The sequence below is a fragment of the Furipterus horrens genome, unplaced genomic scaffold (assembly GCF_987537825.1).
Source record: "Furipterus horrens unplaced genomic scaffold, mFurHor1.1.pri manual_scaffold_1, whole genome shotgun sequence".
NCBI lineage: Eukaryota > Metazoa > Chordata > Mammalia > Chiroptera > Furipteridae > Furipterus > Furipterus horrens.
In genome coordinates this window covers 216,001,327-216,129,357 of record NW_028327171.1, presented here as the reverse complement: position 1 = coordinate 216,129,357, position 128,031 = coordinate 216,001,327, and the positions used below count along the sequence as shown (strand labels likewise).

At 55.6% G+C, this 128,031-nt stretch overlaps 1 protein-coding gene across 2 annotated transcripts; it reads left to right on the top strand.

The window, feature by feature from the left end:
• Nucleotides 1-36,927: 36,927 nt before the first annotated feature.
• Nucleotides 36,928-127,121, top strand: DRC11 (dynein regulatory complex subunit 11). 2 transcript variants are annotated; one of them, XM_090269597.1, is made up of 18 exons: nt 36,937-37,260; nt 38,975-39,094; nt 40,458-40,649; nt 42,914-42,985; nt 54,654-54,859; nt 71,752-71,836; nt 78,823-78,945; nt 85,040-85,115; nt 91,926-92,032; nt 92,256-92,357; nt 92,993-93,057; nt 94,676-94,758; nt 101,520-101,627; nt 105,377-105,576; nt 115,603-115,689; nt 122,951-123,128; nt 125,460-125,698; nt 126,972-127,121. In XM_090269597.1, exons 1-18 carry the CDS (start codon nt 36,937-36,939, stop codon nt 127,095-127,097), a joined length of 2,493 nt encoding a protein of 830 aa, XP_090125723.1. In that variant the 3' UTR covers nt 127,098-127,121. The 2 variants fall into 2 exon arrangements, with proteins under 2 accessions (XP_090125731.1, XP_090125723.1); XM_090269605.1 differs by lacking the exon at nt 101,520-101,627 and having other exon boundaries at nt 36,928-37,260.
• Nucleotides 127,122-128,031: the final 910 nt, after the last annotated feature.

The window sequence follows — 128,031 nt, the reverse complement described above, 5'->3', positions numbered from 1 at the left end:
ATCACTTTTATTGTCAGCTGATGATCTATAGAGAATATAAAGTCAGTCTATGAAAGTCAATTGTATTTCTCTAAGCAACAAACAATTAGAAAGTAAAATTTAAACATCCCATTATAGTAACATCAAAAGCTACAAAATATATAGGAAGAAAGTTCGCAAAAGGCACAGGAGACCTCTACAAAAATAGCCCTGGGAGAAGCAAACAAAGACCAAAATAAACAGGTATACCATATTCATGGATTGGGAGATGCAATGCTGTTAATACGTCAGTTTTCCCCAGATTGATGTATATATTCATTGTAGTCCTCGTCAAAATCCCAGATGGTTCTTTTGTAGAAACTGGCCAGTTGGTTCTCAGATTTGTATGGCAACTCAAAAGACATAAAAATAACAAAAACTATTTTGAAAAGGAAGAATATCGGAGGACCCATACTTTGTGATTTCGTGACCTGCTATAAAGCTATGGCAATCCACTTAGGGTGGCATTGGTATGACAAACAAATAGAGCGAGGAAACAAAATCGATTCCAAAAGTAGACTCACACCTGTACAGTCAACTGATATTCACCAAAGGCACCACGGCCATTAGCAACACTGAGGAACAGTTATATCACTGTATCAGGTGGAAGTCAGGTGTTGTCTCTGGCATAAGGGCTGACTGGAAGGGGATTTTCTGGGACGACGACAATGTCCCATATCTTGACTGGGCTCGTGTTCACATGGGTGTACGTATTTATCAAATCTCATCAAACTGTACACTGAGGTGTGTGCTTTTTGCTACATTTCACCTTGGAAAAGTTGTAGAATAGACACAAAAAATGATATCATTCATTTAAAAGTGTAAAGCACTTAATGAAAAGCACATAGTATTTGTGGAACTGCACAAATTATACGCGGATGGAAGAAAGGCTTCCCCCTGCGTGAAGATAAAGCTGGCCTCTGAGGAGAGCAGGCCGTGGGGCAGAGAGGGCCCGCGGAGCGTCTCCGCCGTCTCTGGAATAGTGTTATTTCTTTAGGCAAAATGCTCACCTTCGTGAGGCCTCATTGGTGGCACACGAGTATACTCTACATGACTTGCTATTCTCTAGGTGGACATTTTTTATTTTAGCCTTGAAAGTATAAGAAAGGAAAAAATCTTGAATAGCAGGTTCTGGGTGAAGATTCGCTTTCTCTGCTTCCACTCCATTGTCCAGTCCGACACAGAAAAACATGTTGTCTGATCTCTGAGTGAGCCCAGGAAACGCCTCCCATGGGAGCACATCAAGGCGCGCGGGCCTAATGGGATACGGGGGACCTCAGGTCACAGCCAAGCCTCATTTTTCTGAAACGTTGGCAGAATTCTCCCGTACCGCCCTTGCACACTCCTCACGCTTCAGTGTAGAGATTTGAGCTTCAAAACCTAACGCCAATGCAGCTCAAAATATCTGACCCTGAAGACAAAGAAGAAACCTCTGAGTGTCTTGTAAAATTATTTCAGTGGATATGGATGTTAAGATTAGAAATTTTATATATGCTAATAGAGTTGTATGTTTTACTTTCTGCTCATGTTTGAAAAGACCTCTGAAGAGCTTAAAAATGCCATGTCAGTTCTGATTAGTAAGAAAGATCCTCCTTCCTTCTTCTCCCTTCCTTCTTCCTTCCTTCTTCCTTCCTTCCTATTTTTCTGTTCAGAAAGAAAAAAGAAGAAATGGGGCAGAGCTCAAGACCTCACTTTCAAAAGACTCTTTTCTTAAAACTCATTAACAACAAATGTCCGGCGTTTCTATTTAAAGTTAGATCAACTTCCACTGAAACCCCGTCCCGAAGACACGATCCAATGGTATCCTTGCCTCTTTTTTTGTTAGGTTAGGAAGGCTACGGTCAGTGGTCTTGGCTGGTCATTGCCAGAAACCCAACTTGAACTAGCTGAAGCAGAAAGGAGGGACTGAATGGCTCCAACAGCCAAACCAAGGCGAGGAGGACCCGGAGCTGACCTCGGGGGGGCGGACCCCGGACCCCGGTGGCATCAGCACTTCCGCTCGGTTTCCTTTCTCTGCCTCTCTGTCCCGGACGCCTTCTCTCAGGCTGGAGTCGGGGCGGAAGGCAGCTTCTCGGCTCCCTGTGATCTCCACTTCATCACCAGGTAGGAAGAGGCTGCCCTTTCGAAGCGCCCGTTTGAAAAGTCTCCCGCGCGTGGGTCTTTGGAACGCGTCCCCTGCGGTCTGGTAGAAGAGCGTGCTTCCCACCAACAGCACAGACAGGAGCACCTAGCGGCCTTCCCACGGCGCCTCACGGCCTGGCAACCGCTCCGTGGGAGCCCACAGCACCTTTGAAGTCCCTTCCGAACCTGACACGCGTGAGGCCCGGCTGTGATGACCATACATGTGGAGCCTCTCAGCTGCTAATTCCCCCCTTTTGCCTGCTCTGTGAAAAGGGACATGAGCCCCAAAGGGTTACTTTGCCAGCTGGCATGAGAGTCAGCTTTGTCAGCGGAGCAGGCCAGACACGGCAGGAGGACATGCCCAGTCTCCTGCGCTTATGGCAGCCGGAGGCAGCCGGGCGCCTCCCCCAGCACCCCGGGGTGGGATTTTGTCTAAACCTGGTGCCCTCTGAGGGGAGATTTCCCCATGAGCAGCTTTCCCGAGACCCCAGGGACAGCCGTGGTAAGGCCAATGGTGCGTCACCATGGCAACATCCCTGCCCCAGGGGAGCCCGGCTGTGTCCTCCTGAGTGAGGTCGGATCTCGGCCCTGGGGTCACGGCTGCGTCCCTGTCTGCCAACCCTGTTTTCCTTCGCGCCCCCTTTCCTTCTTAGGCGCCACCCCCACCTCCAGCCCTCTGTCACAGTCAGCCATCTACACGGAGTCTTCCCCGTTCAAGGTCACGTCACTGTGGGGTTTCTCCTGGACCCTGAAGCATCCCCCTGCCTTGTTTCTCACAGAGCCTCTGCCCCTCGCCTCGGAATCCGCCATCCCTCATGGGTGCAGAGACGCCCCTGTGATGTGGGGGCGTCAGCCTCAATCATGCTTCATGTTAGTAACATGAAGGAATGTGCGATGGATCCCTCTGGGGGGTGGGGGGGGGTCTGAATCACCTGCTTTCCCAGAACGGAGGGAGGGACGGGGGCAGGTGTGGAATCACCTGGGCGCCTTGTCTAACTACACTTCCCATCTTGCGGCTCAGTCCCACGGAGGGCTGAGTCCACCTGGGACGGCCAGCCGTGGGTCACCAGAGCCCCTGAGGACACTGTGTGCTGTCCCCGGGGGTGTGACACAGTCGGGACGCGGCCCCAGGCAAATGGAGTAACGACGCGGCACAAATTTCCCCAAACGACTGGCGTGGGTTGAGAGGGCATGATGAAAACATCACCCCAAACCCACTTCTGTGTGAGGCTTGCACTGTTTGAGACCCTTGCCCTCCCGTCGCTGCGGCAGGCGCAGAGGAACCAAACTGCCGCCTGGTGCACGCCCAGCTGCGCCCTCCGCCCTCCAGTTAGAGGCTGCTGCGGACAGACGCGGCCCCTGCCCCCCCCCCCCCGGCGTGGGTCAGCGCCCCACGGCCCTGACTGCCGCGTCTCTGGGCTGGCCCCCGCAGGGCTCTGGACCGCGTCGTAAGGCCAAAGGCCGAGGACTTGCCCTCCCCTCTCTAGCTGAGCCTGCCCTGACGGAACTCGTGATTCCGTTCCAAAGGACAGCTCGTTTTCCAGCCCAGCCAGCAGTGTCCTGGACTGTGGCCCTCCGGAGCCGGTCCTGCCTTTTCGTCATTGGCCTCTGGGCGTCTGGGCCTCTTCGGCCTCCCTTAAAGGACTGCAGACACAGAGATGCCCGGTGTCACCAGGGCTATTTCTAGGCGCAGGACGCATGGGTGCTGAGACCTACGGCTCCCTACCTCAGAGCCACGCTGCGCCCCCGTCCACCTGCCCTCTCCCCGGAGGCCGGCCCGGTGGGCACGTCGACGGCTCCTGGGCGCGCTGGCTCCTGCGGGATCCGCAGCAGATTGGGGGGAAATGTTCCTCTGCTGCCCCTCCGTCCTCCAGGCGCCCCGCAGAGCCCCCAACACCGGGCAGCTCTGTCTCCTTCTCCGTGAAGCTGGGTCCGGGTGTCACGGGACCAGGAGCTGACTCAGCTTGAGGAAGGACACATAATTACAAAGACAAAACGCCCGTGCCACCCAAAACCCCCAAGCATGGGGGACGTGCCCAAGGGGAACTTGAACTCAGAAGGGGAAAGGTGTTTACCTGGTGGGCTACTTCCTCAGTTCCCGACACGCTGGCACGCCTGCTCCAAGGCCACGTGGTGGCTGCGTGCCTGTCTGTGTCCTCCCACTCCCTCAGGTTCCCCACACGCGTGCCTTGCACATATGCCCTTTGTGGGCAAACACGCCTCCCTTCTGAGGGTGTCATACAGTTTCCATTTCTGATTCTTCCACAAAAGCAGGCTTTTACTGTTTTTCCCAATAATATTACCCCTCGCACACGTACACCCAAAGGAAGTTGTTTGGGGTCACTGCAGCCTTGCACAACAGGCAGGACGCATGGGCAGGGGGAGGGGACAGGACCGGAAGGAACAGCAGCCCCTTACATGTGGCTTTCCTTGGGGGGTGGGGGCTGTGTTCCCCAGGTTCTGACTGTACTCACTGCCTCCGTTGTTAGCCTTGTGAGTTAGAAACAGGTTGAATGAACTACAGATCAATGACAGGTAGGTGGAAACAGACCCACATCTGTCCCCTCCTGGCCCCTCATCACCCTGAGGACACATTCACAAGTCCTAGGCCAGAGCTGCCTTCCAGGAAGGTCTCCTCCCTCCTCACACCTCCTCACAGGGTTTCACAACACACATTTGCATCTTAAAAGCTCATCACCATTTTGCTCTGGAAAGTCCCTGGGGTCTCCCCAGGAAGATGGAAATTACTGTGAGTCTGTAGTCAGGTCTAGAAGGGAAAGTTTGATCATGAGGATCAAGGCCAGAGTCCAACTACTGGCCCCTGAGTCCCAAGGCAGGAGGGAGGGGCTGAGGCTGGGCTCCCTGCTCCGCTGGGACCGGAGCAGGCTGGCAGGTCCCAGCAGCCAGAACAGAAGCACCGGGGCACAGGGACCCAGGCAGACGGAGCTGGGCTGAGGGACACATCACCACCGCCTTCGACACCAGCAATGAGAGGAACATTACTTCCAACCGCCAAGACACTTCTGTTGTTTGCCAATTCTGCATCTGCCATTTCGAAGCCACCCTTCTGTGGGTTAACTGGGAGGGGACCCCGAGAACAGGAGCCAGTCCCCTCACGACCTGAGATCAGCAGACACCTGGATCCTGTTCTCCCGCAGTGACAATGGACCCTGGGAGGTGGCTGGCAGGATGGTCCCCTCACAGCAGGCACTGCTGTGCCTCAGAGGTTTGGGGAACCTGCTTTCAGAGTTCCTCCTGGGGGCCAGGAGCACACTTTCCTTCCTGTGGCCACACGGCTCAAAGTCACAGGTGGGGCTGCTTTCCGGGCGCCTGAGCACGGTGCTCCGCTGGCTGGTGGCAGGGCACCAGGCCCTGCTGCCTGAAGACACAGCATCCTGGCGGGGCCTGGGAGCGACCCCAAGCGCTGGGAGAATGAGGGAGAAGCGGGGAGCAGGGCTCGCAGCCCTCGGGGGGATAGGAGAGGCAGAGGCGGGGGGTGCCCTATGGATGTGTGGATGGACGGGGGAAGACAGGCGGGTCCACAGTCCTGAGGGCGGCGCAGACCCGCGATGGGGACTCCCAGGGGAAAACAGGCACCATCTCCGAAACCAGGATTTGAGAACGAGGTGGAGGCTCAGCAATCGGACGGCAGGAGCAGGGCCCCAGGTTTTCCAGCCAAGGGAGTGAGCAGGCGGGAGCCACGGAGCCGCTCAGGGGCAGGCAGGTACGGTGGTTTTGTTAAGAGTGAAAGTTACAAGGGCTTTAACGAGTAAATACCCGTTGAGTATCTGCTCTTATTTTAAGACAGACTTTGCATGTGTCCCTTTGAACCCTGGTGGTACCCCTGCGGAGAGTATTAAAAATGTATATCAATAGACCTGTTTCACAGGGGAGCAACCTGGGGCCCGGCGAGAGGGGGGCCGAGTCCTGGCTTTGGAGAGCCCACCTTGCCTGGAGCGCGTCTGGGCGGCATCTTGCCTGAAACAAAGCAAAGCTCTGCACAGGCTTGAATTTCCTTGAGAGCTGATGCCATCAGTCAACAGAGACTTGACACTTGACAGCCGGCCGGTGACAGGAGGAATGTTGACACACCAGTCCTAACTGTACGCTGGAAACTGAGACTCTCTCTTCCCCGGCCCTGCGGGTCAGCGCGCTGGCCTGGCAGATGTGTGGGCAGCGGGGTGTCGGGCCGACCCCCAGCGTCTCCTGCCGGGACTTCATCTGGCAAAGCAGTGCTTGGCATTCCAGGCGCCCTGGACCCCAGGCGTGGGCATGAGGAAGGACGGTCCTGACGGCGCCCCCACACCCCACAGACTGCGCGAACCGGTCAGGGGCAGCCGGCCCCCTTCGTGAGCGAGGGCACGGGAAAGGACAGGGCGTGACGCAAAACCCCCACTGCTGGAGAGCTGGCGCCGTGACTGTCCACTTCCAAGGCATGCTTGTCAGGAGACCAGCGGGCCTCCCTGGTGGCCGGTCCTCACAGTCATGTCAGGGCCACTAGAGGCGGAGGCTTCCTTGGCTGTACTAGAGAAACTCATGATTTGCAAATGCTTGTACCCATCAGTCCTCTGGAGGTGAGTGGACTGACTCATGACCACCGCTGCTTGTCTTCCTCCAAACACAAGACATAACGTCCACGTGGCGGACGCACTCCCTGGGTGTGCCTGGCACTGCGATGATGTGCCCACGTTGCCTGGGGATGGGAAATGAAAAACGGAAGGGCCAGTGGGACCGTCCCAGGTCTGCCGCGTGGAACCCGCAGGGGAGACTTACAGGAACGGGGGCGACATAATCACTGGGGGCATGGTTCAGAACTGTCCGGAATTAATGACAGACACAAATCCTCAGATTCAGGAAGCACAATAACTCTGAAGCAGAACATATACAAAGAGTATGTGGGTACATACACTACAAAGAAATTTCAAAGCACTGAAGTCAGAAGAGACCATCTTAAAGGCAGGCCACGGGGCAAGACCGTAGCACAAAGCAACCGCCGATAGCTGTAACAATGGGCCCCAAGGTCAGGGCCACGCTACCTTCACAGCACGGAGGGAAGCAGCTGCCAACCTGGAACCGCAAACCCGGGAGAGTTATCTACTCAGAGGGCGCGCAAAGCAGAACCTTTCGGACTTCACCCCAGGCAGCCCCCCTGCCCCCTGCGCAGCTCAGTGGTCGCTAGTGATCTGCAGACCGTCACCAGAATCCAATGGCAGGATGTTTTCATGAGCCCGGGGACACATTTAATGGTTAAAATTATTTTCAATGACTCATTTCCCAAAGAGCATTTTGACAATAAAGTATCACGTGTTTATCGAGTCAAAAATAAATCTTCTGGGCTATCAGAGATTGAGTTTTTTAGCAACAAGCCTTCTTTAAAGGAATTTCTTTAAAGGGTCTACTTCTGGAAGAAATTCTCTAAGAAAAAAAAAAAAAGATTTGATATTTTAAAAACAAACGATGAGCAAAGAAAATAACACACCTGTGCATCCATCTAAACAAAGTTTGATTATATATCTGTGGAGCTTATTCTTAATATAATTTTTTGCAGATATATAGGGACAAATTGCCTCTCTGGGGCATCTTTTATTTAGGACCTAAACTTTACTAACTGTGCTCACCTTTTTATAGTGTATGGTCTGAATTACGTTAAAAAGAAAAAATACATATAATATTTTGAAATGGTCATTATCTGTGTGGAGAGGCTCTGGACAATTTCTGTTTTCTCCTTTATACTGTAGTATGTCTTCTGTGTTCTCTGGAACCATTATGGCTGAGGTCTGAAATACGAAAAGACGCATCGCCTGCACTCCGGAGGCGGCCACGCTGGCAGGCCTGAGCATCCCACCCCCATCCCACCCAGGTCCGTGGATGGCTCCTCCTTGCATTTTATAACAAATCTCAGAGGGCACTCTTACGCCCTCAAATCTGATTCCTCGCTGTAACCCCCAAGGTCTGACAACACGTGTTATTATATTTGCAGAGAAAGAGGAGCTGTGTCTAGAACACCGTGGAATGGCTGCGCCTCTGCACAAGGTGGGGCCCGGTGGCTCCGTGGGTGGTCCGGAGAGGCCAGCCTGCCCGATGGAGCCGGAAAGAGGCCAGCGCACCTCCTGGGCATGCCGTCATCAAAGCAACCGTTTTTACCTCTAACCGAGGAAGAAGCGATCTTCCTATGGGAAATTCAACACGCTCGGCCAGGTATCTAGTTTCTCGAGAGACCAGAAAAAAGTCACGTGCGGCCCTCGGCCCTCGCTGCCGTCCGGGGCCTCACAATGCACAAAGCTCCGCCGTGTGTTTCCCCCGGTCACACATGGAATGAATCTCTGAAAAGGAAGCAAAACTCTGTGGTCAGAGGGTGGCTCCCGCCTTTGTAGTCGGGCTGCGTGGGGAGCCAGGGGGCAGCCCTTCTGCCGTAGCTTCGTTTCCTTTCTCACATGCCAGGGGCTCGGGGCTTTCGGGTCTCGCCACGCCGCGCGGCGCGGACGGGCGAGGTTCCGCAGGGACGCGCTGAGCCATGCAAATGCTTTAATAAATAAACATCCCTTCTCTTTCTAGTAACAGAAGGGTGTTTGGCTTGGAAACCCCAATGAACGCCCCCCATAATTGCTGTAAACCATTCCCAGGGGTCTTGTCTTACCTCCCCAGAGAGAAGAGGCCCGTACCCCATGCCGTGAACCCCTCCTGGTTTATAACCGGGTTGTAAAGTGGAGCATTGAAAAGCCGCTGTGCTGAGCCTAGGGTCCCTGCCGAGTCCTGGGTGCCCTGCTCCTGCTGGAGACACACGTCTCCATGGGGGGGGGGGGTGCAGACCCCCAGGCCCAGCTGCCCTTCCTGACCTTCGCTGGTTTGAACTTCACTCAAAAGAGAAATGGGTGGTGTCGGCTTCCCACTTTTCTATCTCTGGCGATAAGTCCACACTCACCCCTTGTTGGAACCCCAACATTCTAACCCCCCCTTACTGCCATATCTTGAGTGCCATTCTCAACATAGTTGTTATGCCAATGGCGCCCTAGTCCCTGATCGTGGGGTGTGAGTTGCATGAAGTAGCCCTGTCTCCCCTTTAAACACAGCACTGGCAGGGGGGCCCAGGGACCTACGGACCTGTGCGCATGTGCTGAGGAAGGAGCAGACGGGCGCGCTGGTATTGATGGGACCAGAGAAGGTGACGGAGCCGGGAGCCTGGAAGGGTTCTTAGGCCGGTGACAAGAGGAGGGGCCCTGGGTACCCCGCACAGTGGCCATGTCAGAGCTGTGAGTGACACCATCGGCCACAAATTCCCAATTGTCTGGTGACAGAGCCCCTGAAGGTCAGATGTCCATCTTCTGTCCTTCAGTGGCTAAAAGAGAAGCCTTTCAGCCTCACTGAGGCTTCTAGAAAAGAAGAACGAATCGAAAGGACGAAGGGGGGTCGGTGTGGCTCAACTGGTGGGAGCGTCACCCCTTACAGACTGAAAGGCCATAGGCTCCATCCCTGGTCAGGGCACATGCCTCGGTGGCGGATTTGATTCCCACCCGGTGTGCTTATAAGAAGGCAAACAATTGATGTTTTTCTCTCTCTCTCTCTCTCTCTTTCTCTCTCTCTAAAAGCAATGAAAATGAAGTCCTTGGAGGAGGATTAAAATAACACAATAAGTATAAGTAAATTCCGTACTCTGTCTTTGAGATTTCTGCCACGCTTTCGAAGGTTTCTGAAATAGCTGCCTGCTCATCGCATCGCTACTCCCTTCCAAAGCCAGCCCAGATCTCTTTTTCAAGCTTCAGACCCATGCTTCCTCCTCCCTCGGGGCACCTCAAGTTCGTGGGTTGAGCCAATGCTCTGGCCCTCACCTCTGCTCCTCCTCGCCTGTCCCCAGCTGAGTCACAGCCTGTGGCTTGTCCCTCTGCTCCCTCCAGAGTGAGGAGACACATCTTCACTCCTCGTGTCCCTCCCAGTCGGCACCTGCGCCCTCCCTGCTCCCACTGACCTCTTTTCTTCTGGAAATCTCTGGAATCTGCTCTCAGCTCCACCTTCCCGGTTCCCAGCCCTCACCAGGGCGGAGCCGGTGTCTCCCGGCCTCGGGAGCTGCGGCCACCCCATCAGACCAGCTGCCCCACCACCAGAGGAAGCCACTGAAACCACCAGGCTGCCGCTGGGACGACCTGCTGCCTCCAGCAGCCGCTCAGACCTCCCAGAACCCCTCTCTGTGTCTACATAAAGCCACCCTCCCTTCCCCAGAGGCAGGGGGCGAGGGGACCTGCCTGTCTGTACCCACTGTCCCAAAGCAGCGTAACTCATGGATCTAACACGTTCCTGTTTCTTTGGGTTCTGCTGTCTCTTCGATTTGCTGTAAGAGGCTGAGGGTCCCCCTGCCCCGGGATGGGATTTACATCCTGCCCTGTCCCCATTCTGATCTCTTTTGACAATACGCGTGCCCCTGCCAGTCAGTAATTGAAACGTTAACGGAAGTGTAATGACTTGACTAGAACGTGCAATTTCGTTGAAAATCGCTCCCCGGAGAAGCCCCTGCGCCCTGGGGCAGGTAGGGGCTTCGCCTCTGTGTCCCCGCAGTGTACACTCGGCCACCCACCCCCCAGGTGGGCCTGGGACACACACATGTCCACCACTCTTCTCTAGTCCCCTGCAGCCCCCTTTCCTGTAACCCCGATCCGGTGTGGGGGTGGGATGAGAGGGACACGTGGCCCTGCGGCCTCAGACTCCATTTTTGACCAGGACATCCATTTCTCGGGGTCTCAGTTGAAACAAACGGAGTGATTCCACTCACGCACCCCCCGCACACCATTTCTGAGGGTCCGCAGCACACGAGCCCTGTCCTTGGAGCACGCCCCTGCTCCAGCTCTGCCCCCGTGGGACCCCCAACGGCATGAAACTCTTCCTGGGCACGCGCTCCTCCCTCCCTCCCCTATCCGCTAGAGGAGTTCCCACACATAGTTTTACACTCCAAATAGCACCTCCTCCAGAAAGCCGCCCTGATTTCTTTCTGGGTTGAGTAAGAGATTTATCACCCTGTACTGTAACTGTGTATGTTCTCTGTCTCCCACAATCGATGTGTACCCCCGGAGGGCAAGAACCATACTCTCCGTAACGGCGACATTCAGAGCCTGCATAGTGGATATTGGACAAACAGTCCCGAATGGACAAGTAAATGGTTCCCAAGGGAACAGAAACCATGACAGGGAGCACTGGAGTCAGGGCTGCCCCAGGTACAGACAAGAGACCTTCGGAACGCAGCGGGGACTCCCTGTTGCTCGCTCAGGGCACCCTGCCTCCTTGTAAGGTTTACACAGCGGATCAGAAACGTCACATACTTTCTCATTACATGGAAACTTAATTCCAGCTGAAGCGCAGCTCTTCTTGCAAATACCACAATGCTGCTCAGAACGAAATCTGCACCACTCCTTCCTAACCCGAAACACATGTAAATGGGATTATAGGCTTCTTGCTGCCAATTTGCTTTGATGGCATAAAAGACCCAAGAGAGAGTCCAAGTGCTCCGGGGCAATTACTGAGCTCCAGCTAGTTGGGAAATTTTCCAGCACTTTCAGGCCTGTGCCCCTGCATAAATAGGTGTAGCAATTTTGAAAATGGAACCCTTGTCTTTGGCGACGGCTGGACGGAATGAGTGGCAGGCGGGCAGGCAGGCACCCGCGAGCACGTGCAGCCCCGGAGCGGCCCGCCCCTGGCCACGCCCACTGACCAGCTGCCACTCCCGACGTGGGCGCCAAGGCTGTTCTGGGGCTCGGTCCGCCGGGGCCTGTCTGGGCCCCCTTCGCCCTGAGCTAGGGTGGCCAGGCTCACAGGACATTCAGTTGAGCTTCAGTTTCAGATAAGCCACCAATAATTTTTTCATGTCCCACACGCTATTTGGGACGTGCCTGGCCCACACATGCAGGGGACATACTTATACCAAAAAGTATTCATTGTTCATTTGAAATTAAATTTAACTAGGCGTCCTGTATTTCATCTGGCCGCCCCACGCCATGGTTTCTTGTCACCTCTCTGAGGGCAGGACACCTACTGACCAAGAGGCCCACTGGGCCTGGCCTGAAAACCCATGGCCTTTCCCCAGACCAGAGGGAAAATAAGAGTCCCCCTTCCCGGCCCAGTGGCCACCTCCGGGCTCGGGGCCAGCTCCTCCCCTGATTTCTCCTCCCCTGATTTCTCCGGGAGGCGTGAGTCTTGCTGTCCCTCTCAGCTGGGGAGGGGCTCCCCCACGGAGGACACTTGGCTTCCCCTCGGGCCACAGACAGAGCCCAGTCCCTGGTTCGAATGGACCCTGTGGGCCACACTGGCATGATTTCCAGTTGGGAAAATGTGTCATTGCCGTGTGGCTGTTTCCTTCCTGCCCCTCGTGCTGCGTACCTCGTCCGTTCCGGGACGCCTGAAGCCCCGGGCCTGTGCGGAACACACTCAGTCACAGGTCATCGGGTCAGGGATCACAGCCCCTCCGGCTGTTGGCAGGTTTCGGGGAGCCAGACCCCAGGTGTGCCGCCCCCGGCCAGCCAGCAGCAGGGAGTAGAGCTACTGGGGTTGCTTTTCACACTCGTAACAAGAAGACCTTTTAATCAGGACCTGTTAAGAGCTGTTCGGGGAATTATTTTTTAAAGAAGCATTTTGTTTTAGAATACCTACTTTGAACATAAACACTTCCTTAATAGGTTTCCTTTCTAGCCTGAGCACTGAAGAGGCATAATCTGCACGTGCCAGGCCCCTGAAAGAAGCATGTCCCCTCGCTTGAAAGAGCAGCGACTGTGTGTCCGTGAAAGAACGTAAATTTGATAAGGAAATTATCCCTTTTTGGGGAAAGTGGGAAAACCAATGAAGGAGGTGGAGGAACACTTTGCTCATAAAATTACACTGTGTTTCCCTCCCCGGCGTTCTCTACAGAAAATAACTCAGGCTGGCTCATGAACGCTGGTAGCAAAAAAGACAAAAACGTGAAATTAAAAGCAGACCACGTTAAAAAAAAAAAACCAAAGCCCGAGGCAGTCAAGCCATTCCAAAGGACGGGCCAGACGGGCCTCGCCGTTTCCAGAGGCGTCCCAGGGGCCCGGCCCCTCCGTGTCCGCGCTGGGACGGCTGACGGCTGGGGTTCGAAACATCTGGTCGCGGATAGGTACGACTCTAATGCAAATTATGAACCCGCTTTGCGGACAAGTGCACCCAACTTCACAGGCCACCTCAAGGGGTTCAGAGACTGCCCCCCGGATCTGTCCCTGGAGCCGGGGTTAAGAATCCTTGTGCGGAGGAAAACCCAGCTCTCGAGCATCCCACTTCCCCGTGGCTGATCTCCACATGGTCTCTCGCACCTGGAAGTCACCCCTTCTTCCGCTGGCAGGCAGGTACCCCACCTCTAGAGTTGCTGGAATCTGACATGAGTCCTAGAACGCTTGCCAGGGGACACCATGGGGAGCGTTTGGGGCCAGGATTGCTACGCTCCTCTGACGCAGACAGGACAGGCAGTGAGGAGCCCCAGGGTACCACCTCCCGTGTGACCCAGGGTCTCTAAGTTTCTGTGTCCTCATCTGTAAATGGGGACAGTGATAGGTGCCACTTCAGGGCTGCAGGCGGGATCCCATGATGCCATGCATGTAAAAGGGCCTGGCACACAGCAGGCATTCCGGGGGGCTGTCTCTCCTTGGTCTCACTCCCCAGCCCTGTTGCTGCTGTGTGAGATGGCCTCTCAGACAAGCGGCTGGCACTCACGTCCTGTCTTAGGATCTGCTTTGGGAGTCCAGTCTGACACAGAGCATCGGGAGAGCATTTACTGAAACAGACAGGTCTTGAAAGGCAAAGACAGAAGTGATAGCCCTGCCGGGTGGCTCAGTTGGCTGGAGCGTCATCCATGCACCAAAATGCTGTGGAGCACGCACCTAGGTTCTAGGTTCGATCCCCGATTGGAGTGCATACAGGAGGCCACTGATCAATGTTTCTTTCTCACGTGGATGTTTCTCTCTCTCTTTTCTCACTCTAAAAATCAATAAACATATCCTCAGGTGAGGATTAAAAAAAAAAAGACAGTCTGGCTCAGAAGCCACCCTAGCGCTGGCTATGGGAGATGAGCCAATGGATTAATGTTCAAAAGGACATCACACATTGGCTTGGGGACCAGCAGGCCAGACATGTGGACCCTTGTCCCTTGATGTGTGGCCCCCTCACTGGGAGTCGCCTCATGGCACAATCCACCTTCCTGGAGCCCAATCTGTAGACGCAGGGGCCGCCACCCACTCACCTGGAAGGCAGCACCTGGGGCCCTCGGCCTGGGAAGGAGCTGAGCCGTGACCGCAGAGAGACACCCGTCGGCAGGTCCTCGGGAGATGACTTCCCATGAGACCCAGGCAGGTCTGCCTGGAAGTCTCCTTTCCTTTTGTATTTAGGGTCTCAGCTCCTTTGGTCCGAAGAACAGGGCAGTGACGGTCTCAGTCCTTCCCACGGACGGACGGACAGACGGCACCTGGATGTCTGGATGAGGCTTTGAGGGTTCAGGAAAGGGGAGGGGGCGGGGAGAAGGACCCTTCAGCTTCAAAGGAGGGAGATGGTGGCGGTGATGCGGCGTGATGAGAGGCCCCGGTGTGATTTGGGAGCGCTGACAGGTGGCTTCTGATCCCAGCCTGGGAGCAGCTGGCCCTGTCTTTCGGTCACCCCTCCTCAGGCAGCCAGCGCCGGGGCACTGATGCCTGCCCCATGCGGAGGAGACAGGAACGCATCCAACGGTGCAAGGAAGCCTTTTCTCCTGGTTCTCATAGTTCGAAACACGTGCCTGCATTGGCAGGGAATGCACCTGAGTGGATCAAAGCCCCAGGTGAGTGGATCAAAGGCCCCAGGTGAGTGGATCAAAGCCCCAGGTGCCCCTACTGAGTGGTTTGCTTTCACCCCATGCCGACCGGCTGACCCCTGGCCTCTCCCGCAGAGGTCTCCCCGCATTCTCCTCTAGTTGCGCCTGTCTTCTAAATGACGTTCCCACGGCCCCTTTCAGCTGATGTGCCCACACCACGTCATCCCACACCCAGGGCTGAGGACGGTGCCAGGAAGACGGGCCACGTTCACGCAGCTGTGTTCACTCGCCGGGGACGTCCTGTTCAGCCCTGAGCTTCTCATCGCCCTTCATGCTTTCACTGGAAATGCAGGTAGAAATATTTCCATGTTTCTAATAACTTTCAAATATTACTGCGTAACGGCTCTATTAGGGCTGATAGTGCAATTTTTCTGGCTGTTTTCCTAACATGCAATGTGGCTCCTTGACTGAAAATAATTAGTAGGTAGATTCGCTCCTCTCAGGAAGCTCCCAAGGGCAAGTAAACAGATCAGAATGTCCCTAATCACTTCCTGCAGGGGACAGAAGACCTAATTATGCCCTTGGAATGCTCCTGGGAATGAAGAGTTTTCCACCTTATTTACTAATAACATTATTCCTGTGAAAATGTGTACTCACGATTCTACCCATGTATTCACCAACAATTGGATGTGCTTCTTATCGATCTGCATGGCTGTCGATGCAATACCAATACCTACAGCTCTGTTTTGTGGAATCTTTTCCCCAGGGCAAGCTGTGACCCCTAGGCCCGCTGGGCTTGCGCCTTTCGGCTGCTGGGGGCTCCATCCTCCTGCCGAGGGCTGCCCAAGGGCACTTGAGGAAGGCCCCGAATCTCGATTGAGTCCCAAGCGTCTTTATCCACAGGACAGAGGGACGGGGAGAGGGGAGGGTGAAGGCTCCTGGAACTGCCATCTCTGTCACCATGTATTTGCAGATGCCCGTTTGGGAATTTTCTAAATTATATCATTACTCTTTTATAGTCTAGTTTTCATTTACTAGTTATATATGTTTTGTTTTTTTTACAAAAAATCCCCCATAAATCCACCCATTTTTGATGTGTGGGTCAGTCTGATATTCAACATGGAGGATCAGTATTCTATATAAAACTCCTGTCCCGGGTAGATTCTATTGGAAACACGAAGGCGCTGAGAATTTGAGAGTAAATCTCATGGCAACGCGTCTACAAAATTTCATGTGGGACAGTGAGTGAAAAACACTGTCACCTTGTTAAAAATGCTCCGCAGCTGGAACTTAGCGTATCGTGATGTCCCTTTTATGCAGCCTGTGTTCTTCTTTGGTGAGTAATATATTCCCACGTGCCCTGGATTTTATCTGCTATGTCTTTGCTACTTGTGCACAGCCAGGGGTTGCGAGGCCAAGTTTAAGATCTGAAGTCTGACAAGAGACACAAATGAAGGACCGAACAGACCCGGGGCAGGGGCGTGGCTCACCCCAAGAGAGCTCAGTGGGGTGGGCCTCTTGTTCCTGGTGTTTTTCTGGAACTCCGGCTCTTGTGCAGTCTAGCGAAGCTTAGATTCTAGATATGTTCTGGAAGCTTCTGAAGAAATCCCTCTTTGGGGGTAAGTTAGTTTGCACACAATTCCTTCCCCCTACCTCATGGATCCGGTGGGCAGGCGCTGCACAGGTTTTCTCTAATCCCCTCCTGTTGTGTGAGTGTCTGGAATATGAAAGTGTCAGGGCAGGTCCCAGCTTACTGCTCACTATCCATCTGACCTTGAGAAAGTTCCGTGACCTTCATTTACAAATGTACGCAGCAATAATAACAAAGCTTGCCTCCTTGGCATGAGGACTAAATGAGATCTGCATGCAGAGTGCTTATCGAGTATAAAATGCCATATATCATCGTTGGATATTATTCTGTCCTAAAAACAGCCCGGAGTGTTTTGTAAGAAAAATATCCGCACAGCCATTTTCCGGACGAGGACTCGGGTGACAGGAAGCGGGGGAGCACAGAGGCACGGCCCAGCGCGGAGCTCTGCCCACTGCGTGGAGGCAGCACTGGGACCGCAGCCCAGGCCGGGCGCAGGTCCGGCTCTTTCTACAGGTCTGCACTGGTGGGGGCGGGAGGGCAGTGCGGACAGCAGGGGTGGCTGAAGGAATCTGGGGCTTGCTTTCCTTCTGGAGCAAACACAAGCGTCACCGCAGGGGGCAGGCAGGCCCTGGGTCCCCCACCAGGCCCTTTCAGGCGCGGCTACAGGGCATTTCAAGGAGCCTCGAGGGGACGCCCTGGCCAGGGGTTCCGACTGTTTGCCTTCAGTGCAGTTATTGACATGGTTGGATTGGGTGCCATCCTGTTCCTTGTTTGCTGCTCCCCCTACTTCCTCTCTTCCGCCATTTCCCCTCTTCTTGGGGAGGTCCGAAGGCCAAGGGCAGACCGGCTCCACCGTGGAGGTGCCGCACAAAGGAGGCCCGTCCGAAGCGGGCACAACGTGAAGGGCGGATGCGCCCCCAGATCAGTGTTTTTTCAAAGCAAACACGAAACGCCAGCACTTTCTTCCTTTACCACTCCAGCTCGGTTCACTGGCCGAAGTGAAAGAGCTCTTCTTTGCTTCAGAAAAAAGAATGGTTTTAGTTATTTGAATTGTGGCTGTCAGTTCCATTTTTCTGACACCGGGAATAAATGTGATTTGGGCACATGCTTTGACCTCATTTCACCAAACTAAATATTCCTAGAGGGTCTGCTGCATGGGCAACAGCAGACCCTCCATATCACCCTGCCCAGGCTCTGTAGCTTCAGCTTCACTGGAGAGGACACTCCAGTGTCATCGCAAGATGTCGATTCAACACGGGAGGAGACAGATACCGTGTCACTCCCGAGTCGGACTGCACAACCATTCTCGGCGGTGCAGATAGACTCTTAAGAAGCTACACCATCGTCTCTCGAGACGGACGGCTGCCGACGACGAAATATTCCTAGAAATCCAGCAAAATGAATTCTTTCCTCCTCGTAAACCGGAATGAGACAGGCAATCAGCCCCACAGAGCAGACGCTGTAAGGAAACTGTCACACGCTTCGGGTTTTGGAGGAAGACGCCACACAGGTCTTCAGGCTGCGGCCCAGGGTTTGTCTGGGTGTTTTAGGCGGGCGGTTTGCTGTGTGTGTTCGGGACACAGGCGTGTTTGCAGAGATGTTGGGGGGGCGTACTGTCATTCCTTCTGTGAGTCATGCACCGAGACCACAGAGCCTTCTCACAAAATGCCACCCCTTTGAAGTCACACAGACTCATTTGCTGTAAGTCCTAGAAGAGAAAAGTCCTCGTTAATCAGCGACTATCACTTTCAGTCATTAATAACAGAAATCATCGGGGCATTTTCCGGCATCCAGACCTTCTGATCATACGTGGGCGAGATCTGCTCATTTATAGACAGAGGAAATAAATAAATAAAGTGACCCAGCAGAGAGCGCTCAGGGCCCTATAACTCTTTAATTATTGATTTTGGCTGGGACATGGCCTTTGAGCTAAGCTAGAAGAATGTTCTGCCCTGTGCCCCAGGCGGGGATGAGACCGGCCAGGGAGCAGAGACCCTACTGTTTGCCGAACAGAACAAAGCCCGATTGAGCTTCCCGGGAAGACCGAGTTAACCCCTAGGCTCGCCAGGGTCAGAAGCCAATAAACATCCTCGTTCGCTAAGCCAATTTGAGGTGGCTTCTCCGCCATTTACAACCTGCAAAAATAAACAACGGCCCTGCAGGAGTTCAGATGAGGGGAGAGGGCCCTGGTCCTGGCGGGGCTCTGGGAGAGGCCGGGGGCAGGCAGACGGGGGTCCTCCGGGCTCCGACGGTCACAGAAACACGAGGCCCGTGAGCACAGAGGCGCGCAGCCGGGGACGCAGCTTTCTCCGTGTGTGAGTGGTCTTGGCTGGGGGAGAAGAAACGGGCCACAGCGTGGGTCTCTGGGGATGAGGCCGCAATGCAGCAGGAGAGCGTGGTGGTTTGGTGCGCTCCTGGCTGCGCTTCTGTGGGAGGTGAGGCCCAGCCAGGGTCCGGCAGACGGCCTGAGACTCCCCTACTCGGCCTCCCCAGAGCTCCCGCAGCCCCTCACTCACAAGCAACACCCCGACCATGCGGGGTCTCCGTCCCAGCCTAGAGGGGCTGACGGGTGTTCCAGACGGCAGGCCGAGGGTGTGTGCGCCTGAGCACAGGGCGGCCCTCCGGGGGTCCGGAGGAGGAGAACGCTGCCAACAATGCTCCGTAGCCTGTGACAGGCTCATGTTGGGTCACCTGTAACTCCCTCATCTGGGCAACTTAGGGTGCCACCACTGCTACTGATTTCACACCAGGAGCAGCAAGCCTTCCGGCAGCCTTTGCTCAGCTGACGGCATCGTCACCCCACGCCCCTTGGCGTGGTCAGAAGACACCGCACAGCGAGGTCTGCCTGCCGGCCGGCTCCCACTCCACCTGTGAGGCCAGCAGCCACCAGCACATGCAGACCCCTGAGAGGCCCTGCTCCCCGCTGCGCACGTCTGAAGCACGTCCGTGCTCGGCTGTATGTCTTACAGTGAGGCCCAGGTGGGATTCCGCGCCGGCACCCAGAAGCAGCCCCAGGAAGGCAGAGACCTCAGAGGGGCGCCCGCCTGGGGTTCTCCGCGTTGGCTGCGGTCACTCAGCACACACTGGTGCAGGAATCGGGGGACATCTGCTCGCGGGGCCCCTCCAGGCCAGCGGCAGCCCCTCCCACTGCGTGGTGACCCTGCTTGGCCCTGCACCGCGTGGCTCTGATGACAGAATGATTTTCACTATGTTCTTTGATGACACCGAAGTGGACACAAACACGACTAGGGTGCAAGCTCTAAATTGTGGGAAATAGAGGCAAAGTACAAAAGAGATTCAGGGTGAATGGATGTGACGGCTCCAGAAGAGACAAATGTGCATTGGGAGCCAGAAAAGGTGAGGGGCTTGCTTGGGGGGGGGGGCGGGGAGCATGTGATGTAGTGTTCCACTGCACACATGGGCACGCAATGCACACACAGGCACACACATGCAATGCACACTCAACACAGAGACACACGTGCAATTCCCAGATACACATGCAGACGCACAGAGACACACCGTGTAGTGCACAGGCACACACTGTGTAATGCACAGACACACATGTGGGCACACATGCACACACATAGACGCACAGAGACACATGTGCAATGCGCAGATGCACGTGCAGACACAGAGGCACATGCATGCAATGCACAGGCAGACACGTGCAATGCGCAGACACACGTGCAGACACGCATGCAGGCACACACAGACACGCAGAGGCACACACAGATGGTCTCTAATTTTCTTGTACTACAGAGCAGTGTTCATTTTGCAGAAGCTTGTCACGTGCATGACCCTAGTCAGCCTTGCAACGACCCACATGGGACAAGGTCTGGTTTAGTTCTCCACTTTACAGAGGCTGCGCATGGAGACCTTTCTCCCAAATAATGTCTACTTGCTGTTTTCTTGATTAGTCCAAGTGGTTTTTCTTTAACCACCTGATTTTATTGCCTGTGGCAGGAAGAATTCTAAGAAGGCCCCCAAGACACCCACCCCCGGCGGGCGGGCCCCTACCAACCCCGCCCCTTGAGTGGGGGGCAGACAGCTGGTGCCTGGGTGGGGTCAGTGGCCCCTTTGATCAGGTTACAGTCTGCAAGACCCCTCATCATGCCCACTGGGGAGAGGCTCTCCAGCTGGCTTTGCAGAAGCGAGTGCGTGCTGGGCCAGGGCCATGGGGCTGGGACCTCAGGGAAGCTTCCAGAAGTCCAGTCCTGGGGCCCAGTCCCGCGCTGCCAGGCTCCAAATTCTGTCAACAAGCTGCCTGAGCCAGCCAGAGGGCCCAGAGGCCCTGCCAGCGCGGGGGCCCTGAGCAGAGACCCCAGGTAAGCCATGCCCGGATGTCAGACTGACATAGCGTGACATGCCAACCGGGGGCACGGGTGCTCGAAGCCGCCGAGTTTGTGATAATTTGTCACACACAATAGAAAATGAACGCCGAGGACATCTCTGATTTCATCCATGTCTCTGTTTTCTTCGTCTCTGATCATTTATGTTCTCCAGTTGCCTCTGCCCGGATTCTGCACCTTTTCACTGTTTCATAGTCATGCAGCCTCCAAATCACACACACACGCACACGCACGCACGCACACACACACACTCTCACAAAGGAAGGCGGCCCTGGCCCACCCATCCCTGCCCGGAACAGGGGGAAGCCCAGGCCAGCCGGCCCTGGCTTCTGGCTTCTGGCTCGGGGGAAACTCTGGACTGGCCTGGGCTGCTCCTGGCCCGGCGCCTGGCCAGTGCGCGGTGCTGGGTCCGGGCCTCCCCGCTGCGCGCTGACTGGGAGGAAACCACAACCTGTTTCAGAGTCTGAAGACAGTCAACCTCCCAGGGGCAGCGGTGGTGGCGGCTGGTGGCGGGAAAGGCAGTCTCTTGATTTGCATCAGCAGGGGATGGCCCAGCTGGCCCACCCGCCTCCTGCCCGCAGAGCCACATCCGAGACCCTGGGGCACTTTCTCTTCCCCTCATGGCCCTGCTGCCTCTGTAGAGGGACCCTGAGGGTGGCTGCCCGACTGGGAGCCTCAGGGAGTCTCAGGGAGCCAAGGGGTGCACGCGTAGGACTTCTCTGCGCAGGGAAACCGGACAGGAACACCCACTTCAGGCAATGTCTAGATTTGACATGGAGGATGGAAAGGCGCATTCGTGAACAGGGACAGTAATGAATGGATTTAAATTCTGGATGATGGTGGTGCCTTCAGAGTGTACTGCTCAGGACCCCCTGCTCTGCTGGAATGGTTTTTAGGGCCCGTCCGCAGGGTCTCAGGAAGGTGGTCAGTGCGATGAACAGTGGGGGTGGGGGTGGGGGGAGCTGCGCTTTTTCCTAACTTCCTGTTACCGTTTGCTGTGCCATTAAATCTACATTGTTGCTAAGATGTAGAAACAGATGCTAAAAGTCCTGAGGCAGAATGTATAAAAAACACTCTTCCGCGAAGGAACCATCTATCAGAGCTTGGAAACAAGGAGCCTGAAGACGACAGTAAAACAGAAAGAAGTCCACCCAGCCCTGATGACTTCAGTGGCGCCGGGCCAGCCACCCCGCTACAGACAGCTGTGCGACGGGACGGCACGTGTGCACGCGCCATACTCAGGCCCTTTCAGACAGTTGGTGGTGCAGAGGCTGGGAGCAGAGAAAGGGGACATGATGGGAATCACGTCCAAGACTGCGCTGAAGAAAGACCCGGCTCCCGTCCGCTCCTGCTCGCTCACTCTGACGGCAGCCAGCTCTCAGCTCACCAGCCGCCCACCTGGTGGAAAGGCCCGCGGGCAAAGGGACCGAGGAGGGCCCCTGGCCACCAGCGAGCGCGGACCGCAACTCCGCGGTCCCCAACTCCAGAGTCACTGGATCTGCCGGCAGCCCCAGCTCTCCCGCGGCCGAGCCATCCGATGAGACCACGGCTCCACGGACACCTCCGTGGCAGCCCAGCCTGCGCGGAGGCGTGGGAGTCCCCGCAGACCTGGGCTGACGTGTCTGAACCACAGAGGCCTGAGAGCGGAAACGCGGGCTGTAGCAGGCCACTCCCTCTGGGTGGTCTGCTGTGCAGGAAAGTGAATAGAACCGAGGGTTTCCCCTTTGCATATATTAATAAAATGCCAGTCAGTGAATATTAATTAATAACAATACTCATCAAGGGGAAAAGAAAACACAGGTTGCAAACGTGAGGAATGACAAATAGGATATCACCACAAAACCTATAAATCTAAAAAAAAATGTTAGAGAAATGTGAGAAACAACTTAATATAATAAACTCCACAACTTACAGGAAATGATCAGATGGCCTGAAATGCACAACTTGACAAAACTAAGAAGTAATGAGAAGTCCAAACAGAGTCATCTCTACTCAAGACATTGAATTCTTTTTTTTCTAAATAATTTATTTATTTATCTGTTTGTTTGGTTTTTTGTTTGTTTTTATTTATTTTTAGAGGGAGGGGAAAGGAGAAAGAGAGGGAGAGAAACATCACTGTGTGGTTGCCTCTCACTCGCACCCCCAACTGGGGACCTGACGTGCAACCTAGTCATGTGCCCTGACTGGGAATCGAACCAGCGACACTTGGCTCGCAGGCCGACGCTCAATCCACTGAGCCACAGAATCCAGGCAAGACATTGAATTCTTAATTTAAAAAAACCTTCATGCCACGAACATTTCAGGCACACATACCTTCTAGAACACATTTCAGGAAGAAACAGTACTAATCTTACATAAACTCGTAGCAAATATAGGAAAAAGGAAGATTCCTCCACTACTTTTTGAGGTCTTGATAACCCTAAAGCAAAGCCTGACACAGACATTAAAAATAAATTACACACCATTATCCTTTGTGAACAGAGACGCAACATTCCTCCGGGGTATCTCACCTAAAAAAGTCAACAGTGTGTGATAAGGATAATCCATCCAGTGGGGTTTATCCCAAATCAGTGTTCAAAAGTCAACGTACCCCACACCTGGGCTGGTGTGGCTCAGTGGATTGAGTGCCGGCCTGTAACCCTCTCTCCAAAAATAAATAAATAAATAATCTTTTTAAAAAAGTCAACGTACTTCACCACAGCGACAGAATGCCAAGAGAGGATCATGTGATCACCCCAAAACTGCAGGAAAGCATTCAACAAACTTCAACACCATCCAGAAAGGTCACACACGCAGGAACAGGTGACTGATGAGACAGGTGTCACCCCAGAGCTGCGGGGAAGGGCACGGCTAGCTGAGGTCCCTGCTCATAGAGATTTCATCCCTGCTTCACGCTCTCTAGGAAACTTAATTCCCGATAGAGTCTTGACCGAAATGCGAAAGGGACACACCAAAAGCACTAATCCTAAAGAAAGCGGTGGATACATTCGATTTCATTGAAATGAGGAAATTCTGTTCATGAGAAGACGTCATCATGAGAGAGGAAAGGGGGGCGATATTTTCAATAAATATATTCGACCTAGACTTGTGTCTGAATGCAGACACACCTTCTACAAATGAGTAAGGAAGAGACAAAAAGGTTAACAGAAGTTGGGCAAAGATTTCCACAGGCATTTCACACACACACACACACGCACACACGCACAGGATAATCAAATGGCCGAAGAGGTACATGAAAACGTTCTCCATTCTATTACTGCTCATCAGGGAAATACAAACTAAAACTCCAATGAGATGATAATACCACAACTTCATAGAGAAAGAAAAAGGCAGAAAGTACCCCGTGTTGGCAAGCATGTGGAGCAACCAGAGTCCCTATTGGTAAAATTAAAGAACTGTGGGTATGATCACCGTGGGACACTTCTTGGCCGTACCTGCTGAAGTTGAACATACGTCCTCCACACACATGCCCTCTGGCCCGGCAAGGGGGATGCTTGTGTGCAAGAGCCTACACACAGCTGCGTGGTTCATAAGGACGCAGCCTGGGAGTGGCGGTCTCTCAACCGTAGACAGAATCCATGAACCATGGTCTGTTCACACAACGGACTACTGAGCAGCAGTGAGATCCAGTGTCACCTACACACAGCCACCGGGGTGAGTCCCACGCCCATAAGTTGGCCACCGCCAGCCCCCCAGGGAACACGCACTGTGGGATTCCTTTCACGTCAAGTTTACATGGTTTACACCATTTCTCCTTCAGCAGGGAAAAGGAACCTTGGGGGCGCGTTTGCCTTGGGGAAGGAGGCACGGGGTGATCTTGGAAAGGCGCCGGGGAGCTTCCGGATTCTTCTGTGTCCAGACCCAAGTACCGACTGTGCAGGTGTTTGCAGATTGAGAAAGTTCATCCAGCTGGAGGCTTAAGAGTCGCGTGCTTTCTGAGCTTAGATTGTAATAAAAGGTATGTTAAACACTGTAGCCATCACTGTGTGTATCTGGATTTTATGTGTTAGGACAACTAAAAATCTGAAACCATTTCCTCAGCATAGAAGGCGCAAGCAAACAACCGCAGGGGCGCCGTGGGCAGGCACGTGCGCTCCACGATGTATCGCCCGGGCCCTCCCCAGCCCCGGCTGAGCATCCCGCGGGTGGCAGCCCAGGTCTGGGGCCACGCGCGTCCCCGAGGCCTGCCCTTCCAGGAGGGAGGATACACAGAGAAGGACGTGCAGAAAGACAGCTGGGAGACGGACGGGGGAGGCCAGCGCACATGAAAACTCTTACTAGTCCTCGGCCTGTTTTTTTAAAAGCCCAGATTATATTCCTATTCCGGCTGGCAGCAAACGATGCTAAATTAATAGATTAAGTAGCTGTTTTCTCTGCTGTGACACTGCATTTTACTGACATAATCAGGGCGGCTGGCGATTCAAGGCTCTAAGTCCGTCTCATGAGTGCGTCACGTTTGTTTCACGAACAATGCAGCTGTTATTCGCATTCTGGCCTGCGTGTCCAGAGCTATTGTTTCAGTGTGAGCATTGAGAAAACAGCAAAACGGGAGGGAAGTGGCTGGGCAAAACAAAGCACAGCAGAAATTGGACAGGGCACCTTAGTTATTGAGACTCATTATCAAAACACAGGAGATGGTCAGGTCATTCTTGAGAGAGACCGAAGCTCTCCGTGGCTGGCGGGGGCCGCGTTCATTCTGAAAGACGGCAGGTGTGGGAACAATGAGGAGTGACCTCCTTTGCACCTGGGTGACAAAAGCTGCCTCTGTGTTTGTGGGAAAAAAAACAGGATAATAATAAAAATTTAAAAAAAGCACATCCTGCCTCTGGCTAGTTCCTTTTTATTTTTTTCTCATGCTGGGCTGTTTTATTTATAGAGAATAAAGCAGCTTATAAGAAATACACACAGACACACACACGCCCTCACTTCCCAGCGGAAGGGATGTTTGTCTGACGTGAAACAGTGTCGGAATTTGTATCATCTGTTCTCTTTGGGATGCCACCCGGAACGGCATGTGCGGATTGCTCATATCCCTTTTAATTCAGTTGGCTAGCGTGTTCTCAACAAAATCTGTGAAATAAAACTCATTTCCTGGCCAGAGTCTCCTTTGCTGTGTTATTGTAACGGACGGGACAGAAGACAGGCTGTCCCACCACTGGCCGCTGTGCGGGCACCTGGCTGCCGCTCGGGGGGTCACTTGTTAAGCCAACAGCTGTGTCGTGAACCTCAGCTGCACAACCTGGAAGGGGCAGATCTGTGACATCCGGGGTACCCCCCCAAGACTTCTCTGAACCCCCGAACTAGGGAGTCTGCTGACTGAGATGTGGGTTGTGAGCAGACCCCTAGGCAACCCCAGCAGCTCAGGGTGGCAGCTGTCACGCCTTAGCGTGTGCGCGCTAACTTGTGCCAAGGCCTTTGCATACGCTCTGCGTCTCACCCTTGTAACAGTCCTTGGAGGTGAGCGGGACTGTCCCTGTTACAGATTCTACGTGTCCTGGGCATGGGGGGGGGGGGGGGGGGCAGAGTGTCATGACTGTGTGTGTTATGCCCACCAAAGGTCTCCCAATGTCACTTTAATAATTACGAATGACCAGAATGCACACTTTATTTATTCCCAGTGATGTCAGACAATGTCAGAAGCAGCCTCATCAATTTGCTTCTGTGCAGACAGACATCAGGCCTAACAGGCAGCATGTTGCAGCAGAAAGTTTCATGTCTGGCATTTTCAAAGACACCTCTCGTGCAGAATGACGTTTAATACTTAGCAGCCCAGAAAACGCGTCTCACATCTGAGTGTAGGGGAGACGGCCTCCCGATTGGATCTGAACGGCACCTATTTCCCTTGGATGGAGCCCGCCCTGCCTTTCTGCTGGGCCACAGGCCTACCAGAGGGACGCGGGGGAACCGGATCAAAGCCCGTGCCACGTCCTATCCAGAGTGCCTTGAAGTCCCCCGAGGCCACGGTGGGACCAGAGCAGTCACTCCTCAAAGTCCAGGACCCACGCCCGTGGGCGACCCCTGCCGCAGCCTCGTGGCAGGCCGGGAGGAACATGAGAGAACCACTGGCAACGCTCACGCACTGAGTTTTCAGAAAAACGTTTCAGGAACCAAATCTCCCTCATTGTACACAGCCAGGGTCATACCCTCCCGGGTTCCAGCACACCCCACACGCTGAGTGACGAGCGGGTGTTATCAGAGCGCAGAGAGGGACTTAGGTGTGGAAATGACGCCTGAGCCGCGTCATGGCACACAGCTGGAGAACGGAAGGGTGGGGGTGACTGCCCGCAGCGCTGATCGTCCACGAGTCCGTCAGTCCCGAGAAAGCACCTGGTCGTTTTCAAGTGAAAACTGGGGGCTTCTAATTCGCCTGACTACGACGCTACCTGTTTTCAAGCATCAGCGGCGTCCTCCGGCATCCCCAGGAAGATGGCTGCAAACAAACGATGGAGAGACCGAGGAGGGCTGGTGACGTCACTGAGCCACTGGGCCACCTGGCTGTGAGGCAGCCTCCCCGCTGCTAAGGGAGGTTATAAAACTGCCTATTGTTTAGGCCCTTGGACATTGGGTTTTTTATTACTTGCATTTGAAAACATGCCAATTTATACATGAGCATTATATTTCCTGAGGGCTTTCGTATTTGGGAATATTAACTTCAGTGAGTAGCAATAGCGTGGGTCATGTTTTTCCCCCAAGAACTTTGTAAATATCGCTACTTTTCCATCTGACATTTGAAAACGACTGTGGGGACATCTTACCACTTCTAGTTGGAGTTCAACAGAATATTCAGGACAGCTTTGTTCCATATCGGTTTTTCCTGGATCAGAATGAGCACTTATGACCTGACCTGCAAATGCAGTTCTTTTCTTCCAGAAGGGTTTCCTTACATCTCTGAAAAAATTAGTATTCGGGGTCTTTCTTTCAGGAATATCAACTAACCTTTCTCTCATGGGTGAAATGCCTCCGTCTTTTTCCCCTGCATTCGCTACCATCGACTTACGCGCTCCCTCTCTCCAGGGATTCAGCCAGATTGTGCCCGGTCTCCCTCTTGGTTTTTCTACTTTGGTTTCTATATTGGACTCTTTCTAATTGTCATCTGGTTTCCTTAGTTATGTAATCTTCTGTCACTTCTCCTTGTGTTGTTTTATAGTCTCTCCCAGCTCTTATCCTATCGTTTTGTTTTATTAACGTATTCTACTACATGGAACGCACGTGTATAGTTTTCTTCCACTTGGTTACATTTTGCTCCGGCCTAGGTTCTTCACCTGTCTCACCCATGCTACCGGTAATCCTAATTCTTCCCCTCCTGTCGAAGTCTTGGGTTCGAATACGAAACATGCGGCTTTCCTCTTACTGATTTTTAACATGGGCTGCTCTTTGCAAACATTCTGCTTGTTCAAATGTGATGTGAGCGAGTTCTCCTTGCCTCTGAACGAGGTTGCGAGCGGCGTGGTGGCCCTTTCAGCTCCTTGCCCGCAGCCTTGCACACAGTGAGGCCAAGAAACAGCCTGCAGAATCCACGCAGGGCCGAGTTCTGCCTTTTCTTCTGAAGATGTAGTAAACCCTTCCCCACCGTCCCCTCACCCTTGGGGGAGTGTATCCTTTTCCTCTGACGAAATGCCCTACGGCTTTGACTCTTTGCCTTTATTCAGTGCAGGGCCCTGGAAAGGGACAAACCTGAGTGCTTTTCCTAGCACCGGTCAGGCCCTGCGGGGGCGAGGGGCTGATCTCCACTGACGATCGCCCGGATTTTCCCAGGCGGCCTGGCTTATCTACGCTGCACTGACTTGCTTACTCTGCCCTTTCCTCTTACTTCGTAGACTGGCGTCTTCTTCTTATCAGAGTTATGAGTGAGGACTCTTGGTATTTTGCCTGCTTGGTTCCTCTCCCCAGTAGGGAGTTACTGGGCGGGGGCGGGGGGCATGATACGGAGACCATTCTGCAAGGCAGTACAATCTGTCAAGTCTACTGCACGAAGTTGTACTTAATTTTTTGGTAGGTCGCTCCTTTACTTTTTGCTGGTTTTAACTCTTCTGTTCATTTCATTACAAATTGTGGGGGAGGCTCTGTGATCCAGACTCCGTCATTTCTACGTGGACGTCCTTGTTCTTTTGCCTGCATTCGTTCTGAATATGTTCTTGTACGAACTGCAGAGCATAACCTTTGCCAATAAATCCCAACAGTTACTACAGATGAAGGAGGAAGAGCCAACCGGAGCGCCTTGCTCAGTCTGTAGCACGGGAGGCTTCGTTTGCATTTTGCCCCAGAAGGGCGGGGACCCCATCTGTCCCGGATCCCCAGCCGACGTCCGCGCTTGGCCCAGAGCAGACGCCCAATGACGTTCCGAAGGAAGGGGTGACTGTTACCCCACTTTACAGACGGGAAGACCGAGGCTACAGCATTCGAGGCCTTGTGCAGGGCTACATTTAGGAAAATGATGAAAACGGGCAATCGGGACAACCGGCCAGTGCACGGGACCCGGGGCGGCCCGAGAACGCTCGCGGGGCGCCTGCCCCGGAAGGTCGGCCCCTCCCCCGGCCTGCAGCCGAGCTGCGTCTCCACCCGCTCGCCCGCGAGCACCAGCAGCGGCGCCCGGCATCTGGCGTCCTGTGCGGTTGCCACGGAAACAGCAGACCGCGGCGGCGCAGGCGCACAGTGCACAGGGGGCGGGGCGCGCGTCGAGAGGGAGCGCACTGCGCAGGCGTAGCGCCTCGTTGCTAGGTTCCGCCTCGCTGCCAAAGCGAAGTTGCAGAGGCTTGGGGTCCCGCCGAGCTCGACCCCGTCCCTGCCTGTGCTCGCGCGTACCTGGCCGTCACCGTTCCTTGCCCGGAGGGTACCCCAGAGCCCCGCCGCTCCCGCGGGAAGGACCGCGCCCTGCGCCTCCAGACGGGTCCGAGCCCCGCAGCCCGGCGGCCTCTTAGACGCGACAGAAGAGCTGCCTGGCGGGCGAGGGGAGGAGGGCAAGCGGCCGGCCATGTCCAGCGCGTAAGTGACAAGTGACGGGCTGCTGGGCCATGGCCGTGGGGGGGGCTTCTCCAAACCGAAAGATGGCTTGCTCTGCTTCTTCGCTTTTTTCTGCTCCTTTCCCCCCTCCTCCCCTTCCTTCTTTTTACATTATAGCGAAGAAACACACCAGCGAGGGTATCAGCTTCTTGTGGACGAGGAGCGTCGTACACTCAGAGCTCCCTCCTCCCCCCCAGGCCCCCTGCGGTGCCCCCTAAGGCCTGCCCTGTACCTTCAGAACTTCACAGTGCATTGCCTGCTTTTTGTTAGCGCTTCACAGTAATACATGATTGCTTTGTGGAAGCCCCGGGTCCCAACATTAAGTCAAGAAAGGTTCTGGGGAAGCTGTCTTGTAACCCTCTGCTTTGCATGAGCCACAGCGGTCCAGTGGCCGTGAACAGGGTGGCACTGTGCCCAGCACACGCACCGCCGCTATCTCACTGCTCTGAGCGCCTGAGATAGAAGAACTTTCGATCTTCACAACACCCCTGTAATGGAGGAGCTGCAATGTTACGTCGATTTTAAAGATGGGGGAACTTAGGTACCAAGAGGCCAAGCAGTTTGTTTAGTGCCAACCCGGGCGCTGCAGCCCAGCCGCGCCGCTCCCAGCCCTGTTTGCTAGGCAAGGAAGTGAGAGCGGGGAGGTTAAGGGCCTGCCGAGGTTCGCAGGTAGGGCAGGTGAGGCGTTCCGTGTCGGACGTGTTGAGTCGGAAGTGGCCCGTGGGACGTCAGGTGGAGGTCAAGGAGGCAGCTGAATACTCAAGTCTCGAGTTCAGGAGGCAGGTCCATGTATGAAATATAAATGGACATCTGTTGTGTGGGGGTGGTCTTCATGAGGCTCAGAATGAGTGTCGATGGAAGGGAGAAGGCGTCTGAGGACTCGGCCTTGGCTCCTCTGATGGGAAGAGGTTGGGGACAGAAGGAGACACAGACAAAGCGGGCAAAGGCGTGATCGGTGAGGACGAAGCAGAATCGTGGTCTCCTGGAAGCCAGGTGGAAGGAAGACGTTTCCTGGAGGACGGAAATGCTGCTGAGACAAGTCTGAGGAGAACTGGGGACTGACCGCTGGCTTGGCCGTGTGCAGGCCCCCGGCGACCTTGACCTTCAGTGGGGCGAGTGGGTGCGGGAGAGGACAGGAGAGAAACTGGAGCCAGCGAGCACAGCTCACTTCTTGAAGGGGTCTTGCTGTAGCTGGTGGCAGGGAAACGGGACCAGGAGACAGACTTTGTTTTTGAAAGACAAGAAATGATGGCCTATTTCTTATTTGGGGGGAGTGGTCCATGGTGAAGGAAACAGGGTGCTCTGGAAGGAGGAGGGAGAAGCAGGTAGTGTCCTCGTTGGAGAGGCCACAGGACCCAGCTCCAGGCTTTGGCTTCAGAAAGAGGAACGTTGGTTGCAGGACCCGGTGACAGCGCAGAGGGGTCTCTGCATAGACACCCAGTCCAGCGGGGGGTGCCCTCCTGAGGGCTAGGAAAGACCGTGTAGACGGCAGACGGTGGCGACATGGAGGGACGGGGGCAACACCTCCTGCTGAGATGAGGTTCAGAGCTGGCGAGTGTTGGGGGTGGGGTGGGAAGAATGGTCTAGAAGGGGCGCTAAGGAGCAAGGCAAGCCCTTGACCCAGCCGCACTCCCGCAGGAAAAAGGGAGCTCCCTGAGAGGGGACAGCCAGGCCGGCCTCTCTTAGAACAAACGGGTGGAGGGAATATTCCAGAAAGAAGTAACAGCCGGACAGCACTGGAAGCATGCACGGGTTATCACGGATAATGTCACTTGGTGAGGATTCCCGTTTTGCAGTGTTCAGCTCTCCCATCGAAGCAGATGCTGTGTCTGAACCCTCAGTCTCCCCACCCCCACACCACCACCCCCCTCAGCTGGGGAAAGCTGCCAGGCTACAGATAGAAGAATCTGGTCTTCCTCAGCTGTCAGATTCAGTCTCCTCCACCCACAATCCCCCTGACTTCAATCTCGGTAACATTTCTAGGTCATATGCTCAAGCCTGAAACCAATCATGCACTTAAAAAATGCTAAGTACTCTCATGGATAAAATAGTACCTTCTCTTTATAAGGAGCATTTAAACTCTCCAGAACACTTCCACATCTGTTACTCCCTCCCGCAAGAATCCTTCGGGGTGTCCGGGGTGGGCGCCAGGATCCAGCTTGAGGAAGTCAAGGCACGGGGGGGTTGAGTGAAGTGCCTGAGAGCAGCTACCTCAGGAGGCGGGTTCTGACTTCAAACTAGGAGCGCTGTTACCTTTGAAAACCACCTTGCCCTACCCAAGAGGAATACAAACACGTGTCCGCACAAAAACCTTATGGAAATGCATGCGGCAGCATCGTTCACAACAGCCGAGGGCCAGACACCCCCTGTGTCCAGCAGCGGACACCCTGACATGGTGTGTGCGTGCCCTGGAGCATGCATCAGCGCCATGAAGGAGGGAAGCGTGATACATGCTGCAGCATGGGTGAGCTCTGGAGGTGTGGCGCTCGGGAGAGGAGCCGGGCCCAGATGGTCTGTCCTACGATTCCACTGATGTGTCGCGTCCAGAGTGGACAGACAGACAGAGGTGCGATGAATGGAAGTCAGCAGCTGTGCCCAATGGCAGACGGGGAGTGACTGCCACCAGGTCCGGGATTCTTTACGCAACGGAGAAAATGTCCTGGAGTCCGACATGCCTGATGGTTGCACAGCTCTGGGAATGCACCAGAAAGCACCACGGGGCACACTTTACAAAGGAGAACTTGGGATTTGTGGCTTAGAGCTCAATAATGCTCTTATTAAACAGTCATCTTGCCACGTCCCTTACCCGGCGTGACCTTTATGGGCACTGTCCCGAGGATGCTGAGACCTCAGGGCAGCGGGGTGGGGTGGGCCAGAGTGCGGATTCCGGGGAGGTGGGGGTCCACGGGCCGGCCGGGCTCAGGGTTTGGGACCAGTGGCCACACAGGGAAAGCACGGAAGACAGTCCGTCTCCGGGACAAGGGGCAGGATGCAGGGTCGGTGTGCTCCAGTAGCTACTTAGTATTAACATTTTCCCATCAACCAACAAGCTTTGCCCAGTCTCTCCAAGAAGGGTCCATGGGAGGAGCAGGTGAGGAAGAGCAGGCTGCAGCCCAAATGGCAGGGCTTGCAAGGCTCAAGCCACCACAAAGGTCTTAGGCCAGAAGTTCCAGTGCGGGGTCAGCTGCTCCACGGCCTGAGGGATTCCTGCTCTGCTGACCCTGGGGGGACACCATGCAGTGCCCTGAGCCTGCGCAGCGAGGCCCTGCCTGGGTCGTCTCCAAGCCGAGCGTGGGCGGCCTCACTTCTGGGCGTGTTCCCTTCCGTTCCCCTGGGGCCAGCCTCCTCTACCCCAGACCCCATGCTGTTGATGAGGTTGGGGCTTTTGGGGGTTCAGGTCGCCCTGCCAGTGCCCTGTGGAGGCAACATCCTTAGCTGTTGCACAACCTTAGTGCTGGCGGGCACGTTCCATGCTTTGATGTCTGATAAGGTGCCCTTCATCTTTTATCAGCTCCACCCCCACGTGGAAAGATGACGACTACAATTATTTATAGTCTGCCCTGTATTATGACCAAATTCTTGGTACTATTAAATCTGCATGTCAGTTTCAGGAGTCTGCTTTCTTTAAATCTTGTCTCTTCAAGCAGGAGCGGATATGGGCTTCTGCCTACTCTGAACTTCTGCCACTAGCGTTCTGGAATTTTCTTCAGCTTTGGTGTGGGTTTTATCTATGTCTTGCTACTATGCTGTACTAATTGAGTTCTTTTTAAAAAAATTTTTTTTATTTATCTATTTTTAGAGAGAGGGGAAGGGAGGGAGAAAGGGAGAGAAACATTGATGGGGTGCCTCTCTTGCGCCCCGAACTGGGGACCTGGCCTAAACCCAGGCCTGTGCCCTGATCAGGGATTGAACCGGCGACCCTTTGGTTCACAGGCCGGCGCTCAGTCCACTGAGCCACGTCAGCCAAAGCAGATGTTTATGTTTTGTTACCAATTTTCTTGGGTTTTGCAATGGAGTCATGTAGGAGCAGTTTTTAAAATCTTTTATATGAATCCCTTTCATACCTGCCTCAGCCCTTTTTACTTCAGTTTTTCTGGGTGCGTTTCTAGTGTTTCTCTACTGAAATTATTTTTGATCTCTGGATCTCAGCATTTTGAAGCATCCTCCTCCTCTTTGTCAGAGTGTGCCGTAAATTAAAATTTATTGAGCACCTTCTCGGTATCTGCGGAAACAATCTCCGGGTTTACTGCTCGGGGCTGAGTTCAGTGCAGCGTTACGGTGAACTCTCCGGGTTCCCGAGCCGGCCCGCCCCGGGTCACAGGGAACGGTTCTTTTGATCTGCCGCCGCGTTCTGTTTGCTAAGTGGGATTTCAGATCCAAGTTTAAACAAAATTGGCCTGTAATTTTCTTCTGTGATGTTGTCCTGACAGGTTTAGCCCCTCAGCCCTATTTAGTCCACAGGAGGAGCGGCGGTTTTTCTGTTTTATGTGCACGTTCGTGGAGCCTGTTGGAACCTGCGGCCTCTGTCCCCGCGGGGTCAGCGAGCGCCCCGGGCCGCGGCCCCCCACCCCCCACTCCGGTGCTGGAAGACCCGGCGTCTCCGGACCATCCCCGTCTCACACTCCCCAGGCGGGCTCGCTGCGCCTCCGTGGCTCCTTATCCGCAGCGCCTCGGCCCCGGCTCCGTTCTGCTGCCTCCTCTCCTTCGTGCGCTTGTCTTCTGGGGGCATGACAAGTGGCATTGCCGAAATGTCCCCAGTGCTCTGACCAGGAGGTGACATTGCTGTTGCCGCTACAGTTCTTCTGTGGGGTTGTTCCTGGCAAACAGCACTGGCTTCTGGTCGTTGTCCCTCACGAGGTGAGGTGTCCTGGGCTCACCGCAGCTCTGACTACCTGATCGTCACGGCCTCGTCTCTAATAAGCTCGTCTAGCCGAGGGCCCCTTCCCCAGCACCCCTTTTAGGCCATAGCTGAGTTTGGGGAAAGCTGGTACGTGAACCCAGCAGACAGGGTCCCGGAGGCAAGATTCAGCGTCCAGATTCCCAGGGGAGGGAAAGGAGGGTGTTTGGGGCTGTAAATCTTTGTGTCCTTCCGGAGGCTGTCATGTCCGGGTCACATGATGCACTTTCTCAGCCATAGTCTCGGCAGGAGTTACAGCGGTGTCCTCTGCGGTGGCGGGGTCCTGTCACGTCGGGTAGGGGCAGAGGCAGCTCAATGTGAATAGTGGTCTGAGCTTAAATCTCACCAACTGGGGTTCAGACACTGACTCCCACTCGGGAGCCAGCCGTCTCCTTCCCCTGACCTCGGTGAGGGCGATAGGCGCCCCCTTCCCTGGACCGTTGCCAGGACACCTGTAGGACAAAGGTGACACGTGGGCAGAGGCTTGGTGACACTCACACGCATGGGCATGGCTTCTCGCTCCTGGGAAAGTGCAGAGCGCAGAGGAAGGGCCTGCGGGACACACCAGAGCTAGCACGGAGATGGGGCGCCTGGAGGTGACCTCGGGAGGGAGAGGCGGGTGCCCAGGGAAGCAGGTGGCATGAACGAGCAGGTGGACCGCCACCTCCCCCCGACTCACCTTCAAAGGCTATAAACACATGAGGGCCGAGAGGGCACTGGGGTGTTTGACAAGAGATGTCACGAAAATGGAGGAGTGGGGAGGAGACCCAATGAGGAGGGGGAGGCAGGGCAGGGACCGTGACCTGGTGGCGGGGGGGCTCACAAGCCAGGTTGGGGCACAGCGCTGGGAAGAATGCGGGAGGGTCCAGTCCCTCTGAGCTGGGGCCGGAGGGTGCGACTGAATGCAGATCTGTATCGGGACCGTCCAGGCCGGGAGGCATGTGCAGGCAGCCCGGGGACGCCAGGCGCAGCGGAGGGTGACAGGGAGAGGCCAGGCTCCCACGAAGAGGGAGCGAGAGCCCTTGCCCCCCTGACCCCCTTGCTTTGCCAGCAGGAGGTTGGAGTTGCCCTCACAGCCCAGGGGAGACCCAGCAGATAGAGCTGGACATTCTGGGGTCCCCTCGTCCCCCTGCAGTGGCCGGGGTCCTGCCCCCCCCCCCGCCCTGGGGAGCCCACTGGTGGCTAAGCCCCTTCCCAGACACAGTGAACGTCCAGTTAGATTTTGAGTCCCGGCTCTTACGTATCAGAAAAGAACCAAAGGCACCCACATTTTTTATGAAAATTCTCTGCCATTCATGAGTCCTGACGAGAAAAGAATGGCACCCTCAGCAGTGGGGACTGACAGAGGGACCGGTGACTAAGGTGTGAGCTGAGTCCGGGGGAACCGGCCGGGCAGTGGGGTTGTCCCGGGGTCGGTCAGTCCTGCTGTCGCCAGACTGAGCCTTCGGGGGAAGGAGGCGCCAGGGGCAGTGGCGGGGAGGGGGGGCGCTCCACCTCGCCCCCACTCTCAGCTCCCTGTTGGCTCCTGATCCCCCCCACCCCCGCCCCCAGCCCCGTCTCAGACCCACCTCAGCCCCCTGGAGTGGGGGGCACCAAGCCGCCCAGGTCAGCCTCCCAGCCACTGTCCGCGCCCCACTCCTCACCGTGATGCTGGTGAGGTCCGTGGTTGGCGCGGAGAGCTGTGGCCACTCATGTGTCCCCGCTGGGCAGTAGTCACGCTGCCATCTGCGTATTCCTTCTCTTGTGGGCAGATGCCTGGGTCACCTCCAGGTGTTTGCTATTGTAAAGAAATGTTTCTGTGCTCACTTGATGCAGATTTACAGGCATTTCTCGGGGGTGTAACTGTTCCTGAATAGGGTGTGCGCGTGCTCAAGGGTGCAAGGTCATCCCGAATTACTGTCCCAAGTGGCTGATCCATTTGTGCCCCACCAGCTCTATCTCTGGACAGGTCGGTTAACGAGCTTCAGTCCTGGCTGAACGGGGACAGCCAGGAACCACTCCGTCATTTAGGTGGGAGGCTTTCTAAACCCATTATTGGGCGATTCTGGCAGGGTCATATCCGACAGTCACGGGCCGTCCACACAGGACACGCAGTGCCCTCCGCGCCTGGCTGTGCCGCGTGCCCGTCTGTGCGCCCGACACGGTGACGTCCCCTCATCGTGTTGTCTGAACTCTGTCTTTTCTCAGAATGTATAATAAGATGTGGCATCAGACCCAAGAAGCCCTCAACTCTTTGCTTGACAAGGAGTCTCAGAAGACGGTAGAGCTGCAGAGAAATGAGGTTTTCATCTTCCAGATGTTGGCCACCTTCTACATAAAGTACATGCAGATCTTCCGGAACCTGGAGAGCGTGTACGACCAGATCGTCCACCCGCAGAAGCGGGTCCTGATCCGGAAGGTCCTGGACGGGGTGATGGGCCGCATCCTGGAGCTGAAGAGCGAGATGGTGGAGCTGGAACTAAGCGAGTTTCATTATTTTGACGACATCTTACAGGACCTGAAGCTGGTTCCCGTGAGTGCTCGGTTTTCTTCCCTTACTGGTTTCTTTTTGCTTTAACTAAGACGTGGAGGCCTGTAGCCAGTGTTCTGCAGGCTGTCTAGACGTGTTTACTACTGTTTGTTGTATTCCGAGCTGAAGCGCAGCCCTCCAGGTGACCACGTGCGAGGGACGTGGCTTGGGCGGCCCCCCCCTTTGGGCACACATGGGTCTTTACAGCCTTTGGGCCTGAGGCACACGGACGTTATTGTGGTACTTGTGCTGGTCACCACGGCGTCCGTCCAGGCCCGCTGGAAGGGAGCAGGCTGACCCCGTCCCAAAGGTCCTGCGGCACAGAGCGCCCCGGTGTGCGGCAGCAGTGCCTCTCTGGCCTGTGTCCCCCAGTCCCCTTGTGGATGAGCAGCCTTTGGTGGCCGGTCCCCTGCGCCCCGGGGGAAGCGTCTCCTCCGCTGTTGTGGGTCCATGGTGACTCCGAGGATGTGTGACAGTGGGCCTCTGAGCCTCAGACACCTGGGACGGCCCCGCACCCTCGCCCTCCCCGTCCCCGAGGCCCTGGAGCTCTCCCGCCGCTACCTGTGGCCACCACGCCTCCCTGTGAGCTCTGCCCCTGCGCCGCTCTCATGGCAGGGCGTGTGTTCTGCCAGTCCTGGAGGGTGTGAACGGAGCCGTGTGACAGCTCCGAGGTCCGGCTGGTCAGAGGGTGTGCCCAGCATCAGCAGCATGGACTCCATGAACAGTGTCCTGGCCGGGGAGACACTGGTCTTTGTCCCAAGACGCCAGTCACCCTAGAAGCTCATGCTTAGTTCACCGCAAGCACCCCATTAGCCTAAGAAAGGTTTGGTTTTCAAACACAGTTGCCACCTTCCAGAAGTCCTGGGGACACCATCCCACCAACTCCTCACAAAGACACCCCTTTTTGCTATAATGTTTATATAGGGAAATAATTTCTGTTCAAAATTCCTGGTTGGGGAGGAAGTCACATCAGAATAGAAAAAAGGACAGTTGACCCTGAACACCAGCCAGCTGGTCTATCAGAAGGCAGCCAATAGGGTCGAAGAGTATCCGGGACAGTGTTTCTCAGTGGGGTTGGCCAAGGGCCCACCTCTAAGCTTTAATAACCCTTGTACACCCCCAATTATTGAACTCGGACTGGTAAATTTTCACTTGTCATCTAACTTGAAATATTTGGTAATATACACCATGAAGAATAGAAGTTTATATTTATTGTATAAAAACAAGTTTCCTTATCACGCAAAGTCATTTTGTAAATAGTTTCTGTAATGGGGTAATTTAGGTAAAAATAAACCAATTATTAGGAAAAATGTGACCATTATGTCCAAAGTTTGATGGCGCTCATGATGAATTACTAGGTTTAACTTAAAGATCTCTACAGCCCAATACTTTACTATTGTAATTTGCATTATTATTCTAGGTAGATTGAGATGATATTATAGTTCTTTAAAGAAATGCATGAAGTTATCCTTAGTTAATTGAAGACGACCTGACGTGAGTTCCTGAAGTCTCACTGCAACCAGGGAGGTGGCGGCAGTCTGTCCTGCTTTATTGGTGTCCCCTTAGCAGTAACAACCCCGTCCCCCGCCCCCCGCTGGCCTTGTCGTTTCCATGGGGACGGGAAGTAAGGCTGCCATGTTCTCACTGTGTATCCCAACTGGATTGGAGTCCTGGAACTGTGACAAACATGCTCTTTTGCTTATTTTTCCTTCTCTAGCAACAGTTAGATATTCCCATACCCAAGTACTTTCTGAAGGAGAGGTTGGAAGTGATAAAAGGAAGAGAGAAAATCCTTGCTCAGATATTAGCCAGCGCTGGATTAGACACACCTGGAGTGGTTCGTATATCATTTTAACAAATGTGATCCCCTTGCCTGTAAAACCTGCTTTTTCTGCTCCTAAGTGAGAGGCCATCTGACTGTTTACAGTGTAAGAGAGCAGCACCTTCCCCCCACCCTGGTTATTCAGTAAAGAAGTTTTGGGTGATTCATATCCATTATTTGTCAAGAACTTGGAAACCGAGACCCAAACATAATACTTTGCTGGGTCCATCGGCACCACCAAGGTCGTGTGGAGACCAGGTCCGTCGAACTTGGCCTCCCAGCTTTGCCTCAGCTGAGTCAGAAGCCGGGGGTTGCTCGTGTAGAACGACTGAGGGCTGAGATACGTTACTGGGACTCAGAAATGACTACGCTTTCTTAAAAGGCTGATGGGCCTTCTGTCCCTTCAGTCTGAGTGGCCCCTGGATCTCCCCAGGGATTTGCCTTGAGTGGGGAAAGAAAGGTCCGTAAAGATCCCCCGGGAAAGCAAAGAGCGCCCGGCCTGCCGCCCGATGGCACAGGCGGGCAGCAGCCCCGGGCGTTGGGGTGACTTTCCCGTGCCTTTGGGGTCTCGCCGGACCCCCACTCTCATCTTAAGCTGCATATTTCTTGAAAATACGTACAATATCTACTCCCGCGTTCGTGCTGTTTAACATCACTGTTGGGGCCTCCGTCGGGGTTCAGAAGCCTCCCCGTCCTCAGGAGTCAGTAAGGACCGTGATTATTCTCAGCGACAGTGCGGACCGACAGGGAACAAATGCACTAATACCTGCCACTTGCCGGCCGCCTGCTCTGTGACGGGCTCTTACGCACTCCGTCTGATTTAATACCTGAGTCACGTTCCTTCTGCTCTGCTGGGCCACGCGCGTTGCTGAAAATATGGGCGCTGCCGATCGGAAGGACGAGGGCTCCCTGAAAACAAAACTCCAGTTTTAGCGGCAGTCGCGCTCACCAGGTCCTTCCGCAGCGGGTGTCAAAGGCGGCGTTTCGCGTCACGCGTATGTTACATTTTACGTTCTCGGAGATGTGTTTTTAATTTACGTTACACTGTCACCCTAATGAAACACTGAAGGCCACTCCCGGTTTCGCTGAGTCCGTTCTACGGGCATTCCGGAGTCACTGGGGCCGGCCTGCCACGTGGGCTCTTTAGGCTTTTGTTGGGGACGGGGGCGCAAGGCGGCAGGGCCCTGAGTCACGGGCCGCGGCGCGAGCGGGGCGCCCGGCCACAGCACGCGCAGCTCGCGGGGCAATGGTGGGTCGAGCACCCCCTTATCAACAGCCTGGGAACTCTGCGAGGGGGGGCCGGGAGGGAGCACGTGATGGTTGCGGGGCGTTGGTGCCGGTCACGTGGTCAAACAGGGGCCTCCGATGCCTTTTGCAGGAGCCGCCGGGAAGGAGCATCCCCCCGGAAGAGGCCGTGAAACTGATCCAGACCGCGGAGCGCGCCCGGCAGGGCCGCCTGCGCGCGCTGTTCACGAAGCGGATCTTCCTCCAGGAGCGCAGGGCGCGGCAGGCCCGCAGCCGGGGCCACGGAGAAGCGGACGCGGGGGCGGCCGCCCTGCGGATCCAGAAGGTGCGGCGGGGCGGCTCCCGGCCGGGGGGCGGGGCTGGGGTCCCACCTGCCGGGGTGCGCCCGCGGGGTCCGGAACCCTCCCTCCGGGAGCCCGGGACTGGCTTTCCTGCCCCGGGGAAACCCGCAACTGAGCTCGGTGGTGATTTTTACGTTTTCTTATAAATGGGTATAAAGCACAGGCGTTTTCTTCAGATGTTTTTTAAATCATCGATAATTATTAGAATGTTGCCTACCATTCATGAGGCTGTAAAGCCTTAATGACTTTTTAAAAATCCATTTCGTAGGGACGTGTAATTGCAGGAGGGTTAATGCATGCTGGCTTGCTGACATGCTCACGTTCACACAAAACCCCAGCGACCTTTTTCCTTAAAAGACTTTATTTATTTTTAGAGAGGGGGAAGGGAGGGAGAAAGAAAGGGAGAGGAACATCCATGTGTGGTTGCCTCTCACTCGCCCCCAACTGGGGACCTGGCCCGCAGCCCAGGCATGTGCCCTGACTGGGAATCGAACCGGCGACCTTTTGGTTTGCAGGCCGGGGCTCAATCCACTGAGACACACCAGCCCCGGCTCAATGCTCCCTTTTAAAAGGGGGCCTTGAGGCGTCTTTGCCTGTCAGATGCGCACCATGGATTTGCTCCCCATCTTTTCTCAAACAAAGATGACGTTGCTCACAGGAAGATGCAGGACATGGCGTGTGACAAATTAGAATTAGGCTGGAGAGAGAGCACAAGCACACGGAATGGAGCAGGGAGGTCAGGATGCTTGTCGCCCACGGTGTCTGCACGGCAGCGTGGGGTCAGGGGCCGGGACAGATAAGAGGCTGTTTCTCGTCGGGTTTCCGTGCAGAGATGAAGCTTTAAATGAGCGTCGGCGCGCAGGGCTGGCTGTACAGTCCCACGTGACCGTGCTGTTTCCCCATGTGACTGCAGAAATGTTTCTGTTAAAGCCCTGCATGGACACCTCACGTCTGCCCCCACGCTCCTGCGGTCTGGACATTCCTTTGAAGAAACCCCGGGAGGGGCATCTCACTAATGAGAATTAGAAGCCATTTCTTTTTCTTCTCTTCCCATCCAGCTTTACAGAGATTTGATCTGTAACACTGTGTAAGTTTAAGATCTGTGTCCTAATACAATACAGGACTATATGGAAAAACAATTGTCACAGTAATTGATCGACACCTCCATCACTTTACATAATGACCCCTTTTTTCTTGGCATGAGAACATTTAAGATGAGCTCTCAGCCATCTGTAAGGACCCAACACAGTGCTGTTGGCTGTGCTCACCGTGCTGTGCTGTGTGTCAGACCCCAGCGCGCCCTCCTCTTACACCCACAAGTGGGCACCTTTGCCCGTCCCAACGCGCTTCCCCCGCACCAGCCCCTGGCGACAGACTACACATCTATGCTGTCCCTGCAGGGACCGCAGTTTTAGGGTCTCCGTACAAGGGAGATCACGGGCGTTTGCCCTCCTCTGACTTAGCTCGCGGATAACGCCCTCAGGGCCCGTCCACGCTGCCTCCGATGGCGCGGTTGCCTCTTTCTATGGCCAAGTGATATTTCACTGCGTGTTTAGACCACTTTATCCGCAACTCCGACAGCAGACGCGGAGGTCGTTCCCACGTCCTGGCGCTTGTGAATAACGCTGCCGGCAGTGAACATGAGGGTGCCGCTCTCTTTGAGATAATGATTTTATTGCCTTTGGATAAACACCCAAAAGCAGGATTGCTGGACCATATGATAGTTCTGTTTTTTTTTTAAAAAAAATTATTTTTAGTAGCTTCTGTTGTTTCCCACAGTGGCTGCCCCAGTTTCCGTTCCCACCAGCAGTGACAGGTCCCCTTTCTGCACGTCCTCGCCAGCACTTGTCATTGCTCATCTGTTTGCCGCTCCCCAGTCCGGCAGCTGTGGCTGGGTCTGCGGTGGGGTTTGAGGTCAGTGGGTTTGCTCCGGGGTCCTGGGTGCGTGTGCATCCTGTCCGGTCCCTGGGAAGAGGGGCTGCCTCCAGGATCCCTGTTAAGTAGGGGGGCGCTGGGACGAGGGTCCGCCTCAGGGTCCCCAGGTGTGTCCTCAGACAGCAGTATAGGCATGCCTGTGATTCATCCTTTCTTTAGAAACTCTGCCTCTGATTCCAGAAGGAAAACTGCCATCAATTCTGCCTGCGCAGTCTGCCATTCAGTACGTGCAGTTTGCGTGGTAGGACGTACGGCGATGTTTGCGTTTACTTTTTTATGTACGCACAGCAGGTAACCGTTTCTTTGTGTCTAGGTTTGGCGAGGTTTCCATCAAAGCAGGAAAACCAAAAGGGAGAGAGAAGAGGAGATGATATTCCTGGGGATGGTAAGTTTTCCTCGACACACAGCGTGCCTCCGGTTTCCCTAGACAGTTGACCGTGCGAGGCTTGAGTCTTCCTTAGACAGTTCTTGAGGGAGGTGACTCAGAGGGTGAAGTTAGCTGCCTCAAGGTCCGGAAGCCTGGCGGGGGGGTCGGAGAGAGCAGGGCACCCGCCCACTCCCCTGGCTGTGGGCACAGGCTCTGAGCTGCCCACGATGCGCTGGGATGATGGTCCTGCCAAGGGTCACAGGGTCACCCACAGCAGTTTGACGTCAGTGAGGGTCACAAGAATAGGCTGGCACTGATAGCGCTGCCTTTGGGGGGTGATGACTGAGTCCGAGTTGAAAGGGTGTATTAGTTACCTACTGCTGTGTAACAGATTGCCACCAACTTGGCATCTTACACCTACACACACCTGTTATCTTCGTTGCTGAGGGTTAGGGGTTCATGGTCGGCTGGGCCCTCTGCCTGGTGTCTTACGGACAAGAGGGAGTGGGGTGGCGCTGGGGTCCCCTCCGAGGCAGCACGGGGAGGACCCACTTCTAGGCTTGTGCGGTTGTTGGCGGGATTCAGCTCCTATGGGCTGTCAGACCGAAGGCCTCGGGTTTCGGGGCCACTGTTAGCCTGGGGCCTCTCCATGTGCCAACTTGTTCACCAAAGCCGGTGAGGAAGAGCAGCTGCCGTACCCTGCCCAGGGTCACAGTGTCACCCACACCAGGCGGGAGGTGGCGGTAATTGGGGACCGTCTTAGAGTCTCTGTCTGTGCTAGGGAGTTTTCTCCGTTGTCCGCGTCCTCTAAACGGGGTCCCCCACCCAAGCCCCTCCTGAGCTCAGAGCCCTGCTTCCCAGGACAGCCCACCCTGTCTCACTGTGGAAGCTTCTTCCTGTCACTCAACTGCAGTTGCCTCCCTCCAGTTCCCGCAGACTGGCTGGGGTTCTGTCCCCTGTGGTAGCTCGGAGCGTGTCTGGCCCGCCGTTCTCGTGACAGCCCTTCAGGTGTTGGGAGGCAGCGCTTGTGTCTTCTCCACCCGCTCTTTTCAATGCCCGTTACCATCAGAGCCGGCGGCCGCTGCAGGGGCGGGGGCTTGTTGGCCTGCTCAGTTCTCGTTAAAGGGCCCTGGAGGGTGCAAAGGAAAGGGGGGCAGCCCACGGGCCGCAGCTCTGAGTCAGGCGTGGGCGTTTATTTCCTAGTCTGGGCGTGCTGGGGAGCAAGCTCTGCCCGTGGTCACGGAGTTTTAGGATTTAAAAGCTCACTGGGCGGAATAGTATTCGGTCATGAAAAAGAAGGCGGTCCTGACACAGGCTACGGCATGGGCGAGCCCGTTACGCCAAGTGGACAAGCCAGTCACAAAAAGGAGTCAAACGCATAGAAACTGGAAGCAGAACAGCGGTCGCCAGCGGCTGGAGGGAGGGGGATGGGCCGCTGTCTTCCGTGGGCACAGTGTTGGTTTGGCAGAGTGGAAACATTGTGAATGCACTTACCACTAGCGAGCCATGCACTTAGAAGTGGCAAGTACATTTCCTGTGTTTTACCACAATCGCCATACTGCATGCTGAACTGCATACTGAGAGGTTTCCTCGGGAAATCACAACTATTCACTGACGCCCCCAAACACAAATTAACAACAAAATGAAATACAGTATTTCATGGACTCTGAGATGGTGTCCATTGTAAGCTCCATCATGATTTTTATTGGCCACTAAAGAAAGAAAATATTTGGTCCAAGAAACCAAAACCCACTCTTGATGGTAATACGCATCCATCCCTAATTTCCGACACATTAAACTGAAAGTGACTTGGTGAAGCAGGCCAAGCTGTGTCTGTTTTCCAGTTACAACCGTGGACAGGAGTCTGATGCGTGCTGGTTCCCACCCACGATGCCTTAGGTGGACTCTGCAGCTCGGAACGCCGGGTAGCTAGGGGCAACGAGGCCGCTGCAGGGTTTCTGTCTGTCAGCCACGGCTCTCTTTCTGCAGGAAACCACCAGAAGTAGAGATTTATGGGCATGGACGTTTCCTCGTGTTCTTTTTAATCACGAAAATTGGAAATGAGCAATTCTAGTGTTCAGAGGAACCATGCACGCGATGTACAGTGGGCCTCCGTTAACGGAGTGACATGCCACCGTTAGGGACATGCGTTTATGACTGATTCTTGATGGCCTGACAAGGCTCCGAGTGCAATGTAATTTAGAATTACACAGATAATATGATTTCAGCTAAATATATCCATTCACATACAAACAAAGGAAGGGGATACACGCAGTTCAAACAGAGCTCATTTTTTAAGGTGGGGACTTGGGAAGATTTTTATGTCCAGAATTGTCTATTTTAAAGTGTTTGAATTTTGCTTCATTAACTGGAAAAACAGGACACGTTTAAATATAAAGGTACGCAGCCATTGAATCTGGTCACTTTTTCCTCCTGAGATCTCCGAACGGTCCGGGGTCCGGGGAGAGGTCGCTGCGGAGCAACACGTCTCTGTTCCTCTGGGCCGCCCTTCAGAGGTGCACAGACGCCAGACGTGATGACCAAAACCATGGTTATCTCCAGTTCCCTGCCGAAAAATTAAACTCAGGCTCAGAAGATCCGACCTAAGGTCATCTGAGTTGGGCATGAAAGCTTATATTAGCAGCTGCTTAAATTCAACGACTTCCACTTCCTTTAGCCCAGCCTGCGTTTCCTGGCCTCACTGCACTCACACTCCGGAAACCTAGGGAATGGCCAGACGATGTTGTTTCCATCTTAAAGTCTTGATACCTTGCACTGATACCACATAAAGGCAGAGGGACATGTTTTTGAGTTTGATTTTTCTGTTTTACTTTGCCATTGGTATCTGCTCAGCTCAAATAAAAATGCCTGTTTTTCCACAGTGTGGAGTTTGAATAGGAGTGTGGAACCTGTCTGTTTTCTATTAAATGTGACTTTCCCCACTTTGCTGCTTTTTTTTTTTTCCCAGTGTCTGTTCTCTGGGTAGCCATCCTCTACTGAAATTTTACACCATTGTGAAATATATGGATTCAATTTATAAAGAATGGTATCTTCTGTTCACTGACTGAGAACCATAAAAATCCGTTACCCCCAATCCAAGAACTGTTTTCAATTGAGTATATTTTCCACTCCATCACTAATTAACATTTTTGTCTACTTGTGTTAAAACTTCACTTTCCATGATTGCCTTTTGGTATGTCATGCCCTTATAGAAACGGTTGACTTAGCGGATAAACGTGTATTCTTATCTGCATGGGAAGCTTGGCGTGTTTCCAGGGGTGACCATCTCATACCTGATGCCGGGATTCAAGCAGGAAACGTCATTAGGCCTTCAATTCCCAGGCAAATGTTTTCCTTGCCGTTGTCACATAAATTTTTTTTGATGTTGCCATTTTAAATATTTATATTCTAAAACCTACAAAGGAAAATGAATAGCGCTCTACAACTCCATGTGCGGCGGCTTTAATTGGCAGAGCCAATGGGGTGGATCCGGGAGAAGGAAACTTAATGAATGTAATACATTGCGTTCTCCGGATCCCTTTGAAATAATTTGCCCTGCGGTCCCGACCGTCATATATTCTGTGTTACCCTGAAGCGATCGCTGTTTGCATTATAATGAACCCGGGGGGTGGGGGGTTGCTTATTAAAGAGAAAGGACTGTCGCTTTGAAGTGCATCGGTGGACCCCTCAAAGCGCCAGAAAGCCCTGCTCACTCCAGACCCTGACGTGAAGCAAGCTGTGCACTAGGTATTATGTTTTGGTGTCAATTACACGTCTTCCTTATTAACAAATAACCCCAAGGAGGAGCGCTCCCTCCAAGGCTGCTCTGGGGGGCTGTGCCCTGGCGTCCCTCACCCTCGGCCCGCAGGGGCCTCTCTGGAAAGGGTCATCAAAGCCAAAATGAGCGACGCAGCAGCACGGAGCACGCGTGTATGGTCACACGTTAATACCAGCCAAAAGCCATGTCGTCCTGCCTGGTCATGTGTGTTATGCATTATACTTGGCTGCAAATAGCATATCTCCAGAAATAAATTTATTCTCAATAAACAGATCGCCATAATCTGGGGGTTTGGTTTTGCTTTGCTTTAGATTTGTTTTATATTGTAAATGCGAAAGAGCCGTTTCCCAAGTGTCACCGAGGGAGGCAGCGTCCTAGAAATGAGCGCACGTCGCCACCCCAGCGCTGGAGGGTTTGCGCGCCAGGTCAAAGAAGGACCAGGCACGGGGTGGCCCGCTGGGGACGTGTGCCCAGCTCCACCTCGTGGGCCACTGCGCGGGCTTGGAGAGGCTCGCCCAGCCGCCCTCCGAGCCTCAGCTAGTGCTGCCTGTTTTGAAGAGCCGTTAAAAGGATTTCAGAAGAGATGACACGCCTTCGAGGAATGGTGGCCGCGTTCATCATCTTGGAAGATGACAGTGTGTTGTCATGACAACTGAATGATTTCATACAATGGAAAGCTATCAAGAAGCGTGATAACTTTCTGTGCCACAAAACATGAAATGCTTCAAAGCAGGCCACTGATTTCAAAATAGAAAATAGCTTGACCTTTGTCATTCAGATTTATTAGCAGTGGGGTTGGAGCGGCCCACAGCCTGAGTCGAGTGTGCAGCTGTGGGGCGGGGCGGGGAGGCCCCAGGGGACTCGGAGGGTCCCCGGGGCAGCAGGTGCCGGCCACACACCAGCGCCCGGTGTGCTGCAGCGGGAAAGGTCACAGACCGCGCTGAGCGGGCCCAGCAGACAGCTGAGCTCCGGGCCGGACCGCGTCCTCCTTGTGAATTTGGAAGTCCACCTCAAGAGGTCCTGGGGGAAGAAAAGGAAAAGTCAGGTTTTTCCCCTGTTAAATTGGATTTTACAGTCTAGTGATGTGGGAACTTTCAGTTTGATGTTAGTCTCTTTTTCTTCTTACTTTGCTTCAGTCTTGTCCCAGGTCTCCAGGTCATCAGAAATTAAATGATGAAAAAGATTCCCTCCCTCTTATCTCCTGGTCCCCAGGTTCCTATACCTACGTCCTCCAGCGGGGAGTCTGCCCTGATTTACCTCAGATTAGGGCCCAGTACAGAGCCCGGGCAGGCGGCATGCAGGGCGTTGGGGGCCGTGAGCTCTGGCCCTGGCGCCTCCCGGCGGGGTGAACTTGGGCGGGGACTTGACCTCGTGTCCTCATGGGGAACGGCCCTAGCACCTCGCTCATGGCTTTGGGTTACCTGTTGAAGAAACTGATTCCTGCAGAGCATTCGGGATAGTCTTGCACGTTGTACTCAGCTCTGAGTGAGTGTTAGCTGATAGTTTCCTTCCAATGGCTGATAATCATGGGTTTAGAGGTTCACATCATTCATGACCCAAAAGGGCTTATTTAAAAATTGCCATTTTTTCCCTACCTGTTGACGTTAGCCAAGATCAGAAAAGAGACTGTCACAACGTTGACAAGGTCTGGAAAACCAGCTCTGCCGAAACTGTCGGCGGGGAGGGGGGCTCGTCAGCCTCTTTGCAAGGCAGATCAGCAGCATCTACCGACGTTACGAATGCACGTTTTTTAAAACGTATGATCCATAGAGCCCATGAAATAACATTTTCAGACAAAATGTTTTAAGCTGTGAGAAACCTGTCGGTGGAGAAGCACAGCAAAGACGAGAGGGTAAGAGCAGAGATCCTAGAAATAGATGCCCCGAGTCAAAGCCCCAGTCTACCAGTTCCTGGCTGTGTGACCCTGGATAAGTTCCTTGGCCTCTCTGTGCTCCAGTTTCCTCATATTTAAAGTGAAAATAATGAGGTGCTGACACAGGCTATTATGAGAAATAAGTTAGTTAATATTGGCAGACCACTTAAAACAGTGCTTTGCAAACTGTAGGTACTGTCAAAGTGTTTATTTAAAAACATTTTTAAAGACAAAAGGAGCAGATTATGTTTCCACCACTAATTAATTATAAACTCAACCAGACTCCGTTCTAGCCGGGCTCCTAATTACGTGAATTTTAAAACTGCTAAACATTTTTTAGAAATTAGGCTTAATGGGCTAGATAATTTTTAGTCTTAAATCATTTGGCACCCACTCAAGTTGTGGCCTCTGCCAGTGCAGATGTGCCCTAACCGTGCCCTGGCTCTGGGTCCCCAGAGTCTCGTCCCACGTCTGCCGGCCCCGTCTCTGTGAGTAGGTGTGTGGGTGCAAACGCGGACCTGTAAGTACGAAGACGGTACCCTAGAACGAAATGCCGAGACCCAATGGCTCGTGTCCATAAACTAAGGGACGCGCGTGTGATGCTGAAATGGACCGACCGGAGAGCGGTTTGCTCTGCAGCCCGGGACGTGCCGCCCACAGGCGAGGTCGGGTGGGCGAGGGGCGCCGTGGGCCCTGGGGGCGTCTGAACGGGCACTGACGCCCGCTGTTCCCAGGGACGCCCTGCTCGCGCGTCCCTGTGTCGACCACAGCGCGAAATCCCGCAAGATGGTCATTTGCTCCGGTAGCTGCGTCTCCACCCCCGCTGCTGTGGTCGCCTTCGGGGACAACAAAGCATCGTGAAGACGCGAGGCCCCCCCACCCCCCAGCGAGAAGATGCGCCTGTCAAGAAAGTCACCCCCATCGAACCACTTACTTGCGAGTATATTTGCAGCTGATGAATTGGACAGACTTTCATTGGGACAAATGTCCATTTTAGCTGGCTAATTTGAACACGGATTTTTAAAGACAAAGCCCATGAAACATTAGCTAAGCATTTTAAGTTAATGGACCGTGGAGTCCTATTTCCCCACAAACCAGGAAGCGTCCTCTTATGTCCTCTTTTTACAGCAGCATCAATTATTAAAATGTGTATTTTTGCTGACAGAGGACCTCGCTGCCCACGGAGGTTGCGTCGTCCGGCTCCGGGCTGTTAACTGCGGAAAGCTTGTAAATGTAACGGTTTGTTCCCGCGGGAAGCCTTCATTAAGGCGCGTAATTCTGCGGCTAATGGATTGCAATACATCGTATGTTATCACGTTCTCTGTTTCCCCTTAATATTCGTAATTTATTTTTAAATGAGTTGCTGTTGATGCACCGACGCGTTCCTGAACTTGAACTCCGTAGGACCAAAGGAACCAGGGAGGAAGAGATGTTTTAGCCGCAAGGAAAAGCTGCCCATGAACGTGGGACCTGAAAGGATGATAACCTTGGTGTCCAAAGGAACTGGAGAAAGAAGCTCCCAATGACCCTCAAATGCATTTCCGTTGAACCAAGTATGCCGAGGAACACGTGACGAGGCACAGGTGAATGGCACGTGGGGTGGCCGGAGGCACTCGGAACCGGGGGAGTCGGGAACCGTCCCCCTGGCTGCTTCATCAACGCAGAACGCCTCGGGCGGGCCCCTTCGTTATGACCCTCAGTGGCCTCGTCTGTCCAATGGGACGGTCACACCCTCATTTCTACCTCCGACCGAAGCGGGCGTGGACATGAGTAAGGACCCCAGGGGAAGAGCATGGGGACAGAAGCCACATCAGTGGCCTTGTTACGGAAGTCCGCGGAGAGCTGGGCGATCTCCCTGCCGCACTCCCAGACCTTGGAAGCGGTAGGAGGTTAGCCAGACACTTCGGAGAGCGCTATTGACAGAACACAAATGGACCACCGATGCGTTACTTCATTTTCTGGAGTAAACCGGGGAAAGGCCCAGCTAAAATATACTTTGTGTGTGCACATCCATGGGAGAAATTTGCGATAAATGACCGTGACAATGATGTAATTGAGGGGTGGAAGCAATTCGCATGATTCATCGATTGAGACTCGTAATGTTAATGCAAGACTTCAAAACAATTTTCCTCATTCATCAGAGACCAAGGAGTGTGGGCTGTCTGCAGCAGAGATCCGTTGTAACATTCACAAAAACAATGAATTTTAAAATAGTGCCTGGAGAAATTAGGGAAAAATCTTGCACAAGAACTATAAACATCTATTTTGTACATTTAAGATGTAGGCACTAGGTATAAAGAACAGCACCTGGGAGACCGAAGAATTGGACGCTTCTTTAAGTGATTCCGTAAAGAAACTCCTGTCTCCACTCTGACACCAGCTCGTGCTGCGGAGCCCGGCCTTTGCGCACCTCCACGGGCCGGCAACTCGGCTGGAGGTTGTTCTTTCAAATGAGCCTGTAATTCTGGTTCCAGATTCACGTTTCGAGTTGTTTTAGGGTTTTTCTTGTCATAAACGTCACACGCTCTCATTAACTAAACTTAAACAATTGGCTTATTTCCTTCGACTTCCAAATGCATGTTTTGATAAACTCTCTTATGTGTGATTTCCTTTTCATCTTTTTAACTTGATTCCGCGTCATTAAGGGGATGCTGAATTCCAACAGCATCTGGACTGTGGTTTCAACTTGAGAAATTACCCCCAGGGGTTTCTAGTTATTTCTTGGGGATTGTGTGTGTGCGTGTGCGTGTGCGTGTGTGCACGCGCGCACACACATGCGTGCGCCTGTTCCCTGTAACTGTTTCATCCATTTGGAATTGATTTTAGGGTATGACATGAATTAGTCGTTCAGATTATCTTTTATCCCCCCAAGTAATTGATTTAAATTTATACTTTGTCCAAGTAAACAAGGCCTTGCGTTGGGGCGTATACTCGTTGCGCAGTGTTTGAGATGGACTGGAACGTTTTTCTCTTTTCCTGGACTTTCTGTTACCAGGTAGCTTCCTAGCCTCCTGGGCTCCGTCCACGTGGGTGTGTCGGTGCTGCTGGAACGGGGACGGCAGTCGTGCTGACCCCAAAGCCAGCACACGCTGCGCACCCCCCGGGCCAGGCTCCGGACAGCGCTTTCCGGAGACACTTCCCCTCCATCTTCACTGCCTCATGCTGTCCCCTCCTACAGAGGAGGAAGCCAAGCCTTCAGAGAGCCAGGGCCGTGTCTGAAGTCACCCAGGGGGCATGTGGCACAGGCAAGACCTACACCCGGGCGTTCTGCCCCGAAGCGCCAGAGCCTGGCTTTGGGTCAGATACACGGGCTGTTTCCTGCCGCTGCCGCTCGTCAGCTGAGGGCATGTGGGGAAGGTGCTTAGCCTTTCTGGTTCCATGTCCTTCCGTGGTGAGAACACTGCCTGGTGGGAGCGTGCGGGACTGTGGGGAGAGCGGAGACCATTTCTGTGTGGGGATCCAGCATGGGGTGGGGGTGGGGGCAGCCCAGGGGTGACCCCTGCAGCTGCTGCTTTGATTCCATTTTCTGACTTTGCCTCCTTGTCCCCCCTCCTCTTCCCCTCCTCCACCTCCTCACCTACACCCTCCCCTCCTCCTCCTCTTCCTCCTTTTGCCTCCTCGTCGGGTTGGGCTTTGTAGGCTGTACAGTGTCCGTCACCACTGTTTAACTGGGGCAGTCTGAACACCAAATAGCAACGTGGCGTTGGGTTATATCCCCAGTGGAAGTGGAAGAGCCACGAGTCCAAGCCGATGTAAATCCACCGTTGACCTGATGTGGGAGAAGAGAAAAATCTTCTATGCAGAAGGATTCCTAGTAACTTCAGGCTCTCACCCTCCAGGAAGCAGAATGTTCAGTGACCTCCTTCCACAGGGGACAGCGTGCAGGCGGGAGGTGGGGACGGCAGCCACGGGTAACGCTCTGGACTCCTGACAGGAGGGGCTGAAAATGTCCTCTGTGGTCCCCCCCTCAGCCCAGGGCCCCCGTCTGGTGGTTCCCCGACAAAGCTGGTGTCCGTGGGACTGGCTTCCCGACAAAGGCCTCTGAGGCCCACAGATTAAGAACCGCTGATCGGGACGAAGGATGGTTAGAACCGCTCATTCTTCTGCCCCTGCCCGGCTCGTCTCACGGTTCCCCACGGCCCACGACCCCCTTCCACTTCCGGGCCAGGACGAGAAGTTTCCCTTGATGCTTCCAACCGCATGGAAGTCTTCTGAGGTCCCCTTGCGCTGGGCTCTGCGGGCTCTTTGACCTTCCACAGCACGTGGCCTCTGGGGGAAGGAGGCTCGCAGAAGGTGGGCAACGGGCAGGATGCAGATGGCCAAGGAGGGACAGGGTGACCTTCAAGAACAAAGAGGTTCTAGTCTTAAATGTGCCCAACGCTGGGCCGGTGATGCTTAACCCCGACTCTCTGGGAAAGTGGGCACAGGTGTCATTTCATGGACATGGGATGTGTACATACAAGTTACAACTAATAAACATACACTCCTCTTCGTTGCAGATTTCACACAGACACGGAGTCTCATAAAACACGGGCCTTGATTGTTTCTGAACTCCCGTACCTGTGGTCTGCCTGGTGAACGGGTGCATCTGATTTATGAATGTCGTTCTGTATGGACATCGGCTGTTATTTTCACTCGCGCTGATGAGTAAGATAACAGGGAGATGACAGGAAAGTGCTGGAACTTCACTCGGTCATCCTTTTTTAAAGTCGGGTCCTCCTTGGCTGAATCAGATGCCTGTTTTTAGAACCGGAAAAATATTTTTTCATGGCCCATTTTTATGTTTATCTGCGTTGTTATTTTCCTATCGCTTAAGCCTAGACAGTCAAGTCAGAGCGATAGACGCAGCCCTGGCTTCAGCATGTGCTAGTTTCCGTGGGGTAAATACCCCACCATAGCCAGCCTCCCTGAATGAGCGCCGCTGGGGAGAGCCGCGGTCACCCCGCCGTACAGAGATGCAGCCGGCATGGGTGACGTCGGAATAGATGACAGTAAAATCCAGTCAGAGCGACTAGGAAGGGGTGAGGATTTAGTATTGAGGACACTGGTTTTTAAAATAATTATAAGTTTATGTAATTTAGCATTCAAAAATGGCTGTTAAACAACTAGCTCGTAAGATTCCCGAAGATGTACATGGGCCGGCCCCACCTCGCCGTGGCCCCGGCCCCTCGTGTGCTGAGTGGCCGGGCTGAGTCTCAGCTCCGTGCAGCGCAGACCCTCAGCCTGCAAAGGGCGACCGCCTCCCAGCCCGCGAAGCTGCGACTGCCGGCGCCACGAGACCCGTGCGTGCTTCCTTCTCCGGGTCCCTTCTAGCCCTTTCCGTCCACGCCCGCAGCGGCACACTTTTGTGGATCTCTACCGGCCGCCGTTCCAGGCTGGGCCGTGGGTCACTGCCATCCTGCCGACCGCGTTCCCTAGGGATTCTCAGCCATGGCGTTACGTCTCACCCTCCTCTGTATTTTCTCTCCCCGCAGCCCCGCGGGGGCTGGGCGGGAGCTGGTGCCGGCTGGGTGCCCCGTACCCGGGCATTTGTTGACTTGCTCATCCGCAGACTTTGAGGGAGAACATGCAGACGAAGAGTAACGTCACCGTGAACGTCTGGAGTCAGCAGCGCGTTCTCGTCCTTGGGGGTCTCTAACAATAGAAAAGATGTTCTCAGAGCCGATTCTGGTTTCGTTTTTCTTGAAATCGGAGCAGTCAGATTCTCTTCCTCAGTTCTTGGCTTTAAATGCGGTCTTATTCTATGGTCTTGGTCCTCCCCCTAGCCAAGAAGATTGGGAAAAGGTTTCCTGCAAGTGCATGGGTGTGCAGCTTGGAGCTGACGCCCCTCCCAGATTCTGGGAGGTGGGAGGAGGGAGCCCCTCTTTTCCTCGCCGGGCAGGGAATTGCACTTCCAAGCGTTCCTGCCAATTCCGACTCTGTGTGCCGTAGCGACATCTCCAGGCCTTTGGCGCGACACCAGGGAAGACGCTGACAGAGCTCCTTCGTGCCTGACATTTCTTCACGCCCCCCCAACCTCTCTGCTTTGCTTTCAGACCCCACCTCCCCATTTTAATGACGTCAGTGCTGCCACTATCCAGGCGGAAAAGGTGGCCCGCCTGCGGAGCGAGGTGCAGACCAGGCACGAGGCGGGCTTCCGAGAAGCCATGGTCACCATCAAGGACAGCCTGAAGTTAACCGAAGGCCCGGACATCAAGGACGACCTCCAGGACCAGATCCGGCGCTGGTTCATCGAGTGCAGGTGCGTCAGTGAGTGAGCAGGGGCAGACCCCACCCGTCCCCACCACGGCCACTGAGGTTCTGTCTGTCTCAGGCACAGGAGCACGTTGATTTATACTCGTGAGGTTTGGGGCTTCGTTTTGGAAAAGTGACACGTCAGAGCTGAGAATTCAGGAACCGATGTTTTGTGGTGAAATTGCTGGTATCTTTTCTATTTATTTACCTTTTTACTGTGGGCCACGTGATACTTCTTTGACCCCACGGAGTGGGCCGCCATGCCTCGCCATTGCCCTGCCAGGCTGTCAGAGCAGGAGTTAAGGACACAGATGGGAGCCTTGCTTCGGGAGAAGTAGCTGCGGAGCCTGCGTCGTTGTTTAGCGTGTGTGTGGGTCCATTCCCTCATCTGGGCCGTGGGGGCCGGACGCTGACCACCCCGTGAGGTTGTCAGGAAATGCAGAACACTCAGAGCTCCGCGTGTAGGTCCTCGCCGTCCTGCTGCGTCGTGGCCATCTGCCTGTTCCCGGGGCCTCTCCCCGACGTGAGTGACCAGTGCTGTTCGGACGGGCCTGGCCTGGGACACGGCGGCATGCACACCCCGCGTGTTTGCAGGGAACCGCGCAGGCGGGGGCCCTGCCTGGAGGCCGCGAGCATGGGACGATTTTGTGCCGTTGCGGGCAGGTAGGTAGAAAGGCATTGCTTCGAAGGAATGGAGTCTTCTCATTAAATCTGGTTGGATTGCGGTTGAACCCCCGTTTTCGTAGTTAATGCAGACGATAAGCCCCGTGGTCTCGAACTCCCGTTACCGGGAACTCTCCCCCCTTCTTCTCTCAGGACGTCGGGGGTAGGTGTCCAAAAGGGTTTTCTGTCAGTGACGTGAGTCTTTACTTTTCACAGATATTTTAAAGTCTAGTTTATTTTTCAGTGGTAAAACCAACTTGAAAGCACTGTGTACAATTACAGCCCCAAATAAGCTAAAATGTACAGAGTATACATATTTACACATGCATAGATGTGCATATATGCTCATATACACGTTTTAACTTATTGACTGTATGTCTGCATGTGCGTGAACCCTAGAAACTGTCCGCACGGCCATCTCTGGCCACAAGGCACTTCTGTGCCTTAGAAGTCTTTTTCAATAAGTATTCGTCGGCAGCCGTCCGTCTCGAGAGACGATGGTGTAGCTTCTTAAGAGTCTATCTGCACCGCCGAGAATGGCTGTGCAGTCCGACTCGGGAGTGACACGGTATCTGTCTCCTCCCGTGTTGAATCGACATCTTGCGATGATGCTGAAGCTACAGAGCCTGGGCAGGGTGATATGGAGGGTCTGCTGTTGCCCATGCAGCAGACCCCCACTCTCTTCGCAGCTGAAGGGTCCAAGGGAAAGATGGAGTCAATACAGCTTGGCTTCAGGTGCGCCGCAGGAGTTGCCGGTGTTGACTACAACGTCGAACCGCCTTAGGGACTCCGGCTCCGGATTTTCTGTCGGGGTTTACTCCCTTAGCCTTTCCCCTGAAGAGGTATGCCGCAAGGCAGCGGAGGTTTTTTGGAGTCAGAGTTTTCCTTCTCTGATGTGCCCTGACTGGAAGATCGAACCAGCGACACTTAGCTCGCAGGCCGACGCTCAATCCACTGAGCTAAACCAGCCAGGAATTCAATAAGTATTATTTCTGTAATAAATAGCCTAGTTAAAAACATATTAGAAGGAAGACAAGCAATGAATTGGGGATAATCCCAAATAAGCATTTAAAATTTCAAAACACCCTCATGTTTTAAAAGCAGATCAATGCAGTACCGGCATAACACCGTGGGAAGTCGTCTTCTGATCAAAGACCGGGGAGACAGGAGCTGTTCCCGTACCTGAGGCTCTGGTGTCACCCTGGGAGCTGGGAGCGGTCCTCCCGACGTCCCGGGGTTCTGGCCTCCCTTTGAAGACCCAGCCCTCGCTGGCCAGTCCCTTGGGAACATCCATCCAGCTGTCGCTCAGCCGACAGCTGGAGGCCCAGTGACAGCAGCTCCCAGCCTGCGGGACGGAATTCTTAGAGATATAACCGTCCCTCTTTTGAAGTCCTGTGAGGTCCAGGGCGAATTTATCTTCTTAACTGGATTACATTTATCTGATTGACTTTGATAAAAATCCTTCTCCTTGCTTTTCTGAATCAAAGACAAATAAAAAGCAAATATTGTCTTTTGAAACATGAAACACAATCCATCCTCAGGCTGAATTCCAAAAGGCCACACAGTGACAGCCTAAGGAATGACTGAAGCTGTGGTTCGTACCCACTCCCACAATTTGGAATGCTGAGCCTTAGCTCATTTAATTAATACTCAGAGTTGCCAAAAAGGGTTAGACTAAGATTTGTTTTATTTAAGTCAATTTTTAAGTTATTTTAAAGGAAGTATTTTTACAAGTAACCCATGATCTCTATAGAAAATTCACAAGTAGAGGAGTTTAAAGAAGAACATTAAAATCATCTCTAAGTTTTTATAACAGAGGTAGCTACATGAAATTTTTGGTAAATTTCCCTCAGGTCTTTTTCTCTCACATATATGTTTTAATTGCAGGTTTATGAAGTCATTTTCTAATTTTTTGAAATTTAATATTGAGTTTTCCCCTGTCCCTAAAATATTTTCCAAAAGAACTTTTTAATGATTCGTTAACATCCTATTGCATGGATCTTAAAAAATTATTATCTTTTTAATCTTTGGTCAGTTGATAAGAGAAAACGCTATCTCAGTGCTCTTCGTCTGCATTTGTTTTATGAACGGGGAGGATGGAAAGGGCTCTTGTTTTGTTTTGTTTCGTCGTCAGTAGCGTTTCCTCTCCTGTGACTGTCCCTGTCATTCATGTGCCGGCTCTTGCGATGCCTCGTTAGAAGTGCCATCTAAAAGGTGCTTACGCATGCGTTGCTGATACCAAAGCTTTACTGCCATGTTACCGCAGTAATGGCTTCCTGGTTACCCTTGCCTTTTATTTTTTAACTGGCCAAAAGGAAAGCGAGAGAGAGAGAGAGAGAGAGAGAGAGAGAGAGAGGCAGAAGAAGGACAGTCAGCTGTCACCAAGGGCCCACTGCCCAGGTTCTAGGGCTCCTCGCACGCTGGGTGGCCTGTGCCCTGGGCGTCCTGCTCTGAGCCTCAGCAACATCCCTGCGGCCACATGGTTACGGGGACACAGTGAGATGGGGCAAATAAAGACGTGGTCAGACGCTTCCCGTTAAGGCTATGAATTGTAGAGGTGTTTTCCTATTTTATTTTATTTTTTAAGATTTTATTTATTTTATTTTTAGAGAGAGAGGAAGGGAGAAAGAAAGGGAGAAAAACATCAATGTGTGGTTGCCTCTCATGCGCCCCCGAACTGGGGACCCGGCCTGCAACCCAGGCCTGTGCCCTGACTGGGAATCGAACCGGCGACCCTTTGGTTCACAGGCTGCCACTCAATCCACTGAGCCACGCCACCCAGATCATGTTTTCCTATTTTAAATGAGATTTTCTCCAAATATTATTTCCTGTTATTATTAGTTCTATATTTTTATATACTTTGCACCATTCCCTAACCCAACTCTCAGGTTAGTCCTAATGGCTTTCCAGTTGATTCTCTGGGACTTCCTTGGATTTATGGTCATGGGGAGACGTGGCTAATGCTTTCCCCCAGGGACAGCAGGCTCTCAGGCAGGGTCACTGTCACACCCATCCTCTGCTGCGTTTCCCTGGGCTTCACCCTTGTGACCCGGGGGCCAGGAACCCCTGGACAGCGCGCCCCTGGTGTTGTTGTTCTTCTGCAGCTGGTCGATGTCAGTCAAGTAACTATTTCCGTCCGCCGTCACCACCTTGGAGCCGTGGTCACAGCTGGTGGCACTGCCATTCATCAAGCGAGCGCCAGCTTCCTCCCTGAGCTCCGGGCCTTCCTCAGGAGCCCAGAGGGCCGACGCAGACTGGGGCTCGTTGCCTGTGACCGACCCCTGGCCTCCTGGGTCATTAAAGCCGTCATGGTGATGAGGTAGAGTAGGCACGTAGTGATTTAAATTCAGAATAATAGCTAACGTTTTTTGAGCACTTACTGTGTACAAGGAATTCTAAGTGCTTTGCACGTCAAGTTCACCCTCGTAGTGACTGGCTCTTCCTGCTGCAATGAATTACCCCAGACGTCACGGCTGAAACCAGGAGAAGCGGGTTTTCTCCCGGTCCTGGAAGTTGGAAGTCTGACATGGAGGTGTCGGCAAGACCGTGCGCCCCCCAGAAGCTCTGCAGGAGAGTCTGTTCCTCGCCTCTTCCAGCCCCAGGAGGCTGCCCGCATCCTTGGCTTGTGGCCACGTCACTCCAGTCTCTGCCTCTGGGGTCACACGGCCTTCCCCTCTCCTGTGTGTCTCTGTCTCCCCCTGTCCCCTCTTATTTGAGGACACTTAGGATTGTATTTAGTGCCCACCCAAATAACCCAGGCCCATCTCCCTGTCTCGTGATCCCCGATGTAATCACATTTGCGAAGACCCCTTTTCCGCGGAAGATAGCATTGCCAGCCTCCAGGGATCAGGACAACATTTTGGGCCTGTCGTTCACCCTGCTCCTCCCTCAGCAGCCCCCGATCTGGGCACGGCCTCCCTTCCTTCTCTTCGTGGATGGAGTCCGCAGCGAAGAGGCAGCTGCAGAGCGGTGCTGCTCTAGACCTGCGCTGCCCCGCGGGGCTCCGAGGGGTGCGGCCGTCTACAGTCACGCGTCCCCGGGGAGCTGACACTGCAAACGTGTTAGGGACACTGAAGAGCCGAATTTCCAGTTTTGTTTTATTTACGTGGAAGGCCAGAGAGCCACGCGTGATGAGGGGGCACCGTACTGGACAGCCCAGTCACGGGGACACCGGGCTTAAGGGACGTCTTGTGCTGCAGTGGCTGTCTCTCTTGGCCTGGGACCTGTTCTAAACCGTCCGTTAAGTTTCCAGGTCCATCGACAAGCTTCACTGTGACAGACCATCCCAGACGCAGGAGGGGTGAGGAGAGGGGTGGGGGGACAAAGAGGGTGCAGGGGCTCAAGTGTGTGGTGATGCAGCATCCGGATGATCAGGACTTAATGCCGTTACCCATTGTTACCCCAATAAATTAACAAAAAGTTTAAAATAGAGCGATAGATAATAAATAAAAGCAAGAAAGAATCACCAAAGAGTGATCCCTCCAGCCCCTTGGGGTGACAAAGGAGGACCTGAAGCCGAGGGAGCTGCCTGCCCACAGCCAGTCCGTGGGAGGCCGGGCTCTTGTCACTGAGCTGGTGCCAGTCTCTTCCTCGGTTCCCTCACGGGGATCCGCGCCTCCTGCAGGGCTGTCAACGCAGAAAAGCAGGGTGGTCACTCCTCGACCGTCGGTCTCTACAGACTGTCCCGTTGGGCGTCACCGTTTCTCCCGCCTGCACTTAGTTACTTAGCTTGTGGGAACCCTGCCCGACACCCTGCATGCCCTTCAGCCCAGAGCGAGTGCCGCCCCCAGCCAGCCTGAGAGCTCTGGGGCGGGCCCCGTGGTGTCCCTTCCTCTGCAGGCCCCAGGGAACCCACGTCCTCTGAGGGACCTGAAAGGGGGGCAGATGAAGTGGCCTTGTTCCACTTTGCCAGCCAACGTGCAGTCGGCAGGGGCGGGGAAGAGGGGAGGCCCGGGGTCCCCAGCAGGGGCCTGGCTGGCGGTGACAGCACCTCTGCCTCTTCAGCTCATGCCGTCATGGAATCTGCTCTGTTTGTTGTCCATGATGAAAATTACGCCGTGAGGTCACGCACACGCAGAGGCCTGCACGCCAGGCTGCCTGGGTTCAGAGCCCAGCCGGAGCCCTTGCTGTGTGACCCTGCACCAGTCCCTTAACCCGCCTGCGCCTCCACTGACTCACCTTAGAATGAGGGAGTAACTACCCACCCCACGGGGGGGCAGTAGAGAGTCATATCTGTCATAGAGAGTCATATCTGTCATAGTCATATCTGTCATAGTCATATCTGTCATAGTCATATCTAAAATAGAGTCATATCTAAAATAGTCATATCTATCATAGAGAGTCATATCTATAAAGCCTTTTGAACAATGGGCGGCACATGCAGCACGCATTTTGCCGTTCATTCCTGCGTCTGGGGCCTTGCTCTTCACACCTGTAAGTGTCTCTTCAAAATGCTGGGGTGCCAATCCACCCGAGGAGGGACTGGCTAGGGGTGGGGGCAGGCGGTGAGAAAGGGCTGTGAGGGGGGCGGCCGGGGGCCGGGGCGGGGGGCACAGGTAGAGCTGAGGGGATAATAACAGGGCAGGCAAACAAAACACAGACCTCGTGGAATGTGCTTCAGGGCCCCAGGGCCACACGCGCACAGAGCACCTGCAAACGCAGACGCACATTCTTTCTAGAAGAGGTCTTGGAATGTTTTGTTTTTTCATTTTTGAAATGAAGATCCACTTTAAGTGCAGTCACACCCGCCCTTTGTGGGCAGTTCTGCAAGTCAAGCTTTGTCATTTTAGGGTAGGTGGGCCCGGGGAGCCCCAGAATAGGCCAGCCGGGGCCCCAGGCATTGCGGGGGGGTGGGGGGACTCAGAGCCGGCCCAGGTGGGGAGAGTGAGTGCCCAGCAGGCTCCGGGCGGGGGACAGCGTCCGGTGAGGGTGAGCAGTGTGTGGGGACGGAGGGACAGCCTCAGGGTTTCCTGCTGTCCTGGAGAAGTGCGCGTCTCCTGTGCACGTGAGGGACTGGGACAGGCTCTCTTAGACCCTGGCCTGCCCAGCTTCCGTCGCTGTCCCCTCTTGCTGTCCCCTCCTTCAGACACGGGCCTGTCTTCTGATGCCCTGTCTCCCTATTGCTCCCACGGGAGGGCCCGTACTGGCGCCTCCCATGGTGTCTCCTGGGGTCCCCAAGCTTAGGAAGGCTGAGCGAGTTTTCCTGGGGGTTCGTGGCTCACACGAGGCAGGGCCAGAGTGCGTACTTGGGTCTTGGTTCCCAAAGCCACGATGCTCCCAAAGCACGTCTCACTCTGAGCGCTGCGGCCGCGCTGTGTCCGTATCCCTGTCGGTGGCTGCTCTGTGTCTTGCTGTTGTTTGATGCCACAGTGAACGTGGTGTGTTCCAGGCGACGCTCAGCCCCCGGCCTCTCCCTGACCCACACACGCTGCCCTCACGCTCACCCATCGGGCACTTCCTGGGACACCAGCCGCGTGCCCACAGGTCGCCAGGGTCCTGACACACTGGGAGGCGGCCTCAGAGCCCACCGTTGAGGGCTCCGTCCCAGAACCTGTCCCCCAACTTCAGACGCGGCCACCTGCAGCTCTGACCGACTGGCTGTAGAGCAGGGTGTCTCCAACCCCCTGGGGTTTCATAACTCCCACAGCGGCTCACAGAACTCGGGGCGACCCTGGCTTACATGCCCGGTTTGGGACAAAAGGCCGTGAGGAAGGACCCCGACGGACAGGCAGGCGGCTGCGAGGCAGAGGCCGAGGCCCGTGGGAGGGGCAGGCTGGCACGCACGCCCGGCGCCCCCTCCCAGCCCACAGGCTCCTGAAGCCCGCGCTTCGGGGTTTCTGCGGAGGCTTCCCCACGGAGCCATGACTGATCCTGATCTGTTTCCAGTCCTTCTCGCCTTTCGGGAGCAGGGAGGCTGAGGCTGAAGGCTCCCTGCTCCTAGTCCCGGTTCCGTCTTCCTGTGGCCAGCCGCCAGCAGGAGACCCCCAAGCCTGGCCTCGTGGGACAGACGACCCTCCTGTCGCCGGGAAACCCCAGGGCACTTAGGAGTCCGGTGTCCGGAGCCAGGGTCGAAGTCCAAATCCGAGCTCCTTGCGCTCTTGCCCCTCAGGAAGTTAGAGGCTGCAGTTCTGGCCCAGGGACTTTTTTTTTTTCTGTGATTTTGCCATGGGCATTTAACCCTTCATGATCCTGATTTTGTTTTGCCCAGAAGTGGGGTTGCCGGGCCGTACAGCAGTTCTGGGTTTGATGTTCTGAAGGGCCTCTGTGCGGTTTTCCATGAGAGCTGCACCCGTCCACGTGCCCGTCAGCGTGTGCCCAGCTCTGCGCTCCACGCCGCCCCCCCTCCCCCGCTCCTGTCGTCCCCCGTCTCCGGCGGTGGCCGCGCTAGCAGGGGAGAGGTGCTGCCTCATGATTTGCCGAGCGTGACCTTGACCGTGATGGGTGGTGGGCGCCTTTTCACGCACCTGCTGCCGCTCCGTATGTCTTCTTGGGAGCCATGTCCACTCCGTGTTTTAAATCGGGCTGTTATTGTTTTGTCTGTGGCTTTGCCACCCAGCTGTAGGAGCTCCCTCTGTGTCGTGGGCGTTCACCCTTGGTCCTTTGCTGCTGTGCGAAGATTCTCTCCCATCCGGAGGTTGCCTTTTCGCTCTCTGGTCCCTCTGCTGCTGAGGGCCTTTCCCCTCTGACGAGGCCCCCTTGTCTGTGTCTGCTTCTGCTGCCGCTGGGCCGGAGGAGAGTCTGAGCTCTCAGGAGCTCCCGGGAGACACGCTGCCCTGGTCCCGGGACCGGACTCCCGGCAGCCTTGGGCTAGAGGTCGCCGCCCTGTGCACGCCTCCTGGGGCGCAGGCAACGGGGGGATCACCCTGTGGGGCAGCGAACACTGCGGGAAAGTGACACCCACGCCGTCCGCCGCACGCTGCCGAGGCCGCGGTAGCCGGGAGCGTCCGAGGGCTTTGGGGCTGTCGCCTGCATGCTCCGCGAGGGAGGACAGAGGACAGACTCTTCTGTGTATACAAAGCCTCCGGTTCATTTCAGGACACTCAGAATGTCTGTGTCCCGTGGGGAGGTCAGCGTGTATGCGTCACTCAGGCAAAATCGCGGTGTCTTTGCGTTTTGTAAGCACGCACGGGCCGCCTGCCGGGACGAGGCCCGAGGACCATCAGCAGCGAGCTTCAGGCCCGCGCTCGGCCCTCGTCTCCGTTCGCTCTGCCGCTGTTTAGGAGCGATCAGTCACCCGTGGAAGCAGCGCCCGAGACGGGCATCTCAAACGCACCCTGAGGACGTCTCGCTCGCTCATCCTTCCCTCCTCTTCCTACCCGCCCTGGGTGCTGGAGTCCGCGCCGGTTCCGCCCGCCCGTGGGCAGGGTTGGAGGGCGGGTGGTGTGTAACTTGAGCACGTGCTGAGAAACAGACAAACAGACGGCTGCCGGCTTGAACGGGAGATTCTCCCCCTTCCTTCCCAGGGCCACGCTCCTGCCCGGGTGTTCACGTCTCTACGCGGTTACTGTTTAAAAGAGAACGGTGAAGATAAAGCAGATGCGCCGTTTTCTCAACACAAGGGTAACCAGAAATCAACAGTCAACTGTGTCATCCATCGTCTGTTGCCCCTTTGAGTAAAATAAAGGGGGCGGGGCGTTGGGCAGGGAGGTCCCATGGGCTCAGGCATGAGCAGGGATAACATTTCCCGGGTGACGGGGAAGCGTCTGTCTTGCATGACAACCGCTTGTCACGCCCCACTCGTAAGTAGAAACATCCACGAATCCACCAGATTTCGTGACGTGCCACGAGGAAACGGCCACGCTCCGCACCCCCCCCATTTTCCGCCTGCTCTGAGGAGCTGAGGGCCGCGGTAACGAGGCCCATGTGCGGCCAGTGGCTGTCACTGGGTGTCAGTGAATTTATAGGCAGCAAGTGACACCCCTGGCGGCCCCTGTGCGTGGCATGAGCTGCCTGCTTTAGAAGGCGGGGGAAATTTACGAGCCCGCTGACATGCCTAGAGGCAGCTAGGTGACTTGTGGGGGACCGGCCGGAAACCCCTCCATCCATCCATGTCTCATACTTGACGAAATGCAGATAAATCTCTGTCCCGCGCGTCTGAACGGGGGGACCCGTCGAAGCTCGGTGTCAGACCCCAGGGGGGCCATGTATCATGTTAGCGGCTCTGCTTTCTGAATCGCGGCGCACGGGAGCTGGTCATTCTCACGCTGGTGCGAGAACTTCTGACAATAAGCGTAAATTTGTAATAGGCCCCGACCTGCCCGCACGCCTCCCCCGCCCCGTGCTCGCCGGCAGCTACAGACTCGGGCATTTGCTCCTCAGGCTCCCTCAGGAAAAGAACAGGCGGGCCATAGATGGCTGTGGTGCACGCACATGTGTGAGAAAGGACAGTAACGCGGATCGCCCCTCCCCCTCCAGCCTGTGTCACGTGTAAATCATGGAGCTTCGGGGGCTGAAAGGCACTTTGGAAACTGGCTCATAGGCGCACGATACTTATTTTTTTAAAACGGGATGAATCAGCCCCATTGCACTGCACCACGTGGCAGAGAGGGCACCGGCCAGGCTCCCACTGAGGGGAGCGTTTTGCTCCAATCACTGCTCGTCAGTGGCAGGAGCCCCAGGTTTCCTCATCTCCTGTCACATCCGGTTGTCGTCACACACCTAGCCACCCTAACCTAACGCTTCCGTCTCGTGCCTACGGCCTTTCTATCAGGTCCTGTTGCTGGACCCACGGGGGACAGGGTGCTTCCCGTGGCCATGAGCTCGGCCGTGCCCCCGAGTCCCGGGTGGCGTGCCTGGAGGTCCCCCGGCTGCTCAGAGCTGGGCTCCGCTTGGACGCGTCCCTCCCACTTGCTCTGGCCTCGCCCCGCTGGCCGCTGCCCCTTCTCTGTCTCCATGGCAACCTCATTGGGGTGCACACTGTCCATGGCGTCGTACCATTGACACCCCCGGGGAGCCTCCAGTCCGGACAGCCTCCCTCCACTCCAGATGCGGAGCCCCAGCTGTGCAGACAGTGTCCCCACTCGGGTGCCCACCCCCCAGGCTCAGCCCAGCTCCCGGTCCGTCAGAACATGCCGTTGGCGCTGCCTTCAGCACGTGCCCCAAAGCCGCCTGCTTTCCCGCGGCGGCGTCCCCGACCTGCGGCTGGTTCTGAGGCCCCTCGGCGCTGGCCTGGGCCCTGCGGCCCCTCGCTCCTCGCCAGCCCCTCCCCGGCTGCCCTCAGTCGGTTCCAGTGTAACGCAGCGCCCGCTTTCTGTTGCTGAGTAGGTGTCACCACCGAGCAGGTGGCTCCAGACCACACCCACTAGTGACCGGAGGCAGGAGGGTGGGCGCCGCTCGGCGGGTCCTCCGCTCTAGGTCCCTCGGCTGCACGGGCATCAGCCGGGGCCAGGGTCCCCTCTGCTCCCACACCCCACAGCTGATAGCTGCATCCCGTCCCTGGGGGCGGCCAGACTGGGGACCTCAGCACCTTGCTGGTTGTTGGCGGGAGGACCTGCCCCTCGCCAGGTGGGCCTCTCACGGTGGCAGCTGGCTTCTTCCGAGCCAGCCAGGGAGTCTGGGAGCAGGTGCAAGTTACGGCCGTATAGGACAGAATCAGGGAGGGGGCAGCCCTTTGTCCTACTGTGTTCTGTGGATGACAGGCAAGCCACAGCCCCCACACACACTCTCCAGGGAGCGGAGATACAGGCTGCTGTGAACACAGGAGCAGGGACCTGGGCGGCCTCCGAGTCCGCGAGCCACAGAGAGCCAGGGCCTCCCTGCAAAGCCCGAGGCAGCTCCGGCCTTCCCGCGGCTCCAGGGCAGCGAGTGCCTGGACTCCCAGGGGCTCTGACCTGCTCCGGGACACACACCCCTGTCAGGGCGGCACTGGGACCCCGCCCCAGGGCGTCCTGCACGGGACCCCCAGCGTTTGGGAGACCCACCTGCAGAGCCTCGCCCCCAGAACCGCCCCGTGTGCGTCTTGCTTCCCTTCTCGGGGATCTGGGAGAAGGGAGGCCAGCGGCTGGCGCTTCCTCTCCGGCTCCGCTGTGGTCACAGGTGATGCTGGAGACCTCCGGGGGCGCCAGGTCAGACCACAGACATTTGTTCCCAGAAGCACAGTCGGGTGGCAGGGAATCTCCGCCGTTTCCACCTCCGTGAAAGCCACATGACCACTTCGGTTCCTGTAGAAAAATCATGGGATGAAATCAAATACTTCTTGTTTCTAAAACCTCAGAACAGAAAGACAAAGGTGAATTCTTAGCGTAATGAACTGGCAGCTGAAAAAAGACGGATTTTTATATCTTCTGTTTACCGCTTTCCGCGGCCCACGGCGTGCCTGCCGCAGAGTGGACACTCCGTGACATATTTTAAATGACTAAATGAACGCTTGGGTGAAGCACTGAGTAGTTTTTAAAACAAAAGAAAGCTGTACATGGAACGAGAATATGCTGCGTCCCTTCCCGTGAAAGCAAAGAGCAATATGAATGGCCCTTGCTCCTCATGACACTTAGTGCCGTCATATAAATTATTGTTACTGTAATGACATAAAAGCAAATAAGAGGAACAGATATTCTTCAAAGGAGGTAAAATCTATTTTTTAAGTCAATGACGGAATTAATATGAACGCGAAGGGCAGGAAAATGCACGGTCTGCACGTGTTAAAGGGAAGAAATGAAGACACGCTTGCGTGAGCGGCGGGACGTGCCGTGTGGTTGGTTTATGCGAAGACGACGCAGCTGCTCGAGGTAATTTATAGCGAGAACACAATTTCAATTAAAATCCCAACAGGATTAGTTATTGAACTCGAAACATAATTACTAAAGTCACTGCTATTAACATGAGAACGGTAAGGAGGGACAGATGGCCCTGTGTTTCCAGGTTTATCACGAAGACAAATAAGGCAAACGCGTGCCGCTGATGTGCGCACACAGACGCAGACCAGTGAGACCCAGCCCGGAGCCCAGGCGCCGACGGAGGCGGAGGCAGACGGTGCTGGGAAATTAGGGAAAAAGGGAAGAAGGATGGGGAGACAGAGCTGCGGTCCCGGGGCTGCTTGAATGTTAGGCGAGTGTGCAGAGCAGAGCAGAGCAGAGACCGTTACCCCCCGAGAGAAAGGCTGCGGTTTCCAACTAGAGAGACCAGAAATTTTCTAGGGAAATGGAGTGAATTCTGCTCTGACAATTACAAGGCTAGTAGGAGACTCAACCCCTCAAATAAGAAAACGTCAAAGGAACTGGGGTGCGCAGAAGCAGCCGGGAGAAATGTCACATTCCTGGAGCCACAAGCTGGGATTTCGGTTCTCCGGTGGGAGGGGCGCTGTGGCCCCTTGGCTTCTGTCTTCTGTGACATTCCAGAACAATCCGGGCTTCGTGGTAGAGCAGTGCCCCCAGGCTGTTCATCTTTCCTGACACCACATAATTCCAGACATCCCGGGAGTCCCCAGGCCAGCTGTCACCTGCGGCGGTGCTGGCAGCCCTGGCAATTTGTGCTGGAAACACTGGGGAAGCCCAAGTGACATTCCTGTTCACTCACCTCTGAGCGCCGGCGTCTCTCCCTGGAGGTGAGCACCTTCTCAGGGTGCTGGTCCGCGGCTCTGAGACACTCGTCCCCGGGCGGCCCCCGGGCGGTGTGCACCCTCAGTGCGGAGCACCCTGGCCTTGAGGGGCCGGTGGTATCCCCACCTCTCCCGTAACCTGCACTGAAAATGTGGGGTGATGTCCAGAAGCCAAGGAAATATCAAACGGAATTCAAAACTCTTTCCTCTTCGCCGTCACGGGGACCAAGTCCGACTGGAGGGAAGCCAGGGCGCCCTCGGAATGCCGCCAAGCAGGGAGCAGCTGCCGTGGGGACCGGCCCCGGGGGACAGAGCGCAGAGCAGGGCGGCGCCAGCACAGCGAGCGCGTGTGTCCACGCACAGGATAAAGAGCTGTTGGGTCACACTGTCACTTTCTGGACACCGGATTTTAAAAAGGTGTCTTTTAAATGTGTGTCCTGCTACGGTTTTTATGTTCTTTAAGGATGAGACTGATTCAATTTTGGGTTATTGTTTGAACTGTTGTGATTAAGAAGAACTAAATATCTTCACGTAATATTATTTTTGCAAAGAGCACTATGAAAAGTGTATGTCATTAACTCTTACTATGATGAGTGACGTGGGACAGAATTAGGAATCCCACTGTGTAAATGGCTCGCGTCAATCCTTTCAGTTTTTAGTTTGTATAAACCGCCCCATTTGCTATGCGTCCTCAAAACCATTCCAGCTTTCAAACAGGGAACTAAACTGGACGGTGGCGTGGCCTGTGCAGGGCGCCGGGGAAGGAACAGGGTGACGGGTATGAAGAAGAGGGGGCCCCGCCGCGTTCGGGCCTCACCCGGGAACTGGCCGGGCCAGCGGCGCGCAGATCCAGACAGACGTGGGCAGGCGGGGTGGCAAGGCTTCCGGCACGACCTCGTGGACAAGCAGCGTCTGAGGCCAAGTGCACGCGTCCGCCACATCGTGCGCAGGGACGGTGGGGCGTGGGCCCGCACAGGCGAGGTCGACAGCCGTCACGCCAGATCTGTCTCCCGTCGCGGCTCCCAGACCCACCGTGGTGCCCGGATGGGTGGCTGGAGTGCTGGAAAGGGTGGGCCGGCGGGGGAGCGTGTGAAGCCGCTGCAGGAGCCGGGATGGTGGTCGCTCCCCGGGCAGAGGGTCACACGCAGTGCGTGGGATCCCCCGCCCTCCTCATTGTCGGTGCCTCTGTCCACACCCCCCGGCACACACACCTCCACGCAGCATCGTGTTCAGTGCTGAGGACCCGAGTCGTGTTCCCATAGAAGGAGCCACGGGAACGATGCACGAGACCTGCGCTGTTCCATCCCGACGATGCCTCGCCGGCCTTCCAGTGTCTGCAGAGCCGTCCTGTGGGAGAGGAAGAAAGTCAAGTGCTGTCTGTCCCCAGGAGGTGCGACAAAGACACAGGAGTCAGGCTGCAGTTGGCCTGGTGTCGGAAAGGACTTCCGGAAACAGAGGGACCCCCCGGGGAGAGCGAGCCAGCCGCCTTTGTGGGGGCATCTGAGCGGCAGATCTCAAAGTGCGTCTGTGACCTCGGGGTCTCCAGGACCCTCTCGGGTCCTAAGTCGGGCTCTTTCCCTGTGACTACTAAGCCGCGCTTTGCCACCGAAACAGAGTGGGGGGGGGGGGGGGGGGGCGGAGAACGAGGCAGGCGTCCCGCTCAGAGTCCCCGCAGCCCTTGCCATCACGCACCTGCCGGGGGAAAGGCTTCACTGAACAACGTCCTTGAGGACGCGGTAAGAGGTCGTTCATGTATTGGGTCTGGACCCTCGGATACACAGCGTTGTGATATTCTGTGAGACGGAGTCGGGGCTGCCCAGAGACACCTTCCTTCGCGGCGCACCGAGTGCGGCCGCCGTCCGAGGGAGAGGACCGGGGACTGGCCGGTGTCGGGCTGAACTAGCCGCCTTGTACAGACATCACTTTTTAAAAAATTATTTATTTGTTTGTTTGTTTTTTACTTATTTATTTTTAGAGAGAGGGGAAAGGAGAAAGAGAGGGAGAGAAGCATCACTGTGTGGTTGCCTCTCACTCGTGCCCCCAACTGGGGACCTGGTGTGCAGCCTGGTCATGTGCCCTGACTGGGAATCGAACCAGCGACACTTGGCTCGCAGGCTGACACTCAATCCACTGAGCCACAGCAGCCAGGACCTCAGAACATCACTTTTATTTGGAAGAAAAAAGAAATGACAAACTCTTGACTGTGCAGAGTTGGGTTTGGGAGGCATTTTCTCAAAAACAAACCAAGTCGCCAGAAGGAAAGCCACCAGGCGTACTGGTCGCCGACAGCAGGGTGTGAGCGTTCTCGCGGAAGTCAGACGGTGGAGACCTTCACGCGCGCGCCCCTTTACCTGGCCTTCTGCTGAGGAGGCAGGTGGAGGAGTCACCGAACGGGGTTTTGATGTGAGGTAACATGTCAGTGTCGTGAATATCCACACAGCGCAGGGAGCCGGATGGCCGGGACCTGGTGTGACAGAGTCACGTGTGGGCGCAAGGCCTGCCCCGCGTGGCGGACAGACCAGCGGGCTAACCCGTGACGCAGAAGGAAGCGCTCACAGATGCGGTTTCAGATCCTGCATCACAACCAGCCCGGCGGGAGCCCCCACCTCTCGAGCTCGGGGGCGGCATCAAAGCAGCCTGTTCTCGGTCCTCCGAGCGGCTGTTGCACCTGTCGTCCCGGCGCCCCTCGCGCGGCCGTGGGAGGCCAGCTGTTGCTCCGGAGGCTCCAGGCGCGACGCCTGGAACAAACCCAGCCTGGGAGCAGGGAGAGCAGCCGGCCGGCCTCTGGGGAGCCAGACCTGAAGGTGGCCCGGGGATTGCCACGGGCGGGTCTGACTGGGGAGTGTGCTGTTCACGAAGGGTGATACTTACATTCACTCGTGATGGGTTTACGCCTGTCGTTGTTAATGAATGAGAGACGCACATTTTAGCGATGTCTGTTTTACTGTCTCACTCAGTAAATACCAGCAGCTCTTTGGGATGCTGAAGAATCGTGGAAGCATGTCAAGGGTCCCTGAGGACAGAAGCTGAGAACTGCTGTCATAGGGGAGTCGCGTTAATCATGCGTCTCCTCGGCCCCTGGGCATCAGTGGGGCTAACGGTCATCTCTCTCTGCAGGCGGAATAAGCATCACACTTGGGTCTCAGTCAGTGTCTTTGAGAAATACTAGCTACCTATTCCTTCTGAAATCCATCGACGTTAAATTGCAAAGCCTGCTTTTTGAAAGCTAGAAATTCCGTGGTTCCAGCAGAAGTCAGTTACTGCGTGGCACCCACAAACCGCAGAAACCTGGAGCACGCACGCGGGTTCCATGCCCCGTTCCTGAGCACGTGCCGGTCACGCCTCCGTCCTTCTGTTCGGCGTCACACGCTGTGTCTATCCTCACCCTTAAACAGGAAGGCGGGGTTTGTGCTTCTGTCTTCCTTCTTCACTCAAGCGCCAAGTGTCCCAATAACTGGAAGAAGAAGGGGAGGAAATATACAACCTGCTTTAAAGAGACAGAGTAACGATTCCTGCAGGGGCAGGGGGGGCCGGACCCCTGAGCTCCCGGGGGACCTCATGTCCGGCCCCTGGTGGGCGGGGAGCTCCCCTAGGCGCACCCCCAGTCACCGTCACTCGGGTGGATGAGCGTGGGCGGAGCCGGCCAAGGAGCTGGAACAGGGAGGACTGTGGCCATTTCTCTCATTCCCTTTTTCCCTCCTCAGGAACTTAACCGGCACCTTCCCCGACTACCCGAAAGCAGAGGAAGGAGGCTCCTCTGTCATCTTCTCGAACAAGACCCCACAACAGGTACAAATAGGGCCTGAGAGGTCACATGTAAATACGTCACGATTACATTCCCTGGCAGTTTGAAGTCGGCAGGTCATGGCTGTTTCTCTGCGAGTGTTTACGTGAAAATGCCTTTGCTGTTCAACAGGGCAGGTGCTTCCATCCGTTCCAGGACGAACGTGCCCCCCCCCTCCCGTCTTGCCTTTGAATGTCACACGAGAACACAAGGGGGCTCATCTCCTCGTAAATTCTGAGCAGCTTGATTTCAGGGGCCCTTGTGGTCATGCCCCTGTTCACCTCGGTCCCATCTCCAGTCTGATTGTCCCCACAGGCACTCCCACAGCTGCCCACCGCTGGAGCTGCCCTGCTTTTCCTGGCCTCACCCGGGCCGCGCCCCCGGGTGCCTGCCCACCCCCCCTCGTCTGCTTAGTCCCCTCAGCTGCTGAGACCCCACCCATTGCCAGGCCCCTGTCCCGTCAGGTCACCTCGGTAGATGGCCCCTGGCATTGGATGGTGTTCACCTTGAGAGCTGGCTTTAGGAATGCCTTAGTAAACTAGAAACGGAAACTTTTCTTAACCTCAGAGTAGTTACCAGAGAAACCAAGAGAAGATTTGCGTTGTGCCCAGCAGGGGAGCTGTGGAGGCCTTGCTCTCAAATGTGAAACTCAAGAAAAAAATAGTTGCTGTCAGAACCGCTAGTTATTTTCCTGTAAGTTCTAACTCTCTAATGCGATAAGAAAAAGCAAAGGAATCATAGATATTTTTAAGTGATAATTTTGTCATTGTTTTTAGATGATGTGATTATATTCCCAGAAAACACAATACACAAAAATTGTACTGACATATTATGCAGAATTGTGCAGAATTATATTGACAAAATTATACTGAAGAATTTGAAAGAAGACTTGAACAAATAAACTGATGGATTATTTCCTTGGAAAGATTTCATAAAGTACGAATACACATTATCTTTCCATTATACTATGCAGTCAATACAATTCCAATAGAATCAAAACAACTTTATTGACAAAATTATTTCCCAGTTTTATGGAAGAATAAATACATGAAAATATGCAAAAAGTTTTTGAAAAAGAATCATAATCACAGGGAACTTACTCCACTTTATAAACCAAATTAAAAGATAAAGTGATTAAAATGTGGTATTAGGGAAAGAACAGACTGATAACATATGACAGTCGGCATCTTTCATATATAAAGAGTTCTTAGAAAGTAATAAGAAAAATATGAACACCTCAGTAGAAAAATGACAAAGAATGCAAACAGAAATTTAATAGAAGGAATTTTACAAGTCACTAACGAGAACATTTAAATATAAAATAATGTTACTATATCTCTTTTCACATATAGGGTAGGTGAAAGTTTAAATTCATGATAATAACTGGAGTTTGAAGCGAGTGGGGGGAGAAACCGCTCTCACACGTTGCTGCTGGATGCATAAATCACCATAACAGTTTTTGAGGGACATGGACGAATTGAACATCAAAAACTCTAATGTGCATACCCTTTGATCTGTCAATGCTGTTTAAGGAATTTCCACTAAGTAAAGAAGACCAGTTGCCATGGATTGGGGTCGACAGACCTTTGCCATGAAGGGCCGCACGGTAGATAGTGGCATCCGGGGAGCATCTGTTCTCGGCCGCAACTACTCAGCGTTGCTGACATGGTGTCAAAGCAGAAATGGGCCGTGCGTCCACGAATGGGCATGCACGGCCGTGTGCCAGTAAAGCTTTATTCACACACATGGGCGTTAGGCCCGACCGGGACCCAGCACTGCGATCCGCGGACGCCTGCCACGGACCCCGGGAGAGCTGCCGCGCCTGCGTCGTTGGTCACGTTGACAGAGAGGAACAGCAGCTACTGCTCTCCCGCAGGGGGCTAGCTCAGGAACCTGAAGCGCTGGGCGGCGGTCAGAACCGTGCTGGGGCTGTGCCCTGCGCCCCCACGTGAGCGCCCCGATTCGAGCACACAGGCGTCCTCTCGCCAGCAGCACGGCTCCTCCCCCACCTCCCTGTCAATGGCAGCTCCACTTCCAGAGCCTTCCAGAGCCTTCCAGAGCTCCCAGAGGACCCCTGCCTTTCTCCTCTGAACTCTGTGGACACTTCCCATCCACCTTCTTGTATGGCAGGTCACCAACCCTGCTGGGGTGACTGTCACACGGACTTGCTGTTGCTTCGCTTTGATGTTTAGGTCGTGTCCCTCCAGCTGAATTGTCAGGCACGAGTCCCGTCTTGACAGGCTGTGGCCAGCCGCCAGGCGTGTTTCACGTTAGTGTGGAAAGGTAACAATTACAGGATTAAGGATGTCAGTGGGATGTCTCAGTCATACATGAGAAACGTCCAAAGGCAGCGTTAGCATCTCGTCGAACTGAAAACAGAAGAGACCTGAGGACGTCTGGTTAATAATTAGGGTGCGACGCAGAGGCCCCGGGGCGGCTGACGGAGGAGTCAGGCTGGCGGGATGGAGGGCCGCGGCGCCCCGGCGTGATGTGGGGGGCCCGCAGGCTGAGGCCGGCTGGTCCCCGCCTCCCGGCGTCTGGCCCGCACCTGGAGACCCGAGCCACACCCCGCTCCTGGGTCTGAGGTGCTAATTAGAGACGATAGTGCACTGTAAGCGGGGCTTCCCGGAAGTCTGAGCGGCTGTTACTACAGACCCCAGTCATGGGAGGTGGAGAGGGGCCAGTCTAATTGCTACAGTGAGGTGCACAGTCAGGTTTGTATTTGTCAAGAACAAGCACAGCACAGATACTTTTAATGGAACGAGCATAATCACGTTGATATAAGCCCCCCAAAATATGGAATATTACTCGGCCCACAGATCAGCCTTCACTGAGAACTCGTGCCAACGTGGACACTCAGTGTTTGCTCGCCAGAAGCCAGCAGTGCGTTCGTAAGCAAAGCACCGCAGCCCAGCCCGTTATGCCAGAGTGAGAGGCTGCCTCCGGCTCAGGGCGTGCATGGATGCACCGCCTCATATAAAGGGATCCAGCCCCAGAACTGCCACCTCGTCACTGTGGACGCTGAGGGGGCATTTGACAAATTCAGCATCCACTCCTGATATTAAAAATAAACCAAAGCAATTGGAATAAATGGGCCCTTCTTTAACAGGGCAAAATATTTTCATCTCACATTAAGCCAAGGTCACACTTAATGAAATTCACCGGAAACACTTGCCCTAACATCATGAAAGACACGAGGGCGGCCACTGTCACCGTCAGACAGAAGAAAGAACGTAGGGATGTAGAGACTGGAAAGGGAGAGGCCACGTGGTCACTTATAACAGCAAAGACAACAGGTGGAAACTCTGCGCTGAGACACCGGAGAGGCCGGGTGGGGGTTACAGAGCTAATGTGCAGAAAGCAGCAGCTTCAGTGCGCCAACGGCGGCTGGACGGAAGGTGGGAGAAAGGGCTCAGTCACAGCAGCAGCACAGAGATACAATACTCAGGGATACACGCAATAACAAAGGGGTGTTAATGGGAAGAAGAGCTTGGAACATTCTGAGGGGTGCAAACAAGAAGATGAAAAAGCACCTGGGTCCTTAGGTAGGAACAGTCACCATCATCAATACCTCGGCTCTCCCCGGCGTCGGTGATGAAGGTCACGTGACCCAAGAAAAACCCGACAAAAACCGACAGCATTATGTTGGAGCATGAACAGGGAAGGGGGCGGGGGGCGCAGCGAGCGAAACCAGCCCGGTTCTGAATTTTAGGTAAAAACTGAATAACCAAGGACAACCAGTAAAATTCTGAAAACAGAGTGTACTGAGGAGCGCTTGGCCCTGCCAGGGGTTCAGGCCTGTATTGGGCCCAAACACGTAAGGAAACGTGGCACGTAACAGATGCGGTGTCTCACTTTCCTCGTGTAAAAAGGGAAAAAAAGACTGTTCAGTATGTGGACTAGAATAACCAGGCTGTCATCTGAAAAGGAAGATTAAATGTCTCTTTATACCGGAAGGGCTCCAGATGGATCGGAGGTTTAAATGTCAAACAAAACAAACAGAAGGACTTGGCGAAGCGGAGGGACACATATGTCATAACCTCAGGGCGGACAAGACCCTTCTACCTCTCTGTTGCTCAGCCCGGGCGCTTTAGAAGGAAAAACGATAAACTAAACTACATACAAGAACTACTTTTAACCCGCATGCAACGCCAGCCCCAAGTGAAGGCAAACGTCAGATGAACCCTGGGACAGTTATTCGTAATGCGTATCACCGATAAGAGGTCATTTTTCTAAGAATATAAAGAGCTCCTACCACTCTATGAGAAAAAGATCAATAAACCAGTAAAAAGCCAGACAGTTCTCAGAAAAGAACACCCGCATGCACTCGAAACACAATAAAGGATGTTGGACGTGTGAAAAGACGGGGAGCCTCACACGTACAGGAGAAACGCAGAGGAAAGCCACACGGCGGACAGAACTGATGCGTTGAAGCTCATCACAATGCAAAACTTTTGTACTTCTAAAGACACGCTAAGGAACCGCAAGGCAAGGACAAGAACAGACTAGGAGAAGAGATTTCAAAACGCACACCTGATGAAGGACTTGCGTCCTAAATGGACCGAGAACCCTCACGTCTCGATGAGAAGGTGAACAAGCCGATCAGAAAGTTGGCAAAAGACTTGAATAGACAAGTCACCAAAAAAGATGCGTGACTAGCAAATACACACATGGAGAGATGCCCGGCATCATTAGTCATTAGGAAAATGGAAATGCAAACCACAGAGAGAAACCGTTTTGTGCCCGCGAGGATGCTTCTCTCCTGCTGGGAGAGGGCCGCCGCGGGCACATGGGGGGGAGGCAGAGAAAAGGCAGCCCTCGTCCACTGCTGGGGGGCAGGTCAAGTGTCGCAGAAAGTTTGTTCCTTCTTACTAGTTAAACCAGTTGACCAAATAACCCAGCAGTTCCACACCTAGGACTCTGTCCAAAAGAAATGAAAATGTATATCCACACACACGCACACAAAACTGCATGAATGCCCGTAGCAGCATTGCTCGTAACAGGCGAAAATCCCAAACAACTTAAATGCCCCTCAGCCGGCGAATGCGAACGGCGAGGTGGAATGGGGTGCAGCCACGCAATGGAGCGTTGTCCGGCCTTACATAAAGGCACCAACAACGGACACATGGAACACACTACCGCGTGGGTGAGCCTCAGAAACACGGTGCCACGGGAAGGTAGCCAGACACCAAAGGCCGCATAGGATATGATTCCATTTACATGAAATGTCCAGAAAAGGAAGCCCAGAGAGGCAGAAAGCAGGTCAGCGCTTGCCTGGGAAGGAGGGGAAGGCGTGAGGGAGTCCTAACGCAGCACAGAGACGCTCTAAAGTCACCGATGGGGACGGCTGCCCCAGCGGGCGAATTTACTGAAAAGTGAGTTGTACGCCGGAATGGGTAAGTGTGCAGTGTGTAAAATAGGCCCCAATAAAATTAAATGCATTAAAAAAAACAAACGAAGCAGGTGACGGGCCAGATTTGGCCTTCAGGCCCCATAATTTACCGAACAGATAAAACAAAGGAATGGCTGGTTTAACAGGCACCGAGTGCCCTTCTAGCTGTGGGAGGTTTGGCTGTAGTTGAAGAGAAGCAGCAAAATCAGCTCAGTACCGGCATCAGAAAAACCCGCCCAGGACCGCCACGGCGACGTACTGGTTTTCGGCCCCCTCGGTTGGGAACACAGCACCGTGTCAGTGAGCAAGGGGACAGGCAGGCAGTCCCTGCAGGCGGCCCCGCGGGCGCTCGCCTGGCAGCGGGCGGACATGACCTTGGTGCGGAGTCTCCCCTTCTAGGAGCGCGGCCTGCAGATGCTCGCACTCGGGCACAGGGTTCCTGCGTGCGTTCGTGGTGGCAGCATTGCACGTGGCAGCAAGAGAGCGGGAATGACCTGCCCTTGGTAGGAAAACTGCCAAATAAGTCATCGTGCCTCTGTCGTCAGGGGGGGCGAGGAAGCTTTTTCTCTTCCATGAAGGAGACATGGCCAAGGATGTTATTAAGAGAAGAATGCAGAGCAAGAGCAGTGTGTACACTGTGCTAACGTTTCTACAAAACGACAGAGGTGTGCTTAAAATACGTATTCGTGTGTACACGTGTGCACATACATGTGCACATGCGTGTGCACTTTAGAGGATGTTGCTACAGTTGAAGCACATAAGCAAGATAAATTCAGAGGGTTGGTTTCAAACGCAGACGGCCACAATCACATACTGTTTTTCATGGACACGTCTGGCACATGATGTTCATGTGTTTCATGTATGAGTATATGGGTGTGTGTACATACATGGTTTTGCATGTATCCATAGTCAGTGGCTCTGGAAGCGTGTCTGAGGGATGTGAGCTGGCTTTAAAGTGGATGTCGCTGGCTGGGTCACAGCCCGGGGAGGAGACCCGTCACTACACGCTCTTCGTCATTTTTGATTTGTGAACCATGTATGTATCGTCTGGTCAAAAATTAAATTAATGACACAGTTGATGAGGCTTTAAAAGACGGGCTGGATTGCGTGCTCCACAAACAAAGGTTTCATCTGCTTTTCAACTGCTCACACTTACATATATTTTCAGAAAGTCCTGACATTTCCGAAAGTGAGCGAACTTCCAAGAACCAAAACATGCCCGTGCCTCCCAGGGCCTCTGATCGTAACCCCGCCCCCCGGGCACGCGGTTTGGTTCCGTGAGTGGCGGTGAACCCGATCCCCAAGGAAACGTTGCTCTTTTGGCAAGGGACTGCTGATCCTGCCCAGAGACGCCCTTTCATCCCCAGAAAGCACGCACGACGCACGGGCCACCTCCCCCCACGCAGTGCTTCTGCGGCTGCGGCTGCTCCTCCCACTGATGAAGCCGCCCGAGGGCAGGGGCAGGCGGGGGCCGTGATGTCCCCAGGAGGGGTCCGCATCCGGGGCCCAGAGCAGGGCGGAGAGGGGACCCCGACAGCCCAAACCCCTCCTCCCGACAGGCACCGTGCAAGCGCTACCGTTGTTTCATCCTTTGACCAGGTGATTGAGGATATTATTGCAAACCAAGAAGAAGAGGAAAGAAACAAAAAGAAGAAAAAGAAGAAAACAGAAAAGAAAGCCGAAAAAGCCAAGGAGAGGAAAGGAACAAAAGAGAAAGATAAGGTAAGGAGTTTGGGAGTTTAGAAGGTCAAGGCTGTGCGCTGCTCCGCTTTGACGCGGTGGGAAGACGGCCGATCTGTGGGGGTGGCAGCTGTTCGTTTCCTGGGGACGGTGCCGCCTGCCAGCGGGTTTCCCGTGTTTTTTACGCTGACGGGCAGTCGGCTGCCATTCTTTCTGTGACTTATAAATCTCTGTTAGGGTGACAAGTGCTTTCAACAGCTCAGATGCTCCCCGCGTTAGGCCACACGTGCGACCGCCCTGAGTTTTCATTCCTCAGAATAAACGGCCCCGCGCGTCTGTCCTCGGGGGCAGAGATAAGGAAAACCGCGGCGGTCCGTGCAGTCAGATCTCTGTGTCTGCTTCCGCCAGAGCGGCCCCCCCCATCCCCCCCCCCCCAATCTGTCACTGAACACTGACGTCCTGGACGTACCCCCATGGAAGCTTGTTCCTCACCGTCCAGAGCAAGTCAGGCCTCAGTCGCTTCGGGTCAGGTCTTGCCTTGTGCGGTGGGGCTCGGGGTGCCCCTGGGATTACAGGTGGCCGTGGGGTTGGGGTGGCTGTGGGTGGGCTCGGCAGGGTGTTCTGCTGGGGCCTCACCCTCAAGCGTGTGGAAGGTGCCCCCAGGGCTCCTCGCTCGGCATAAACGCCCTCCGCAGGGTGTGGAGCTCGGGCAGGAAGCTCGCTCCTCCCAGGCGTGGGTGTGTTTAGAGGAGTGTTTCTGCAGACACGTCTTCCCCGCTGCCGAGCCCCGATCTGACCCACTCGGGGGGCTGGGTCTCCAAAGGCTCTGTCCCCCCGGGGCTGTCCCGAGGCGCAGGCCCAGCTCCGCGGCCATACTCCTCGCATGCATGAGCTGGGCTCCCACTGACACTTGGTCCAGGGCTTCTCTGGTGGGGAGCCCCCGGGGGGAGGGGGGTTCAGTCTGCTGGTCCTGGGAACTCCGGCACCACGTCACAGCGAGAGAGAAAGGGGACAGGCCGTGTCATCCTGAGGACGCGCGAGGGAACAGGCGTCAGAGCAGCGAACAAGGGGGCGGGGGAATGGGGAACATAAAATGGCAACACCCGCCATCTGTGCAGATGCGAGGTGGGGCCGGGGGTGGGGGGACAAGAGCCACGTTCTGTTGGAGACCCTCACACGGGGGCGCCTGCCAGCTGCAGGCGGTGGTGGCGTTCCACCCGCCCCCTCGTCCCTGGCCCTCCCCTAACCGTGCCCCGTTGTTGTTCACTGAAGGAGCAGAAGAAGAGAGACCCCTCACTGCTCATCTTGGGGACCCCCACTCTGCTGTAGTGATGCCGAGGTGGGGACCCAGGCGCTCAGTCCCCAACGACCCGGAAGGTTGCTCTGACCTCCGGGTCTAAGCCAATCCACGCAAGGTTACCCCCACCCCCAGGGCAGCTGCACCCAAGGGTAAGTCACGCTTGGGTGCAGAGACCCCAACCCTCACCTCACTGGGACGGCGCTGAGGGCTCCCTGCTCCCAGGCTCCCTCCTGCTTCTGGAACAGCGGCTCCCTCTGCCAGAACTGCTCCCCCTCCCGTGGGTGCTGCTCCCAGTAAACCATCTGCGTGTCTCCAGGGACCCCAACTCGGGGGACCACCTGTTGCCTTACTAATCTGCCTGTACCCTAAAAGTTCTAAATTGTTCCCTCACCCCCCAAAAAAGACAGCACACTCGATAAAGAGAATGTTTATCATCCCCCTCTCACTTGGTAAGATCCCTTAAAGCCGTGCCCAAGAATGAGGACAAGTGGACGAATTTCTGTTTTATTCTACGCTCGGCTTCCTCTCGACAGCATGAGGGCGCCCGACGCTCGCAGAGTAAAAACCCACTGCTGTGACGCTTGTTCCACTAAAACACGAAGTTCTCAGCCACGCAGCCCAGCCTGTGACGAGAGAAGGCATTTCGTCAGCGAGCCGTGGACGCAGCCCCGACGCTGAACAGTGGGGGACTAGGTGCCGGGTCTGGGCAGATCCGCGTGGATGAGGTAGCTGCACGTGCCGGGCGGGATTCCGCAGAATTGCTCAGAAACGATTATTCCTGAAAAGGACAGCGCGACCACGTGGTGACGTGATCACTAAAAGAATCAATGAGCCCTGGCTGCTGTGGCTCAGTGGATGGAGCACCGGCCTGTGAACCAAGTGTCGCTGGTTCGATTCCCAGTCAAGGCACATGACTAGATTACACGTCAGGTCCCCAGTTGGGGACTCGTGAGAGGCAACCACAGAGTGATGTTTCTCTCCCTCTCTTTCTCCTTTCTCCTCTCTCTAAAAACAGATAAATAAAATAAACTACCGTTGTAAAATAAAATAAAATAAAGTTAAAAAATTATTTAAAAAAAGAATCAACAATAACCACTAATAAAAATCGGTGTATTTAAATTATGGGGGTAGGCTTCTTAGAGATCCGATTACCTTTTCCGTTGACTTTTGTAGGTATTTTAGAATCAGCTCTAGAAAGTCTGGGAGCATTCCTGAGACCAGCCGGGCCGCGTCGCGGGTGAGACTTGGTACCTTGACCTGTAGCACAAGGACAGCCGTTCCGCATCCTGGTTAAAGGGCGAGGCCGGGAGAGAGGAAACCAGTTCTGCTCAGCGGGCGCAGACGCCGCCTCGCCCAGGGGCAGAGCCGCGGTGATTCCTCAGGGGTTTATAACACTTTGTCGTTGATCAATTGCCAGCCCCGTGTGTGTAGTCAGAAAACTTAGGAAAGGCCTCATATTTCAAAACGGCCGTAGGATTATCTACTTCCTCTGCCCTCTGCTCCCGCAGGTGTGCAGTTGCCAGCTCTGCAGGTGCGTGGGTGTGGCAGCCGGGCTCAGGGAGCCGGGAGCCGCTGTGGGGGGGCGCGGGGGGCTTCCCGGGGCGGGCTGGGGTTCCCGCAGCCTCCCAGCCAGGGCAGCAGAGCGCCCGTCAGCGGGGGAAGTTGGCGCAGGTGGTGGGCGGGCCTGGTGCCTCCCGAGAGGACAGAGCAGATCAGGGATCAGCGAGTTGCAGTCTGAGAGCCGTGCTGTGCGGCCAGGTTGTGGGATGGGCCGGGGGAGCTGTGAGCCCAGGAGCAGGGGCCCGTGTGGCCGGGGTCTGCGCCTTCAGAAGTTTGCTCACGGGGAAAGCATCTACAATCAAACATCGGTCGCGAGGCTGAGAGCAGGGGCTGAGGTGTGTGGGCGCCGGCCTGCGCAGCCGCCCCCTGGCCTCGGAGCAGCGGGGAGCGCACCCCTGGGGCGCTCCCTTCATCAGGAGCCTCAGGATGCAGGGTTTGGGATGTGTGCGGCCAGCCACGCCTGGGAGAGGCTGGGGGCGAGAGCTTGCAGGTTGCAGGCTGGTGGCGTGGGGAGCAGGGAGGACTGCGGCCTGGGTCTCTGTCACTGCGCACCAGGACGCTTTACAGTGGAACACCCGCGACTGGTAGCCCTGCGTTCCTTCGATAAGGAGCAGCACAAACCAGTTACCACGTAAAGTGTGAGCGTTTTCAGAGGTTTATCTGGGTGTATCTGATGTGCTGAAGGACCAGGGACAACGGACAGTCAGGGATTTTACTCCTCAGGTTGGGGCGAGCGGACGGGAAGACCCCAAAGCACCACCAGCCCCTTCGAAGGTGGGCCTGCAGCGGTTGGCTTTCCATCCACAGGCACAAAGGGAGCGTCTGCCTGAACTTCACACCCGGAGCAACAGCCGGAAGCAACTCCACATGCTCGTGGGCTTCAGTGTAAAACGACAAAACCCGGGGAGGGAAGCCGGAGAAGGCGCTCCAGGATCCAAGGCGGGCGAGGAGTGCCAGCCTGGCCCCCGAAGCAGGCCCTGGAAGGAAGGACGGACCAGCCGGCCTTCATCCAAGTGAAGCCGCTTGCTGTGTAGCGACGCCGTGAAGGAGGGAAAGACGCTGCAGGCTGCGGGGAAAGGTTTGCACGCTGTCCGTCTGACCAAGGACTTGCATCTAGAACATACAACAAACTCTCAGACTTCAACAGTAAAAAAAAAATGAGTCTGTTTTTTGGAGGGTGGATTTAAGCCGACCTCTAACGACTGCAGGTGAGGGGACCCTCTGTTAGCGCTTTGCTGGAGCGCCGGGGGCTGCCCCTGCCCTGCCCCGCCCTGTCCCCCAAGTCTGCCCCTGCGCTTTCGATACCAACGTCACCTCCTTTGTCCCCCGGCCAGCGGCGTGCACCTGGCGTCAGCTTTAGAAACAAAAGAGAAGAGGAGTCTGTGCAGCTCATTCTTACAGCGCTTCTCAGTGTGTTCTGGCTCCAGCCATCTGTCAAGCCTCCTGGAACTGTTTCAGGTGGTTTTGACCTGTCCCATAAGACGTGACCAGGGCCTAGTGAAGCGTCTTCTCTGAGTTTACTCCAGCCGTAAGAAACCTGACTGAGGGCCGAGCCCTCCTGGGAAGAGCCCTGTCCCCCCCTGCGGCACGGTTGGTTCACAAGCCGAGGCTTTTCTGCGTCATCACCCAGGGACCTCTCCGACCGCGGCGTGTGCTCGGAACCGCGGTAGCTGCCCTGCCCTGAAACCAAGTTCAAGGTCTGAAGAACGAGGCTCAGAGGCCGTCCGAGGCTGTGCCCTCTCCCCTCCCTCCCCAGCCTCAGGGTGGTCTGCTCGTCCTGTTTGGCACCTGCTGCCCTTCTCAGCTCGCAGCTCCACAGACAGAACCGGCTTCCCAGCTCAGATCACACCCGTGTCCCCTCGCTGAACGCAGTCTCCCCGCTACGCTCCCTGGCCTGGAGCACCCTCCCCTCCCCCATTGCCCCCTCCTGCCCCCCCACCCGCCACACAAAGGCCCATACTCACACCTACAGGGGCTCCCAGGGGCCAAACACAGGACAGTCGGAGTACCCAGATCCCAGATGCCAGCCATGGTTAGCGAGACAATGAAACAGAGCAAAGCCCCGTGAGTCCTTCCTTTGGGACGCCTGAAGAGAGGGATGGAGACCCTCTCAGAGAATACTAACTGCGGTTATTTAAAGTCTCTTCCCTCCAAGGGCACACTTTCCCCAGTGCCTGTCTTCTGGCTGCTCTCTCGAATTTTCTCAAATGGCTGGGTCTGGGGTAGGCACACCGGGCAGGGGCAGCGGCCAGCCCTGGGCACTGCAGGGGGGCGTCTTCATAACGAGCTTGGGGGGTCCTGGAAGGTGGGGGCAGGGGCTGCCTGGGCTGAGCCCCTCGTGTCTCTGGCTGGGTCCAAGTCCTCTCCCTGGTTCTGCAAGGCAGACGGCCTCCCTGCGGGCTGCAGCAGTCCCTGTGTGATGTGCGCGCTGCGACCCCACCAGGCCTTCTGTAGACGCGCCCTCCAGCGCCCAGACTCCTCCTCGTGGCTTTCGGTTCACAGGCCCCCCTCTCCCCTCCGGCCACGGGGGCCGGGGAGGACGGTCAGTGGGAGCCGGCACGCAGGCGCTGCACAGCCCCCGCGGTATGTGGGCGCATGGGGCCTGGAGAGGAGGGACACGTCCGTGCCCATCGGGTGCTGCCCCAGAAGAGCCCAGGGGGAGGGGCCTGCGTCTGGTGGCCGCACGTGCTCTCCGCTGTGGAGGGAGTGCCACGTGCTGTGGAAAACTCCATGTGGATGCAACGCAGACCACATCGTTCCGCCGCCGCTGGTGGGGGGACAGGCGTGGTAGTGTCATCAGGCACCTGACGTCTGATACAGGAGAAATGTCATCGCCCAGAAATGTCGTTGCCCAGCTTGGCCCCGGGAGGGGACAGGCAGGCGAGAGGAAGGCCTAGCCAGGGGCAGGGTGGCAAGTGGCAGAGCAAACAGGAGCCACTTCAGAGCAGGCTCAAGGGAAGGGACAGGGCCAGACTCGGGGCGTGGGGGCCACAGGGAAGGCGACTCAGGCGGAGAGCCGGTATCAGCGGGGTGGGGGGGGGTGGCGCCCCTCATAGGCCGGCAGACAGAGCTACATCTCCAGAACCCTGCATGTCCTGTGCCCGCAGGGATCCTGCCCAGGAGGGCAGGCAGGGCTCGGCCCTTCGCCGCACAGCCCAGGGGAGAGGGGGTGCGCCTGGCCGTGGAGACGGACTCCCCGTGGACGTGACTTCCGCTGTCAGGCCTCGGCAGACACACCCTGCCTGCCACTCACGGAACGTTCTTCTGCCGTAACAGGAAGAAGAGAAAACGTGGAAAATGTCACCGAGCGTTTTCCTCCCTGCCATGGAGGAAGGAAACAACATGTACAGAGGTCAGTTTAGGAGAGTAAGTGTGACAATGGGGGGGGTGGGGTCCCTTTGTCGGCCCGGCCCCAGCGCCCGGCCTGTCAGGAAACCCAGGGCCCTGTCGGGGAGGCTGGGAGTATATAGCTGGGAGACCCGGCCTCTGCCCGCCTGTTTTAAAACTCCCCTGGGCGCCTTCCAGGCCCATGGCGGGAGAAAGCAGGACATAGTAGGACGGGAGCGCAAGCTCAGCCTCTGCTCTGGTCAGGAGCCCGCACGTGTCCGCCTCCCGAAAGGGCAAAAGGGTGTGTCCTGGGCTGTTTGATTAAGAAACCAATGCCGTAGGGACAGAACGTTTTAGTCCCGCTGCGCAGGCCGGCGCCCGAACCCTGGCCCAGCTCTTCGCCCCTCACTTGGCGTGCTCGGCGCGGCCACAGCTCAGCGAGAGCTGCGTGTGGGAGTGAGCCTTCTGGTGACTTCCGTGACGATTTACAGGAACCGTCATCCGGTGGCCCTCACAGCCCTCGCAGCACAGAAGGACCGGCCGCGACTCCGGTCCTCCGTGCCGGCTGGTTGCAACTCCTGGGAAACACCCAAGGACGCAAAGCAGAACGTCTCCCGGCGTCGGTCACACGCGCGTCCTTCCTGACTCGGGTCCCGTGGGGATGGCATATGTGCTGTTGCTTGACTCACGGGTTTGCCCAGGGAGTTGAGCCTCCGCCTCAGCCTCAGCCTCAGCCTCAGCATCCTTGGGGGTTTAATACACCAGCTTTACAAAGTACGGACGCCCACTCGCGAGGGTCCCGCCCGTGTGCTGCCTGCGGGAGAAGCCCGGAGGAGAGGTCGCGGTGGGCAGCCGGGCGGCCGCTTTCCTCGGGGAAGCAGGGGTGGAAGCGGTGAATTCCTGCTCACCAAGAGCCCACAACACGCAGAGCTTTGTGTCTCCTGTGCCGGTTTCCATTAGTCCCCACAACCAGGACAGGGGAGCATCTCTGTCCCCTAGCCGGCAGGGACTGATGGAAGGCCTGCCGGCATTCCAATTGGAAGTCCATCAGCTCTTTTTTTAACTTATGTTTTATTGATTATGCTGTTACAGTTGTCCTGATTTTTCTCCCTCTGCCCCCCTCCACCCAGCACCTGCCTCCCTCAGGCAGTCCCCCCACCATTGTTCATGTCCTTGGGTCATGTGTGTAAGTGCTTTGGCTACTCCATTTCCTACTTTGCATCCCCATGGCTGTTCTGTGACTACCTGTTCGTACTTCTCAGTCCCCTCCCCTCCTCACCCACCCCCCACCCCCCCCTCCCGTCTGCCAACCGTCACAACGCTCTCCATATCCATGATCCTGTCTCTGTTCTTGTTGGCTTAGTTTGTTTTTTAGATTCAATTATTGATAGATACGTATTTCTTTGAAATTTTATTGTTCATAGTTTCGATCTTCTTTTTCTTAAATAGGTCCCTTTAGCATTTCGAATAATAGTGGTTTGATGATGGTGAGCTCCTTTCATTTTTCCTTTTCTGGGAAGCTCTTTATCTGCCCCTCGATTCTAAATGAGAGCTTTGCTGGGTAGAGTAGTCTGGACTGTAGGTCCCTGCTTTCTATGACTGAACATTTCTTGCCAGTCCCTTCTTGCCTCCAAAGTTTCTTCTGAGAAATCAGCTGATAGTCTCATGGGAGCTCCCCTGTGGTTACTAACTGCTTTTCTCTTGCTGCCTTTAAGATTCTCTCTTTATCTTTAACCTTTGGCATTTTAACTATAATGTGTCTTGGAGTGGGTCTCTGCATCCACCTTGTTTGGGACTCTCTGTGCTTCCTGGACTTGCATGTCTATTTCCTTCACCAAATTAGGGAGTTTTCTTTCATTATATTTTCAAGTAAGTTTTCAATTTCTTGCTTTTTCTCTTCTCCTGGCACCCCCATGATTCAGACATTGGTACATTTGACATTATCCCAGAGGCTCCTTACCCTATCCTCATTTTTATTTATTTATTTATTTTTTGGATTATTTTTTCTTCGTGTTCTGATGGCTTGTTTTTTGCTTTCTTGTGTTCTGATCATTGATTTGGTTTTCGGCTTCATCCGCTCTACAGTTGTTGCCCTGTAAACTGTTCCTTATTTAGATTAGTGTATCCTTCGTTTCTGACTGGATCTTTTTTATGCTGTTGAGGCCCTCACTAAGTTCCTTGAGCAACCTGATAACCAATGTCGTGAACTCTGCATCTGATAGATTGCTTATCCCCATTTTGATTAGCTCTTTCTGGAGTTTTGATCTATCCTTTCATTTGGCCCATGTTCCTTTGTCTCCTCGTTTTGGCAGCCTCCCTGTGTTTGTTTCTATGTAATAGGTAGGGCTGCTCTGACTCCATGTCTGGGTCGTGTGGCCTAATGGAGTAGGTGTTCTGTAGGATCCAGTGGCACAGCCTCCCCTGTCACCCAGGCTGGGTACTTGAGGTGCGCCCTTCGTGAGGGCTGAGTACACCCTCCTCTTGTAGCTGAGCCTTGGTTGCTGCTGGCAGGTCAATGGGAGGGATTTACCCAGGCCAGGCAGCTGCAAGTATTGGCTATGATCACTGACCACCAACACCTGCCCTCTGTGGAGGATCAGCTGTGCAGGGGCAGGGTGGTGGTGCTCCACCATGGTCTGTAGCTGTCCACTGGGTGTGCTGGCCCTGGGGTTTCCCAGGGGGTGCAGGGCAGGGTCAGCCCCCACCTGTGTTTGCCCGGCGCCACCCTGCCTGAGCTATAAAGCAATCTGAGATGGCTGCTACCTGTGCTGGGCTTGGAGCTTCCCAGGCAAAGCCAGGCCATGAATCTAGGCCACCTGCTGCTAGTGCTGGGCCTGGGGCTCACTGAGGCCAGCTTTCGCTTGTTTGGGAGGATTTAGGAAGTTCTGCAGCAGGAGCCAAGACCAGCCATTCATATGGAAAAGCAGCTTGGGTGGGCCCATAAGTTGGGTGGGGAGGAGTCTCTGGGGATCTTCAAGGTGGGCGAAACAGTGTTAGCCAGGTTGCTGGAGTCTCAGATATGGCCCCAGCTTGCTGGCTCTGTGGGGGGCAGGGGGGGGTTAGAAGAGAGGCAATGGCCTCTGCTCACCTTGATGCCAGACACCTGAGTTCCTCTCTTTAAGCCACTGGCGCCTTTATAGCTGCTGCCCCGGTGGTGCTGGAGCTCAGAGGGAGAGTCTGATAGGCGAGTCCATGTGTGGGTTCTTTAAGAGGAACTGCTTGGGGCTCCAGCAGTTTCTTCCACCGGCTCACCCCCCCTCTGGTTTTTGCAGCCAGAAGTTGTGGGGACTTAACTTCCTGGCACTAGAACCCTGGGCTGGGGCCCTGGTGTGGGGCTGGGACCCCTTGCTCCTGAGATGTCCCTCCTGAGTTTTTATCCACCACCCGTGGGTGAGGGACCAGCCCGTTTCATGTCTGTGACCCTCCCGCCCGTTTGGATGGATGCGGCTTCTTTAATTCCATAGTTGTCAGGCTTCCGTTCATCTCGATTTCTGATGGTCCTGAGCAGCGGTTGCTCTGTATTTTAGTTGTAGCTTTGACGTGGTTGTGCAAAGAGGCGGCCATGTCTGCCTGTGCCGCCATCGTGACCGGAAGTCAGGGTCCGTCAGCTCTGCGACCGACGCCAGCGCGGAGCGGCCACTCAGAGGCACCCGCTCACACGTTCAGTCAGCGGCCATCGGCGGTCTCCAGCGTGCGGTGCCCTGCCGGCTGGGGACACAGATGGCACATGCCATCCACGTGCCTGCCGGGTGTGGTGGCGGTGGACGTGGTGGGGACAGCGGCACCCGTTAGGTGGCCCGTGTGAGCCGGGCTGGTGGCAGCAATGTCCCGCGGGCCTGGCGGGGGCACGGGCGCGGCTGTGGGGGCCACCGGCCCTCTGCTCTCACGGTGCCGTGCGGCGAACACAGGGAGGGAGGGAAGAAGCGGGGGGAGTCGTGGGAAGCCGGAGGCTCGTGGCTGACGTTGGTAAGTCCGCAGGGCGAGGAGCAAGCACGTACTAGACCCAGGAGAAGGACAGAGAAACAGCTAAAGCTCACGAGAGAACACACTGCTCCCCGCCCCACGCTGCTCTGGCGGGTGCTGCTCTTCCTCCCACGAGCCAGTGACCCTCCCACCCAGGGTGCCCGTACCCGCTGCTTCCCTGCCTGGGATGCTCGTCCCTGCAGCCTCCGTCACCCCCGCCCCCAGCCCCATGCCGCACCCTGACGCAGCTCAGCGTCGCTCCGTCACGGCTAAATGTGGGTGTCCACTGTCTTCCTGCCGGGTCCCCAGGGGCAGGACCTGCTGCCGCCGGCCCCTCTTCAGTACCGTCACAAATTCAACCGTTTGCGACTAGGTTATTTATAAATTAGATAAGCTATGAACAAGTCAGATTTATGAATACATCTGAATTTACTCAGTGCCGTTTCTAATGAATGAGTGAACGTGGGAGTGAGTACCAGGCAGGCAGAGGCGGACAGTTCTTTATTATAATCTTCCAGCGCTCTCTGTGTGATATAAAGCGCGCGCATTATTTCGGTAAAAGCGAACATTAACTTGGGGGAATCTCACGTTTCTGTGGGAAACCAAGGCTTATAACCCACCGACCCACTCAGGAAAGCTCCCGAGACTGTCCATGACTTTTGTGTCGAATCTGTTTCCATTAAGGCTAAAAAGAAACCCAAAAACCCACACAGCGGTCCTTCGGAGCAGGGCACAGTGTCCCCGCCCCAGCCGGGTGTCGCGGCATTGCGTGTGTTATCTGCCACGTCTCTGGTGAATTAAAAGGAATGAAATGTCTCATCTTGGATCTCTTTTCTTAAAAATCAAAGGTTTCCCTTTTCAAATGAAACATTAGCATTTTAATCACTGGGAGGAAGCCCCCTCCCCTGTCACCCCCTGACGTGTGAAAGTGCCCAGGCCTGCTTTTCAGGGTGCGCATAAAGGCTCATTCTCTGCTGCGGAAGGAGCAGGGCAGGGCTTGCCCTTTGAGGGCCGTGAATAGCTCCCTGCGCTCACAAATGCCCATGACATTCTTGAAGGGATTGCAGGGTGCCCCGTGCAGAAGTGTCATGAGAAAGGCAGGTCCGGGGAAGCTAGGCCCGTGGGAACGTCGGAGGTGAGGTGGGCGGGGCTTCGTGGGGGGGGGGACAGGCCGCGGGCGAGGGCCGTCCCGTCCGTCAGCATTCGGCTCACGGCGCCCTTTGCGTGCGAGGCTGGGCTCCTTCTTCGCTCCAGTTGTGTCTTCTCTGTGTTACTTTTTGCCCACCCGGCACGCACATCATTACCACGGTGTTCTCGCCTGTGTTCCCCAGGTCACACGTGACACCCCTGGGACGGCTCTGTAACACCAGCGTGTGCTTCTCAGTCCCTTCCCTTCATCACCCAGCCCCCGACCCCCTCCCCCCAGCAGCCGCGCGCCTGTTCTCTGTGTCTGTGAGTCTGTTTCTGTCCTGTCTGTTTTCACTGTTCTTTAGATTCCACATCTGCGTGAAATCCTGTGGCGGTTGTCTTTCTCCGCCTGACCGACTTCACTTGGCATAACACCCTCTAGGTGTCACCAGGTCGTTGCCAGTGGTAGGAGGTCCTTCTTTTTTACGGCCGAGTAATATTCCATCGTGCATGCGCCGCAGCTTCCCATCCGCTCCTCTGTTGGTGGGCACGGGGCTGCTCCCGTGTCTTGACTGTTGTAGATGACGCTGCAGTGAACAGAGGGCTGTGTGTATTCGTCTGTGTTTTGTGTTTCTTTGGATGCATACCCAGAGGTGGAATTGCTGGGTCATAAGGCAGCTGCACTTCTAATTCTGTGAGGAACCCCCCCACTGCTTCCCCCGGCGGCTGCCCCCGTCTGCCCTCCCTCCAGCAGGGCACGCGGGCCCCTCTCTCCACGCGCTCAGCAGCACGTGCTGTGTGTTGATGCGCTCCTTTCATTACCAAACGCACTGCATCCCAAATCTGGGTAAATCTGTCTGGGGAAAAAGTGAAGTAAATAAATAACCATTTTGCTTTAAAAAATCCTAATGAAACAGGTGAGTTTTGCTGTTGGAGAAGACAGTCATCGTACAAGTTAGGGAAGGGCTGTCATAAGTAGATGGCACGTTTTCATTTGTTATTACCCGTGTACTTGCTTCCTGCCCTGCTGGCCCGTGTCTGCTCCTCGGGCACAGTTGTTTCCGGAGTGGCAGCCGGCCCGCGGGGTTCCTCGCTCGGGGAGCAGGTCGTTGATAAGGACAGGCTCCCACCTGACCCCAAACCATGTTTTCTGCAGGGTCCCCTTTCTCTTAGCGCCCCTCAGCGCCAGCGCAGGGCACAGGGACGGAGGCCGTGTGTGGCCGCACAGACGTCCGCAGGGCAGGCCCCTCTCCCAGCCGCTGCACTCGGGGCGGGTCGTGCTCAGCGGTGCCTTTTAGTGGGGGGCCAGGGCGAAGCGCCGGTGAGTTGAATTCGCAGCAAAATCTTTCACATTCTAGTGAATCGTTTGATAATGAAAGTAATATAAAACATTTCACAAAAAGTCACCCCGCAATTGTATAATCCCACAGTTAATGCGTTTTCACATGGTTATGAGTGTATAGAAAAGTGCCGTGGGTATCACTTTTTATCTGATATTTCCACGGTAGCAGTTTAGGTTATTTCTTAGACGTTATACAAGCATGTTTCTTCTATTTGGGATGTGGAAGCAAAGGACAGACACATGGATCCCATCACGCTCCTATTCTTTCTTCATTAGACTCCGATTCCTTCTGCGCCACAGGGGGGAACATTAGACGTGTGTTACGTTGCAGCAACTGCTCTCGTTAGCCCTCATATGGAAGGAAATGTTCATTTTCCTTTTCCCTGTCCTTCTGGGGCCCAGATACGTGGAAGAACAAAGACGAGTCGTGGAATTTCCCCCAGGACTACGACCCGGAATTGATCAAAGAGGAGAAGCGGAAGGAGCTGGAGTTGGAGATCCGGGTGCAGGTAGAGCCGCGCCCGTGGGGGGCTGACACCCGTCACTCATGGCAGCCGGTGCAGGTAGAGCCGCGCCCGTGGGGGGCTGACACCCGCCACTCACGGCAGCCGGTGCGGCTCTTATACAGTTTCCTCCTGGGACCAACCCCGAACTGAAGCTACATTTAACCTCACGGAGGACGCACGAGGCACGCAGGGTCCCCTAAAGGAGGTATGTTTTGTACTCACCTAGGTGGACAAGCTGATGAGACAGGAACTGAAAAACTTAAAACTAGCTGTGAACAGGGAAAAGGAGCTTCCGGCCAAGGCGAAAAGGAAGAAAGGAGGGAAAAATGTGAGTAGTGAGTGAGCTGGGGGTGGGGGGGTTGAGGCCGAGGTCAGGTTCAAACCGCAGGAGCGAGCCCTGCCCGAGCTCCACCGCGTGGCCAGCAGTGCCGCCCGGCCTTCCCGGCTGTCCCCAGGCCGCACCCCACGGGGACGCGCCTTCCTCTCCTCAGGGTACCTTGATTCACCGCTGAGCCCCCGGGGCTCTGGGCTCAGAGTCGGGGTACACTTGACTGCTCCCCATTGCGGAATCCTACTACCTGGGCCCCCGCGCCGGGACGAGAACGGTCAGAAGGGCCAGGGCACGTGCCCCAAATGCCCTTGCATCCCCCTCTGTGGGTAGAGCCGAGGGGCGCAGTGAGCAAGGTCCTTGGGGCTGACTTGATGTGAAATTGCCACCAATCCACATCACAGTGGTTTGGGGCAGCCAGAGGGACCCAGGGTCCCCAGTCCCCTTGCCAGGACCCTGGGGCTGATGGGAAACGCATAGAAATGTCTCTGTGCCCGCTTCTGGGACAGCCTTCTGACACCCTCGTGAGCGGCCCAGGGAGAGGAGCGCTTGCGACACCAGTCGTTACTGATCTCTGCAGGCGATTTGCTTCCTTGTTCTTCCCAAGCTTGCTCAATATTTCCATTTTCTTCCAGAAAAAGAAGGGGAAGAAAGGCAAAAAAGGGAAAAGGGGGAAGGAGAAAGACCTGACAGCTGACAGGTGAGGGGCACACCTGTGTTTGCTATAAAACGCGGTGGGGGACACCCTGAGAGGGTGCGGGCCACAGCAGAGGTCCTCAGCCTCGGTCCGGCAAAGGGGCCCATCGGGGCTCCACAGCCCGCCTTCCCCCGTGGGCGCCGCGAGGCCGGCCCCGGTCACAGAGCTGCGCCCTGACGGGAAGATGTGCCAAGATGAGCCGCGCACACTGGGGCCCCATTGCTCCTCAGCCCCTGCGACTTTTTTTCAAGTTTTAAAACGCATGGGGTTCTTAAGAAATGGTTGCCAATTTTTGAGGAAATACTGAGACACTGTAGGACAACTTCTGTTTCATCAAATTGATAGAAACCTTAAACCAGTATTTTTATAATAGTTTAAGGTCATTTTAAAGTAGAAAATGTATTCTGTAACAAAAGTTCATTTCACTGGAAAGATCCAAATATAGGTTTGTGTTTGGGGCTTCTTAATATACTGTTTTGGTTATTTTAGAGAATATTCCATTTTATGTTAATATTTTGTGCCTGCTATATGTTTATATTAAACAAATTATTCAAGTTAAACTAGTATAGTTGGTATTTCCTTGACATAGGTCAGACACTGTTATCCCAAATTCTATCACAATTAAAACCTTCTGAATTCTCAGCAGAGGGCACACTATTTTAAATCTCTCTGGTGGAATAAAATTCCAGTCAATCAAAGACTGAGGTCATTGAATTAGCATGTATCCCGATGGTATTTGGCTTGATTCTGATCTTCTAGAGTGTCTTTTAATCATGCTAACATAGATCCTGGAGCAGCCGAAGAGCTGTTTCAATATAGTCATAGTTACAATCCTTCAAGCAAAAGAAAGGCTTGGGCAGAACCGAAGAGTAAGGCCCCTAGGAAACGAAAGGGGGTGGGGCAGACGAAGCATCTCGTAGGGTTATGCCAAACAGCCTTTGAACCTGACCTCTCTGGATTCCTGCAAGCCGAGCGCCGGTGAACGTCACTGGGAGTCTCGTGCATCACGTGGGTAGTCCCTCCATTTTCTACCTCAGTTGGTATAAATCACCCGTGTGCTGGCTGCGTGCCCACGCAGCTCTTAGACAAATGGTTCTGACATCTGTAAACTCCGTGGAAAAGTGCGGGGTCCTCCCAAACGGTCATCGCACTCCGAGCTGCAGACAGGGTCTCTCTCAGACTAGAGCTATTTCCCCCATAAGTCTTTGTTCTTTCTAGATAGTTCTTCTAAACTGTTATGCTAGTGGCATAAAAGGAGGCCTCGATCCCGTGAAGGATTGATGACCTGCCACGGCCTGCAGACGCCGCCTGGGCTCGTTGCGTGACTGTGGGCGGGTACATGCTAGTTTGCACCCGTGCCGCTGTGGGCGGGAGGGCGGACCGCGGGGGCCGCAGCGGCTCCCAGACGCCCAGAGACGTTCTCATCAATGGGAGCATCACACGTACATGTGGGCGCAGGAAAGTGTGGTTTCTAAAAAGCCCAATTTATCCCCAAATTGTAAAGGTGCCTCAAAAACCCTTTCTCCGCCTGTATACAAATGCGGTTTGCAGTAGGTCTGGGTCACGTGCCTGCAGACGGGCTGACTGACAGGCGCCCCTGGCGGTCTGCTCCCTTCCCCAGAACCATCGAGTCTCTGTACAGGGAGCTGGTGGAGGAGGGGCTGCTGGTCCGGCCCCAGAAGGTCAACCTCTCGGACTACGTGGGTAAAGTATTCGAGGGCCCACGCGTGCCTGGGGCTGGGGGCCTCCCTTGGGTTTGGGGTTCCCAACAGCTGGCCCTGGGCTCCGCTTGGTTGTGTCCACCCGCAAGCCCAGCCCAGAGGAGCTGGTGGTGTGTGTTGGACTTGACGTGGGTTCATTCTGTGCTGCGATCTCGGGGGGCCGGCTCTCTCCCGCCCGTAGCAGGAGCAGGACGCGGAGCCCACGGGCCGGGTTCCCTGGCGCGTTCTCTCCGGTCTGCGCCGAAGGGAGGACCCGCGGTTGTGTCCGTACGAGTGCCGAGGGGACAGCAGCGGCCCCTCCACAGCTCCATCCCTCTGGGGGGGGCCCTTCCGGAGGGGCCACCTCAGAAGCGGTTGGGGGGATGGTGGTGGGGACATTGGCTGTCACTGTCTTCAACACGATGCCCTGAAAACACCATTAAAGCTTAAAACTGCACAGTCCCACGTCCTGCTGCAGGTGTTGTTCCCACGGTCACGTGTCCACGGTGAGCGAGGACCTGCTCCTGCTCAGCTGCAGAAGGACAGTCACGCCCAGACACGTAACGTTGCTCCTCGGTCCCACCAGGGGGCCTGGCAGTGTCCTGTACAGCGTACGGTTCGCGTTTTCAGTCCAAATGCTGTCAGGAACCACAGGTGTGACAGCCCTTGCTTCCCGTCCCTTTCCACCCCTCCAGCCCGGGACAGTGGCCCGCTTGCCCGTCTTTCACGCTCTCGACCCCCCCAGGCAGCCTGCGCCATCTTACAGACGGTCCTTCGGCGGAAGGGGCTCGGGGGCTCGCCTATGGCGACTCCTGGCAAATATCTGTGTTGTTCCAGGGAAGCCACCCAGGCGATGCCGTGTCCTTCCCTGCATTTCACGCTGGGGACACACGATGACGCTGCGTCCCGTGGCCGGGGACAAGTGTAACCACTGGTGAATGAGCTGTTCCCCAGATTCCCCACTGGGGAAGCTTCGTTTTCCACTCTTTCATAGTGGGTGACGCGGGGGCGGGGTTCTTTGAGGCTCTGGAGGCTCTGTCCCCAGCCTCCCTCCTGCGTTCCGCGGGCCCCGTCCTCCCAGGGAGACGTCCCTCCCGCCTGCTGTGCACCCTTGTGGTGTCCGTGGGGACGCATGGGCTCTCTCTGGTGTAACTGGGCCGTAGTTCAGTTCCGTCTTATTCGTCCTTACGCTTACACTCACCGGGTTGGGTCTGCGGGAGCAAGAAGGCTGATGGCGCCCTTCGATCGAAGAATGATGACTGGATCCATCCCCGGAAGCCGGTTCTCGGGGCAGCCTCCGTATTTCCTAGAAGTGTCAGAATTTTACCAGGATAGACATTGGACTGTGTGGTGGGTCTCGGTTTATTTTATATGTTTCTTGTTCAAGTAAGATGGGGTTTTGCCCAGATTCCCTTGATTATGTTCTGTTAGTTCTGTTTGTATGAAAAGTGACATTGCTAACAGAACCCCGTCTCTCCACGCGTGGCTGGGGTGGATGAGGCCAGCCCCCCCACCCCCCGCAGCCTGCCTTCTCCTCCCACTCGCATCTGCCCGGCTCACCGCTGGGCCCCTCGTGCCTGGCACGCGGCGGTCTCAAAAAATAGAATGGGCCCATTGCTCACCTTCTTATTAACTTCCCACCCATGTGGACTTTCCAGGGATCTCTCTGCCAGTCTCCTTAAGGCGCCTAAGGCCAGAGGGCAGGGGGTCAGCCCTTCAGCGTGACCTCCGATGACGATGCCCTGGTCTTACAAAGCCGCTCACCTCGCCACGAGGCCTGACCCCCTTCGCTCTTTGCCATGTTTTCCGTACTGTGTTCCAGTTAAGATCCTTCGCACAAAAAGAAACAGCAGATCTTCCCACATCATCCCCTCCTGAAAATACACAGAGCGACTGGATTGCACGTAAAAAACCTGCGGACAACGTTTACACCATAACTAAACAGCAAGGTTTCCCCGCAGACCTGAAAGTGCCCGCCACTGGGGCCAGGGGACAGAAGCAGGCACTCCCTGGAGAGACAGCGGGGATGGGGGAGGGCTTGCGCACCCAACTCCGAGGAGCGCAGAGGGTGACGCAGGAGCACACGTCGTGGCTGGAGCGGCCCGACCTCCTCTGACCCGCCCCGCTCCCTTCCACGGTGGCCTTACACTGGGAAGACACTCTTGGGAACAGAATGACAAATGACCAGGACAGGGACCATGGAGATAAAAGAGAAGGTGCAGAGGAATTGGGGACGGGACCCCGAAGCAGGGCACCTGGCAGGGCAGGCCACCGCGCGCCCCGCAGAAATGAAGCCAGCAGCAGGCGAGGCTGTGAAATTCTAGAAGCTCCTCTGGTCTGTCTTCTAAAAGGGTAGGAATATTACCTCACGGACATTTAAACAATGGACAGTGTTCATGGTCAAAGCTCATGCAAGGTGTCTATGAAGAGGAAAGAAGAGGGAGACATTGCGTCGCAAAGAGACAGGCCCATACGGCCCACACGCGTGGGGCCCACCCTTTCAAACCACGCTAACACGCACGCACGTGAGGACAGTTACAGAGGACGCGTGAGAAGATATGACATAGAATTAGGACCATTCAGCTATGAGGAGTGTTAGTGATAAAGGGAAAACTATTAAAACACTAAATTATAATGAATGAAGTCAACACCTAGTGCTTTAAAAGACATAAAATGTGAAAGACAGAAATTTTAAAAAGTAAAACTGGCGACAAAGAGCAAGAGTGAAAGGGGAGGCAGAGAAGAGCCAACATACAGAACGCGTCCCCGAGGAAGAAAACGAGGAGGGAGGGACAGAGCCACTGCTGAGAGGACTGTCACTCATGGAAAGCTCCCTAAGACCGAAATGCAAACCGTGTAACGGAAGCTCCCCGTGTCCCCGAGCCGGTCAGCCGGTCAGCTCCCACTGTCTGGCGCCGAGACTTTCTGACGAATGTACCGGGCTGGAAAGTAAAAGGAAGAAGGACCACGTGGCTTATAACGGGGAGTAGGTTGAAGCATCATCACAGTTTTCAGCGGCTCCGTTTCAGTCGTCGTAGGTGGTGCCCGTAGGGCCGGCTTTGTTACGAGATCAGGTGTCAGGTGAGATGGAGCAAATGCGAAATCACGGAGCAGCGTGGGGTCCCTTGGGTCCCCGTGTGGAAGGAAGAGGTGTAACTGTGAGATAAAACTCAGTGATATGAGCCTGAGTTTGAGCTGGAGGGGTCGCTTCTGACCCGTGAGGGCTGCCGTCCCGCACACCTGTGAGCACACGTCCACCCACCTGTGTGGTGGCGGGGTTCCCGCGCCCCCGCCCTGGCAGCCTTGACTTCCCAAGTTAGGGGAGCGCTTCCTCACCAGCGACATATCGGGAGACCCTGAACGCCCGCCTGCCCCTGGCAGGTGCCCTGGTGGGAACACGGCTCCGTCCTCCGTGCCACCAGGACGCGGGCTGATGTCCGGCCGCCGCTCCAGCAGCCACGACCAGCTCCCTCCTCCCTCCCACCGCCTGAAGGAGGCTTGTCCTTCATGGACTGTGGCTGTGCCTCAGTTTCCACAGCTGTGAGGTTAATAGCAGCCAGTGGCTCATTCAATGGCTGTGACTATTTCGTGAGTGAGGAGGCAAGGCCGCCGGGGGCCATGCTGGCACAGAGCTGGCTGGTGTCCACGATGTCGCTGGCCGTGGTGGTCCCGCCCAGTGTGGTGGGCTCAGGAGCCGGCCAGTGAGAGGGCCTCTGACTCCCTGGTGCCTTTCCATGCCTCCCTGTCCACGTCACGGGGAGATACACACACAATACTCCCCTAAGTTCTCCTGCCCCCCCCCCGCCCCCGTGTTCAGTGACTGCGTTTGGTGGGAGCAGGGACCCCGGCCGGGGGGAGCGCTTCTCACAATCTCCGTGGCGTTCAGAGCCTGCCCTGCAGGTGAGAAGCCCGATGGGCTGCCGAGGACCCCTCCTTGGAAGGTGTGACTCACGTGTTAAATAGGCCCCGTCCGCAGCCTGGGAACGGGTGCGCGCCCCAGCGCGTGCGTCGTCTGGGCAGAGCTGCTGCGACAGAGCTAGCCTGCTGACCTCTGTCTGGAAGCCGGGCGGCCTGAGCTCAGCAGACGTTGCATAGCCCTGGCCCGTGGGGCCCGGGGGTCCAGGGCACACACCTAGGTTTCGGGGTCAATCCCCGGCCGGGACGCACACAGCAGGCAACCGATCGGTGTTCCCCACATCAGTGTTTCTCTCCCTCCCTTCCTCTCTCTCTAAATGCAATTTAAAACATGTCCTCGGGTGAGGATTTCTAAAAAGGTCAGAGGTCAAATCATAGCTCCTCATGGATCAACTGGCAGCCAATCTCAAGGGCACCTTCCTTTTAATGTCAAAACATGTTTATAAACAGGTCAGTACCCCTGGGTGTTAGCCACCTCCCCTGAGTCACAGCCCTCGTCCTGCGAAGACAATGCTGTGTGCAGTCCTGGTGCTGGGGGCACAGGGGAAGGGGCCGCAGGGCAGCCAGCGTCCTCTGTCTTCCTGGGGCCCCCTGGGTTCGCTCGCCCCTTTCCTCTGGGTCTCTTACCTAAGTTCATATTTTTTTATGAATTGCTCCAGTCCACATCCTCCTTCTAACGCAGACTGGGGTAGACGGGACGTTAGAGGCGGGTCCCACCTTTCTTCCTCACGGCCTCCCGCTGTTCCCCGTCGTGTTCCCACGGCGCTTTTCCACTTCTGTTCTCCCCGTTAGCGGGCTCGTGCGTCATCAGTTTTCTAGGGCTGCTGTCAGCACCTCTCGCTGGGGCGCATGCATGGCAGAAATGATCCCCTCACAGTCTGGAGGCCACAAGTCAAGGTCAAGGTGTTGGCCACGCTGTTCCTTCTGCAGATGCTGAGGCAGAAGCAGCTCCTGCCTGCCCCTCCACCTCCCCGGCTGCCCGGACCCCCGGCCCCCCCAGCCTGCGTGCTCAGCTGCCCCCGGGCTCCAGCCTGCACTGACCTCCTCACTCGTCCCTGCTCTGGTCCGTGGTGTCCCTCAGCTTCCTCCACGTCACCCGATCTCCGTGTCCCTCCTCACTGGCCTTCTGTGCGTCTGTGTGCAGATTTCCCCCTGAAGGACACCAGGCAGATCGGGACCCGCCTTCCTGGCCCCATCTTAGCTCACTACCGGCAACAATGCTGTGTCCAGATACGGTGGCATTTTGAGATCCTGGGCGTTAAGACTTCAGCATAAGGAGGTTAAGGGGACATGGTCCAACCCATGACACGCTCCCTGTTTCTTTTTCTTCCAAGGCACTAGGACCCCTGACCCTTCTCCTGTCCTCTGTCCCAGCACCCAGTCACCCTCCGACGCCCTCCGCCCGCCGTGCGCCATCTGGTCCCCATGCAGGGAGAAGCCCCGAATTCAGGCTGAGGAGGTGACCCAGGCGGTGGCTTCCATGCTGGACAACAGCCCAGGCAGGACGTCTCGTCCCCTGGCTGCCGCCCCGACTAGTGTGTCCCCCACTCCGTGCGAACCCACACCCCCTGTTCAGCCCCATATAATCTGTCTCAACGAAGTCTGTCTGGGGCTAGAAGATGTGGTGCAGTGGCTGTCACGTGGATCGACCTAAGCAGACGCAGGGCGTCCCTTTGACCTCCCCGCCAACGCCCTGTGCCCAGCGGTGAGCACGGCTTCAGGACCTCCCCCGGCCCAGGGACCGCGACATTAACCCCTGCTCTGCTTGTTACCTGCTCATTAGATAGCACGGGACCCCAAGCCAGAACGGACGCTGTGCCATCACCGGCCACACTCCCCCCAGCACTGTCCTTGCCAGGGACGTCACTTTGTCGGGCACAGGCTCTGAAGGGCCGCCCTCCACAGCAGAACAGCAGGCGTCACCTGGCTTTTACCTCCAGTTCCCTTAGCAGCTGAACCTGCTTTAAAGCGTGTGATGGTTTCAGCATTTCATATGCACACAGGTGTATTTTTCCGTGTTTTTATAGACACACATAAACGTATTTCTTGTACGTAATAACATCAAAAACTCTGCAAGAGCTGTACTTGTTATAAAGGCAGGAAAACGGTCATTTAACATTTCCCCTTCCGCTCCCGGCACAAACCGAGAGGGGCTACGAGCCTGTATTGGTCCATCCTCTTGACAAATGAAGACAGACGAGCTCATTTTCGTGGTGACCTTATCTAAATTAGTTAGGAAAGAGCACTTCAGATTTATGACTAGTTACAATTAAGCCCTTTGATGCCTTCTAATTAAATCCGTAGAGATTTATTTCTGTATTATTCCTTTGGTGAGCCTTTAAAAATGTAAATGAATATTACCCTCAAAAAGAGATGTTTCTATTTATCCTAAATTAGGCTCATGTCCTGCCTTTCAAACGACCGTGTTTCAGGTCCGGACTCACACTGCTCCCATGCAGATTTCGTGTGGCGGTCTTAATAATTTATTTTTCAAGTCCGTGCAAACGTTAGGCAGAATCTCCTGGAACATCAGTGAAGCATGAGCTGCTGTATTTGCGCCTCCTCTGCGTGTCCCTCGTTTTAGAGCTTCGTTCCTCTTCAAAGGCTATGTTTTTATAATACGAAGAGGCCGACACGCAGCCGCGGGACCACACAGGCTGCTTTCACGACTGGACAGCTCTCCTTGGAGCGTTTTCTCCGAGAAAAGTGTGTCCTTCCCCCTGGCCCCCCGTCCTGCGGCGGTCTCGGCTCGGGGCTGTTAAGTCGCCTTCTGGGTGAGCCCGGCGCGTGCCGAGAGCGCGCGGCTCAGACCGGCAGTTCCCATTCACCTGTGCCCTCTCTCGTCCCCAGGGGAGTGCAGCTACCTGGGGGCCACGCTTCGCCAGGTGTCCGTGGAGCCCATGCCTTCTCTCCGGGACGTCAGGCAGCTCATCGCCCTGTATGGGATCCTGCCCCTCGGTAAGGACCCCGTGCCCTGTGGTGCCCTTAGCAGAAGCCAGGGGGCATCACGTGCTGGCTTGGGCCATGCTTCCTGGTGTCATCACCGTGCATGGTGGCTTCCTGCTCCCTCCCGAGTTTTGAGGGAGGGTAGTTCCATCAGATGGTGCATTCAGAGCACCCCGAGAAGCACCCTGGGGAGCGCGTCGGAGCACTGGCTTCACGCTGTGGGCGGCAGGTCCCATGGGCCGTCCGTCCATGATCGGGAGGGAGAAGAGCCAGGGCAGGCCCCTGTGACGAAAGGGCGTCAGATTAGACCGAGGGCCGAGGGTACGGCTTGCCAGCGCCCAGAGGCGTCTGTCCCTCGGTCCTTCCTCGGCTCTGAGGGAGCGAGGCTCTGTGGGCTCCCTCAGATCCGCTCGCACTGCTGAGCTGGACTCGGTCACGCCTGCTCAGACCCCAGACCCCGGCGCTGCAGTGCGCCCAGAGGTGCCGAGAAGGTGGGCGCTCTGTGCCACAGGCCCCCTGCTCGCTTTTGTGCTCAGGACTGGCGTGTGGGTGCGGCAGCTGGGGCCGGGGCGGGCGCCCAACCAGGCTGCGCTCCGAAGGCCCTTCTGAAACAGAAGTTGCTTTTTGTTCGTTTAATTTGCTTTCAGATGAAATGGGAATAGTGTGGGCCCCTTGACTTAAATAGGAACTTCAACCCATGGCAAGAAATAGCTCCTTCCTCTTTTAACTGGATGTTGGCATCGTAAATAGAATTTGGGGCTGACATTGATTAAACAAATGCAACATAAACAAAGAGGCAGCGCCTGAGATCAGCACAGTACATACGTGGTGTCTGCGGTCCATGTAAACGAGTAAATGGGTCAGTCCTCACACGTCACCCCAGGGGAACAGACGGCGCTGGAGCCGAGACGCCAAGGACCGGCGCGTGTTTATGGAAAGGCCTCACAGACGGGCCCAGGCGGTTCGCCGCCTCTGCCCCTGGGTCCAGGTGATGGGCATCATTTCCAGGCGCCTTGGGAGCATCAGGAGGAGGATGCTCAGGCAGCGTCCTGCCCGGACCCTCCTTTGGTCAGCGAGGAGCCTGCAGTCTCTCCGGGCTGATAGGCATGTGTCCTCGTGCCCGGCGCGTGTGTGCAGGCGTGTGTCCTCGTGCCTGGCGCGTGTGTGCAGGCGTGTGTCCTCGTGCCCGGCGCAGGTGTGCAGGCGTGTACCCTCGTGCCTGGCGCGCATGTGCAGGTGTGTGTCCTCGTGCCCGGCGCGTGTGTGCAGGCATGTGTCCTCGTGCCCGGCGCGTGTGTGCAGGCGTGTGTCCTCGTGCCCGGCGCGCATGTGCAGGTGTGTGTCCTCGTGCCCGGCGTGTGTGTGCAGGCGTGTGCCCTCGTGCCCGGCGTGCGTGTGCAGGCGTGTACCCTCGTGCCCAGCACGTGTGAACCGTGCACAATCAGGGCAGACAGGAGATGTACTCACGTTTGTCTTTCAAGTGCGTGACTAGATTTCAGCCGTCGGAACTAGTCCCAAGTTACAAAAAGGAGTGCGTTCCGTGACCCCGACTGCTCAGATCACCACCGACAGGACTAACCCACTGGGCCCCTTGGCGGAGGGCGCTGAGGACACAGGCCGAGGCCACCGCCAGCCCTGGCCCCAGCACACAGGCTGTGCGGCCGCCGCCCGGGCTCCCAGGACGGGGTGTGAGCTTTCGGGCCCCCAGGGCAGGTAAAGGAAGGCCCCGGATGCATCTGCTCAGCATCCACCCCCTCCCGGAAATGTTGCTGTCCCCACAGCAGCAGGGGAGCGCGAGGCAGCAGGACGCCCACGCCGCTGCTGCGCGGAGTTTTGTGGGGACTGTGTGGACTCCCAGCGGAGCCGTCCCGGTGGACATTGAACCTGCTTTTCCAGATGAGCGAGCCGTCAGGAGTCCAGCGTTAGGAAGCAGCAGAGCTGGCTTAGGACACAGGACACTGGCCCCACGTGACGCCAATCCTCCGGAAACTGGAAAGCCTGGAAATTTACTCTGTCTCTTAGTAATTCTTCATATTTTTTTTCAAAACTGCCACTGAACATTGAAGTGGGCAGGAGAGCCGTGGACTCTGGCAGGTGTGTGCCTGTCAACCACCTGCCCCTGTCCCCACTGGTCAGCTCTTCAGAGGTCATCAAGGCCCAGGGACAAAGGCCTCTTCCCAGTCCCCCTTGTCACCTGCCTGAGAGACCTTGGCGACCACCCCCTTCCTTCTGGGAAGTCACTTCCCTGGGGTAAATGCACACCTTCTCCTGGGTCCCCCCACCTTCACCCTCCCTCCGCTGTCCCCTCCCAGATTCTGTCCCCAACACTGTCCTCTCCTTCCACCCCACCCCTGGCCTCAGCCATCACCCTTGGCTAGTCTGCAGCCCCAACCCCCTTCCAGGGACCCCCGCAGCCAGAGGCACCAGCCTGCCCCCATCTCCTGCTGCCCCACTGCGTCCCTACTCAGATACCTGCCCTCCCCAGAGCCCCCTGACTCCCCACACCGGGCCCCCTCACTCGGAGTCCTCCCACAGGTCCCTTCACTACAAGCCCCGATTCTGCCTGTGCTTCACAGGCTGGCTCAGACGCCGCCTCCTCCTGGAAGTCTGCCTGAGCCACCCCCACCCAGCCGGCCCCCATGTTAAATGTAGTTTCTTCCCTGAACTCTGTGACCTCACGGATCTTAGCATTATTTGCCTTCCATTCTAGTCATACCCACTTGGGTTTAATACAGTCTTTCCAGCAATTCCTGACTCTTTCCACATTGGAACCGGAAGGCCACCAGCCGGACCGGGAACTGAGCAGCCCTCAATGCCCAGGTGCCGAGAAGGCCCAGTGAATGGGCGTCTCTCTCCTGCGTGGAACACGGTCTCCTCAATCATCCACTCCCCACGGATAAAGCGTGTCCATCCAACTTCATTTGACAGAGGACGTGTTCCAAATTATGTCCAAGTTTATGTGGAGTGTGTTCAGTAATCATAAAAATTGTTTCTGATTATTTAGTAAATTCACAACACCTTTTCAATTACACGAGAAAAGAAAAAAGCACCATAATCATCATCATATTGATACATGTATAGCTGCTCAGAAAGTGACCAGTGGTTGAGCAAAAGCAAACTAGAGCGACAGCTGTGTCCACCGCGGCCCCTCCTGGGACACGACTCCGCTCCCTGTAGATTGCACAGTGGCCGTGTGCCGCCGGCGGTCAGGCCAGTGGAGGACACTCAGGGCTGCGTCCGAAGGAGACAGGCCACCGGGTGGAGAGCATGAGGCACGGACCCCTGGGCGGCAGCACAGTAACTCAAGTCACTCCTGCTGGGCATCAGAAACCAGGCAGGAGGGCAAGTCTGGATCCGGCCACTGGATGGTGGACTTCCCCCTTGTCCCCTAAGAAATGCTAATGGACACCTGTCAGCCCCCGTCCCAGCCACCCCCACCCCCACCCCCTGAGAAGATGCCAGAGGTGAGTTACTGCAGGAGCGTTCTCTACAGTTATGAGTTTGGGGGAAAGTCTCAGGTGAGGGTGCAGGGGAACCATGTGTCGAACACCCAGGGGGACCCCGCGGCTCCACCTCGAGCCCTGACTACAAATCAGAGTGTCGCAGAGCCAGGGGAGCCGGAAGGCAGGCCCTTGATTAGCCGGGCCTCCGACGCTTTCCCTGCGGTGGCGGAAACGGGGCCACGCCGCGGAGTCAGGGCCTCGAGTCTCAGAACCACGGACTTGCCGGCAGGATCTCGAGCCCGGTCCCTGCTGTTTCAGGGTCCGCCACGGTGCACGGGAAGGCGCCCTTGGTGAAGTCCCTGCTGCTGGCTGGGCCGTCGGGGGTCGGGAAGAAAATGCTGGTCCACGCCATCTGCCACGAGACGGGGGCCAACCTCTTCAACCTGTCCGCAGACAACGTCGCAGGGAAGTACCCCGGCCGGAGCGGCCTGCAGATGATGGTGCACCTGGTCCTCAAGGTACTGGCCCCGCGTCCCGTCGCTCGGGGCCCCTTCTCGTCCCCCTTCCAGGGGACCCTTCCCACCCTGCAGTTCATCTCCTTAAGTGCACTAGCGCCGGCTACGGTCACCTCCTCAGGCCACCTGAGCCTCCTCCCCCGAGGTCCCCACCGCATCCTCCTGCAGATTTCCCGGTACTGCGTCGGGCGTCCAGCGGTTAGAAGCTGCTCCTTCCTTCGTGCGAACGCCCCACTGTGCCCCCCAGAGCGGCCCCCTGGGTGCCCCTCATTGTAAATGAAGCCCAGCCCCTCCTTTCAGCACCTCCCTCCAGCGGTGGCACCCATGCCTGCATTGTGGGGTCCTTTCTGACATGGCGGGAGCTGTCACCGCCTAGCACCCTCTCCATGTCAGCTCCTCGCACGGGGAACAGGGGTGCCCGCAGGAAGCCGAGCCGACCACAGTGAGGTCACTGCTCAGTGGTGTCGCGGGCCGACACATGCAATGTCGTCAAAGGTCCACGTGCCACCCAGCCCTGCAGTCTCTGATGAGCCCTGCACCTCCCTGGGTCTCCATTTCGTCGTCCCCCAATGGACAAGCTAAACCAAACGATGGGAGGTGCTCCTTCAGCCCCCAAAGCGACGGTTCTCTGATGTCCTTTGTAGGTGGTGGCGGTGACAGACACACAGGTAGGGAGGTGGCAGATCAGTGAGCAAACAGGTAGACAACACACATATATACACCAGGACCACTAAGTGTTTAAGCATTTTGATATGGAACATTTATATACAACATTAAAACTTCACAGGACTCCGTTTGTATCTGGTCGAACACCTCAGGGCTGACTTTATGCTGTTTAATTCAGTTTTAGTGGCTACAGTGCCCGATAAGGCCACCTTCACTACATCAAAGCGCAGCAAGAACTGCCCTGCACTTGGGGCTGGACGTCAGCTGCGCGTGGGCTCTCGCAGGGGCCCTGAGCGCGGGCGATGGCACCGCAGACAGTGGCTCACAGGGATGCCATTTGCCCCTATCATCCCAGCAGCCACAGTGAGGGCCCTGGGGTTTCTTCCTTGGCCACACGGACCCAACCCTGCCGCAAGGTAGGACTGTCCCTCTCTCTTCCTCTCGCTGGTCCAGAGGAGTGCGTGTGGGGAGAATTTTGAAGAGTCGGGAGGTGGGAGAAGGGGAAGGCGGGTAGGAAATAGAGAAAGAGTGCTGAGCTGTTTAACAGAGCGCCCCGCGCGGGCGAGGTGGTCCACGCCTTTGTAGCGTTCTGTTCGGGGTTCATCCTTATCCCCGTGCTACAGAGAGGGAAATGTGGGGTCTGAGAGGTGACGCCATTTGCCCAAGGCCACCACGGTCAAGTGGCTAAGCGGGGCCTCAAAGCTAGGTCCGTCTTTTCTTTGTTCTCCTGCTGTATCACAGAGAGGTAAAACCTGTGCCCGGAAAAATACGCAGATCTGAAGCAGACATTTTAAGTGTGAGCTTTGGGAAATGCACACAGCCGCGGAGCCATCGTTTTCATGGGCTTTTTGGTCCCTTTTACTCCTTTTTTGAAGTGTCTGTTCCTGTCATTTGCCAGTTTTCGCTGGACTGTGGGTCTCGTGACTTATCAGAGTTCATTACGTGGTCTGGGTACAAGTCCTTCGTCGGCCATGCGTGTTGTGAACTTTCTCGGTGACTTGCTCTTCCATGTTCTCGCTCTTTTCTTTATTGTTAACCTGTCCTATCAACAGCTGAAGAGGGTGTTCAGACCCCAGCCAGGATCGTGGGAGTCTCTGTTCCTCCCTGAAGCGGTCTGTGTTTGCCCTGCGGATACTGAAGCCCTGTTAGGAGAGGCACCACGGTCAGGGCCGTCCTGTCTTCTTGACTGGTGGTTTGTCACTTGAGAGGTCACCTTTGTCTCTCGTGACACACCTTGTCTCGAAGAATCTGGTCTGACCAGGGCCACGTCAGCCTCCTGGCCCTCTTTCACCTTCACTGTCTTCATAGCGAAGGTGCATCTCTGTGGGTTGCTTTCTTAGGCCATTTCCGGGGCGCACTTGCTCTGTTTACCTTACACGCAATTATTCGGATGGTGGGGTCAGGTCTGCCATTTTGCTGTTTACTCGCCATTTATCCCATTTCCCTCTTCCCTTCTGTTTCTTCTTTCCTGCCTCCTTTTGGGTGACTCGGGACTTTGTAGTATTTTATTTGAATTCCCCTGTTGTCTTTTTGGCAGTGTCAAGTTTTTTTTTAGTTGGGGTTTTTTTTTTTTAAGTATATTTTATTGATTATGCTGTTACAGCTGTCTCAATTTTTCCCCCTTTGCTCCCCTCTGCCCAGTACCCCCTTCCCCCAGCAGTCCCACCCCCCTTAGTTCATGCCCATGGTTCGTGCATATAAGTTCTTTGGCTTCACCCTTTCCTATATTCTTACCTTCCCCCTATATGTTTTGTACCAACCAATTATGCTTCTTAGTCCCTGCACCATTTCCCCATTTCTCCCCCTCCCCCCTCCCAGCTGAGAACCCTCCAAATGGTCCCCATACCTATGATTCTGTTCCTGTTCTGGTTGTTTGCTTAGTTTGTTTTCTTTCTTTCTTTCTTTCTTTCTTTTTAGATTCAGTTGTTGATAGTTGTGAGTTTATTGTCATTTTAGTGTTCGTAGTTTTGATCTTTTTCTTAAGTTCCTTTGACATTTTATATAATAACAGCTTGGTGATGATGAACTCCTTTGGCTTTACCTTGTCTGGGAAGCACTTTATCTGCCCTTCCATTCCAAATGATGGCTTTGCTGGATAGAGTGATCTTGGTTGTAGGTTGCTTTTCATCACATTGAATACTGCTTGCCAGTCCCTTCCTGCCTGCAAAGTGTCCTCTGAGAAATCAGCTGATAGTCCTATAGGCACCCCCCTGTAGGCAACTCTCTGCCTCTCTCTTGCTGCCCCCAGGACTCTCTTTATCTTTCACCTTTGGCATCTCAGTCATGATGCGTCCTGGTGTGGTCCCCTCTGGGTCCAGCTCGCCCAGGACCCTCCGTGCTTCCCGGACCTGTATGTCCATCTTTGCAAAATTTGGGAAGTTTTCCTCATTTTTTTCAATTCTGCTTCCTCATTCTATTGACTGTTTTTTTCTTCCTTATGTTCCAAATCACTGATCTGAACCCCGGTTTCCTTCTCTTCACCATTGGTTTTGTGTGGATTTTCCTTCGTTTCACTTAGCATAGCCTTCACTTCTTCCCTTATGCGTTTGCCGTACTCAAGCATATCTGTCAGGCCTGTGAGCATCTTTATCACCAGTGTTTTGAATTCTGCGTCTGTTAGGTTGTCTGTCTCCTCGTCTGTGAAGTTGGCTATCTCCTCATCGCTTAGTTCTCCCACTGGAACCTTGATCCTTTTGGGCCATACTTCTCTGTCTCCTCATTCTGACAGGCTCCTGTGTTTGTTTGCCTCCACATCCCAGGTAGAGCTGTTGCTCCTGTTACATTGTAAGGGGCAGAGCCTTAGGGATTCATCAGTACAGGGCGACCCGTTTCACCACATTGTGGCGCTGTATGTGGGGGGGAGGGATCCGAGAGGGAACAACGCCGCCTGCCCAGCACTCACCCCTTTTCCAGGCACCTCTCCCACTTTCACACCTGACTGGTGCTGCTCTAGCTGCTGTCCTGGCCATTGTTCCCAGGGTGGGTGGGTCTGCGGACCTTCTAGGACTGTGGGGGCCCTTTAAACAAGCAGACTCTGCTGAGAGACCGGCAGTTTCTGCCTCCGCCCCAACCCCCACTGGTTTGCACAGTCAGAAGCAATGAGGCTTGATTTTCCCCGGCGCTGGGACCGTGAGCTGCATGGTCTGGTGAGGACCTGGGAGCACTCCCCAGGTGTCCCTCCTGACTTTTTAAAACATGTGACTGCGCTTTCCGCCAGCCTGCCGCTGCCGCTGCTGCCACCACCACACCACGTCCTGTCCGCCCCAGCTCCACCCCTCCTACCTGTCTGGATGAGTATTTCTTCTTTATATCCTTGTTTCCTGGACTTCCATGCAGCTCGATTTTCTGGAACTTCTGGTTGTCTCTGGTTTTGAGGCAGTTGTGTTTCTTCTTAGTTGTGGAGGGAGATGCAGCGTGTCTGTCTACGCCTCCCTCTTGGCCGAAAGTCCAGTGTCACTTTTTTTAATGTTATTTTTTCAGTTACAGTTTGCATTCAACATTATCTGTATTACTTTCAGTTTAGATGATCCTGTACTTTAGCAATACCTCTTTCTTATTTATTAGGGATTAGTCTACAGATTACAATAGCCGTTTTCATTTATCACAGTCTACGTAGGGTTAATATAGTGTTATTTTACATAAAATGTGAAACCTTACAACAGTATAATCTTTTATGTGTTTATCATATGTTTTACATTAGAAATATTATCAACACCACAATAGATTGTTGTTATTTTTGCATGAGTCATTAGTCTTTTAAAGAAATTAGGAGGGAAGAATTATATTTTACCCTCAGTCACACAGTTACCGTTTTCAGGACCATTTACTCCTTTCTGTTGGTCCAGCTTCCCACTTGGTGTAACTTCCCTTTCATCTTTGTCCTAGCGTAGGTCTGCTGGCAGCAAATGTCCTTCGCTTTCATTTTATTTATTTCAAAATGCCTTTACATCATCTCCATTTTTGAAGGATAGTTTTGCTGGGTATAGAATTTCGGGCTGTACTGAGTTAATCTCTGGAGAGCAAAGATTGCAGCAGTTAGGAAACCCTTCTCAAGTTCACTTCCACTGGCAGCCTTGCTTCACCCCCGCACCCTGCACGCATGGAAACACACTGGGAACACAAGTCTCTGGTGTGTATTACAACCACAAGTTCAAGTCCGTTATGTTCTCAGTATTTCTGGAGGGTTCCTTTGTTTTACTCACAGTAATATTCATGGCATAACCACTTGGAGTCCTTTATAAATGTGTTTATTGTTATTTAGAATGCCCTCTTCTACTGAATAACTGATTTAAAATTCTTTCTTCTACCAAAGCTATATGTGGAAAAGAATATATAGCTCTTTAGTGAGGAAATATTAGTGATACCGTCATTTAACCAATTTTGATACGTATTTTGTGTATGAAAGAAGGGACTGAGGCAAGGCCATCGCTCAGGAGCCTCTCCCTCCTTGGGTTTTCACAACAGCCATCAGGACGAGCGTGTGGGAAGGACAGCCATGACCTCGGCCGGGAGTCCGGCACACGCTGAGGAGTTTCACACACAGTCCCTGCTCATTGGCCCAAATCCCTCGTGAGGCAGGAACTAATGTCCCCCTTTACAAACAAGAAAACTTTGGCTCCAAGTGCTTCCCTCAACCAAAACAGACAAAGAAACTGCAGGCCTGGCCTCTGGATTGAAGGTCTGTCTCCACGGCCAACTCATGGCCCCAGCTGGCCTCCAGGGGACAGAAGGCTCCCCGCACCCTGCCCTGGGGACCTGTGTCCTCCTGGTGACCCAAGGGCAAGGCCACTTCTAGGTCACTGTCAGCTGGGGGCATTTCCGTGGGAGAGGGGAAGGGAGTGGAAACCCCTCGTTCCGTTGGCGCCCTCCAGCAGGGTCCCACTCCCCCAGCCTCCCTCCTCCCGTGACCCTCCAGGGTGCCCACAAGTAGGCCAGGGCCGACCAGTGGAGCCCAGGGTGACAGGCCAGAGCAGAGGACATCTAGTCCTGGGTTCTGGACCGCGGAGGACGCTCTCTCTGCCCCTGTGGTCCTTGCGCCCTCCCTTTCTCTGCATGAATGGGAGTGAGGCCAAGGGAATGGGCCAAGGAGGCCCCTGCCGTGCCAGGTCCGGCCACGCAGCCCGAGCGCCTGCACAAAGGGAGGCCACGGTGCCGCTCCTGCCCCAGTGCCACCCCGGGCTGGGCTCGCGCCAGCAGCCACGGCAGCGCCCCGAGGGAGCGTGCCCAGACGCGCCGGTGTCAGCAGCGGGGCCCGGAGCTGGGCACGCAGACCTCTGCTCCGGGCGCGTCACCCAAACAAAGGCAGCGTTGCCTTCATGGGTGATTTAAACACACACACACACACAGATGTGTAATAAATGTATAAGTCTGCTAGTCCCGCCTTTACAAGGTGAAATTCAATACGGATAGAGCAGAGACCTGCACCTGACCCAGAAAGCAGAGCTGCTCAAGTGAGGGCGAGGGGCGGGGGGTGGGGGTGCGGCATCAGGTGTGAAAACAAAGGGGGGCTGGGGGCTGAGAGCCAGGTCACTTGCGCGGTGTCGTGGGGAGTTTCGGGTTGAGGCGGGGAGCGCACACAGGCATTCCAAGCCCTGCTTGCGTTTTCAAACACAGACATTCCGTTTGAGGGCAGTTTCAGGTTCACGGGGGAGCTGAGCAGCAGCGCAGGCGGCCCCGCGGGGAGGGCGCCGTGGGGGCTGTGACTCACCGTCGGCGCAGGCGTGTGGGCTCTCGCTCCGGGCTGGAGTCGCGGGGACGGGCTGGGACGGGTCAGTGCCGCTGACATGAAAGAAGTTTTAATCCGTTTGGACACAGTGGGGGCGGGGTGCCTGAAACAAGGCCAGAAGGCGCCTTGGGAGTCAGGTGGGCCTTGCACACAGGCGGGAACCTCTGTGCTTCCCCGAGGCAGCGTCAGGTGGCGGGGAGTGGCTCGGAAGGGGGGTCAGAGGAAAACCCAGGTGCCTTGTGAGCCTGACGTCCGTCACCACCAGACCCCTGCCCCGAGAACACAGCCTGCTTAGCAGCAGCAGCACTCACATGTCCCTGTGACCAGTCTGCACCCCCCCCGTCACCTGTCACAGTCCATCAATGGTGCCTGCATCCCCAGCCTTCTCCCCTCCTCTGCCTCAGTTTACCTTCCCAGCCGAGCTCCTGATGCTCGGCCACTTGCAGTTTATCCCAGCTGACACCAGTCAGGACTTGAGGTCTCAGCACCCACTGTCCTGTAGACGGTAATGCCAGGAAAGATAAATTAGTGGAAATACATAACATCCTACCGTTTAGAATTTAAGCCGAACCACAGTGACTGTAGCTCAGGAAAGTGAGCCCCCGCCCCCCAATCACCCACTCCCCTCCGACTGCGCCCCAGCATGGGAGCCCCTTCCTGGTGGTGCCCTGCACACCCCGCCACTCCCGTTCACAGACAGGAGGCCCCACTCTCTGCAGGCAGGGACCGCGTCTCTCTGTTCGCAGATGTCCCCTGCCTCCCACCACGGAACCTGACCCCTCACTGATGCTCAGCAGATACATGTGGGTGGATGGAGGGACGGCTGAGCGGGTGGGTGGAGGGGCAGGTGAGCGGGTGGATGGCTGGGCGGCCCTTTCCGGGTGAGCTGGCACACGGCCAGCCTTCTCCTGGGTTCTCTGCAGCAAGCCCACTAGGGCCCTTTCAGAAAGCACTTGGAAGCTTCCGGGGCTCACTTGTGCAGACCTTATTAGCCAAACCCAAACGGGTTTCCATTGCTGAGCCGCTCTGTCCCGGCCCCTGGGAGTCCCGCTCTGACGGGAGCGTCTGGTAGCGCTTCTCTGGAGGCTGCACACGGAGAGCTCTGGTTCTCTGACGGGACTTCTCAGACTTTGAAAAGGCACATGTTGGTGGGAAAGGTCTTTATTCCAGAACTGACACAAAATTGAAGGCTACAGTGACGTTTGATGGGACTGAAGAGCCCTCTAGTGGCTGTTGGCATAAATGATCCCATGTAACCTATGAAGTCCAATTATGCATTAATTACGTTACTAACATTTAATTGTCCGAGACCTCCAACTATCTGTGGGTAATTTCAGCGGAGCCTTGTCACTGCTGCGTGAAAATTAAAAGAGCAAAGGATGCCATTGTTCATTAACAAATTGGCAAAGAGTTTTTTATTGTTACTACTCACTGAGGTGAGGAACAGAAAACAGATCCACTTCCTTGGGGCTGGAGGAGTAAACGGAACCTCCAGGCTGGCAGGACACGGAGGACACAGAGGCCCTGCGTCCCAGCGGCGTCCCCTCCGCCACCATCCCACGGACAGGACCACTGGTGCCCAAGGGCCTCCTCCCCTAAACGCCGTTTGGTTTAATAAGAAGGCGGAAACCGTCCCAGCGTGCAAAGACACAGGGTTAGGTCAATCAGTGACGGGACCTCACTTAAAGTGATGCTGGATAAATAAATGCATTTCGTGGCAAGGGTAGGAGGGGGCATCTCCTTCCTGCAGATCCGGGTGTTGGGAAGGGTCTGTGAGGATGGGCAGCATGGGGCGACCCGCTCTGAGACGGGGAAGGGCGTGGCTGGCGGACGCCTGAATGCGTGATCTGGAAGTCTTACTGGCGAAGGCTGCTCTTGGAGTCACAGTAAGAAAGGACACAATTTCAAAGCTCAGCCTGGCGGCCTGGTGCCTCTGCAGACGTCCCTTGTCCCTCCCCTGCGTCAGCAGCCCTGTGACCCTCCTGCGTGTATCCGTGGGACCAGGCACCCGAGCCCTGACCCCTCCACGTGACCCTGCCCTGCCTTCCCTCTCACCCAGCCCTGTCTCCTGTGGGAAGTGGGGGGGCTTTTGATTTAAACTCATAACTTTTAGGGAGCGATGGTTCCTTGGAGCTGTGCCCTCGGGCACTGGTCTGGGTCCCTCTCATGGCGGAGAGCAGGCCCCCCTGGGGAGAAGCCGGGGCTTCACACAGGAGCTGAGAGAATGGGTGAACCGTGGAGTCAAAGGGGACTGGGAGGTGGGCTGGGTGGCCTTTGGGACGGTTCGCTGTGAGCAGGGTGGACAGTCAGTCTGTGGCTCGAGCACACGAGGGACCCTGTGGATGTGGCCGTGGTCAGCCCAGACCCAGCAGCCATCAGCCTGGCCTCCGTCACTTCCCAGCTCTGTGACCCCAGACACATCATGTAACATGTGAGCCTTGGTTTCCCCGTCTGTAAACGGGGCTGGTAGCTGTGGTACCTGTCTCATCAGGAGGTAGAGAGGGTGGCGTGCCTATTGCAGGAGGACGCGCTGGGTCCACGCTGGCCCTGGCCGTGCCTGTGACGCCGTGTGCGACGCTTGTGGCCGGGCCTGGCACTCAGCTGCCCGGTAGCTGCTGCTATTAGCAAAGCAGGCCCCCGCCTCGGCCCTGGGGTTAAATCCCGCAGTTCTGAACCCTTCAGCTTTCTGGCTCTGATCCTAAAAACCAGCGGCCGGCAAACAGTGGTTGGCGGTGCTGTCTCCTCTCTGGCCGTGCTCCGTGCAGGGCCATGAGCGCAGGCAGCCCGGTGCGGGCGTCCAGTGAAACCCACGTTGTCTTTGAACGTGCGAACCCCGCTCCCCTGGGCCCACGGGCTGGGGAGACAGGCCCGCCGGTGCTCCGGGTGCTTCTCCCATCGTTGATTGAACGTCCGTCCTCGTTTGAAACCACGCCGGCTGCGTTGACGATGTTTTAAGAACCGTAGTAATAGCAGTACAGAACACCGTTCACTGCGGCTGGGGTCGGTGTTTACCGGTCACCCTCCCACACAAAGCACAGATTGCTGTGGAAATGCTCGAACCTGCCTGTCCCGGGCGTGCTTTGAAGAGACGGCTCGGTGGGTGGCAGCTGTTCGCGGGCCCACGGTCAGGCCTCGGTAAGTCCTCGCACCGCTGCCGTAGCAAAGCCCGGCCGGCCCAGGAGGCGCTTAGAGCCACCTGCCGGGCGACAGTGCAGCCGAAAGGCACGGCCAGGTGAGCCCTGCACACGGCATCACGGGCCGCTTGTGCTGAAACAGCGGTTCTCATGGTGCGCAGACCTGCGGGGCCCGGGCGCGCCGGGCCACTGTCCTTCAAGCTCGAGGCTCAGGCTCCCCTTCGTCGGCAGCAGAAAACTCATTATTGGCTCATTTCAAGCCAAACAGAGGCGAGGCCTGGGACCTGAGCAGAGCATGCTGGCGTCCTCGTGGCCTGCCCGTGAGGGGGGTGGCGGGCGGCAGGGAAGGAGGGCACAGTCACCTGCGTGCAGCAGCGCCCGCCAGGCCCCGCCACCCCCGAGAGCAGACACAGGGAGCCCTCGCGTCCCGCTACCCCTTGGGGATCAGCCACCCACCCAAGATGGAAAAGCGTTTCTAACCGAGGCTCTTCCTTCTCCTCGCAGGTGGCGCGACAGCTGCAGCCGTCGGTGGTGTGGCTCGGGGATGCGGAAAAAACCTTCTACAAGAAAGTCCCCGTCGCCGAGAGGACGGTGAGGGCCCCTCCGTCGCATCCTAGTCTGGGCTTTTCTTTCCACGGCGGCGGGGGCGGGCGGGGAAAGGGGCTTGCCAGGCTGCCTCTGCTTTCCCAGAAGGTCTCTCTTGTTCAAAGGAGACATGCGGGCAGCCCCTCCCTCTGCGCTAAGCACTGGCCCGTGTTTGAGAGGATCCAGGGGCTGATTTTATGGGGCATCACTGAGAAGGAAATGAAGGGCTGGGTGGAAGAAGGGTCGGGGGCGCTGGAAGCCCAGACACCTGAGTCGCAGGTAAGACGCATTTAGAGAACTCTGCACTGTTTTAAAAATAAAATGGCGCCCACAGGAGTTATTATTAGGGCTTCCTATTGTCCGTAATAATAAACAGCAGAAGGCCTGACATTTATGCGTAAAGGCCGTCCGCCCGTGGAGCTGGGAGCGCAGCGCCCGGGCCCTGGGGGCCCTTCTTGCGATTGCTTCCTTCCTCCTTTTCTCTGCGCTCAGCCGCCCCTCCCCCGCACTTCCCCCGCAAATCACCAGTGAATTTCCCACACGTTAAAGAAAACATTGCGGATGCACATGGTTGTTATTCCGCATCGACTTGCACCGAAGCGAACAGTGGCTGATGGAGGTTTGATCAAACCCGGAAGGACGGTCGTCGCTCCGGACCCCCATGTGTCGTACCTCGCTGTGAGCGGGGAGAGGTGATCTGGATAAAGAAGGAAAGCTCAGCCTTTTCTCCTGGAGACGAGCCTTGGTCGCCCTGTCCTTTTAGAAACCTGAGGACTCGCGTTTTATTTCCCCTGCGAACCCAGGCGCTCGCTCCCTCTGCTGGCGACGATGCAAACCTGAAGGCCGGCCTTACCAGGAGCCGGATCGCAAATCGAGAGAGAGATGCGGGGCAGTGTTTAATCCACGCCTGACGCCATCGGAAGCTTCGTGTCACTCATGGCCAAGGGCTGCCCGATGCCACGGGACAGCAGCCTGCGGAGCAGGAAGGCCGTGGACAGTGGGGACTCGGGACACCGGGGGTCCTGGCCTGCTCTGCGGTCCGTGCACCTACACCGGCTGTGTGTCCTTGAGCAAGTGACTTAACCCCTCTGAGCCGTTCCTCCGCCCTTGCTCAGCCAATCACAGCACAGACAGCACCCGGGCGGCTGCCCCGCTGGCCTGCAGGGCCTCCAGAGCCACACTTGGAAAAAGTCTCACGCAAGCGCCTGACTCCGCCCTGGGAGCCCAGACCTCAGCAGGGGCCGTTCAGTGGTGAAATGCGTGCGTGAGGATCTCCTGTCCTAAGCAGGGAGGCGAGGAAGGAAGCCGGGCGGCATGCTGGTGCAGGGACCGCAGGGCCGCCAGGGAGCACACGTCAGGGAGGTGGCCTTCCTGTGGCACAGAAGAGGGCAACGGCTCCAAAGGACGCACAGCTCCCGGGCAGCCCAGGGACCCGGACCCAGGTCTGTCTGGAGGCAGAGGCCGCACCTTTACCTCCACTGGGGGTGACACCTGAGCACCAGCACCTGGTGTTCCATCTGTCTACCGGCCGCCCCTCCTCAGCCTCAGGGCCACCTCCTGAAAACCGCCCGCGGGTCCTCCCATCTTAGAGCCAAAGGGGCAGGCTCCAGGCCCTCCCCCCTCCTGACCATGCCCATGTCCCCTGCCTCTGTCCGCCACACCCCCGAGAAGCCCAGTCAGCAAGGCCCGGGTTCCAAGGACGCCCACCTTGTGCTGGGGGCGGACAGCCGCCCTCCCTGCGGCTCCAGTGCAGCACGTGTGTGGGCGTGTGTGTGCATGCATGTGGGCGGGTGTGCATGTGTGTGGGCGTGTGTGCCTGTGTGTGCACATGCATGTGGGCGGGTGTGCGTGTGGGTGTGAGCACGCGCGCGTGTGTGAATAACGAGGTGCTGCTGTCTGCACTGCAGCTTCCGCGCCGTTACCCCTCCTTCCTTCTGTCACTGTGCAGGAGCCTACCAGGCGTCACAGTGGGGCCTCCACAGGGACTTGCTGGCCTTGTTGGGGTGGCGGCTGCATGGTTTTGTGGGGCTGATGGCGGGAAAGTGGTGACATCGCGGCATGGATGCTGGGCCGTGACACCTGGCTTTGCTGGCGGTGGGGGCGGGGCTGGGGAGGCCGCCAGGGGACGGTGGGGACACCAGCTGGCTGATGGGTGAGCAGCAGGACCTCACCTAGTGGATGCGGCTCTGAACTGGGACGAGGTGGCCGGAGGGCAGGGAGCCCTACTGAGTGGACCCGCCTTCCGCTCCGCCCCTCCCAGCGGGAATGCGCCTCCTGTCAGCGGGGGGTTGCTAGGGACACAGCGCAGGATGGACATCAGCTGTCCAAACAGGCTAACGCAGTTCAGATGTCCCTGCCACTTCAGGACAGGTAGTAGTGCCATCTTCTGCCTCAGAACAGGGAGGATGGCACCATTGTCACCGTGGCAACTAGGCAGCTAGGAAGGGGCTCAGACCTCGCCAGCATTGCCACACTCCCGGTGGCGGTCCCCACCCTCGCCAGGCCCTGGGATCAGCGCTCCGCCAGTCTCTGGGCAGCCCCGGGTGCACCCTCCTGTCCCCGCCCCTCCGCCTGCTCTGCGCTCCACCAGGCTTCCTACAGAGACAGCTGTTCTCACCATCCCGCCCCCCAGCCTGCCGCCACCTGCCTGCTGCCCACTAGCTCCACAGCAGCCTCCGGTCCCCTCACCCCCCTTCTCTGCTGCGTTCCACGGTGCACCCCCAGTTGTCCCGGCTCCGCCCTCTCCTGGCCTCTTCCTGCTGCACCAGCTCCTCCTGCTGTGTCTCCTGCCCACAGCTGTACCCACCCCTGGAAGATGCTGGTGACCCTGAGTCTCCATCCCAGGCCCTCAGCCCTGTTCTGTCTCCTTGCCTTCACCGTCTCGGGGCTTCAAAACTACCCCTAGACCGGTGCCCGCCCTGTTCCATCCCCAGCTCAGAGCTGTCCCCTGAGAGACAGATACAGACACCGGGAATCACCCAGATCGCCCGGGGTGCCTCCCCCCCAGTGCAGCGCACCCGGCAGGGCGCACCCAAAATGTCCTCCTCCCCCCCAGCTCCTGCTCCACCTGCATCATCCGAAGGTGGTTTCACTTTTTTAATGTGGCCACCTTTCATGAGAGCTGTGGATCCACCCTGGGAAGGTAACCGCTGACTATTGCCAGACCCTCAAGCCCCGTCCGGTGCCGCGGGCTGTGTCCAGGCCCAGGTGTGGCCGTCCTGTGAGGGGTCACCCTGCAGAGCCTCGGCAGCAGGCGGGACCCAGTGGCCAGGGGCCCAGAGGCCGCTCCTCAGAGCTGAGCAGCTGAAGACTTGCCTGGTGCAGGGGAACGGGTGGGGGCTTTCCGTCCAGTCATTTGGGGCTCAGTAGGCAATATCGCTGGCTTCCCCCAGTTTTCTGCCCTCACCTGCACAAACCGCCCTCTTCCATGGAGCAGACCTGGCACTGCTTCCCAGCAGCAGCTGCCTTTCACAGTGATGGCTCCTCGCCAAGCACTCTTTCAGACACGTGATGCTGTGCGGTCCTCGCTGTGCCCTGGAAGTTAGGTTCTGCCACTGTCCCCTTTCTCAGGGGCAGGGACTAGAGTTCAGAGAAGTCGAGTGAGCTGCCCAAAGCCACACAGCCGTTGAGGGCAGAGCCGAGACTGCGAACCGATCCGTCTGGAGCAAGCCTGCACGTTCCACCACGTGCTGTACCTGCTGCCGGTGACTGTGTGCTTCTTCCATGGGCTTTTCCATCGCTACACACAGCCTGCCCCCCCGGGGACGTTCGGAGTCACAGTAAAGGCCCAGCAAGCCCTGCTCCCGGCCCAGACCAGCCCAGAGACATGGGCTGAGCCCGCGCAGGTTTCTGCAAAGGCCTGGGTGGGGGCTGCAGAGCTGCCCACTCGTGAGCAGGGCTGCCCATTCCTGGATTTCAGGAGGTCTCATTCCAGATCGTCCCTCCCCCGCACTTTGCCCCCTTTCAAGCCCCTCTGTTCTCAGCCCCGACCTGGAGCTGCCGGGGTGGATGGTGCAGGGCCATTGTTTCCTCCTGGTGGGCCAGAGCCAGAGCCGGAGGGGCCGGAGCCGGATGGACTCCCGTGGGTGCAGGAGAGGACCGGACAGGAAGGTGCCTCGTGGTCTGGCCTCGGGCCCAGCTCGTGAGATTTATTTTGCTGTGAAAGTCCCATCTCTTCCTCTGCTGTGACTTACGCTACAAAAACCCTCCCCTAAGCTGAATGCAACAATAGAGAAAGAGGACTATACACCATGACCAAGTGGGATTGATCCCAGGTTTAACATCCAAAAACCAATTAAGGTGATACACTCTGTCATTAGAATAAAGGACAAAAGCCACGTCATCATCCTCTCAACAGATGCAGAAAACCGTTTGGCAAAATCTGACACCTCTCTGTGATTTAATAAAAAAATAATGAAGTGGGCAGAGAAGGGAACTTAAGCTTGACAAAGAGCGACTCCAGGAAACCCGCAGCTGGCACCCTATTAATGTGAGAGACTGGACGCTTTTCCCGCGAGAGCGCCCCTTCTACCAACGTCAGGTTGGAGTTCCCACCAGGACAGTTAGGGAAGGCAATGAAGGGAAGGCATCCAGAGTGGAAAGGAGGAGGAAAAACGATCTCTCTTTGCAGGTGACATGAGCTTGTGTATGGAAAATCCTAAGGAACCCACTAAAAATATGAGAATTAATAATTAAGTTCGGCAAAGTTGCAGGATGTAAGATGAATATACAAAAAATATGTATACACTTGCAATGAAAAATCAAAACCTGAAAAGAAGAAAACAGTTCCATTCATAATAACATCAAAAAGAATAAAATACTCAGGAGTGAAGGTAACAAGTAAGTGCAAAGCTTCTACCCTGGAAGCGACGAAAGAGTGTGGGGAAAAGTTCAAGACCTGGACAACCGGAGAGATACGTCACATCCATGGACTGAAAAGCGCACTGTTGTTAAGATGGCAGGAATCCCCAGGCTGGTCTTCAGATTCAACACAACCCCATCAAAATTCCAGCTGGCTTATTTGCAGAAATTGACGAGCTGAACCTAAAATTCGTGTGGAAAGTCAAGGGACTCCGAACAGCCAAAACACTCTTAAAAAAGAGCAGAGTTGGAGGACTCACACTTCCCAGGCTCAAGACTTGCCACAAAGCCACAGCGGTCAGGGAAGTGTGATATTGGATGAGGAGAGACGTACAGGTCAGTGGAATGGAATCGAGACTCCAGAGGTCAACCTTCCCATTTACAATTAACTGATGTTTTTTGACAAAGATGCCAAGACAATGCAATGGAGAAAATTGTCTTTTCAATAAATGGTGCTGGGACATTGGATAGCCACCTGCAAAAGAATGAAATTGGACCCCTACCTCACACAGAGCACAAAAATCGATCAATAATGCACCAAAGTCCTACACAGGAAAACTAAAACTATAAAACTCTTGGGAAAAAAAATAGTAGCAATGGTGTCTCAGATATGGCACCAAAAGCACAAGTGACCAAAGAAAAATGATATTGAATCTCATCAAAACAAAACAAAAAATTGTTTTGCTATAAAGGACATCGAGAAAGTGCCAAGACAACTCACAGAACGGGAGAAAATCTTTGCAGAGTTGTCTGTCTGCTAAGTGACTTGCACCTGGAGCACATGCAGGACTCCTACAGCTCAATAATAAAAAGACGAGTAACCCAATTAAAGAGCGGGCACAGGACTCGAACACACGGTTTTCCAAAGAAGATGCACACATGGCCAGCAAGCCCTTGCAGAGATGCCAGTCCTTAGTCATCGGAGATACACAGATCCAACCACAGTGAGCCGCTCCCTCACGCCCACTTGGATGGCTAAATAAAAGCACAAAAGAAAACAGGGTTGGCAAGAACGTGGAGAAACTTGAACCTGGTACTCGGATGCTAGGCTGGTGACTGGGGCGGCCCCGCTGGAGAACAGCCTGACATTTCTTCACAAAGGTGAACCCAGAGGAACCACGTGACCCAGCTGTTCAAGTCCTGTGTGTGTCCCCAAGAGAAATGAAAACGTGTCTACACAGATTTCTTAGTGGCACTGCTCACAATAGCCAGGAGTGGAGACCCCCCCAGGTGTCCATCAAGGGCAAGGAACACGTGATGGAGCCGTACAGCGGGTATTGCCCAGCAGTGACAAGGAGGTAGTAACACACGTCACAACATGGGTGAACCTCGCAAACACTGTGCTAAAGGAAGGAAGCCAGACACACGCACACACACACGCACATAGCACATTGTATGGTTCTGTGTATATGAACTGAGCAGAATATACGAATCTGCAGAAACGAAGTGGATCAGTGGTTGTCTAGGTCTAAAGAAGGGGGTTGCTAATGGTTACCATCTTCTGGGGGAGATGAAATGTCCTCAAATGGACTGTGGTGACAACTGTACAAGTCTGTGATGACACCAAAACACGCTGAATTATGCCCTTTCACGAGGGGAAGTGTGGGTATGTGGGTTCTGTCTCAGTCAAGTGGATGTATCAGCATAGGATATAATCATAATAAATACATATTTTAAGTGTCCTTTGCAGCCCTCAGTTGGGATAGGCCCTTACCCAGGAAGGAGATTTAGGGGAACAAGGCTCCCGGCACCCTCCCCCTGCTGTGAGGGGGACCCCAGCGTAGAGGAGGGGGACAGTCCGGAGTCACCGCCTCCGTGCCCAACGCCGGGTCCTGCTCACGAGCTCCGGGACTGAGTCGGGGGTCTCCATGGCGACGTGGCCACATCTGAGCCCCTCCCCCGGCCCCTGCATCCTGCGTCTCTCCCCCATCAGGGCTCAGATTATACCATTTTCACGTGGCCTCAGAGAAGCTGGGCCTCTTCCAGACTGGAGACCCTTGACCTCCATCCCTGCGTGTCACTGCAGCCAGCAAAGGAACCTCGGGTTCACCCTCAGGACAGCCCAGAGGAAGGCGGAGGCCCACAGGCCGGCTCAGCCCAGCCAGCTCCCCGGCACTTGGAAACCTGCCACTCTTCCCCGATCTCAGGGCCAAGGTGCTAGAATGTTCTGCAGGTGCTTCCTTCCTTCCCTCTTCCAAATCTGAATTCCAGAGACTGAGGACAGGAAGCGCCTGCCATTACAATCACCCAATCCAGGGAGCAGGTCCCCGGCCCGGCCAGCCGGGACAACCTGGAAGGAATGGGGATCGGAGAGCCGGCAATGGCTGCCTTGCTGCCGCGGAGCCTTCTGTTCTCACCTCTTTCCCCTCTGGGGGGCTCACTGTCTCCCCCTCTCTCCTTCCCCCAGAAGGAACCCAAACGCCTGAAAAAACAGCTTCCCAAGATTCTGAAGCTCCTGAATCCAGACGACAGGATCCTGATCGTGGGGACCACCTGCCGCCCCTTCGATGCTGAGCTGCAGCCTTTCTGCAAAGTTTACCAGAAAATTATCCTGGTTCCCAGACCAGACTACGCGTCCAGATACGGCAAGTACCCCTGGGCCCTGGAGCTGGGCTGCCGGGCGCTGGGAGGGTGGCCCTCGTCAGTCACCCAGTCGGCACCCGGTGATGTCACTGGAGCGGCGTGCGCACCTGGACGTCAGCCGAGCCACAGACGTGAACCGCTGAGCCACAGGGCAGAACATACACCTCTGCTCTGTTGTTAACATGTTTCTTTCACCCAAGACCACAGGAAGGTAGACAGGGACATTATTTGGGGCCCGGGAGGTGACAAAAGCCCTCGTGCATGTGCACTTTTCTTTCGACGGGTGGGTTGGGATCATGGGTCCCGTGCCCACGGTGACGGGGTCTTTCTCATGCAAAACAATCGCTTTCCACCAGGCGGATGTTTCACTTCCTCGGCCTCCAGGTGAGCCCGGGAGCGTGTTGACTTGCTTAAAACAAACATGAGATACAACAGCAGTTACTTTTTTCAACGTTTTTATTCTCGACTAGACAGATTCAAGCGCCACTTCTTCTGAAACGTTTCCAGTCGGGGACAGTACAGAGGGAGACCCTGGAACGGGGACGGGCCCCGCGGCTCGGGCTCTGACGGACCCGGCTCTCCCCCAGCCCTGCGGGGGGCGGCTGGGTGGCCTTGCCCCTCTGAGCCACCATGTCGTCCCTGTGGAGTCGGGGGGGCTCACCCTGCAGAGCTCGGGCGGTGGAGGCAGACCTGGGCGGTGGGGAGCAGGGCGGGGTGGCCGCGGATGGGGGGCTCCCTGGCGCTGTAACCGGCCCCCAGTGGCTGCGAACAAGAGGCCCCCTCCCGTGGTCCCGAGGGTGCAGGGGCTCAGCTGGGGGCTCTCCCTGTGCACCCAGGCTGTTGCCGTCAGATGCCAGGTGGGGCTCTCATCAGCGGGAGACTGGACAGGGCTGGACACCCACATGGCTCGCTCCCGTGACAGAGGCGGTGCTGGCGGGTCAGCCAGGTGACAGCCCACGCCTGCCCGCTGCACGTGGCTCTGCCCAGCCCAGCAATGGGTCCGCAGGGGAGCACCCTAGGAGCAGACGTCTCAGGAGGTTCAGGCAGAAGCTGAGGGATTCTTGTGACCCAGCATCCGAGTCACACCGACTCCCTGTCCCCATGCGCAGCCAGTCACAGGGCCAGCCCAGACTCTAGGGCAGTGGACGGCACGGGGTGCTCCTGCCACAGAGGCGGCTCCTCGCGGGGCCGTCTCTGCCTCCCACGGTGTTTGTATAGCGTGGACTTGCGAAGCCAGGGTCCTCGTTTGTCAGGACAGAAATGAGCGCAGTCCACACATGGGGGCCTGGGCGGGAGGTGACGTGTGGGTACAGAGGGCGGTTCCCGTGTCTGAGCGGGAGGTGACGCGTGGGGACAGAGGGCGGTTCCCGTGTCTGAGCGGGAGGTGACCTGTGGGGACAGAGGGCATTTCCTGTGTCTGAGCGGGAGGTGACGTGTGGGGACCGAGGGCATTTCCTGTGTCTGAGCGGGAGGAGACGCGTGGGGACAGAGGGCGGTTCCCGTGTCTGAGCGGGAGGTGACCAGTGGGGACAGAGGGCGTTTCCCGTGTCTGAGCGGGAGGTGACCAGTGGGGACAGAGGGCAGTTCCCGTGTCTGAGCGGGAGGTGACCAGTGGGGACAGAGGGCGGTTCTTGTGTCTGATCGGGAGGTGACATGTGGGGACAGAGGGCGTTTCCCGTGTCTGAGCGGGAGGTGACATGTGGGGAAAGAGGGCGGTTCCCGTGTCTGAGCGGGAGGTGACGTGTGGGGACAGAGGGCGGTTCCCGTGTCTGAGCGGGAGGTGACGTGTGGGGACAGAGGGCAGTTCCCGTGTCTGAGCGGGAGGTGACGTGTGGGGACCGAGGGCGTTTCCCATGTCTGAGCGGGAGGTGACGTGTGGGGAAAGAGGGCGGTTCCCGTGTCTGAGCGGGAGGTGACGTGTGGGGACAGAGGGCGGTTCCCGTGTCTGAGCGGGAGGTGACGTGTGGGGACAGAGGGCAGTTCCCGTGTCTGAGCGGGGGATAAAGACCAACCAGGAAGGACCGCAGAGGCCCCTCTTGGGTGGCGCCCCCCTGAGTGGCTAAGGCTGAGCAGAGACCACGCCTGGCCTGGTCATTGTTAGGATCCTCATTAGCATGAAACGCGGGTCCCGTGTCACCGCCGTGGCCGTCGCCCTGCCTCTACCGCCGCCGTGACCCTCGTGGTGCGGGAGGGAAGCATCTGGGGACGCGGCTCCCGCCTGTCAGGGCTGCAGAGCAGGTGGCCGTGCCCCTCTGTGCCCAGCACCGGGCTCACGCCGCCGCCCTGAGTGACTGCTGTCCCCTCTGTCTCTCCCGCCACCCCGCCCCCAACAGCGCTGTGGAAGCGGGTCATCCAGCGCAGCGGAGGCGTCATCACGCGCGCCCTGAACCTGAGCTGCCTGGCCAAGGTCAGCGACGGCTTCACGCAGGGCCACATGGTGCAGGCGGCGCGCGGCGTCCTCACGGAGCGGCGGGTCCTGCAGCAGGCGCGCAGGCCGCTCATCGCCCTGGAGTTCGTGGCCGCGCTGAGCGCCATGAGCCCCGTCTACCAGGCGGAGGAAGACGGCTTCAAGGTAGGCGGGGCCCCTCCCCGGGGCTCCGAGCTGCTGGGGCCTGAGCTCCGGGTGCGCACTGAAACTTGGAAACTCGGAGCTTCGGGATCCCAAGATCTTTCCAGCCTTAGCAGTAAAACTTGTGTCTCCCAGATTCTAAGAACATTGTGATCGTGATCTTATCAATCAACAGCCAGATTACAGAACTTGAGTGGCAGCTTCAAAACCATTGAATTCACGCACATGCGTGTGCATATGCGCGTGTGGACACGTACCCTCGTCTCGGTTCTCAGGGGCTGTCACGCCCCGTTTCACGCAGGGGAACAAGCCTCGCACAGGGAAGACCACCCCCTGAGTCGTATACCTCAAGCCAGTGCTGGTCTGTCCCGAGTTTGCCGTGGTCGGCTCCAGTTTCCAGGGCACCAGCCGTAGGAAATCCCGGCTGTTAGGAGGACACCCCAAAATTTAGTTTTCTAATTTCTGAATACGCTCTGAGGTGTCCACAGAATTTTCTAGATCTGGAGGAAACTTTGAGAATCAATTCTTCCAAATCCCTCCTGCACGGGAGGAAACGAGCTTGCAGAGACCTAGGTCCCTCCTTACCCAAGCACAGCATTAGCGCCCCGACCCCAAGGCCCAGGCCAGGGGCGAGACCCGCTCTGGGCTTCCGACCCGCAGAAATGTTAGGTAACGTTTGGGTTAAACCACTAAGTTTGTGGTCCTTTGCTGTAGCTGAGAAAGGAAGGAAAGAAGGAAGGAAGGAAGGAAGGAAGGAAGGAAGGAAGGAAGGAAGGAAGGAAGGAAGGAAGGAGGGAAGAGGGGGGAGGGAGGAGGGGGGAGGGAGGGGCAGAAAACACCGCCAGGGCCCAGCTGCAACCACCAAGCACTTTGTGGGTGTTTGGGCTTCACCGTGTCTGCGTGGTTCCGGCCGTCTCCCTTGGTGTGTTTGTATGGCTCCCGTGACGCGCACACACCACCAGTCCCATTTCGGTACCAAGGAAAACCCCGCCCCCACACAGGGCAGAGTAAGACCACCCCCCACCAGGGAGATAGCTGACTCCATAGGGAAGCGTGTGGGTCAGATTTGGCCTGCGGTTCTCGGAAACGGTGAACTTGAGAAGTCCCAGACTGTGCAGGAACACAGGGGAGGAAGCATTTCCATTAGACACGCACCTTCCATGCCCGCAGGTGAATGACCGTGCGCTCCTTCCGTCTGAGCAACACTTCCTTTATTTTCGAGAGGACCCCAGTGAATTCCCGCCTGACACTCTCCTCAACGTCTGCTTTCTTCCAGGACTGGTACGCCAAAACCCCCATGGGGAGGAAGCGCGCCTTGGCCCTGACGGGAGGGAGCGCGGGGAAGGCCAAGGAGAAAGGAAAGAAGGAAAAGAAAGGGAAAAAGGAGAAAAGGAAGAAGTAGTGCCTCCCGAGGGCCATCCTGGGTCTCGCTGGTCGATGGCCGCACCCACCACTCCCGTCAGAAGATGACCCGAGCCGTGCACAGCGCCGCCACCCTCCTCGGACACGCGCGGTGAGGCCTTTGCTGGGCCGCCGCCCTCCCACGGTCCCCAGCGCTTGTCCTAGAGCTCGTCATCGTTCCCCAGCCCGCGGAAAGTTTGTACGTGGCCCAGATCCCTGCCACGGTCTTCGCAGGTCAGACACGCTCTCTCCCCGGCACTGTTTCCGGGATGTAAGATGTGGTCAGGGGGGAGTTTTCTCGTTTGACACCCAGTAACTCACTGGAGTCCGTTACCAGCACGCTAGCTTTTTATTCACCCATATAGATGGTAGATACTCTTGCATGTATTTTAATAAATTAATTCTTTGCTCTATTAATAGACTTTATATAATGGAATAAAATTTTGTTGTCCTAGAACTGACTCAGTAATTTGGTTGCTCGAACTAAAAAAAAAAACCCTTAAAATTAACTGTGTCAATCTTTTGACTATGAAGATTGGGAAACTAGGCATAGAAATAGAATAAAAGAAGAGATCATTATGAAAAAAATCACAAAAAGAAAACAGAAATTAAAAGTATAGCAATTTATATTAAATGGGAAAAATAAAAGAGGTGTGCACTCTAGACTAGACATGGTCAAGGAGCGAGTCGGTGAACTGGAGGACGGTCCTTGGGGAATTCCCCCAGAAGGCAGCACAGAAAAACCAGACGATAAAATCTATAAACTACAATTAAGAACTTTTGAAGGCAGAAATCCTGGAAGAAAAGAAGAAGTATCAAAGGAACGATAATTTGAAGACATCCTCGCTGAGAACTTTCCTAAGTTAAAGACATGACTTCTCAGACTTTGGGACATCGGGCCTCAAGCAGCTGCCCTTTAAGTCCCAGTCCGCTGC

What these genes read in the sequence shown, in the direction of transcription:
- DRC11 (XM_090269597.1), top strand. Translation starts at nt 36,937, where the DNA reads ATGTATAATAAGATGTGGCATCAGACCCAAGAAGCCCTCAACTCTTTG. An exon ending in AGATGATATTCCTGGGGATG is followed by an intron (nt 42,986 to 54,653) that starts GTAAGTTTTCCT and finishes CTTTGCTTTCAG; the next exon opens with ACCCCACCTCCCCATTTTAA. An exon ending in CGAACAAGACCCCACAACAG is followed by an intron (nt 71,837 to 78,822) that starts GTACAAATAGGG and finishes TCCTTTGACCAG; the next exon opens with GTGATTGAGGATATTATTGC.